Genomic DNA, 144,179 nt, shown 5'->3' on the forward strand with positions numbered 1-144,179 from the left:
TTTTTGTGGTAAGGATGCTTAACATCCAGTCTCAGCATTTTTTGAGAATACGGCATATCCTCATTAACTACAGTCACCACACTATAGAGTGGACCTTTTAAACTTATTCCTCCAATGTAACTTGAATTTTATATCCTTTAACCAGTGTCTCCCCAATAGCCATATCCTCCTTCCTCACAACTGCCCAGTCTCTGATAACCACCATTCTATTCTTTATTTCTGAGATCCAATTTTTACATTCCACATATGAGAGAGATGATGCAATATTTGTGGTTTTTTTTCACTCAACATAACAATGTTACAATATTTTATGCACTTTTAAAGGCATAATATAATATTTTTAATTTATACTAAATAGAAACATGCTTAGAAAAATTTAAGTAGACACATGCTTAGATAAAAGACAAGATTGTTGTTTTTTTTTTTTTTTAATTTTTCTGTGAGTTTGGCTGATATAAGAATAGGAGGGAGAGAGTGAAGCAAGGAGTTAGGAAGATGTGTTAACAAGCTGCAGCATTACCCAGAGAGAGCAGAAGGTGACTTGGACGAGATGGCTGCAGTGAGCATGGAGACACATGCCAGGACTTGAGATACATTGTGCAGGTAGAGACATCATGCTTGCTGCTAGTTTAGATGGTGGATTTGATAAAGAGAGTTTCTGACCTGAGCAACTGTGTGGGTGGTGTTGCCATGTTCACAAATGGGAAAGAATGTGGAACCTACATGCTTTTGTTAGTTCTATTTTTAATGTGTTAGGGTTAAAGTGTCTTTGAAACATTCAAGTGGTGATATCAAGAAGTCAGCTAAATGTAAGAACTGGGAATCTGAAGAGAGTTTATATAAATAAGAGATTTTTCAGAGTTTACAAAATAAGCCTTGAAGGTCAGTCCCAAATAAATGTAAAATTACAATTTTAGGTGGATAAATAAGTGGATAAGGCATAAACAATAGTTATGATCAGACTGTGAAAATATTTGATTCTAAGATAAAGAACTGGAATTTCAGTTGGGAGGTGATGGAAGTTATTGAATGATCCGTGTAGGAACTGTCATATAAAATCAGTGATTAATGAGTATTAACCTAGTGGTGGTAAGGTGGATGGGATGAAAAGAAAACTGAAGTGAGGAATATGAAGTAGAAAGCCATTCCAGCACTATCAAATTATCACTTGTTTTTAAAAACCACTACCAAGTACATGAGAGAATAAAGTAAAATGTACATGACTTCTCGGCATGGATATTGCTGCAAAATTTTAGGACATTAATTTACTTACAAAAGTATAATGTATAAACTCATTCTATATGTGTCAGAAATATCAATTAAAGGCATTTATATTAAGGGTGAAAATTATTCACAGAACACCCAAACACAAAAATATTCTTATACACAATCATCGCAAAACTCTTTACACAATAAAAAGACAGAATAAGTGGTTAAATAGATTCTAATATGTTAGCATAAAATAATGCTATAAAACCACTGAAACGATGTTTATACAATTATTTAATGAGAAAAGTGCCATAATTAAATTGCTAAGATTGCAGATTATATAATTTTTTGTAAAACCTAAACTATGTGCATAGAGTTCTACATTTTTCATTGTTCAAATAATAAACATGGGGAAAAAAGACACCGCTAAAAAAGAAAAGTAACTGCAGACAATAGGCTTAAAAGGATGAATCAGTGTGTAGAGTCAATGAAAATATAAGATTAAATTTGCACAGGAATAATCATTAAAATTTACAACATTTACTGAGTACTTGCTAGGGCTGATATTTTGTTAAGCACTTTAAAATATTTTTTGCTATTTAATCCTTACAATAAACTTAATATGTTAAGGCCAATATTATACCCATTGTGTAAATAAAAGAGTTTTATCAACTTGCAACATTTCCTTTTTAATAATTTGATATGTCAAGATTCAGACCCGAGCGTGAGAGCAAGGTGGCCAAATAGAAGCCTCTACTTGTCACCCCAGCAAGTAAACCAATTCGACAACTACCTACACACAAAAACCACATGCATAAGATGAAAAATCAGGTGAGCACTAACAGTATCTGACTTTAACGTCGTATCACTGAAAGAGGCACCAAGGAGCATAGTAGACAGGCTTGAATCACCAACACCACCCCTTCCCCATCACCTGGCAGTAGTCGCACAGCACAGAGAGAGAATCTGTGCACTTGAGAGAGGGAGAGTGTGGCAAGTGTGAGATATTGCATTGAACTCAGCAGTGCCCTATCACAGCAGAAAGCAAAACTGGACTGAACTCACCTGCTGCCAACCCACAGAGGGAGTACTTAAACCAGCTCAAGTCAGAGGAGAAATTTCTCATTCTGGAGATCAGAACTTAGTTCCAGCAAGCACTTGCCACAGGCTAAAGTGCTCTTGGGTCCTAAATAAACTTGAAAGGCAGTCTGGGCAACAAGCACTGAAACTCCTAGGTGAGTACAAGAGCTGAACTGAGCTCAGAGCTCAGGTGGACATGTGACTAACTGAGAATCTAGCCAGGGGAACTAAGGGAGCACTTGTGCTACCCCTTCCCAACCTCAGGCTGCCCAGTGCATAGCTCTAAAAAAGACATCTTCCTTCCACTTGAGGACAGAGAGAGAAGTGTAATAAGAACTTACATCTTGGATACCAGCTCAGCCACAGTACAATAGGGCACCAGTCAGAGTCATGAGCCCTCCTTTCTGGCCACCAACTCCCAGATGACATTTCTGGACACATCCAGGCCAAAGGCAAACCTGCAGCCTTTAAGGAAAGGACTCAGTCCTGGGAGGATCCATCACTTGCTGAGTGAAGAGCCCTTGGGCACTGAATAACTATCAGCAATACCCAGGTAGTACACTGTGGGCCTTGGGATCTGAGACATGCTGACTTCAGATGTGGCCCAACAAACTCCTGGCTGGCTGACTATGGTGAAAGACTCCCTCTGATTAAGAAAAGCAGACGTTAAAATAAAGGTGACTTTATTTTGCACCTTAGATGCAAGGTTGACCGCAATGGGGGAGCAATAATCAGTCTCTTGGAGTCTTTGAATCCAGGCCCAGGCTCTTAGACAACATTTCTGAAAACTGCTCTGGTAAGCAGTAAAACCCACTTTCCTGAATTTGGAGTCCCAGGCCTGGCAACATTCACTACAAGCTGACTTAAGAGCTCTTGGGCTTAAAATGAACATCAGCGGTGGTCTGGCAGAACACACTGTGGGAGGGTGCTGTTGGTGCCACTAGTGCTATTGTAGAAAGGAGAGGGAAGAGTGAGAAGGACTTTGTATTGTGGTGTTCATTCCAGCTTAGAATAAAATATCAGATAAAATTTTAAGGTATTTGACTCTAATCTCTGTCACCCAGACAGAATCTCTGAACTTGCACAGGGCCAGGGGAACACATCACCCTGAAGGAAAGAACACAGAACTGGCTGCCTTTGCCACTTGTTGATTATAGAGCACTAGGGCCTTGAGTGAACATAGGTGGTAGCCAGGTAGTGGTTGCAGTGGGCACTGGGCAACACCCGCTGCTGAGGCTTTAGGTCTGACCCAGTGCAACTCCAGTGGTGGTGGCTATATGGTGCTTGCATCACCACACACTCAGGTCCAGGTGGATTAGCACAAGGAGAGGGACTCTGTTTTTTTAGGGGAAAGTATGGGAAAAGAACAAGAGTATCTGTCTAGTAATCTACAGAATTCTTTCAGATCTTACCCAAGACCACCATGGGGATACCTCTATGAATCTGAAAAAGCACACTGTTACTAGACCTGAGGCCCAGGTCCCTTCAAATACCTGGAAGAGTCCTTCTCAAGAAAGACAGGCACAAAAATTCCCAGACTGTGAAGGCTACAATAAATACCCAATTCTTAAATGCCCAGACACCAATGGGCATCTACAGGCATACAGATCATCAAGGAAACCATGACCTCACCAAACACACTAAGACATGAAGGGCTGATCCTACAGAAACAGAGATATGTGACCTTACAGTCATAGAAATCAAAATAGCTGTGTTGAGGAAATTCAAAAAAATTCAAGATAACACAGAGAAGAAATTCAGAATTCTATCAGATAAATTTATCAAATGGATCAAAATAGGAAAAGTCAAGCAGAAATTCTAGAGTTGAAAATATAATTGACATATTCAAGAATGCATCAGAGTTTTTAATAGCAGAATTGATCAGGGAAAAGAATTAGTGAGCTTGAACACAGGCTATTTGAAAAAACACAATGAGAAGAGACAAAAGAAAAAATAATAAAAAAATGAAGCACACCAATAAGATCCAGAAGATATCCTGAAAAGGGCAAATCTAAGAGTTATTCGACTTAAATAGGAGGAAGAGAAGGAGATGGAGTAGATAGTTTGTTCAAAGGTATAATAACAGAGTACTTCCCAAACCTAGGAAAAGATATCAACATTCAAGTATGAGAAAGCTATAGAACACCAAGCAGATTTAGCCCAAATAAAACTACCTCAAAACACTATTTAATATTTAATAATTAAACTCCCAAAGCTCAAGGATAAAGGATCTGAAAAGCAGCGTGAGAAAAAATAAATAACATACAGTGGAACTCCAATACATCTGGCAGCAGACTTTTCAGTAGAAACTGTACAGGCCATGATAGAGGGATGTGACTTATTTAAAGTGCCATAAATGTGAGGAAGGACAGTTTTACCCCAGAATGTAGATCCAACAAGAATATCCTTCAAGAATGAAGGAAAAATGAAGACGTTTCCAGACAGACTAAAGCTGAGGGATTTTATGACCGCTAGAGATGTCCTACAAGAAATGCTAGGGATTTTTTCAGTCTGAAAGCAAAGGATTTTAATGAACAAGGAGAAATAATCTGAAGGTTTCAAACTCACTGGTAATGGTAAGCACACAGAGAAACATGGAATATTATAACATTATAATTGTGGTGTGTAAACTATGCTTATTGTAACTAGAAAGAGCAAATAATGAACCAATTAAAACTAATAGCTACAACAACTTTTCAAGACGGTACAATAAGATATAAAGAGAAAAAACAAAAAAGCTTAAAAGTTGCACTGTAGATTTTAGTGTTATTTTGTGGGTTTTTTATGTATATTAGTGTTAATTTGTTACTAGTTTAAAAACATGGGTTACAACGTAATATTTGCAAGCCTCATGGTAACCTCAAATAATAATAATAATAAAAAACCATACAACAGGTACACAAAAAATATAAAGCAAGAAATTAAAACATACCACCAGAGAAAAATCACCTTCACTAAAATGAAGACAGGAAGAAAGGAAAGCAGGAAGAGAGATCCACAAAATAAGCAGAAAAAATAACAAAAGGGCAAGAGTAAGTCCCTACCCAGCAATTATAACATTGGATGTAAATGGACTAAATTTTCTAATCAAAAGACATAGAGTGGTTCAATGGATGAAGACACAAGACCCAATTGTCTCTTGCCTGCAAGAAACACACTTCACTTATAAAGATACATATAAACTGAAAACAAAAGGATAGAAAAAATATATTTCATGCCGATGGAAATCAAGAAAGAGCAGGAATAGCTCTACTTATATCAGACAAAATGATTTCAAAACAAATACCACAAGAAGCTGCAAAGAACACCATTACATAATGATAAAGAGGTCAATTTAGCAAGAGGATATAATGATTGTAAATATGTATGCACTCAATCCTGGAGCACCAGATATTAATATAGAAAGCAAATATTATTAGAACTAAAGAGTGATAGACCCCAATACGATCATAGCTGGTGACTTTACACCCTACTTTCAGCATTGAACAGATATTCCAGACAGATCATCAATGAAGAAATATCAAACTTAATCTGCACAGTAGACCAAATAGACTTAATAGATACTCATAGAACATTTCATCCAATGGCTGCAGAATATACAGTCTTTTCCTCAGTAAGTGGATCATTCTCAACAACAGAACATATGTTAGGTCACAAAGCAAGTTTTAAAGTATTCAAAAAATAAAATATTGTCAAGCATCTTCTCTGACCAAAATGGAATAAAGCTATAAATTAATAACAAGAGGAATTTTTTCAACTATACAAGTACAGGTAATTTAAACCATATGCTCATGAATGACCAGTGGATCAATGAAGAAATTAAGAAGCAAGTTGAAAAATTTCTTAAAACAAATGATAACAGAAAACACAGCATATCAAACCTATGGCATTCGGCAAAAGTGGTACTCAGAGGGAAGTTTATAGCTGTAAGTGCCTACATCAAAATTGACAATAATTTCAAATAAATAATCTAATGATGTCTTAACTAGAAAAGTAAGAGCATCCCAACCCAAAATTAGTAGAAGAAAAAAATGATAAAGATCAGAGCAGAAATAAATGAAATTAAAATGAAGAAAACAATACAAAAGATCAATGAAACAAAAAGTTGTTTTTTAAACAGTTCAACAAAATTGACAAACCTTTTGCCAGACCAAGAAATAAAAGGGAGAGAGTGAAGATACAGATTAAATAAAACTGGGGGAAAAAGGAGACATTACAACTGATAATGCAGAAGTTCAAAGGATCACTAGAGGCTACTGTGAGCAACTATATGCCAATAAATTGAAAAACCTAGAAATAGACAAATTCCTAGAAATATATAACCCTCCAAGATTCAACCATGAAGAAACATTAAATCTGAATAGACCAATAACAAGTAAAGACTTAGCAGCCATAATAAAATGTCTTCCACTAAAGAAAAGCCTTGGACCCAATGACTTCACTGATAAATTCTACCAAATATTTAAAGAAAAAATAATGCCAATCCTACTCCAACTATTCTGAAAAATAGTGGAGGATGGAACACTTCCAAACATATTCTATGAGTCCAGTATTCTCATACTAATACCAAAAACACACAAAGACACACCAATTAAAAAAAAAAAAAAAACTAACTATATAGGCCAGTACCACAGAATAATGATATAAAAATTCTCAACGAAATACTAGCAAAACGAATTCAACAATACATTAAAAAGATTGTTTATCATGCCCAATTGGGATTTATCTCAGGGATGCAAGGCTATATTAGTATCTGCAAATCAAGTAATGTGATACATCATATCCGCAGAATGAGACAGAAATCATATGATCATTTCCATTAATGCTGGAAAAATGCCTTTGATAAAATTCAATGTACTTTTATAACTAAAATCAAAGAGTACTGAATATTGAAGGAACGTACCTCAACGTAGTAAAAGCCACATATAACCGACACAAAGCTAGTATTATTCTGAATGCAGAAAAGCTTAAAATATTTCCTATAAATTCAGGAACAAAATAAGTATGCTTACTTTCACCACTGTTGTTCAACATAGTACTGGAAGTTGTAGCTAGAGCAACCAGGCAAGAGAAAGAAATAAAGGGCATCTGAATTGGAAAGCAAAAAGTCAAATTATCCTTATTTGCAGATGATATGATCTTATATTTGGAAAAACCTAAAAGCTCCACCAAAAAACTATTAGAACTAATAAACAAATTCAGTAAAGTTGCAGGATACAACATCAACATACAAAAATCAGTAGCACTTGTATTTGACAACAGAAAACAATCTGAAATAGAAAGCAAGAAAGTAATCCTATTTACAATAGCTACAAATTAAATTAAATACCTAGGAAATAATCAAGAAGTCAAAGATCTCTACAATGAAAACTATAAAACATTGATGCAAGAAATAGAAGAGGACACAAAAATGGAAAGATATTTCATGTTCATGGATTGGAAGAATGAATATTGTTAAAATGTCTATACTACCTCAAGCAATCTACAAATTCAATGCAATTCCTGTCAAAATATCAATGACATTCTTCACAGAAATAGAAGAAACAATCTTAAAATTTATATGGAACCACTAAAAACCAAGAATAGCCAAAGCTGTCCTGAGCAAAAAGAACAAAACCGGAGGAATCATATTACTAGACTTTAAATTATAATAAAGAGCTATAGTAACCAAAATGGTATGGTACTGGCATAGAAATAGACACATATGTTAGTGGAACAGAATAGAGAACCTGTAGATAAACCCACACACCTACAGTGAACTCATTTTTGACAAAGGCATTGACAACATACATCGGGGAAAGGAGAGTATGGTCAATAAATGGTGCTGGGAAAACTAGATATTCATATGCAAAAGAATGAAAGCCAACACCTATCTCTTGCCATACACAAAAATAAAATAAAAATATATTAAATAATTAAGTCTGTGATCTCAAACTATGAAACTAATAGAAGAAAACATAGGGGAAACTCTCCAGGACATTGGACTAGGCAAAGATTTATTGAGTAATACCCCCTAAACACAGTCAATCAAAGCAAAAATGAACAAATAGCATCACATTAAGTTGAAAAGCTTTTGCACAGTGTATTAGTCTGTTCTCATTCTGCTAATGACGACATACCCAAGACTGGGTAATTTATAAAGGAAAGTGGCTTAATTGATACACAGTTCCACACGGCTGTGGAGACCTCACAATTATGGCAGAAAGTAAATGAGGAGCAATGGTACATCTTACATGGCAGCAGGCAAGAAAGTGTGTGCAGAAGAACTGCCTTTATAAAACCATCAGGTCTCATAAGACTTATTCACTATCATGAGAACAGCACAGAGAAAAACCTGGTCCCATGATTCAATTACTTCACACCAGGTCCCTCTCATGACATGGGATTATGGGAGCTACAATTCAAGATGAGATTTGGGTGGGTACACAGCAAAACCGTATCACAGAGCAAGGGAAATGCTCAACAAAGTAAAAAGGCCACCCACAGAATGGGAGGAAATACTTGCAAATTACCTATCTAACAAAGGATTAATAACCAAAATATATAAGGAGCTCAAACAATTATATAGAAAAAATCTAAAAATCTTATAAACAAATGGGCAAAATATTTGAATAGACATTTCTCAAAGCAAGACATACAAATGACCAGTAGGTATATGAAAAGGTTTTCAACATCCTTGGTCATCAGAAAAATGCAGATTAAAACTGCAATGAGACACCCTCTTGCCACAGATAGAATGGCTTAAATCCAAAAGTCAGGCAATAACAAATGGTAGCAAGGATGTAGAGAAAAGGGAAACCTCATACATTGTTGGTGGGAATATTCATTAGTACAACCACTATGGAGAACAGTTTGTAGGTTCCTCAAAATACTAAAAATAGAGCTAAATATGGTCTCACTATACCACTCCTATGTATATACCCAGAGAAAAGGAAATCAGTTTATCAAAGAGCTATCTGCACTCCCATGTTTGTTGCAGCACTATTCACAATAGCCAGGAATTGGAAGCAACCCACGTGTTCATCAACAGATGAATGGACAAAGAAAATGTGGTACCTGTGCACAATGGAGCACAATTTAGCTATAATGAAAAATGATATCTTGTTATTTGCAAAAATTTGGATTAGCTGGAAGTTACTGTTAAGTGAAATAGGTCAGAGACAGAAAGACATATGTCGCATGTTCTCACTTATTTCTGGAAGCTAAAAATTAAAATAATTGAACTCATGGAGATAAAGAGTAGAAGGATGATTACCAGAGGTTGAGAAAGGTAGTAGGGGTGGGGGTGGGGAGAAAGCAAGGATGGTTAATGGGTACAAAAGTTAGTTAGAAAGAATGAATAAGACCTACTCTTTGCTAGCACAACAGGGAGAATATAGTCAAATATAATTTAATTGTACATTTAAAAATAACTAAACGAATATAATTGGATTTTTTGTAACACAAAGGATAAGTACTTGAGGTGATGAATACACCAGTTATTGTTATGTGATTAGTATGCATTACATGCCTGTATCAAAATATTTTATGTAACCCATAAATATATAAATATATGTTTTTAATTATTTAAACACACATATATATGTTTTTAATTATTTGTGAGTACCTAGAAGGTACTCACAAATAAATACAAATTTTTAAAAAGAATATTTTAAAGAAAGATTTAGATCCATGTCTGTGTAACTCAAAACCACTGCATAATAATTTGGGAAGCTATGAAAAGGATAATGTTGAAGTAACTGGCTTAGGTAAAATCACCAAGATGAGAATGTCAAAAAGAGTCTTGTGAAACGATCATAATTCAAGCAAGGGAGAGAGAAGGCATTCATTGTTAATGCATGCTTGCTTGCAAACTGATCCCATTGTCCCACAGTGTGGGTGTTCTGCTTGAGTCAAATTATAACATCTCTGACACATTCCTCTCAACATCAGCTCCATCCTTTTCCACTTGCGGTTTCCTCCTGCTGACATGTATTTTTACTCTGGGAACCTATTGAAATTCTCACACCCCTCTCACCCCCACATTGAAGATTTTCCAGAAAACTCACACCTCGCACTTGGCTTGACTTTTTTCAGTGTTCTTATGAGGCTGTGATGTAAAGTTAATATAGTTAAGACAGTTCTAACTTAGATGTATATCAATTTCTAATATTATTGAGCAGTTAGCTTAAGCATTTCATGAAATTGAAAGAGAATATTCAGTTGCATAAACAGTTGAAATTCTTTAAGGACTCCAGGTATTCAATTGCCATAAGGGAGCCAGAGAAGAAAAAAATAATTTTATATATATATATGTATATGTGTGTGTGTGTGTGTGCGCGCGCACGTGTGTGTGTGTGTGTGTAATATGTGTGTATATGTGTATACACTATTCTTAGAATTGTGGGCACATGTGTAAACCAAATAATCAAAATCCCCTGCCCTGAAAATGATTGCATTCTAATTGGAGAAACATGAAATATAGTAGTATTCTCCTGGTTCTGGACAGCATAAAAATCAAATGTTTGTTTAGGATAAGACATGAAAACAAAGAAAATGTGTGCCTGCTGGATTGTTATCTGATTTATTTCTTCCCTCTCTTACTTTTACTTACAAACACACATATGTGTGTATGTATTTTCTTCAACACATGCATTAGCTGCTGAATTGGAAAGGAAAGACAGCAATAATTAATAAAGTGCATTTATTTACAAATCTTCAATCACTTTAGGTTATTCTATGCTACTTAAACTTTGACAAAGAAAGGTAAATCAATTTTGCCATTCTTAGTTTTCACACCGTAGAATTTTGTACCTTGATTTGCCAGGTCATACTCTTTGCTAGCTTTACCCTCTTCAGCATGGATACATTGAACAGTAGTAAGTTAAGAAATATTTTTCAAAAGTCACTGTTCTGTGATCTTCAGAGCATTATCTCTACAGCTTCTGTAGTTTTTTTTTTCCTTCTGACTCGGCTATTGAAGCCCAACACTAAAAATGTTTGTCTTGAAGGCCTACGAGAGCAATGCTTCCCTCCGGTATTATTTGATTCTATACTCTGTTTTTCTTGATGTATCTGAAGTACTCAATGTAACCAGAAAATTTCACATGTTCTACTTTTTTATTTCCTGAAAGCTATGCTTTGCCATGCTCAAGGTACTAGTCCTCTTGTTTATTTCTTCCATTATATGAAGTACACACATAACTTTCGGAATATAATTTTCCAGTGTTTAATTGAATTCAAGTATCTTTTCATTAGGTTTGACTTTCTTTTTTTTTTTTTCTTTTTTCTTTTTTCTTTTTTTTTTTTTTTAACGCAGTCTCGCTCTGTCGCTCAGGCTGGAGTGCAGTGGCCGGATCTTAGCTCACTGCAAGCTCCGCGTCCCGGGTTTACGCCATTCTCCTGCCTCAGCCTACCGAGTAGCTGGGATTACAGGACCCCGCCACCTCGCCCGGCTAGTTTTTTGTATTTTTTAGTAGAGAAGGGGTTTCACCGGGTTAGGCAGGATGGTCTCGATCTCCTGACCTCGTGATCCGTCCGTCTCGGCCTCCCAAAGTGCTGGGATGACAGGCTTGAGCCACCGCGCCTGGCCAAGGTTTGACTTTCAGATTATCAAAATGGGCTTCCCATAAGAAGAAGCAATCAGTGTAGGAGGGCTTTTTGTTGTTGTTGCTTTACCTTTTGGTCTAGGCCTAAAAAATAAAATTTGTGTGTTTTCATCAAGATAATTTCTGTGCTTCAGGAGTGTGTGTGTGTGTGTATGTGTGTGTGTGTGTAATATCCATGCAACTTTCTGCATTTGCTTTTGAAATATTTTGATTGTCCCTCTGGTGAAGTAAATGACTATTATTTCACAGTGAGTTGTGATTCTATTTTGACTAAGTGTTTTAAGCCTTCTAAGAAATCAAATTTTTTTCTTTTAGTATGATGATATATTTATATTAAGTCACATTTGTACCTGTTCCTCTCTGTGATTAAAGTTATGTGTTTTTAGAAGAACCTCTCTGGGTTTAGAAGTCTAGTCTATGCCTATGTTCAGAAATTGTATCCCAACATTTCACTCATATTAAGTCTTCTTTACACTTACTGTTTTGACAGAGAGAAAATATTCAACTGTGGAAAATGTGATGAAAAATGTACTTGTCCATTGAGTAAGTATTTATCAAGCATTTGCTATGTGCCAAGCACTGTTCTTAGAATTGTGGCTACATGTGTTAACCAAAGAGTCAAAATTCCCTGTTTTGAAAATGCTTGCATTCTAATGGGAAGTAGGGAGGATATGAAATATAATAGTATTCCCCTGGTTCTGGACAGCATAAAAATCAAGTTTGTGGCCAGGCATGGTAGCTCACACCTGTAATCCCAGAAATTTGGGAGGCTGAGGCGGGCAGATCACCTGAGGTCAGGAGTTCGAGACCAGATTGCCCATCATGGCAAAACCCCGTCTCTACTAAAAATACAAAAAATATTAGCCAGTTATGTTGGTGGGTGCAGGATAAAACATGAAAATAAAGAAAATGTATGACTTGTAGATGGTTATCTAACTTATCTCCTCCCTCTGCTTTCTTTACCCACACTCTAGAAACATCTCCCTCACATTTTGGTACTTTAGATACAGATTTTTTTTTCATCACTCTAACCTCTAGAACAATGCAATAATAAAGCCCTGAACAGTTTTAGTCCATAAGGTTGGTCTCATTCATTATGTAAAAAATCTACCTGGTAAGCATGGTTTACTTGAGAAAGCAAAAACACTTTCAAAATACTGAAAAATATGCCACAGTTTCTATATGTGCTATCTAATAAAGTATAATCCTTGACCATCCTCTGGGGAGTTTGTTGTATCCACCTCTGTTACTTACAGCTTTGGAAAGCCAAGTGCTTCAGGAAAAGGAAAAGCAGGCAGTATTCTCACAGCACAAATGTAGAAGACCTTGCCCCCAAGCACACGGTATTTGAGTTTTCAAATGCTATTTATTAAATTTTAATGAGGTTAGAAATCAGGAGCATTATAAGGTGGGCGCTTGGGTTACTGTGAAATGGACTTTCATTATGGATTTTTTTTCACATTTAGTTACTTAAAAAAATAAGCAATAGAGAAATAAATTTAAATATATGAATACATTGTTTTGTGAGGTGCTAAAATATACCTAAATGTATTATTTTGTGTGTGACATTCCATAGAAAGTATGTTTTTAACATTCTAATTACACCTATTAGAATGCCAATTAGGATATAATTGCCCACGGAGCTACATTTCATTTGGTTAATGCAAATATTTGACAGTATCATTTTAACATCCTGATTGTTCAAATATATTATTAGAAATACTAGGTTAAAAGTGTTGTAAACATTTACATGGGCTGGAAACCTAAGGATATAGCTAGACTATCAAATACTGAAAAATAAATCTACCTTAATGTATATGACTCTGAAGATTAAATTGGATTAGGCAATGTCTTTATTCATGGCTAGTTCTATGAATATATGTGAAGTCAGGTTATAATCTATAGTTTTCTTTGTTCAGAATGTTGAAGGTTAACGGTAGGCTTGAGTAACAGCTATAACTGTAGCAAGGTATAGGGTCTTGCTGTCTATGGAGTTACATTCTAGTTTCTTATAATAGAATCATACTCTTATGTCTAAACTTACCTCACTGAAAACCTTCTGAGATAGAAATATGACAAACTCTTTGATCTATTATTCTTGCAGTGCCATATTTAAATGATATTTCCATAGTTTTAAACTCTACTTATCTTAATTTGATATTTTCTTTTATTTCCTGTATAAAATAAATCAATAAATTATAAATAGGAAAAATGAAGACCAACTGCTTAATTTGGCCTTGTGAGAATAATTCAAAAACTGCATAAATAGGAAAAAAATTGTGTCTCTAGAGAAACTATAACTCTCCTATAATTTCCTATATACCCCAGCAGTGTCATATGTAAAAGGTGTCTAAAAATATTTAATATGTAATAAAAATGAATAGGTTTCATGTGTATATTTTTGTCACAATGTCCCAAACACTATAGTAGAAACTTTTCACATATTTAATCTCAGAGCTGTTTTCAAAAAATCTGTAAATTCTCAAATGAAACAAAGGCTTTTCTATAGACCTCAGAACTCTATCAGAAATTCTGTAATTCTCTGTTTTATGTGCATGTGCTTAACTGAATGATATTTTCTTTATTGATCCATTGGTATAGTAAATAAATGTGTATCCCAAGAATAAATTACAAAGGGAAGAATTAGGAAATCAAAATGTAAAGCATACAGAAAGTTCTTATTAAATCTGCTGAGTATTTATTTTAGCATTTCTGCCAAGATACAGAGGGTCTGGGTTGTGTTTTAAAATACTTGCTATTTGTAGACATTGACATTACAGAAAAGTGACAAAATCAAGTTTACATGTTTTAACTCTGGATAATTACTAAGTAGCGCTTCATTCAATGTCAACAAGGGCCTATCCTAGACAACGTTTCCAGTTTGTTGTTGTTGTTCTTGTGCAGGACTCCATCAATTTTGATTTTCAAACTTTTCATTTTCCTACTCCAGCTGCTTCTGATAATTTTCTAGTTCTCAGCTGAAAGTCAATTGATTCCTATACAAATATTATCTGAAATAACGTAGATGTTACATCTTCTAGACAGGAGTTACAAGAGATAATTCTTCTGTTAATAATCCTTATTTATTGACCACTTAAGTAGTAGTCACAGCAACATGTTATATATTTATTATTTCACTTAATTTTTACAGACTTTTTATTTTCATGAGCTATCTATTACTCGCTTTTATATAAAAGATGAAGAAACTTATATTTTTTTGAGTTTTTTCTGCATTGATCTTTTTATTATTATACTTTAAATTCTGGAATACATGTGCAGAATGTTCAGTTTTGTTACATAGGTATACATGTGCCATGGTGGTTTGCTGCACCCATCAACCCCTTATCTACGTTAGGTGTTTCTCCTAATCTCCTAATGCTATCCTTCCCTTGACCCTCACCCCCACTAACAGGCCCCAGTGTGTGATGTTCCCCTCCCTGTGCCCATATGTTCTCATTGTTCAACTCCCAATTATGAGCGAGAACGTGTGGTGTTTGGTTTTCTGGTCCTGTGTTAGTTTGCTGAGAATGATGGTTTCCAGCTTTATCCATGTCCCTGCAAAGGACATGAACTCATTCTTTTTTATAGCTGCATAGTATTTCATGGTGTGTATGTGCCACATTTTCTTTAACCAGTCTAACATTGATGGGCATTTGGTTTGGTTCCAAGTCTTTGCTATTTTGAATAGTGCTGCAATAAACATACATGTGCATGTGTCTTTAGAGTAGAATGTTTATAATCCTTTGGGTATATACGCAGTAATGTGATTGCTGGTTCAAATGGTAGTGTAAATTAGTTCAACCATTGTGGAAGACAGTGTGACGATTCCTCAAGGATCTAGAACTGGAAACTTATATTTTAAAAAAAGTGAATAATATGCCCACAGACTTGTGTCTTTGGGGTTCTTCACGGCATACCGTAGAGGTGGCACTTTCCCTTGACTCCTCTCCCTGTACCATAAGATAAACTTAGTTCCAACTTGCATTTGTAAACTTTTATATTTATTCATTCCTCATCACAGTTTTTGTGAGTGAGGTTTAAATTCAGACATTCTTTGACTTTGGATATTTTCAGGCAGGCCTTAAACTTCTGGCTTCGCTTCAACTAACTCCTAACCCGAGTCTATGTCTGCCTCTATATCTTAGAAAGGCTTGCCTACTCTCCATCTGTAGCTGGAAATAGCAGTCTGATATCTGGATCTTGGAAGCTGGATTAGAAATCTTAATCATCAATTAAACAAGAAAGATGTAGATATAGTTTTCTTTTCTTTTTGCTCATTACCAAAGTAGGGAACAGGTAGATAAACATAACTTCTGTGTTATAAACAGACTTTGTTTTCAAGTCGTAAACATGTTTTTTCATAAATCTTCTTAATTTAAGAAACTCAAAAGCACATTTTTTCTTTAAAAGGATTATGGGGTTAAGGTAAATTTGAATTTAGTTTAAATAAATTATCTTTGCTAATTTAATATCAATTCAAATTCTATTAATGCTCAGGTTAACCAGAATCAAAGTTAGATGAAGTCCTATTGATATTCTGACATTTTCATAGTTTTAAGCTCTACTTATGTATTGGCAATTTAAAAAAACACGTTAGTATACAGTAGAGTATAAAATCGATTTTATATAACAATTGATTAAATATCCTCATCAAACACTAAGAATATACAATGAGGCATGCCTTAGTTTTAACAATATTTTAATATAAGTTAATTTAAAATTCTTTTACTTTTGTGTAACTCTTTATTTCAATATCCATTTCATAGCTTCTGTTTTGCTCATATGAATTGATCTTCTTCACAGTAAATATCCAATTAGTTAGTACAGGTTGGAGCTATTATTACACATTATCGCTATAATATATGAGTTGTAGAAAATTTCTTCTGTTTGAAGTACTTAAGCTTTCATACTCCTGGTGTGTAATTAAGAAACGTATGGGATAGAGAGAGAGGGAAAAAGAGATGGCAGCCTTTTACTGTGATGTCTCATATCTGTACCTTGATATAGGTCAGGTTGAAAGGCATGTCTTCATATTTTTTGGGTTCAGAATGCAAAGGTCAATAGAAATCTCTGTTTAATAATACAAGATGCTCAATTACTTTTTGATTGTTTCCCTTGGACCAATGGAAATAGCTTAGGAATCACATATCAGAGCAAAAGGATATGGTAGTCATGAATAATATCTGATGCATCTTTCTCTACAACATACCTATCCAGAAAAATCAGTTATGCCATGCCCATCTTGTCTACTCCACCATCATCTTAGATCTAGGGATGTATTTATATTGTTTTGAGACTTTTACTAAATGGATAAATTTGATAGTTTTCTCTGTTGATCTTCCCTTATATACCTCTAATTTTCCAGTCCTATGTTACTCATAATAACTACTTACACAACTTAAATTCTGGATTATTTTGAATGATGCACAGGCTTCTTTCTCCCCTTTACATAAAATGCTGCCTTACTGTCAAGTCAGTGAAATGGGTCATCTCCGTGTTTTGAGTGGTGACTTGAGATTCATTTCACATTAAGCTACTTAAGATGTATCTGAATTCCATATATAGGTGCATTCTTGGAAATAGTTACTTTATTTGACTTATGCAATCTGCTTACTAGCTTTCATTTCAGTAATAACATTTTCTAAACCCATTCTCAAATTCTTGGAGTTCTCCCTTGTTGAGAACCTGCAACTCACTTTTCACTACTATGCTGAGTGACAAGGCAATATTTTGTAAAATGATAAATCAAGCCATATGAACATAGCATTAGTTTCTTAATAGACAAAATTTGCTCTCTGACATGTTTTATCTAAAACTTCTTTAAAGATGTTTGATTTTCTAGAATGAAGGGAGATTTCTCAGCCAAACTTTTTTGTTATTGACTGTGAACAGAAAGAATACAAATAAATTGGGTAATGTTCTTGTGAATTCGCTGCTTGTATTTTGAAAAGCTGTGAACCTAAAATAAAATTTAAAAATAAATAATAAAAATTTAAAAAGAATGAAAATGAATACTTATATCAAAACATCACATTGTACTTCATAAATTTACACAATTATTATTTGTTAACTAAAAATAAAGAAAGAAAGAAAGAAAGAAAGAAAGAAAGAAAGAAAGAAAGAAAGAAAGAAAGAAAGAAAGAAAGAAAGAAAGAAAGAAAGAAGGAAAGTGCTATAGAGGAAGAAAAGCTGAATAGACATAGGATATTCTTTTGAAGTATACTATATTATGCAATCTGAGATAGACATTTTAAGTTCCACACATATTACTTTTTTAGATTTCACAAGTGCCTGAAACCTTACAGTATTTATCTTTCTGTGCCTAGCTTATGTGACTTAGCATAATGTCCTCCAGTTCTATCCATGTTGTCTTAAATGACATAATTTTCTTAATTTTTGAGTCTGTATAGTATTCCATCATGTGTGTATACCATATTTCTTTATGTATTCATTCACTAATAGGTGCTTAGTTTGCCTCCTTATCTTAGCTATTATGAACCATGCTTACATAAACATGAAAGTACAGATATTTTTTCCATACACCAAGTTCAATTCCCTTGGATATATACCTAGAAGGGGGATTGTTGGATCATATAGTTGCTCTATTTTTTTTTTTTTTTTGAGAAACTTTCATGCTATTTTTGCAAAATGTACTAATTTACATTCCCACCAACAGTGTGCAAGCATTCCCTTTTCTACACGTCTTCACCAGCACATGTTATCATTTGTCTTTTTGATAGTAGTCATTCTGACAGGAGTGAGGAGCTATCTGGAATTTGTCACTCCCTGATGATTAGAGATGTTGATCATTTTTAACGTATCTGTTGACAATCTGTGTCTCTTTTGAGAAATCTCTGTTCAGATCTTTGACCATTTGTAAATTGGGTTATTCGCTGTCGAGTTATTTGGGTTCCTTATATATTTTGGATATTAGCTCTGTTTCAGATGTATGGTTTGCAGATATTTTCTCTCAATCTGTGGGCTGTCTTTTCACTTTGTTAACTGTTATCTTTGGTGTGTGGAAACTTTTTAGTTTGATGCAATCACATTTGTCTATTTTTGCCTGTGCTTTTGGAGTTCTACCCAAGAAATCATTGCCCAGACTATTAACTTTATAGATTCGATTCAAACATTTAAGTATCCTATTGATTTGAGTTGATTTTTATATATGAGATAAGCTACAATTGTATTAATCTGCAGAAGCATCATCTCTAAAAATTAATTCTTAAAAAACATCTCCAAAGAATGCATGAATAGGTTCAATAAGATTATCTATCCATAGTTACAAACAAACCTGAGTCTATGGATGCATTTAATCGATAAGTAGGTGATTGCCATAGTAGCCATAGTAGCCTTGCTTTTGCAATAATAACTTTAAAACTCTCTATCAATTAAAAACAAAAAATATTTTGCCATGCGTCCCACTGTACCCAGAAAACTCTCTGCAAACTTATAAGTGAGGTAAAGGGCATCAGTTGAAGAAAATTCAAAATGTCATGCAAATGAATTTAATTTTCCTAGGTAAAGTACACACAGGTAGATAATAATGCACAAATTAAAAACAAAAAATCAGAAACTCTAGCCTTACTGGTGAATGCTCTAAGCCCAATATAGGAAGTTCATCCCAGAGAAGATACTTATGGCTTGAATATTTTGGATATTCTATCATCATCGTAGATACAGTGATTTAATAGTCTTTAGACAACTGTATTACATGTATAAAATTCAGAATTTTATTATTTTTTATTTTTGGAAATATTTTGTATTTTACAGTCACATATCAGCGAATACTCTTCAAGGATTTGAAACTGGCCTAGGACATTAACTGCAACTTTTTGAGACCCTGAAGCAGAGGACCTAGTTAAGCCATGCCCAAACTTCTGACCTACAAGAACTATGAGATTTAAAAACAAGTGTTGTTTTAAGCCTTAATGTTGTTAGTAATGTTGTTATGTGGCAAACTTTAATTAACACTTCTCCTCACAAAGAAGAAAAAATCTAGACATGCTCTCTGCATACAGTCCTAAATGAAGTACCTTTTTAAAAGATATTCCCAGCAATATTATCCAAGCTAGCTTAGATCAAGTGCCCATTATTGAACTATTCACATTGCACTCTGATTTGCAAGGTTGGGTTATATGTAATGCCAAGAGTTATGGATACTGATAATATTGGAGGGCCATTTCTAGAAAGAAAAATAATGGTTGGACATGAGAGAGAGGAAGGAATTCTTGCAAAAAATGTATTTCTACCAAAACACTCCTGCATCATAGCATGAATCTTGCCCTATTGTCCCATGGAACACATATTTATGGTTTCTTTTGAATAAATATAGAAATTGACCCCACAGTCTAAAAACTTGAGAAAGTTACATTTGTCTTATCTCTGAGTTCTTTTCTCCAGAAACCAACCATCAGATCTCCCAGATAGTATTAAGGAACTGAAATTTACCAGATCATTGCATCTGGAAAATTAGATACCAGATCCCTCAACCATCATGATTGCCTATCTGACCACCTGCTTCCTGTTGTCCAACTCCTCTTTCTTACCCCCTGCATTTCTGTTTTCTCAAACATGGATACATTTCTTCCCTTCCATATAAACACATAATTTTCATTGGCTAAAAAATAGATTTGACAATGACTTCCCATCTCTGTTGCAGCACCTGAATAAAGCCTTTTTCCCTGGAAATACTCATCTTAGTGATTGGCTTTCTGTGTAATAAGCAGTAGGGCCTAGAGCAAACACCTGGTGTTTTAGTAACAGATTCAGGTTTTTTGTTATTATGACCTCCAAAATATTTATGTTTAATTGTTTTCAAAATGTAAGTTAGATTTAACTGCAACCACCAATTATCATGTTAGCCTGGATCACTTTTGAATAGAGAGCAAGATAATGCATAATGAAAATTTAAGATTATTTGAAACACATTTAAAGTCTAAAATATAGATCAAGCCATACCATTCTGTTCTGGCAATGGTGAGAAATTATATATTGAACAGTGAGGTGTTGCAAGAGAGAGGAGGTGGCAGTTGTAGGGAGAAAGATAGGGGAGAGGGAGAGGGAGAGAGAATAGTTCACAAATAAATATTCAGAAGGATAGTAAAAAACAAAGGGCCTAAGTCAAATGATCAAGAAATGGAAAAATCAATCTCTGTGTGATTGAGTTGCCCGTGGATAAGTAAATGGCATAGAAAAGACTAAGTCAGATAAAAAGGAGTTTTCCAGATCATACAGATCACAAATCTTTGATTGTAAACAGCTGCTGCCTTGCCCTTACCAATCCTCACACTTACATTACTCAAGTTTACCCATTATCTAAACTTGATGCATTTGCATATGAACATCTCTCTACATGGGACATTCTTTTTCTTCACATTCCATCCTTTTTTTAGCACTTTCTTCATCATATCTCAGCTTAGACAGCAGCAGTAATTCCTTGAATCTTTCCTGACTACTTAATTCCTGATTTGTTGTGCTTCTCTTAGCTATGCTGTGTACATACAACCAGAAAGCTCTTCTCAGACTGTATTTGAAAAGCACATTTATAAATCTGGATTATTATTCTTTAGAGAAAGACAGCAAGCATTGCGTTTCAATTTACCTGTGCTTAACAGAGAGGCAAGAAGATAATTTATACTTAATTTGTATGCCAATAAATAAATTAATGACATAATGAATTCAACTAAAATAATTGTATTTATTGGGATAGAATATTTATTTTCTATTTTCTTTTTTTTTTTTTTTTCTTTTGAGACAAAGTTTTTGCTCTTGTTGCCCAGGCTGGAGTGCAGTGCCACAATCTTGGCTCACTGCAACCTATGCCTCTTGGGTTCAAGCGATTCTCCTGCCTCAGCCTCCTGAGTAGCTGGGATTACAGGTGCCCACCACCATGCTCAGCTAATTTTTGGCATTTTTAGTAGAGACAGGTTTCACCATGTTGGCCAAGCTGGTCTCAAACTTCTGACTTCAAGTGATCTGCTCTCGTTGGCTTCCCAAAGTGCTGGGATTACAGGCATGAGCCACTGTGCCCGGCTAAGATAGAATATTTCTAACTTTGTATTCATAAAGTGTCGTTAAAATTACAATTATTATTCAGATTTTGGTATTTTCAGATATCATTAGAATTAAGCAAAAATAACATTAACTCAAGTCCTTTGTAGAAACAGATAAACCAACGTGTTCAAATAGAGAAGCAAAAGTAGAGTGGCTTTGAAAGATTTTTGAGCCACAGAGAGTGAAAGAAATAAAAACTTCTAAATAAAAGAGACTTAAAAATGTGAGGGGAAAACGCAGAAGATGCAGAGAAAAATTCACAAGCAGAGTAAAATACATAATCATAGGAGAAACTTACTAAGAAGAGGCTAAAGTAAAATAAGTAATATTGGTAATAACAGCTGCTAGTCTTCCTGGTATTAAAAAGCCAAACAAGTGCTTTATCTTTATTAAGATACACAGAAGCCCTGCTTCATTCTAATATGTAAGAAGTCTCTTGAAATTGTAACAACTTAAATCATTTTGAATATTTTCCCATCAAGTCAAATTTGGTTTCAGGGTTTACTTGCATAAGTGTAATTTATAATTAAAGCCAAAGAGTTTCAAAAATATCCCCAGACATGAGGAAAATTAGCAGTATTAATAGTTCTTCAATTTTTAAAAGCTACATGCTGGATGATATATGAGTCTAACTTGGAAGACATGATTCTGTAGATTATGTCCCCTGGCGTTCTTGTAAATGTTTAGTAAATGACTCTCATGAAAAGCTGAGAAGGGCCTAGTGTGAAGCATTTGCCAATTTCTGTGGTGTAAATATTCCACCATGGCTGATTTCACAATACAGATATAATTTTACTGTATGTCCATTTTGGAAGAGAGATGCATAATTAATTCTACTTGTGTGCAAGTGATGATGATTCACTTTCTGATACTTGGGAAACATGTAATAATTACTATACCAGATTCTAATTGTACTAACACACTTCCAGTTGCAAGTAGCATAAACCCAACTTAAATTAGTTTAAATTTGTTCTTAAACTAATCATTGGTTCTTCATATAATTAGGAAACTTAGGATGGTAAGGCTGATTCTGACAAGGTAAGTCCAAAGGGTTCAAGTGATCAAGCTTCCATGACCTACACAAGCTCATACAATACACTTATGTGATCCCGCCCTGAACTCTTAAAGAGGAGCAATCTACATTAAAAAAAAAAAAAAAAAAAAAAAAAAAAAAAAAACTTATGGCTTGGTAATAGAGACAGTGTATTAGTCTTAGTCAGGGTTCTCTAGAGGGATAGAACTTCTATATATCTATATCTAATCTATATCTATATATCTATCTATATCTATATCTATATAAAGGGGAGTTTATTAAGTACTATTAACTCACAGGATGACAAGGTCCCACGATAGACCATCTGCAAGCTGAGGAGCAAGGAAGCCAGTTCTAGTCCCAAAGCTGAAGAACTTGGAGTCCAGTGTTTTCAAAGTCAGGAAGCATCCAGTACAGGAGAAAGATGTAAACTGCGAGGCTAAGCCAGTCTAGCCTTTTCATGTTTTTCTTCCTCCTTTTTATCCTGGACATGCTGGCAGCTGATCATTAAGCATGGGTCTGCCTTTCTCAGCCCACTGAATCAAATGTTAATCTCCTTTGGCAACACACACACACAGACACACCCAAGATCAACACTTTGCAACCTTCAGTCCAATCAAGTTGACACTCAGTATTAACCATCGCAGGCAGGTACATACATCAATACACTAAAGTACAAAAGTATAATTTCAAGGAAAGAAGAAAAATGAGTTAGCCAGCATCGTATTGTTGGTTTTCTTTTTCTTATATACATTCTAATATTTCAAAAGTAAATTATAAATTCTTTGAGACAATGCTATACTTTAAGTTTTTTCTCTTTGTGACTATGGACATTTTGATGAAAATTGGAAACCCCATTATCTGTTATTTGCTACTGTAACTCAGATGTACCATGATTTCAATAATGTCCAATGATCAAAAAATATATTGTTCTTTTGAAGTCATATTTTATGATGTGGAGAGCCTATTCCTTTATCTGGGATGCCTATTTTTAACAGTAACCCATTGTATTAGAAAAAAAAATGTTATTTCCTGAAAAATTGTATCTGTTTTTCTTTGGATATTTCTCTTTAGGGTAGAGCTTCCTTTGCTTTAGTACTGGATTCATTTTTGGTTTTGTCTTTTTTTTTTTTTCCCAAACTGCTTACAGTTGCTTTAAGTTGCACAAGATGTCTTATTCCTGATAGGGTTAAAAGCTCATTCATTTTAGTGTGCTGATACTCTGAAGCATCTAAAAAGATCTATAAAACCAATTTTGGTGGGTTTTTATTTTCAATTTTTTTATAATTTTCTTTTACTCTGTCTCAGTGATATTCAGTTCACTCTGTTACACAGAATGAAGTTGTTAAAAATAAAGCATGAATTTGGACTCAATGATAAACTTATCAGCTTTCACCTTGTAGGAAATTCTAATGGTAATATGTTCAGTTTGAGAGCAGAAAAAAATATTCTCAGATTTCATGAGGTTACATTGAGACATAATGACACTACAATCTAATTTTCCAAATAGATGCAAAGTTCACCTTGAGGCTACTTTGCACTGTTGAGTAATAAAAGAAAAATAACTCATTTTGCATCAAAGTCATTTTTCACCTCTGTGAGTGCTTAAACATTTGTTCATATGTAGCTCTGCTGAATCTCTAATTGTAAATAGTGTCAGGTATCTTCAGCTCCTGTAGTTTAACATTTAAAGTAAATTTCAGTGATCCTCAACCCTTGGATATGCAGAAATTATATTTCAGTGACAAATGCAATGTCAAAAATATCTGATAAATAAAAGAAAAATAATTCACATAAAAAGAGAAATAAATGAAACACTTTTCCTTAAAACTTCATTTTCATAGCCTGATAAAGAAATTGAATTTTGGAAGGCACACTATAGTTTAGTTTTTTAAAGAGTGAAAAAATGTTTAGATCTTTACAGAATCTGGGGAACAATTCTCTATGAATCTCTCACATTGCTACACATCTTTTAAGCAAGACACCGACTGTCCTTTGATCCTTCTTGGTATTTTTTCTAAAATGTTTGTTTAGCAAACAATCTTGGAAGATACAGATATGATCTCCTTCTGGAACAATATGCACATATGCTTGCTGTCAGTAGAGTAAAGGCAATGACTTCCTCTGGAACAAACATCAAACATGCTCAATACTCTTTATCAAGTATTTAAGTTTCCTAAGCTCAGCGGTTTGCTCCCAAACTCAACCTACTGCCTGTTTAGTTGTCATCTGTCCTACTTCATGTAGCTATTTGGGAATTATAGTTTAGGGAAACAGCACAGGAATGTCATTACTGGAGATACTGCTATTGCTGTGTGTAATAATCCATACTTAATTTCTGACACAGGAGTCTTATGTCTTGTGTCAGAATCTATAAAATTTTATCACTTTAACTTGTTAGCTTGCAAGAAGGATAAAATCTCAGATCCTTTATAGTTCTTGACAATGGATTAATTACTACTCAGTGTAGTTGACACCTGAACCATTCTATAACTGTTATAGTAGTCACTATTACTAAATAATGTTGTTTTTGTGGTATATTTACATAAGCACGTGCTTAGAAATGTAAACATGAGTATTTGATACTGATATAGCAGGACCAATGGATTGCACAAATATTTTTGGATTAGTTCTCCAGTGATTTTTCATTTGAACAAAAATTGTAGATTTTTAGAGGTATAAATGAGGCCTGATTTTATTATCTATATTTACTAGAACTTGTGAGTTTCAACAAAAATTCTATTAGAGTTTTTTAAAAAATGCTTTTTTAAAAAGCAGCTTTAGGTTCATGCAAAAATAGATAGAAGCAACAGAGATTTCCTATACGCTCTCTGCTCCAAACAGCCACAGCCTTCTTCACTTTTAATATCCTGCAGCAGATTAGTATATTTGTCACAATGAATGACCCTACATTGACAATCAGTGTCACTCAAAGTCAGTAGTTTTCATTAAAGGTCATTCTTGGTGTTGTATATTCTTTGGGTTTAATGAAACTTGAATGACATATATCCAACATTAGCGTGTCATACAAGATAGTTTTAACCAAGAAATCTGTGCTCTGCCTATTCATTCCTACTCCACCCCCCATCCCTGGCAAACACTGATCTTTTTATGGTCTTCATAGTTTTGTCTTTTCCAGAATGTCATATTATTGAAATCATACAATATGTCGCCTTTTCAGATGAGCTACTTTCACTTAGTAACATGCAGTTAAATTTCCCCCATATCTTTGCAAGTGTTGATAGCTCATTTCTTTTTTAGCACTGAATAATATTTTATTTTCAAATATATCAGTGTACGTATTCATTCACCTACTCAAGGGCATCTTTTTCTTTTTCCACGTTTTGGCAATTATGAATAAAGCTGCTATAAAAATTGGTGTGCAAAGTTGTGTGTGTACATAAGTTTTCAACTCATTTGAGTAAATACCCAAGAGTATAATTGCTGGATCATGTAGGAAGATTATGTTTAGTTTTGTAAGAAACTGCCACTCTGTCTTTCAAAGTGGTTATATTTTGCATTCCCACCAGCAAAGAGTGAGAGTTCTAGTTGACCCACATCCTTACCAGCATTTAGTGTTATCAGTGTTTTGGATTTTGGATATTCTAAATGGTGTGTAGAAGTATCTCACTGTTATTCTAATGTGTAATTCCATAGTTTCCTAATACCATATGATATGGAACATCTTTTTATATGCTTGTCCCCAAGTAAATATCTTCTTTGGTGAGGTATCTGTTCAGATTTTTTGCCCATTTTTGAATTGAGTAATTTGCTTCTTATCTCAGTCTATAGCTTGTCTTCTCATTACCATGGTGGATTTTTTTAGTGTAAGGATTTTACACTTGAGTATGTATACTATTAACTGGAGTCAAGAAAAATAAAATAGCCTGGACTTATTTATTATTAAAATGGCATTTAATCAGACATGCTGGTGCTGTTGATCTATTCTTTTTTAAATGATCTTTGTGATTACGTTAGAAAATGTTCCATACATTGTAGATCTATCATAGAATGATTTTTTCCCCATTTTTTTTTAATTATACTTTAAGTTCTAGGGTACATGTGCATAACGTGCAGGTTTGTTACATATGTATATTTGTGCCATGTTGGTGTGCTGCACCCATCAACTCATCAGCACCCATCAATTCATCATTTATATCATGTATAACTCCCCAATGCAATCCCTCCCTCCTCCCCCCTCCCCATGATAGGCCCCGGTGTGTGATGTTCCCCTTCCCGAGTCCAAGTGATCTCATTGTTCACTTCCCACCTATGAGTGAGAACATGCGGTGTTTGGTTTTCTCTTCTTGTGATAGTTTGCTAAGAATGATTTATTCTCAGATGGATTCTAGATTTTTGGATTTGAGTCCTGTTCTTTGAAACTAAAAAAAAAAAAAAAAAAAAAAAAAAAAATACAATAAAATCAATCTGCACTAAAGAATATGACAATGAGAGACTTTGTTGGAAACATTTCAAATTTTAGTATGTCAAGAAATACTATGTAAACCAAAAATAAATCTGTGAACTCGATTAATCTCTTTAGCCAGTCAAATAGATTAACAGCTTCTGTTAAACAAATATTTGCACAATAATATGTTATATACTATAATAAAAGTATATACAAAATGTGGTGATAGAATTAGAAAAGTAACATTAAAAGGGTAATCTCTGAGATAAGACTCGAATGATGTATAGGGCCAGTCCTTTGCATCCTTGAAGGAAGACAAAGGGAACAACACTTGTAAGGGCATGGAGGCTGGAAAGGATAAGCCATGTTTGGGAAAGTATTTGTAGTTCAGTGTTTCTAAAACACAAATCTGGTAATGGGGTATAGGGAGTGGTGGAAGTGCATAGTTAAGTTGGCAGGGCCAGTTCAGGAAGGCCCTTGAATGCCATGCTTAAGAGTACACTCTTTAAGTGATGAGAAGACATGAAAGCTTTGGAGTAGTGGAACGCATGATCTGATTTGTGTTCTAGAAATCTGGTTGCTGTGTTGAAAACTGGCTGGAAAGAGGGACAACTGGATGCAATTTCCTCATAAAGAACAAGGAAATGGGAACCTGAGTTCAGGTAGTTGGATTATTCTTGGAGACTAGGAACAGCTCATGTACTTAATAAATAAAATAATGTCTCAATATGTAAGGATTTAGTTCTATCTCTACTGATTAATATAAAACTATGTTTTATTATGCTTTTTTTCTTGAGAATTAATTCAGTGAGTTCTCAGGGTTTCAAATTACAAGCTTGCTAAAAGTAAACTTAAAAATATAATGCTTTTAATAACATATTTTTAAAGTATGTGCAGACATGCTAGTTCTTTTAAGGAATGACCCTCTTCTATTACTTGAAAATAACACTTTTCTTTTAGAATAGAAATGAGAGAACGCTAATATGCCACCATGGTTAAAAATTACTATCTATCCATCATTTATCTGTATGTGTGAATGACCTGGTTAGAAGATTCATACACGTGTCTGAAGCCCAAAACAATTCTTTGCCTTACTCTGTGTTTTCTCACTTGCAAATGACGAAAGTCAGTCTCTATTACCTTAAAAAATAAAGGGGATTACTTGGTTTATATAACCTAAAAGCCCTAGAGTAGAAAAAGTATGTCAATTTGAATACTTTCAGGCATTTCAAGGAGAAAACCCAACTTAAGATATTTCAAGAAACTTATTAGTTTATTAGTTCATTTAATTAAAAATCCATTATTAGGGAGGAACAGATTTATTAGGGTTCTGGCTTCCTTTCTGTGTGATTTTTCTCTCGATGCTGCCCTTATGTCAGATTCATCATGAAGTTGAGGCTCGTGATGATGGCCAAATGCCTGAAACAAATCCAACCTCACACTGATGCACTAAATGTCCAAGAGGAAGAAATAACTTCTTTTTCAACAACCTTTATCTAAATTCCTAAAATCTAACATTTTTAGATGAAATTAAGATATTTTTCTAATCCTGAGTCCATCACTGTGAATAAAAAGATGCTATTTATTGATTAATTTAATTATGGGTTGAATGTCCATCTGTGAACTAGTTATTATGGCTTGTGGAGTATGATTAAGCTTAGTGGTATGGGGCAATCACAGACCTTTCTTCAAACTGGGTTTATAGCCAGCCCCACAAAGTTGACATGGTTTCCATACAACGGAAGAAAGCTGAAACAGATACTGGGAAAGTGTCTGGCAATGTCCACAATGCTGCTTCAGGTGTGCTGGACCCAGTTCATTGGAAATCTATCACTCTGTATCTCTGCTTTCTTTAGTATCTGCTTCATACAAAGTATTCAAAAGGTGACAAGATGGTTAGTAGCTTTTTCGGCTTAAAAATATAGTTTACTGGCTTAAAACTCTGAGAATAAGAATTCATTTTTCTCAATATTTCAAATGACCAGGGTGAATCTTTATTAGGCAGAATTAAGTTACACATTTGTACTTGAAAGCAATTCTTTTGCCAGAGGTATGAATATTCATATTGATTTTGCCCTGGCCCATATGGCATTCTTATAGTTAGGGTTTAATGTTAGCTCTCTTCAAACTACAAGGGCTTTGAATGAGGGCCAGGTAGATCCCCAAATAAAAATAGGCAATGCTTATTAATGAAGGGAAATGACTGATAGACAAAACATCAATATCTGTCTAATACAAAACCAAATATTTAATTGTTTTATGTGAACAAAATCTAAAAATATATGTTTAACTGAATTAATTAATTAAAGTTTACTTACTATTTGTATCAAAATAAAATAGTTACTGTCTTAGTACAATTGGGCCATTATAACAAAAATGGTGTAATCCGGATAAACTTATTTCTCACAGTTCTGGTGGCTGGGATGTCCAAGGTCAAAGCACTAGTAGATTCAATACCTGGTAAGAACTCTCTTCCTTGTTCACAGACAGCACTTTTTTTTCTTTTTTGGGGAGATGGGGTCTCACTCTGTCTCCTAGGCTGGAGTGCAGTGGCACCATCTCAGCTCATTGCAACATTCACTCACTGAGCTCAAGAAATCCTCCCTCCTCAGCCTTCAAGCTGGGGCCACAGATGCATGCCACCATGCCTGGCTAAGGTTTAGTATTTTTGATAGAGATGGGGTTTCACCATGTTGCCCAGGCTGGTCTCAAACTCCTGAGCTCAAGCGATCCACTCGTCTCAGCCTCCCAAAGTGCTATTATTACAGGCATGAGCCACCACGCCCAGCCAACAGCATCTTCTTGCTGTGTCCTCATATGGTAGAAGGGACTAGTTAGCTCTCTGGGGAGTCTCTTTTCTAAGGGCTCTACCCTCATGATCTTATCGCTTCCCAAAGGCCCCACTTTCTAATACCATCATGTTGGGGATTCAGATTTTAGCATATGAATTTTGAGGAATACAAACATTCAGATCAGAGCAATAATTATTTAAATACAACTACATATTTAACCTGCATACTTATGTAAAGTCATTTCATTTTATTAACAACAGATTATTAAAAACAATAATAATTTAAAAGTTGACATTATTGTATTGTACAGGCAATTTAATGCCATTGACTTTGAAATAATTTATTGAATGTTCTTTGAGACCTGTAAAGAGGACCCAAAATGCCACAAGAGTTAATCTCAGCTTTGGCCTGAGCATTCTTATTCACTTGGCTGCAAGAGACATTGAACATTTTCTTATATTTGAAAATATACTTCAAAATTATTTTCACTTCCATTAAATAATCCAAAATCTATGTAGCATTATACAGCATTATGTAGTGTTAGTGACCATGTCAGAACAAGGTTGATGAACTAAGTAAAATGGGCTAATATCTGAGGGGAAAATATATTTTTTAAAGTATTTTTAATTCAGAATGTATTAATATGTTAAATGCTCCATGAAGTCTGATGAGCAGACCTGTTCAGCATACAATCTTTTCACAAATCAATTTCCAGTGTAGTTTTGCATTTAACCTTTAATAATGGCACCACTAATGTATAATGACGATTAAAGGTTTTTTTTTTTGTCAAATCCTTATAATATTTTTAAGTCAAACACAAGAAATATTATTGTGTATTTAAACATAACTCAAGTTTGACCTGTCTATTATTGGTCTGATTTAATTATATGAGTCTAATTATAGAAAGTTGACTTCCTTAAAGCATAGGATACGTTAACAATGGCTACCATGATTTTTATTACTTCTGGCTTTACATTGTATGCAGGCTGAATCAAAGCATTAGCTCTAAATCAGAAGTTAAGAAATCCACCTTTTCCACTGTGATTTTTTCCACCACCGTATTTTGTAGTGCAGTGATAAGGCACTACATAGTTGAAGTTGCTTAAGTAAGTGCTTTCCCAAGAGACCTCTCTTCTTTACATCAATGTATTTGCCCCTTTATTTGTAGCCCTCCTGATGATAGAATTCTGCTTAATTCGAGTCACTTAACCATATTTATTAAATGCCTCTAAGCAGTATTACTGAAAGGAATTAAATATTTTTCTGCCCTCAAGAGCTTTTAATCTGTCAGAAAAAAAAAAGTGTGTGTGTGTTGAATAAAGATATAATAGGTGCAATGAAATATAAGATGGATATGCTATTTTCATTTTTATCATTTATATTAATATTTCATGTTATGTTTTGGGTGAAAATATAAATTAAAATCATAGAAATTACTAAAATACTACCCAGTAGCAGGTGATTATGAGTAGAAGAGTACAAAAAGAAAATATTCTTAAAAATTTACAGAAATTACAAGTAGCTGAAGTTGCAAATACTGAAATAAATTTCTGCATTTGTAAAATTTGCTCTAAGTCATACACAACCAACATTTTTGGTACCTAGTACAAAGCAAGTGACTGAAAATAAAAATTCCCTAAGAAATTATAATGAGTTTTGAATTTTTTTAGTGGGCTGAATTGAAGGGATTGGATTATTGCATAGCAGGGCATTTTCCAAAAGTGAATGTAACCAATTTGCGGTTTCCTAAATATTCTAAAGGGAGAAATAAAGGTTTAGTAATGTTGCCCTTTGGCCATTAATGTAATCCTTTAAAATTTAGAGGTATTTGATTTTCTAAGAAATCACTGAATATTTCAGAAGTAATATAAAAAGTTTGCCTCTGGGTGGCTCCCAACAGTTTTTTATATGACGTGATTGGTTATTGGTTAAGAAAATAGATTAAAAATTACAAGAACATTGTGAACATATTCCAACACATTTGGCTTTCAGGGTGTATTCCAAATGAAGCTTATTTCAAAAGACTTTGAGGAGAAAAAAATCACAAAGCCAGAAGCTGTTTAAGAAGGACTTCCTGGTAGTTAAGACTTCATATTGTATATTTTGTTCTTTTCAGCTCTAACTCAGTGACTGTGATAAAAGAGAAAAAAAAAGTTGGTTTTTATGGGATGGTGAATTGAAAAAATTTTTTATTACTAGCTAAATTTGTTTAACAAAGTTCTTGCACATTTTAACTCTGTTACAAACAGCAATGCAGCTCCACAATTTGTCTGTTTATGTATGTTTTTCATGTGCACATGGAAAAATATGAGCAATGTATTGTAGGAATATTTGACATTATACAAAAATTAAACTTGCCCTTGGTATAGACCTGCAGGAAGATTCATTTTTTACTTGAGTTCCCAGCACTTTATTCCTAGAGATTTCAAATCACTTCCCCATTTCTACTTCCTCAAATATATCTCGAGACTAAAATTGAAAAGACATTTTAAATTTTTCAACTTTTATTATAGATTGAGGGGTACTTGTGCATGTTATTAAATTAGTATATTGTGTGATGTTGAAGTTTAGGCTACAAATGAACTGTTACACAGATAGTGAGCATAGCACCCAATAGGTACATTTTTAACCCTTTCACCCCTTCCCCTCTTCCTGTTTTTGGAGTCCTCATTATATATTGTTTCCATCTTTGTGGCATGTGTTCCCAGTGTTTAGCTTCCTCTAATAAGTAAGAACATGTGGCATGTGTTCCCAGTGTTTAGCTTCCTCTAATAAGTAAGAACATGTGGTATTTGGTTTACTGTTCTTGCATTAATTTGCTTAGGATAATGGCCTCCACCTCCACACATGTTACTGTGAAGGACATGATTCAGTTCTTTTTCTATCACTGCATAGTACTCCATGGGTATATGTGCCATATATATATATTCCAATCCACTATAGGTGGGTACCTTTTTTGATTCCATGTTCCATGTCTGCTATTGTGAATAGTGTTGTGATGAACACATGAGTTCATGTGTCTTTTCAGTAGAATGATTTGTTTTCTTTTGGGTATATACTCACTAATGTGATTGCTGGGTTGAATAGTAGTCTTGGTTTGAGTTCTTTGAGAAATTGCCATATTACTTTCTAAAAAGGGTGAACTGATTTACATTCCCACCAACAATGTATGAGCATTCCCCTTTTCTCCAAGCCTCACAAGCATCTATTATTTTTTAAATTTTTCATTATAGCCTTTCTGACTGGTATGAGATTGAGAGAGGAGGCAGTTAGAGGCTGGTTAAGTAGATAGAGATGGAGGGTCTTGGGAGTAGAAAAGTAATGACATGACTGCACCTGCACTGGCCCTGTAGCTAATGGGAAGAAATGTAGTTAAGACCATTCCCTTATGCCAGGATGTTGCTCAGAAAGGACTGTCCCAACTTAGGTGCAGGGGCAATAAATCAACCTAAATGTCCTTAACTTGATCCGACTCATTATAATGTCTTTAATGTGACGTTAGCATTGGGATTTTAGCCCCATCATGTGTTTCACTTAGGCACTCATGGGTAATAACTAAGATAAAGTCACTCTAGTCAACCCCAGGCATGTGCAGATGCAACACCCTTAGGAGAGAACTTTAACCCTCCCATTTTGGGCAGAACCCAAAGACTTCCACGCTCTTGAACATAAAAGACCCAGATCTCAGCCCTAAGCCCTACTTTTGGCACCTTGCTTTCAGGTCCCCTCTCTTTGCTGAGTGCTTTCCTTTTGCTTATTAAGGGTTACTGTACTCACTCTCCAGTGTTCATGTGCCTTATTCTTCTTGGTCGTGGGACAGGAACTCAGACCTAGCTGAATTAGGGACAAAGCAGGCTGCAAGAAGATGGCATCTTGTTGTGATTTTGATTTGCATTTATCTGATGATTAGTTATGTTGAGCGTTTTTTTCATATTTGTTGGCCACTTGTATGTCTTATTTTGAGAAGTGTCTGTTTATCTCTTCAGTCCATTTTTTAATGTGGCTATGTTTTTTTTTTTTTTTTTTTTCTCATTCAATTGTTTAAATTCCTCATAGATTCTGGATATTAGATCTTTGTGAAGGGCATAGTTTTAGTCATATTTTTTTCTTGAGGCCAATGTCCAGAATGGTGTTTTCTAAATTTTCTTCTAGGGTTCTTATAGTTTTAGGTCTTACATTTAAATTTTTAATCCATATTGATTTAATGTTTTAGATAGTGAAACGTAGGGGTCTCGTTTCACTCTTCTGTATATGACTAGCCAGTTATCCCATTTATTGAATAGGGAGACATTTTTCCTTTGCTTATTTTTCTTGACTTCATTAAAGAACGGATGGTTGTAGCTATTCATTTTTATTTCTAGGTTCTCTATTCTGTTGCCTTGGTCTGTGCGTCTGTTTTTGTATTAGTACCATGCTATTTGGGTTACTGTATTCTTATAGTATAGTTTGAAGTCAGATAATGTGGTACCTCCAGCTTTGTTCTTTTTGCATAGAATCGTTTTGATCATTTAGACTCCTTTTGCTTCCATATGAATTTTAGATTTTTTTTTCTAAATCTTTGAAAAGTGACATTGGAAGTTTCATAGAAATAGCATTGATTCTGTAAATTGCTTTCATAAATATGGTCATTTTAACAATATTGATTCTTCTAATCCATAAATATGGAATGTTTTTCTACTTTTTTTTTTTTTTATATACTTTAAGTTCTAGGGTACATGTGCACAACGTGCAGGTTTGTTACATATGTATACTTGTGCCATGTTGGTGTGCTGCACCCATCAACTCGTCAGCACCCATCAACTTGTCATTTACATCAGGTATAACTCCCAATGCCATCCCTCCCCCCCGCCCATAATAGGCCCCGGTGTGTGATGTTCCCCTTCCAGAGTCCAAGTGATCTCATTGTTCAATTCCCGCCTATGAGTGAGAACATGCAGTATTTGGTTTTCTGTTCTCACGATAGTTTGCTGAGAATGATGGTTTCCAGCTGCATCCATGTCCCTACAAAGGGCATGAACTCATCCATTTTTATGGCTGCATAGTATTCCATGGTGTATATGTGCCACATTTTCTTAATCCAGTCTGTCACTGATGGACATTTGGGTTGATTCCAAGTCTTTGCTATTGTGAATAGTGTCGCAATGAACATACATTTGCATGTGTCTTTATAGCAGCATGATTTATAATCCTTTGGGTATATCCCCAGTAAAGGGATGGCTGGGTCATATGGTATTTCTAATTCTAGATCCTTGAGGAATAGCCATACTGTTTTCCACAATGTTTGAACCAGTTTACAATCCCACCAACAGTGTAAAAGTGTTCCTATTTCTCCACATCCTCTCCAACACCTGTTGTTTCCTGACTTTTGAATGATTGCCATTCTAACTGGTGTGAGATGGTATCTCATTGTGGTTTTGATTTGCATTTCTCTGATGGCCAGTGATGATGAGCATTTTTTCACGTGTCTGTTGGCTATATGCATGTCTTCTTTTGAGAAATGTCTGTTTATATCCTTTGCCCACTTTTTGATGGGGTTGTTTGTTTTTTTCTCGTAAATTTGTTTGAGTTCTTTGTAGGTTCTGGATATTTTTCCACTTCTTTGTGTCATCTATGATTTATTTTATTGTGTCTTGTAGTCCTCCTTGTAGAGAATTTTCACCTCTTTGGTTAGATGTATTCCTAGGTACTTTACTATGTTGTGGCTATAATAGATGAACTATATTCTTGGGTGTTATGAATGGATTATGCTCTCAAATTGAACATTCTTGATGTATAGAAAGTTTATTGATTTTTATACATTGATTTTGTGTCCTGAAACTTTACTGAAGTTGTCTAAGAGTTCCAGGAGCCTTTTGATAGACTCTTTAGGGATTTCTAGGTATAGAAACATATCAATAAAAAGACATAATATGACTTCTTCTTTTCCTATTCAGATGTCTTATATTTCTTTTTCCTGCCTGATTGCTCTTGCTAGCACTTCTAGTACTATGTTGAATAGGAATGAGGAAAGTGGACATCCTTGTCTTATTCCACTTCTCAAGAGGAATACTTTCAGCTTTTCCCCATTCATGATGATGTTGGCTGTAGGTTTGTCATAGATGGCTGTTATTTTGAGGTATGTTCCTTAAATGCCTAGTTTGCTGAGGGTTTTTATCATAAAGGGGTGTTGTATTTTACTGAAAGCTTTTCTGTGTCTATCGAGACAATCTTACAGCTTTTGTTTTTAGTTCCATTTATATGGTGAACCACATGTATTGATTTCCATATGTTTAACCAACCTTGCATCCCAGGAATAATGCCTATTTGGTTATGATGAATTACATTTTTGGGTCAGAAGTGGTGGCTCATGCCTGTAATCCCATCACTTTGGGAGGTAGAGGTGGGTGGATCACCTGAGGTTGGGAGTTCAAGACCAGCCTGACCAATATGGAGAAACCCCATCTCTACTAAAAATACAAAATTAGCCGGGCATGGTAGTGGGTGCCTGTAATCCCACCTACTCAGGAGGCTGAGGCAGGAGCATCACTTGAACCCAGGAGGCAGAGGTTGTGGTGAGCTGAGATCATGCCATTGCACTCCAGCCTGGGCAATAAGAGTGAAACTCCATCTCAAAAAAAAAAAAAAAAAAAAGGCTGCTGGACTCAATTTGCTAGTGTTTTCTTGAAAATGTTTGCATCTATATTCATCAGGGATATTGGCCTGTAGTGTTCTTTTTGTTGTTTCTTTGCAGAACCCACAGAAGACTTCCATGCTCTTGCAACGTAAAAGACCCAGAACTCAGCCCCACTTCTGGAACCTTGCTTTCAGGTTACCTCTCTTTGCTGAGGGCTTTACTTTTGCTTAATAAGTGCTACTCTCAGTTTTTGCTATCAGAGTGATATAGGTTTCATAGAATATGTTTGGAAGGAGTCCTCTACCTCAATTTTTTGAAATAATTTGAGAAGGATTGGTACTACCTCTTCTTTGTAACTTTGGCAGAATGTGGCATTGAAACCCTGTGGTCTCAGTCTATTTTTTGGTTGGTCATTTTTTTTTTCTTACTCAGTTTTGATACCAATTGCACCTGATAGACATCTACAGAACACTCCACCTATCAACCACAGAATATACATTCTTCTATGTACATGGGATGTACTGTAAGACTTGGCCATAAAGTCTCAATACATTTAAAAAATTGAAATCTAAACAATCATACTCTCACAACATATTGGAATAAAAAGAGAAATCAATACCAAGAAGATCTGTTGAAATCAGACAACTATATGGAAATTAAACAACTTGTTTCTAAATATGTTTTGGCTAAACAAAGTAATTAGGAAGACATTTTAAAAAATATTTGAAACAAATGAAAGTAGAGACACAACATACCAAAATCTCTGGAATGCAGCAAAAGCACTATTAAGAACAATGTAGAAAGCAGTAAATGCCTACGTCAAGAAGTTAGAAAGATCTCAAATCAACGACCTAACATCACAAATAGGCAAACCAAAAAAACAAAAACTAATCCCAAATGTAGAAGAAAATAAATAACTAAAATCAGATCCTAATTGAACAAAATTGAGATATACAAATCCATACAAAGGATCAACACAACCAAAAGTTGATTTTTTGAAATGACAAACAAGAAAATACTTGTTACATGTTAGTAATTTAGCTTACTTAGATGAAATGAAGTAAAGTAGGTAATGTGGATTATAAGAAAAAGATACTTACATACATATGTTTATAGCAGCACAATTTGCAATTGCAAAAATGTAGGACCAGCGCCAATTCCCATCAATCAATGAGTGGATAAAGAAACTGTGATATCAAACTGTGATATCATATATACAACATATATATCTATCAATCATATATATCATATATATGATATATAATAGATATATATTATATATATAGTATTACATCATATAGATGATGAAATACTACTCAGCCATAAAATGAATGAATTAATAGTATTCACAGCAACCTGGATGAGATTATAGACTATTATTCTAAGTGAAGTAATCCAGGAATGGAAAACCAAACATTGTATGTTCTTACTTATAAGTGAGATCTAAGCTATCAGGATGCAAAGGTGTAAGAATGACAATGGACTTTAGGAATTTAGGGTGAAAGTGAGGAAGGGAGTGACAGATAAAAGACTAAAAATAGGGTGCAGTGTATACTTCTTGGGTGATGGGTGCACCAAAATCTCACAAATCACCACTAAAGAATTTACTCGTGTAACTAAACACTACCTGTTCCCTAATAACCTATGGAAATGGAGGAAAAAAAAGAAAAACTTGGAACTTCAATCTCTCCCTTCAAGTGTGGACTTGGGTAAATCTATAAAAAGGAATTTTCTTACCAAATGGGGATAATGATAGCATTACTCCTTGTGAAGAGTAAATAAGTTAATGTAAGTCAAGCAGTTGGCATTCAAAAGTAGAGGTAAGCTGAAGCCCTGTCAACTTTATTTTTTTTCTTATGTGGTGTCATTTAGAGAAAAAAACAATGTTCATGTAGTCCAACCGATTATTCATAGACATCCTGCATTCCCAGATGAATTTAGGCAACCCAACCCAATTCAGCTACCTTCAGTGATTCCCAGAAAACACCCTCATCAAAAACTAATACTATAATTGTGAAAAATAAATGTTAGGTGTTGTGTTCTTCATGTTCTAGTTTCATAATAGAATAAGAACAGAAAGCTCTACTTTCTTGCTTGACCAGCATTTCTATAGATATGACAATTAAAAATAAACTCAGTGTCACAGAAACAAGGGAGTTGAAGACAATATTTCACGAAATAAAGTCATTTTTAAACGTGATTTTCTAAGATCTAAAAATAGTTTATTTTGGTGTGGCCTCATGGGTTTGCCACAAACTTTCTAAAATTTCAAGACTTGATATTGCTTTGAATTGATTTCCAAACCAGGAAGCACCAAGTATGCTGCACATTTAATCTATTCCATGGATGAAATCGTTTTTGTAAGATCGACATACAAAAAGCACAGGTGAACTTTAGTAAATGATAAAAAGATTTGAAGGTTGATTTTGAAGATCATATAATCATGTTCTTTAAATAAATTCAAATAATTTGTTAAAAGTCATGGCAAATTTTGTAATATTTATTCACAAAATGTATCTTGAACTTTGTCATTCTTATCATTACATGTGCCTGGCTCCTCAAAAACATTCGCACTTGATATTTTCTCCATAGACATTAACAACACATGTACCTCCCAAATACAGAGGGCACTAATCATAATTTTGAGCAGCACTGCTGAGAAAGATTTTAGTAAACTCAAAAGCTTTGCCTTGCCAGAAAAAGCAGAGTCCTAGGGGAAGGTATTTTCCAGAAATGTTAAAGTCCTGCCTAAAATGTTCATGTTATGGTTATTTTTGACAGATTTTGGATGAATTCTTCTTAGCGATCAAAACTGTGAGAATGTTTATCTTCTTTTCTAAACTCAAGAATTGAAAATGCCCAGAAGATGGTACTCAGGAAAGTCTGCACAGCCTTTCAGAAATAGATTTCACCTCTAGAACAAATGAAAATACAAAAGCAGAAATCGAGAAGATAGTGTTTATCTCAGGGAATAATCCACTTGTAAAGCCCCAGAGATTGCTGCTGCTGCCAGACATTTAGTCATAGGAAGCAAGTGAAAATGAATTTATTAACTACATGGGAAATTGAGTTACTTATATTCATGCACAGGTAAAAAGCATAGTACATTTAATCTAAAACAATCAGATCTCATATAATCTGATCCTTTTTCAAAATGTAAGCATTTAACCTTCTTTAATAGTGATTAATTTGCCTGTTTTCTTTTATACCACACTCCCTTCAATATGCCTGTTGACAAACCTTCAGATTATTCAAACTTTTTATTTCTATTCTGTGATCTGGACTGAGAGTTAAAAGAGATGCGAGGTACATAAGGGTGCATGGACTTCATTCTTTCTTTTTATTTTTATAGTATGGTGTTAATTATTGCTAGCATTGATGATTCTCAAGGAGAACATTTCTACTTACTGGACAAATGGTTCCCCTCGCAGCCATTTAATCAAATGCATGGTATATTAGCTATGGGCTAATGAGCTCTTCTTGCTGAAAAGTAGGTAATCCTCACAATTCCCTCACTTCTGGGTAGCATGGCTTCCACCAGGTCAGTCTCATGTAATACAAGTCTTGGGTATTACAGTAAGTGCCATTTCAGAATGGAGAACTCACAGAGGAATTTGTAATAATACTAGGTAGGAATCAATTGAGATCATTTCTGTTGCAGGAAAGAAAAAAAAATTTTACATTAGTAAGACTGAAAATTTCATAGAGACATCAGGCTTCAGGCATAGTTTAATGAGGGCTCTAACTTAATAATTTTTTTCTTTACTTTTTTATGCATTGGCTACATCGACTTCCTCCATGGCATCCAAGTGTAATGAGCAGTTCCAGACCTCACAGCCATACAACACACCATTCACATACATAAAGGGATTTAGTACTGGATAAAGTTTGCTCACTGACATTTTTAAACTAATCATGGCAGCAAGAAGAATCAAAAAAAGGGCTCAACAGCTGGGATGCCCTTTAAAACTGAGAGTGGTTTTGGATCCTTCTTAACCATAAAGCTACTATGCACTTGGTGAAAGGGAGATAGAATCACAATACCAACATCAAAATTACTTGTATTTTAATGGAACGTTTGCAAGCCTTGAATAATTCTGGGTGCTTAATAATGCATAGATCTTTCTTGAAATGAAAATTATGTAAACATAAGGCCTGGGGTTTTCTATTTGCTCGTTGATTTTCAAAGTTCACTAATGAAATATCCCAGCAAGATTTACTTGTTTTACACCACAGGCTCATATTTTTATATAATAGAGTATTATATACCTGTGTAATATAATAAGTATATTACCTGTGCATGTGTATGATGCTACTGACCTACAAAATACAGAATTATGCTTTCTACAACAACTCTTACAAAAGCATTATAACATAGGTTATAAATATAACTTGTCATTAGGTAATTGCATTTTAGTTTCATTTGAGTATATTAAAATAAATCACATTAAATTATATGCTTTATTGCATACTTACTATTGAAATAAATGAAATATTCTGATATTATTTACTATATAGGACTTAAATTTATTTACTAGACAAATGTCTGCTGGGTAATTAACAATTGTCAGGCAGTACATACAGTGATAAAAGGAGAAAATGAATAAGACAAGATTCCTCCTCACAGCTTTCCCACAAGGTGCCACCCACCAACAAGTCATGAAATTAAATGCGTGACAACTGCACAGAATAATAATATTAAATTCAGATATACCAATTTAATAATATTAAATTCAGATATACCAATTTAATAATATTAAATTCAGATATACTTGCAAACGTTCCAAGTACAAGTAATTTTGATGTTGGTATTGTGATTCTATCTCCCTTTCACCAAGTGCAAGGTGTTAGGGACACTCAGTTACTGATTTAGAAATTAATCATCACTTAGTTGCTCAGCGGTGACTTGAACCACAAAGGATGAATGGGAGTTTGTCAGATGAACAAAGGAAAAAGGAGATTCACATAGAGAATTTTGCTAACAAGGTAACTAAGAGATATGAAAGAATTAGGTGGGTGTGCAGGAGAACAATATAATTTGTCATCCAGACTGGGATGCATTTGGTAGAAAAAGAGAAGACTGATAATTTAAATTATATTATGCTTTGGAATATTATTGATTCACAAATTGAGTTTTATATGTTGAGAGACATATTAATAAGTCTAATAAAATCTAATTCAGAAGTTATTTTTCTAAAAATTAAGAAATAATATGCATATTAAAGAAAAACTTAAAATCATCTTTTCAATTTGATTATCTGAGCATTAAATTCAATAGAAGCAGAACAATTAGTGTTTCTTTATATACTTAAGAGTTTCAAAAAAAAAAAAAAAAAGAGTTTCATGGTTGTTCCAGAATCTAGAACATATTCTTATTAGGACATTTTTTGTTAGTTATTATTATTTTTACTATTACTATTTTTTATTATACTGTAAGTTCTGGAATACATGTGCAGAACGTGCAGGTTTGTTACATAGGTATATGCGTGCCATGGTGGTTTGCTGCACTCATCAACTCATCATCTACATTAGGCATTTCTCCTAATGCTATCCCTTCCCTAGCCCCCCACCCCCTGACAGGTCCTGATGTGTGATGTTCTCCTCCCTGTGTCCATGTGTTCTTATTGTTCATCTTCCACTTATGAGTGAGAACATGTGGTATTTGGTTTTCTGTTCCTGTGTTACATTGCTGAGAATGATAGTTTTCAGCTTCATCCATGTCCCAGCAAAGGACATGAACTCATCGTTTTTCATGGATGTGTAGTATTCCATGGTGTATATGTGCCACATTTTCTTTATTCAGTCTATCATTGATGGGCATTTGGGTTGCTTTTAAGTCTTTGCTATTGTGAAGAGTGCCACAATAAACATATGTGTATATGTGTCTTTATAGTAGAAAGATTTATAATCCTTTGGGTATATACTCAGTAATGGGATTGCTGGGTCAAATGGTATTTCTGGGTCTAGATCCTTGAAGAATCACTACACTGTCTTCCACAGTGGTTGAACTAATTTACACTCCCACCAACAGTGTAAAAGTGTTCCTATTTCTCCACATCCTCTCCAGCATCTGTTGTTTCCTGACTTTTTAATGACTGCCATTCTAACTGGCATGAGAAGGTATCTCATTGTGGTTTTGATTTACATTTCTCTAATGACCAGTGATGATGAGCTTTTTTTCATGTTTGTTGGCCACATAAATATCTTCTTTTGGGAAGTGTCTGTTCATCTCCTTCCCCTACTTTTTGATAGGGTTGTTTGTTTTTGCCTTGTAAATTTATTTAAGTTTCTTATAGATTCTGGATATTAGTCCTTTGTCAGATGGAATATTGCAAAATCTTTCTCCCATTCTGTAAGTTGCCTGTTCACTCTGATGATAGTTTCTTTTGCTGTGCAGAAGATCTTTAGTTTAATTAGATCCCATTTGTCAATTTTGGCTTTTGTTGCCATTGGTTTTGGTGTTTTAGTCATGAAGTTTTGCCCATGCCTATGTCCTGAATGGTATTGCCTAGGTTTTCTTCTAGAGTTTTTATGGTTTTAGGTCTTACATTTAAGTCTTGAGTTAATTTTTGTATAAGGTGTAAGGAAGGGGTCCAGTTTCAGTTTTCTGCATATGGCTAGCCAGTTTTCCCAACACCATTTATTAAATAGGGAATCCTTTCCCCATTTCTTGTTTTTGTCAGGTTTGTCAAAGATCAGATGGTTGTAGATGTGTGGTGTTATTTCTGAGGACTCTGTTCTATTCCATTGGTTTATGTATCTGTTTTGGTACCAGTATCATGTGGTTTTGGTTACTGTAGCCTTGTTGTATACTTTGAAGTCAGGTAGTGTGATGCCTCCAGTTTTGTTCTTTTTGCTTAGGATTGTCCTAGCTATGCAGGCTCTTTTTTGGTTCCAAATGAAATTTAAAGTAGTTTTTTTCTAATTCTGAGAGACTAGTATTGCAATCCCTGCTTTTTTTTTTTTTCCTTTCCATTTCCTTGGTAAATCTTCTCCATCCCTTTATTTTGAGCCTCTGTGTGTCTTTGCATGTGAGATGGGTCTCCTGAATACAGCACACCAATGGGTCCTGACTCTTTATCCAATTTGCCAGTCTGCATCTTTTAATTGGGACACTTAGCCCATTTACTTTTAAGGTTAATTTTTTTTTTTTTTTTTTTTTTGAGACGGAGTCTCGCTCTGTCGCCCAGGCTGGAGTGCAGTGGCTGGATCTCAGCTCACTGCAAGCTCCACCTCCGGGGTTTATGCCATTCTCCTGCCTCAGCCTCCTGAGTAGCTGGGACTACAGGCGCCTGCCACCTCGCCCGGCTAGTTTTTTGTATTTTTTTTTTAGTAGAGACGGGGTTTCACCATGTTAGCCAGGATGTTCTCGACCTCCTGACCTCGTGATTCGCCCATCTTGGCCTCCCAAAGTGCTGGGATTACAGGCTTGAGCCAGCGCACCCGGCCAAGGTTAATATTTTTATGTGTGAATTTGATCCTATCATTATGATGCTAGATGGTTATTTTGCCTGTTAGTTGATGCAGTTTCTTCATAGTGTCAATGGTCTTTACAATTTGGTATATTTTTGCAATGGCTACTACTAGTTGTTCCTTTCCATATTTAATGCTTCCTTCAAGAGCTCTTGTAAGGCAGGCCTGGTGGTGACAAAATCGCTCAGCATTTGCTTGTCTATAAAGGATTTTATTTCTCTGCTTATGAAGCTTAGTTTGGCTGGATATGAAATTCTGGATTGAAAAATTTTTTCCTTAAGGTTGTTGAATATTGGCCCCCACTTTCTCCTGGTTGTAGGGTTTCTGCAGAGAGATCCACTCTTAGTCTGATGGGCTTCCCTTTGTGAGTAACCCAACCATTCTCTGTGGCTGCCCTTAACATTTTTTCCTTCGTTTCAACCTTGGTGATTCTGACAATTATGTGTCTTGGGGTTGCTCTTCTCAAGGGGTGTCTTTATGGTGTTCTCTGTATTTCCTGAATTTGAATGTTGGCCTGACTTGCTAGATTTGGGAAGTTCTCCTGGATAATATCCTGAAGAGTGTTTTCCACCTTGGTTCCATCCTCCCTGTCTTTCTCAGGTACACCAATCAAATGTAGTTTTGGTATTTTCACATAGTCTCATATTTCTTGCAGGCTTTGTTCATTCTTTTTCATTATTTTTTCTCTAATCTTGTCTTCATGCTTTAGTTCATTAAGTTGATCTTCAATCTCTGATATCCTTTCTTCCACTTGATTGATTCAGCTATTGATACTTAGGTATGCCTCACAAAGTTCTCATGCTGTGTTTTTCAGCTCCATCAGGTCATTTAGGTTATTCTCTAAACTGGTTATTCTAGTTAGCAATTCTTCTAACCTCTTTTCAAGGTTCTTAACTTCGTTGCATTGAGTTACTGCATGCTCCTTTAGCTCGGTGGAGTTTGTTGTTACCCAGCTTCTGAAGCCTACTTCTGCCAATTTGTCAAACTCATTCTCTGTCCGTTTTTTTTTCCCTTGTTGGTGAGGAGATATTCTGGTTTTTGGTATTTTCAGCCTTTTTGCTCTTTTTTTTTTTTTTTTTTTTTTTTTTTTTCTTGTCTTCATGGATTTATCTACTTTGGTCTTTGATAGTGAGCTTCAGATAGTGTTTTTATGTGGATGTCCTTTTTGTTGATGTTGATGCTATTCCTTTCTGTTTGTTAGTTTTCCTTCTAATAGTCAGACCCCTCTACTGCAGGTCTGCTGGAGTTTACTGGAGGTCCACTCCAGATCCTGTTTGTCTGGGTATCACCAGCAGAGGCTGCAGAACAGTAAAGATGGCAGCCTGTTCCTTCCTCTGGAAGATTCATCCCAGAGAGGCACCCACCAGATGCCAGCTGAAGCTCTCCTGTATCATGTGTCTGTCGACCCCTGCTGGGAAGTGTCTCCCAGTCAGGAGGCACGGGGGTCAGGGACCCACTTTAGAAGGCAGAATGTCTCTTAGCAGAGCTCAAGCACTGTGTTGGGAGATTCGCTGCTCTCTTTAGAGCTGGCAGGCAGGAGTGTTTAAGTCTGCTGAAGGTCCCCTTTCCAGGGGAGTCAATGGTTCTGTCTCACTGGCATTCCAGGCACCACTGGGATATGAAAAAAAAAAAAAAAAAAAAAAATCTCCTGCAGTGGCCCCTTCCCCAAGGTGCTCTGTCTCGGGGAGATGGGAGTTTTATCTATAAGCCTGACTGGGGCTGCTTCCTTTCTTTCAGAGATGTTCTGCCTAGAGAGGAGGAATCTAGAGAGGCAGTCTAGCTACAGGGGTTTTGCTGAGCTGCGATGGGCTCTGCCCAGTTCAAACTTCCTGGCAGCTTTGTTTACACTGAGGGGAAAACTGCCTTTTCAAGCCTCAGTAATGGTGGACTCCCCTCCCCTAGCCACACTCGGGCATCCCAGGTGGACTTCAGACTGCTCTGCTGGCTGCAAGAATTTCAAGCCACTGAATCTTAGCTTGCTGGACTTCATGGGAGTGGGGTCCACTGAGCTAGACCACTATGCTCCCTGGCTTCAGTTCCGTTTCCAGGGGAGTGAATGGTTCTGTCTTACTGGCATTACAGGCACTACTGGGATATGAAAACAAAACAAAACAAAACAAAACAAAACAAAACACACCTCCTGCAGCTAGCTCAGCATCTGCCCAAATGGCTGCCCAGTTTTGTGCTTGAAACCCAGGTCCCTGGTAGTATAGGCACTGGAGGGAATCTCCTGGCCTGTGAGTTGTGAAGACCATGATAAAAGCGTAGTATCTGGGCCAGAATGCACTGTTCCTCACGACACAGTCCCTCATGGTTTCCCTTGGCTAGGGGAGGGTGTTCCCTGATGCCTTGTGATTCCCAGGTGAGGCAACGCCCCACCCTGCTTCTGCTTGCCCTCTATAGGCTACACCCACTATCTAACCAGTCCCAATGAGATGAGCCGGGTACCTTAGTTGGAAATGCAGAAATCATCTGCCTTCTGCGCTGATCTTGCTGTGAGCTGCAGACTGGAGCTGTTCCTATTTGACCATCTTGCCAGCCACTCCATGCTGTCCTAATTGATTACATTTTAAAGATAATACATTTGAAAATGTTGATAATAGCAATTGATTTTTCACTGTAGGCAATGAATGATCTAGTTTATTTTTTAAAATATCGTACACATATATTTACTTTTTGGATGTACATTTCTAATAATTTTAACATATATATAGATTTGTGTAACAACTGATATAATTAGAGTCAGATTAGTTCTTTCACCTCAAAAATGCCCTGTGCTTGTCCTTTGTAGTCACACTCTCCCTCCAGTCCTAACCCCCAACAACCACTGTTCTGTGTTCTCTCATTGCAGATTTGTCATTTTTTGAGAAACATGCTCTTTCTAATGAGCCTAAATTCATAATTCATAAATTAATAATGAAATGTATAAATATTTTACACCAACTGTTTTCAGTTACTCTCTTTTTGACTACATTAAGAGTAACATCCTATGATGAATATCTTTTTAACACAAAGGCCTTAATCTGTCTCTGTTTATAACTCTTTCAATGATTCTAGAAATGTACATGTTGCAACAGTTGCAGATTTTTCACAATACAATTTTATTTCAAATAACAGTATGAATTTATCCAATAGAAAATATGGCCTGAGCAATAGGTTGTTTCTATAATTTGAGGTATCTCAAAGCACAATCATAACTGTCAGAATTAAATCTTATATACTAATTGAGCTTCCTAATTTAACTTACCAGTTACCCCCATCATTGATAGATATAAATTTCAAAGTTATAACTTCGAATTGAATTGAATTCCTTTCAAAAATTGTTATTTGATTAAAGCTTAAACAATTGAAATTTTTTATGGGCCAGTTTAAGAATATTTTGTTATAGCTTTTAACTGATTTTGAACAAAATGCAACCAAAATTTAGAAGACTGACATTAAAAAATCTAATATTCATTAAAAACATCTATATTAATTTTTATATCCACTCTTCAAAATCTCAGACATTTCTGAAGTCCTAAGAATACAAAGAAACAAAACATACATTGCCATGCTGACTTTCTTTCTCTAAAAACAAAATTCTGTATATTAGTTTCATCACTGAACTTTTGTATTACTGTTACTTGATGTAGTTATTTTAGAAATTAAAAGTTACAATCTGTTTTTCCATTATATTTTAATTGGTATGTCAGTTTGTTCTCATATAATTATGCATTATGTGTGCTTCTGAAGCAATTCCAAGTACATTTTACTTCATTGAAAGATTACTGTATCAAAAGATTCAAAATATTACCAAGAATAAGATAAATATTTACTTACCTTATTTTACAAAAATTACAAAATTACATAATTTTACATCATGAAATTAATGATAAAACCATTTTGTTAACATTCTCAATCTTTTTGATGGAAGGACTTCTCAGCCTCTATTTTTAACACAGATTTCATGTGTGCATAAAGCTGTGATTTTTTAATTCTTTTTTTTTATTATTGTACTTTAAGTTCTAGGGTACATGTGCACAACATACAGGTTTGTTACATATGTATACATGTGCCACGTTGGTGTGTTGCACACATTAACTCGTCATTTACATTAGGTATATCTCCTAATGCTATCCCTTCCCACTCCCTGTACCACAAGACAGGCTCTGGTGTGGGATGTTCCCCTTCCTGTGTCCAAGTGTTCTCATTGTTTAATTCCCACCTATAAGTGAGAACATGCGGTGTTTGGTTTTTTGTCCTTGCGATTGGTAATGGGGTGGCTTTGTGCATCACAGAGTCCATGGCAGGGACCAACATACAACTTCATGGAACACAAGTTAGTCAGACATTTTCCCCACCACTACCCTATGTGTGAAAGAGTTGGTTGCTACTAGATATCCATGCCCTCGTGCACTCAATCCTTTGCCCCCAACCTCTGTATTGTGCCATTATACAACAGTAGAAAAGTATAGAATACTTCCCCATCCTGTTGCCCTCAGACCTTGTTATTTGATTGAGACTGTCTTAAGCCAAGGTATGATAAATAATTATTAGCTTTTACTTCCCCTCTTGCACTCTTGGATTCACATGAGAAGGCAGCTGACATCTTCTGATTCAAGGAGAATGCAGAGACATGTGGAGTAGAATTAATTCACCCTTAGACCTGGAAAGTCCAGCCATTCTTCAACTTGAAGCAGACCTTCCCCCAGTGAGCTGCAGACCTGTGAGCAAGAAAAATAATTCATAATTGTAACTGAGATTCTGGGACGGTTTATTACACAGGAAAAGTTGACTAATACAGACCACAACATCCTGTCTAAAAATGTCTCCTTCTCCCTTCATTTTACAAATCAAATGTGCATTTTCCTTCCACTGAAACTTTCTAACATTCCTACTGCATTCATACATTAGGCCCTCCTAGCAAAATTCTCCATTATTATTTTAAAGTTATTCTCTGGAATATTCTTGCCTCTCTCATTACTTTGTAAGTACTAACTTATGAAGTATTTGCAACATACACCTTCACTCTACTGGCTAGGTTAGTAGGCAAGTGCCTGAAGAGCATGAAGATGAAATGAATGCAAGTATAGATTCTAGAAAGAAAGATGTGGTTATGCTGTTCCATTTGCCTCTAGCCTGTTAAACTATATCTGTGGACCTAACTCTGAACACTGTCTCCAAAAGAGTTTCAATTAACCAGATAAAATAAGCCATAACTTTAAGCAGAAACAAAATTCAAAGATTAAATCTACTAAATAAACAAGGTCTGTGCTGTTGTGTGTGTGTGTGTGTGTGTGTGTGTGTGTGTGAGAGAGAGAGAGAGAGAGAGAGAGACAGAGAGAGAGAGATAGAGAGACAGAGAAACAGAGAGAGGAGAGTTTTCTTAGGAGAAGGAAACAGATACAACATTTTGTCTTTAAATATTTGAAGAATATTTCTGTGGATGGAAAATACACTTGCTCTGTGAAATATAAGTGGTGCGAACAAGATCCAATACCCAGAAATTTCTTCTCTGATTTGCAGAGATGCTGCTGCCATTCGGAATCACTGGATATGGAATGGGTCACCTCAAGAAATGTAAATGTGCTTTCATTGGAGACTGTCCACAAAGATTATACCCACCTTTCATAAACATAATGTAAGAGATTCATGCCTCACATAAATGATAACGATATCAATGAATGTGAATGGAGTGTTTAATTGCCACCACAACCAACCTTCAAACCTTCCTTCCTTCCTTTCTTCCCTCCTTCCTTCCTTCTTTTCTTCCCTCCTTCATTCCTTCTCTCCTTTCTTCCTTCCTTCCTTCCTTCTCTCCTTTCTTCCTTCCCTCCTTCCTTCCTTCCCTCCTTCCTTCTCTCTTTCTCCCTTCCTTCCTTCCCTCCTTTCTTCCTTCCTTCCTTCCTTCTCTCCTTCCATCCTTCCTTCTCTTTCTTCCTTCCTTCCTTCTCTCCTTTCTTCCTTCCCTCCTTCCATCTCTCCTTTCTTCCTTCCCTCCTTCTCTCCTTCCTTCCTTCCTTCCTCCCTTCCTTCCTTCCTTCTTTCCTCCCTTCCTTCCTTCTTTCCTTCCTTATTTCCTCCCTCCCTTCCTCCCTCTTTCCTTCCCTCCCTCCCTCCCCACTGCTAGTAAAAAGCTATGATCATCAACTGTGCACCAGGATAATGTTCAACACGGGGGTTGCAGTGGCAAACAGACAGGTGTGTTTTCTGACCTCATGGAGCATTCCTTTGAGTGGTAAAGACTGATAATAAGGTAAACTAATAATTAAGTATATATTATAATAAATGCAAAATATGAATAGAGAGCACATAGAGGGGATAGTTGATATATTTGAAAATTTGCCAGGGTTTTCCTATCTCTATGCTGTTGCGTATTTTTTCACCAGTCTGGTCTTGAGGCCTGTCTCATGATAGTGGCCATAAGCTCTAGCTTTGCCTGAACAGAAATTCAGGGGACTTAGTCTTGGATGACGACAGTATGCCTTTTATCAGATATTTCTTTATTCTGGCAGACTACCTAATGCCTAAGTGTCCAACCTGTGACAATGTATCCCTCTAGAAACTTATTTATACTAAGACACCATTGTGACTTTTGTTTGACCTGTGTTGTTTATTCCTACCAAGATATCGACTCTGTAGGAGGTCCTAACTGGGGAAGAAGTTGAGTTTGGGTGGTTTATTCAGGTAAAAGACAGAGTAGGCAACTCAAGAAAACAACATTAAATAGCAGAAACAATTTATTATTTACAGGTCCCAGAAAGAGAGGGCAGCATACCCTTGAGGACCAATGGGAAAAGGCTATTAGTCCAGGACATGCATGCCCAACCAGTGGGTGGGGAATGAATGAGAGTGAGCCAGAGATCTGTGTTCTGAAGTCTTTATTATAATCCATGGCATTACTTAGGTGAGTTTCCTGCAGCAAGTTCTGATGGTGGGTTTAGAACAAGCGGGGATGAGTTCCATGGAGTCCGCTGTGACTGAGAGGCAGTCACTGTGGTGTATATGAGCAGTGTATGAGGTGTATGAGGTGTGTGGGGTCAATAGGTTATATCAAGCTTTTCCATAGGGAGATGGTCACCGGGAGTTGGTTGTATAAAGTAAATATCTGGATTGGACACATTAAGAAACTAGATGGAGGTGGAAAACTGTAAACAAGGGTGACTATGCCCTGCTCCTGATATGAAAAAATTAAACATATTCAAAATGGAGCCAAGGCAACATGAAATTATAATTTTCTATAAATCCTAATTACAGATAAATACACTGAGCTTCAGACAGGTTAACATCCAACAGCTAATAGGTACCACAGCTAGATTTCAAATTGAGGTCTATCCAATCTCAATGTTTGCATTTCCATTGCACTTCAGTGGGCGGTGGAAGTAAGTCCCTAATAAGGCACTTTCAAACCCCAAGACACTGAGATTCATATGACATATGCTGTGTTCACAGATATCAGTGATTCAACAGTAAAGCTGCTTTCATAGCAACCGTTTAATTATTTTTAGTAGCATTAGAAATATTTTTCTAATTAAATACTGGTATGAAATTAAAATAAGGAGAAATATGGTAAAGTATAGGCTATAAAGAATGGTGGGACGATTAGTCTAAACATAGTAACCTGCATTTGTTTAAATACATAATGCTGTAAGATTTCCTGTGAACCCACTGAGAAGCCATGTTTTCTTTGTATTCAAAATCCTGCCACAAAACTTGGTATTTTCCCATAAAAGTGAATAAACTGATAAGGAGGAGTTATTTTCTGAGATACTTGCTGCAAAATCATGTAGACTGTAAATTTGTCTGAAGAGTAGACCTGAATATTCTCTGTTATGTTCTTCTTAGGTATGGCATTCAGTTAAATAATTACCAGGGATTTAACTGCAAGGCAACAAAAAGAGACAGTTGTGTATATGAAACACATGCTCAGTTTGCACTCAAATAACCTGAGTTCAAGTCCCAGCTCTAAGCCTCAATTATCTTTTTTCTATCTGTAAAGTAGGCATAACATTGCTGATTTCACAGGGTTGAATGCTGAGGGTTGAAAAGAAGTGTTGTGCTATCCATAGACAAACATGTCTTTATGGCTGAAGCTGGAAGCCATTATCCTCAGCAAACTAACACAGGAACAGAAAACCAACACTGCATGTTCTTACTTACAAGCAGGAGTTGAACAATGAGAACACATGGACATAGGGAGGGGAACAACACACACTGAGGCCTGTTGGGGGAGTGAGGGGAGTATGGAGAGCATCAGGAAAAATAGCTGATGCATGCTGGGCTTAATACCTAGGTGATAGGTTGATAGCAAACCACCATGGCACATGTTTACCTGTGTAACAAAACTGCACATCCTGCACATGTAACTGAACTGGAACTTCGAGTAAAATAAAATTTTTAAAAAGATAGCATAAAAATGAAACATGCCCTGTTATAAAACCAAGCCCTAAGATATGCTGCATTTGTCTAGAATAATTTCAATAGTTTCTAAATGTTCAATTTTCTATATACAGTGAATTTAAGGTTGTATGTCTCCCATTACACATAATGTTGAATCTCCCTTACCTCAACAGTTAAGAATTGTCCATTTATGACTTATGGAATTGTCTCTGTCCTAATCTTTCTTGGAAACTTTTTCTTTTGCTGCCCTACTAATCTTCTGTGCCCCATCCTGTTTCTATCTCATATCCGTTGAATTAAAATGGATGCATTTTTGTTCCAGGGTTGAAACTACGTTTAGGGAGCCCTCCTTTTTCTATCTGCATTTTCTTAAATGACATCTCCCACATTCATGGATTTGTATTGCTCTGATTCTCACTGTTTCTAATTTGGTTCTGATTAGAATTTTCAATCTGCTGTAACATTAAGAATGTGTGCTCTCTTTTAAAATGTGCTGTGTGAAGTGCCTACCTGTAAAGCCAGAAGTAGTAACCTTTTCTAGTAGGGAAGGGACACCTGGGTTGTTCTGGATGTTGGTTGTAAGTGAATAACATTCATTTGGTCACAACCTGAGAAAGCCCTCCCTGCTGTGTAGATGTCAATGACTTTAGGACGCGCACTGTGCTGTGCTGCACACATTTCTCTAGTATGCTGCAGCCTCCGATGTGTTGTTTAACTGTTTCATGTGCAGTATGTGAAGGCTATGTAAGTGTTTTAAAATCTTTAAAATTCTCCTTATGGAAACTTTGTAATTTTGTATTATTACTATCAGTGGCATCACCATTGTGAGCTCATGTGCTTTTCCTATATCACAGAGCAGGCGACTGTCTATAGGAAAGGCTCTTCCCTCTCAAGTTGCTGCCTAATCTTGAAATTACTGGTATAAACATATTATATATTTATTATTTTGGATTGGATTCATTTAATAAAATATTATCAAACACCTTTTATGTGCTAGGCACTCACTCATGTTCTGAAAGGTATAGTCATTGGTATTATACTATCTACATTTAAAAAATACGTTTAAAGGGATCATGGGGTATTATCATTGCCCTTTAATGGATAAATATTAATGAGTGTTTAAATACCTTGTAGGTTATAATTCTCAAAATTGTCCCTCGACCAGCATCATTAGTATCACCTAGGAACTTCCTGGAAATACCCTGCTAACTCAGCATCACTTGGGAACTTCCTGGAAATGCCCTTCTACATCAGAAACTCTGGGGGTGGCTCCCAGCAATGTGTGTTTTAATAAACCCTCCAGGGGATTCTGATGATCCTTGAGTTTGGAGCCCAGTGTTTTACAGGATGCCAGTTATAGAGACAGTGGCAACGGTGATGGGAGTGGGGAGGTAGAAGAGTTGAATTTTGATCATCTTAGGAGAAAATAAGTAAATGGTATGCACTTCCGCTATGTAAGGAAAGGACTTGGCCGAAACAATTCAGTAAAGGGATGTGGAAAGACTGAATTTTACCACTTAAATAGAGGGTGTCCAGATGAACAGAGATATGAACAGCGAAAAGTATGAATTAAAAAGCTACTGAAAACTTACTTCAGGTATGTCATTATTATACTCAGAGATGATTGACTCAGTAGTGAACATTGTTGACGTTTGAGCCCCAGTCTGTCCTTGCAGGCAATGTTGCAGTGTCTGTGCTTATGGATCCTTAAAGCAGCACACGTTCTATAAATGCTTTGGTGTCATACTGTCTTTTATTCTGCTGTAACTGGCATATCTTTCCAGTTGGCTTTGTTCCTGAAATTTCTTATGTTGATAACTTGTCCCACTGAAGGTGTCATCTGCAGTAATTCACATACCACAACTATAAAAAGGATGTGATAACATAACCACCAAGGAGAACTTTAGCTTTGTTGATATAATTACTCTTTGTAGATCTTCTGAAAGATATTCTGGTTTACTCATGTATGTGTGAATATGTGTTTTAGTGTAATATACATAACTATGTGCATGTGAGTGTATTTTTCCAGCGACCTGCTTAGAGAGATAAAGGCAATATAAATTTTATTTCATTACCTATGATGAAAGTGTTTGACTATAAAAGGTTTCTTTATTCAAGTTCTAAGAATGTTCCTGCTTTTAGTCAGTTCATGGCACTTGCATTGTCAGCATACACTTTATAGAATTTCTCCTATGAAGTTCTCATTAACTTATATTAGTGTCCAAGCCATTAAGTTTGGATTTAGACTATAAAGGGAAAATAAACCAGTCCTTCGCTTCATTATTGATTATAGTCATCCAAATCTCCCCTTCCCAGTGGCAAAGGCCCTCATGGTCATTAATATACTCATTCTTCTTTAATTACTGATTGTAGGCGCTTCCAACTACACTTTCAGATTGCATTGTGTCATGTTGCTATTAAATTAAAAACAAATCATTCTTCGTTTAGTTAATGAATACACCTTAGGGACTCTCAATAAATATTAATTAAATTGTATTTCATGTAGTTATGATTCTATTTGAATAACACAATCTGTGTCCAGATAGAACAAATAGTTAGGAATACTGGCAGGTATGTTTTATTTGGAAGAGTGTAGAGTATGTGCTTGTCTATAGAAAAAACAGGGCAGTGTAGACACAGCAGTGGTCAAGGGAAGCATTATAAATCTCCAAATCCCAAATATGAGTTTGGTCAAAAGATGGCAAACTTTATAAATTTCTCTCAATTAGTTAGAGGCCATGGAAAATAAACTGTAATTAAACTGAACATATTTTCTTCCTTCCCCCTACTCTTTCACTTTTCCTTCTTTCCTTGAACATTTACTTCATTCCCTGTATTTACTTATAATACACACACATCAATTGTGAAAATGCAGTGTAGTGAGGAGTACTTTATGAAACTAAAATGGTAAAAAGTGGAGCTCTGGTCTTTACTTGCTGGCTTTGTATTTTCAGACAAGTTACTTTATATCTAGGATTTTAAGTTTTCCCTTCAGTAAAATTTCTGTGAAATTTACTTGTAGAAAGGCAGTGTTTTATCTGTGCATTTCTCACTCAGTAACACTTGTTGATGATCTACTATGTTGCAGAGACTGTGCTGTGTGCCCTAGTGGATGCCTGTGATTCCCTGACATGTACAAGATACATTGCTAGACTCAAACAGGAAAATATATTAGAAGAGCAAGGGGGATAATATTTAAGATTTTAAATATCCAAGTGCTCTGTAGGCACTCATTTGATTCTCACTATGATGTTGTGATGTGGGAATAATTATAAAGCAATGCTAACAGAGTAAGGAACTGAGGCTGAGCTCAAAGATTATTTAGTGAATTTTCCTAGGTAATACAATTTTGAGGTGGTAGAAATGGACTATAAACCCACAAAATCTTATTGTAGAGCTTGGGATCTTAAAAATATTGCCTCTTGGCTGGGCACAGTGGCTCACACCTATAATCCCAGCACTTTGGGAGGCCGAGGCTGGTGGATCACGAGGTCAGGCGTTCTAGACCAGCCTGGCCAATATGGTGAAACCCCATCTCTACTAAAAATATAAAACTTAGCTGAGCATGGTGGTGTGCACCTGTATTCCCTGCTACTCAGGAGGCTGAGATAGGAGAATCTCTTGAACCCAGAAGCAGAGGGTCCAGTGAGCCAGGAATGCACCACTGCACTCTAGCCTGGGCAACAGAGTGAGACTCCATCTCAAAAAAAAAAAAAAAAAAAAAAAAAAAAAAAAAAAAAAAAAAGGCTTCTTTCACTCTAAATACATAATATAATATTATTATATGCTATATATACACAAACTTGTACATATTGTAAAAGGAATCATATATACAAAATTGTACATAGGATAGGTAGCTATATTTATATCCCATTTTGTTCTAAGATTTTTTTTTAAAGACAATACAAACATAATATTTATATTCCACTTTGTTCTAAGGTTTTAAAAGGTGATCATATATAAATAATTCAGCCCACGAGTATCTTCCAGTCTCCTAGGAAACACAAATAAAATATAATATTAGAGACATGTACAAAGTCCTATGAAAATGCTAAATAAGGTAAAATCAACTGCCTAGATAACCTAAACAAACTGTTTCAGAGGAATAAATATTTGACCTATGCGTGGGAAAACAATAGGCATTTACCAAGAACCGAAGGAGGTGAGGTGAGGGAAAAGTATTCCAGGCAGAGGGTAACATGAGCAAGGACATGACTTTGGAGTTGCAGTATCATAGGATAAAATATTTACTGAGATGTAAGTATCCCGTGGATTAAAGAGGGAACAACACTGAGCTGGAGAGAGGTCTTCTAAGGTCAATGTAAGTGCCCAAGCAAGAGACTATATTATCTCCAATTTACAGATGAAGAAATTGGCATAGAGAGACATTATAATTCAATGTCTTGTCATTCATGAAAATCAACAGAGGACTTCACTTACATCTAAATCTGGTGGCTTATAACTCTCTAAAATCATACTCAATTATAAAAAATCAAACTTATCAATGTGTGAGAGCGGTAGAGGGCACATCAAAGAAAGCCAGAAATGACAGGAGAGTAGTGAAAAGCTTATCAGTGAGAAGAGTCATAAGAAAACAATACTCTTCAACTGGGAAGTTGTTGTGAAAGCCTAAGAGGTAGAGAAGATTTTAGAATTGCTGACATTAATAATATTACAGTGAATCATTTAGAGATACTCAAACAATTCTGAGGATTAAGGGGAGATTAGATAGCATATGTTTTAGTAGAATAAAGAGGTAAGTGATTATAGAGTAACATAGAAATTATCATTGAATGGCTAATACTCATGTTCAGGTTGATCTGGAAGGTAAATGGAGTTAGGAGACCTAGGAGTTATATACCCAGTAACAGAAATATGATATATATGAAATCTAGTGAGGCATTTGACATTATTTTTCTTGTTTACTCTGCTCACAAAAGGAAATATTTTAGCTAGAAGATAGTGTGATTATATGAATAAGTGACTACATGCCTGATTATATTCAAGAAGTGCTGAATAATTGGTTGATTCATTCTTGGTGTTACTCTGATTCAGCCATACTGGCTTTTTTTGTTGTTCCTTGAATAGACCAAGAATAATTATACCCCATAGCTTTGCTATTTTTCCTCACCTAGATATTGTAATAGCTTTTTATTTCACTTCATTTAAATCTTTGCTCAAATATTACCTTAGGAAGGTCTTCCCTGGTCACTTATTTAGAATACACATACTTATGCTCAATTTGCATTACCATAGATTTTTATTTCTACATAGCACTAAACAGTAGCTACCATTATGAACTTACTTGTGTCTACCACAAACATCAGGACTTGTTTTTAATGTAATAACTTTGACTCTACACCTACTGGCATACAGTATATAACTCAGTAGTTATATAAAGACATAGATGGCTTTTCAAAATGATGGAAACTCCAGGGAAGATGGCAGAGGGAGTAGATATGTTAGAAAAAGCTCTGTGCATTTTTAATACAATGCTTGGAATAGAGACATAATGGTCAATTTCTGTTTACCATATGCTCTAAATAGGTTATTTGAATCAAACAGATGAATGACCCAAAGCTAGCAAAGAATCCCTAATGTGATGCACTACAGCATTGTGACTCAGAAAGATTTCAAATAAAATGATGAAATAGGCTACATCGAAGAAAGCGAAATGTAACAGGAAAACTGTGAAAACTACACTTGAATTTAACAAACAAAACTGCATTGAATTCAAGGGAGGTGATGGCACAATTAAAACTAATTCATAATGAAACAAATTCAACCTAGTCAAGACATGGAAATTGTAGTAAACCATAAAGTGTATTATTATGTAACAAGGCTATTATAAAAATTGAGTCAATATGTGGCTTTTTAAACTAAAGTAGTGTCTAAAGTACTAATAATTCCATTATAGTGTATGTTAAATATAGCACATCTGAAGTTTACCCTTCAAATTATGCATTCATTCGTTTGATTAGTAAATATATATGGAGTATCTACTATGTGTTAGGCATTGTTCTCAGTACTGAGGATGGGGTAAGCATATCTCCACACCTGATGTCTTTGTGATAGTATGTTTTTTGTTTGTTTGTTTGTTTTTTGGTTTTTGTTTTGTTTTGTTTTGTTTTTTGACAGAGTCTTGCTCTGTCGCCCAGGCTGGAGTGCAGTGGCGCAATTTCGGCTCACTGCAACCTCCGCCTCCTGGGTTCAAGCAATTCTCCTGCCTCAGCCTCTTGAGTAGCTGGGATTATAGGCGCCCGCCACCACGCCCAGCTAATTTTTGTATTTTCAGTAGAGACGGGGTTTTACCATGTTGATCAGGCTTTTCTCGAACCCCTGACCTCGTGATCCACCCACCTCGGCCTCCCAAAGTGCTGGGATTACAGGCATGAGCCACTGCGCCCGGCCCAATAGTATGTATTTTTGAACCAGCGGAAGGCTACTCCCCTCTCTGCACCCCAAGTTTATGGACTTATTGACAAAGCATTGGCGTGCATTTAGCAATAATATATATTATGAGGAAAAAAGATGAAATCAGTAAAAACAAGAAGGTTTATCTGAAGTATTTGTATCTTAGGTATTTATGATTTTTTAGAGAGTAAAAAATGTATTGTGTATTGCTCTGAAGTTGAGAACTAAAACCTACAGAAGAATTTAAACATTAAATAGGACTTACGTCTGCACAAGTCCAAATTAACTATCTCTTGACATCACTCTCCTCAAAGTACTAATCTCTCCATCTGTAAATTTCTTAAACACAGAAGAGAATTTCGCCTTCAAGAGTAGTTTAGGCATTCTTTATTAGAGTTCGGAACAGGTCATTTCCAATTCTAGATTTCTGTGAAAATGAATTACAATCTCTGAAGCAGATTCCAGAAGGACAACCGAAATGTGGTAAGTGGGTGGTGATCAGTGTGTTTAGAAAAAGAAATTTTACAGTCTGTGATCTCAGAGTTTAAAACATTCTGAATGACTTACAAGATCTCTGGTAGGCCTGTGCTTATTTTGTGAAGCTGAGGGGAAGTGAAGCACAGTCCCGAAGTCAAAGATAGTGGTAGGAAATTTGTGAGTAGACGAAAAAAGAGAGGAGGGGTTAGAATAAGGAGGAAAATTGTGACTCAGTTACTAAAGCCATTAAACTTTGTCTGAAATGAAGGCAAGTAAAAAGGTGTTTGTATGACTAATGTGGAAATTTTAAAAAGCTGAAAGTTGTAGCAGAATATTCCAATCCCCTTTATAAACTTACTTTTCTTTGTGGAAGGTGGGAAATGGTACAGTGGAACTGGTGAAGATTTGTGGAAAAGGATGATATCAGGACGAATACAGGTTTCTTGGAAGTAAAGAAATGGGAAGAACTTTCGTGAAGTAGGTCAATGCCGCAAGATGATTTTATTGAAATCAAGTAGAAATATCAAAGAAATGTAAGATTAAAGATGGAAAAAACTTTTAGAATATTAACTTGAGCTATATAGCCAACAAATCATAGAAATTGCTAGAGGGAGAGATTTGCACCCAGGTGAGTAATTAGGGATAGTGGGAGGATAGAAGCAGAGATCTAATGGGAAGACTGGGGGGAACTATTAGAAAGGTATCTCTTAAAGGTTGATGTGGAAATGGCTGAGCAGGGTAATTTTTGCAATTTGAAGATAATTCCTTCTCAAATTTTATTGGTTATGCCAATGTTGATTTGAGAAAATATGTTTTTGGGTAAGTGGAAAATACATTCCCTTCTTTGACTGATCAGAGGAGATAACAGATAGTGGTTGGGGCAGAAGTAAAGATTAACTGGTAAAAGAGGTATAATGACTCCAAAAAATTAACTATACCTGTTAACTTAAGAAGACATATTAAGGCTGCCTGGGAAAGAGTAAAATTATGTCTTCAAAGTCAAGTTAATTGAGTAAAGGAATTTTATATATTATAACTTGCCAATTGTGTGCACTGCTTTATTTCAAGATCCCTTGCGCTGTGTCAGAACATAGACAGAAAAATATTGTGATGAAAGGCACAGAATGTGGAGTGATACTTCCTGGGTTTGAATCCAAGATCTGTAACTTACTCACTACCATCTAACTCTGAGCAAGATATATAACATTCCTGTGACACAGATTTTTTTTTTTTATTTATAAAGTTGATATTCTAAAATGCACTTCACATAGTTATTGTGAGGATTAAAATGAGTTGATAAGTGGAAAAAGGAAAAATGTAAACATTTCTGATATATAATGAATGTACTGTATAGGATAGCTATTAAAATTCTAAATAGATGGCCAAGTGGACTGGTGCACCTTTTTATAAGATTATCCATTGTTGTTGAATCTTATTACTATAGGTCTTGTCAAGAGGCAAGGAAAACAAATGCAGAACCTCTTGATTAAGGATTTTTCTGGAGTCTTTGTTTATTACAGCTATTTTCTTTAAGGCACAAGTAAGTGGAAGAGTTATCTTTCATTTCTTTGCACTGATAAGATTGGCAGAATGAATAATAATTTTAAAAAGTAATTTATCTATATCCCTTTATGGAAATGTCTGTGTACCTTTTCTTATCAGAGATTTGGAGCCGCTTGTTTTCTTACATTATTAATGTTCTCCATGGCATCTAAAATGCCCTTTTACTCTAATTTGATCATTCTCAGTATCAGTCCCCAGGAACTTAGGAATCCATATTTCCATAAATGCAATCAAATCATCTTCTCCTTTAGAATTCACCGACCTTAGAGTCTAGTAATACACAATCAACTTCGGGTTTTTAACCACTCAATCTTGTTTAGCAAAACTTGATTAGATTCTATCATCCTACTCATTAAAAATTCCATCTGTTTAAAACTTCTTTTCTGTTTATAACAAAATTTCTTTCTTGATCTCTGCATTCTTTATGGCTTATTCACTTTTTGAATTTTGTAATACAAAAAGAGTATTTGTGACATGTTTTTATTTTCTTTTTGCTTTAAAAAATATGACTTTTTAAAAGAAATTACATAATTTGTAATCTACAAATTAAGAATTCCAGAGAGGCTATCCCACTTGGCACAACAGAGGGATAGACTGAAATGAAATATAAAGAATGCACAGCATCGAGGGACAAGTTCAGCTAAAAAACACAAAAGAACACAAGGAAATTTTTGAAGATGATGGATATGTGTAATACCTTGATTGTGGTGAAGGTGTTTTAATTAAGAAAAAAAAAAAAAAAGCAGAAGAATGGGAGGATTTTGACAATTGGTACCAAAAAGTTAGTCAAGGGATACTTCAAAACTTAAGTGAAACATTTGTCTGCAGGAAAGATGCTTAGAGGATGTATTGCATAGAAGTCCTTAAAAGGATCCAAGATCAAGAACTGGGAAACAGCCCAAGCACTGTGGCTCATGCTTGTAATCCCAGCACTTTGGTAGGCTGAGGCCAGTGGATCATGAAGTCAGGGGTTCGAGACCAGCCTGACCAACATGGTGAAACCCCATCTCTACTAAAAATGCAAAAATTAGCCTGGCGTGGTGGTGCACACCTGTAATCCCAGCTACTTGGGAGGCTGGGGCAGGAGAATTGCTTGAACCCAGGAGCCGGAGGTTGCAGTGAGCTGAGATCGTGCTATTGCACTCCACCCTGGGTGACAGAGCGAGACTCCATCTAAAAAAAAAAAAAAAACCCCAAAACCCTGGGAAACACAATCAAGGTAGGCTAGTATAGTGAGATGAGTATGGGCTCTGTAAAGAAAATTTCTTGATTTCAAACACCAACTCTACCAGTTATTTCTTTGGTAAAGTTACACAAAGTCTTTGAATGGCAAATTATTTTTCTATGAAATAGGAAGAACATAATTACTACTGAGTGTTGGATTAGAGGATATGAAATTCCTAATTCATTGGTATAGACTTTATTTTTTAGATATTTTCACATTTTTCTGGATTGTATATATATATCTTTGAATGTGATCTACTGCAACATATTTTAGAGAATTAGATTTCAGCCACACTTCATTGTGTCCTGAATTTTGGAAGCATTTTCCATTTTTTTTTTACCTAGAATGTTTCAACTGTCACATTGCTGACCTTGTCAGTCAATTCTAAGCTTACTCTCATTTACTCAGAGTCCTTCCCTGTACAGTGTATGGTTTCAACACATTTCTATCTTTCTCATAGTATATACTATTTTGTGAAATTATTTTGCTCATTTATTTATACGTTTACTGTTTGTCTCTCTCACTAGAATGGAAGTTCATTGAGAGTTTAGCTGTCTTACCTCTGTTCTGTAGACACTCAAATTCGATAGCAGTTTTTCCTTCACAAAGTAGGCAGCAAATAATTATTTTTTAAACAGATGATTAAATACTTACTAAATATGTGTAAGTACATAAGGCAGAACTTATTCAGGACTTAACTATTACTTGAGTAATAGAATAACCAGCTATCCAAGAAGAGTTGCAAGTAGCTTAAATAGTAGGAAAGAACTTATATTTCTTCTTTCAGGCTGTTTTACTTGGATAACCCAAATTTGCAGCAGGAATTCCTTCTCTGTGAAATAAATCAGTAAATTTATATTGATTACCAATTATGTACAAGGCATATAGATGATAAAGATGAACAAGAAATTGTAACTGTCTGTTAACCATTTACAATCTGGGAGAGAAACAAACATTAGAAAATATCAAAAATTAAAGATTTAAGAATATATATTAAATAATAAAACAGGTCATTTGTGCTTTTCCTTGATATTTTAATTATGAGAAAGTCCGATTGCTTAACATGCAACAGTGACCGAGAGATGGACAGTTATAGACTTCTTCAGGACTTATTGGCCACCCAAGAAAGTGGGCATTTAAAGAAATATTGAATTCTGATACCTAACTGAAAAAATGAAGTCTGCTTTTGGGAGCAAATGGATTAGAGTATACCCCCTAGCTCACTAAAGTCTCCTGACAAGTTCTAGAGTTTTCTGTCTCATTAAACTAATATTAAAGTATTTTACTACAACATCTAGTGCCAAGTCAGCTTTTAATAAACATGGGTTAAATTAATTAATGAATAAAAATAAACAATAAGAAGCCTAACTTTCCATGATTGTATTTTGGGATGTGGATCTCAAAATCAGAATGTCAAAAATAGGATAGTAACTCACAGATATATGCCATTATTATCACATTTCATACTCAAGACTGAGGCACAAGATGATGAAGTGACTTGTCCAAGTTAGTTGCAGAGCTGAAAATCCAGATATTTTGCATCACCTTCTAACATTTTTTTCTTTTTATGTAACAGTACTAAAAAAAAAAAAAAAAAAAAAAAAAAAAAGTCACTAATGAAGCAGCGTATCATATCATGTAGGCTAGAAGTTTCTAATATAAAGAACATATGATAGCCCAGGTATTACAACTGAAGTGTGTGTGTGTGTGTGTGTGTGTGTGTGTGTGTGTGTGTTTTATCAACAGATACCATTGCATTCAACAGATCCTCAAGATGGCCTGTATTATGTATTACCAATGATTAGGCCTTGAAGAATTTGGAGAGGCAGAGGTAAAATGGGCATTCTAGTAAGGTAGGAACGTTTGTGGCTAGTTCAGGGAGTATTGAGTTGTTTCAAATCTGACTTGAACATAGGATTCATTTAAGGTATAAATTGCAGAAAGAACAGGTAAATTGAAAACAGACTTTGTAAAATTTTGAACCTAGATGTTATTGACTGAGCTATGAGTATCAATTAAAGGATATAAGCAACTGTGGAAGATACTAATTTATTCTTCTTTTATTCTATTTTTTTCGATGCAGTATGCATATGAGGCCTCGTAATGAAGTAACTATAAGAGAAGTGCATTCTATTTTAATCAGAAGGATAGACGTAAGGGTAACAATGTAATTTTGGAAAGTAAACTAATTTTTCAAGACCACAGCAACTACGTTTTTGGACTATAAAAAAGAAATTATATAATTTTTCTGTAAGTGTTAAAAATTATTTATTTTAACTAATTAAAAATTCCTGTACTGTTTATTAAGAATTCCTTGTTCAATTAGTACATTCTTTTAATTTTAATAAAATTATGTTTAAATCATTGAATAATTTAATGTAAGTTTTTGTAGAGCTAATATCCTTAAAATTTATTTAAAAATTGAGATTGGACCCTCTGGACAGAACAGGTAAACTGTGATTTCTTTGATAATGTTGATGCTTTCCCATGGTAAATATAGCTTTCCCATTTTTTTATCTTATAAAATTCAATATATCTTGGGAAGAGGAATCTATGATATTATCAATAGTGTTACATTTTTCTCTACGTTGCAACTCTTTTTACAGATGGATTTAAGACAGTATAAAAACACCTGTGAAATAAGGATGTTCTACATTGAAGTTGCATTTCAGAAGGCAATAAAGGTGGTTCAACTTCTTGATTTTGCCTGGGACCAGCGTTGCTATCAATGCACATTTAGTAAAAAGTTGAAGGTTATGCTTTTGCAGAAATGTTGATGAATTTTTACATCTTTCTGTACCTGATCCCTTGGGCAATTGTCAGCCAAATCTATAGTCTAAAATCGTAAAGAGCATTATTAAATAAACTGACTTCCAGAGGGAGAAGGAATTCTATGATTATCAAGGGTCTGCATAAAACATATATATATACACACATACGCACACATATTATACACATATAATATATAATTTTTTTCTTAAATAAAACAATTTAGTCATTGTGTAAAGCTTATTTTAAAGAATCTCAATTAGGAATCAGCCCAAATAGAAACAAAAACAGTATTTCCTCTTCCCTGAAATATGGTAAGCCAGATGATATGTGGCAGAAAAAAAGTGTAATTATATTAAGTGGAGTAGACCAAATGAGGATGAGAACTGGAGCTTGACTTCAGGATCTAGAAGGATACGAGGCCAAACCCTGGTAAAGAACAGGTGATAGATTTTATTTAGATAGAACAAAATTAAGATTACGGTGGCAAGCAATAGGTGCTAAACCTGGAAATAATTTGAATAAGATAATTAAGCAATAACTAAAGATAAATCCCAGCACAGAAGAAACAGAGCAAGAAAAGAAGCTCAATATTTGTAAATTAGAGTAGGCAAACCATTGTCATTAGTTAAATCATTCTGTGATTTATGTAAAATATTTCTCTCTGGAGTTGGGATGGAAAATAGAGTCCATAACCTAAAGGTATCAAAGTACTGTGTTGGTTATTAAGGCTTAAATTTGAAAAGGGATGGCAGAACTTCATTAACAGCCTAAGGTACACAGAACACTTATCCTTAGGAAGTGCAGTAGTCCCACTAGAACCTGAGATCAGAGTGAAATGTGCAAGTATCATTTGAAAGAAAAATAAATTCACCCTAAAATTAAATACTTACATACCTAAAGCTAAGGATGTTTCCTTAGCTGGGTTGTTTTATTAGCTAGGGTGCTCCTTTAGCTAGAGCCACGGGAATACTGAATTCTGCAGATGAGAGTCAGATGATCTTAGTTGTGGGAAGAGAACAGCCAAGGGAAGCTGCCAGAAAGGATGGGGATATGTAAGCCATTGCTTTGGGGAGTGTAAAGAAACAACAGATTCACTTTTTATTTATATTTTACTTTTTGAAGTTCTTTATTTGAAATTTGTTTCAAAAATGTACATGATGTATTAGTAGTACAAGCACGAAATCTATATATATTTATGCAAACACATATTTGTAGTGTAAGATCAAATATTTTCTTATTGATATAGGTGCAAGATCACAAATTTGGATACACAGAAGTAATGGGAAAGGTTGGTAATACTTATGTTGCGAAGTCTTTAATTTACATTTTGTACCCGTTGAGAGAACTTGGAAATGTGTTATTTCTCTGTGAGTTAGTTTTCTTTTCTGAAAAATAGGAATATCAAAATCTCCTCATAGTATAAATTAGCGTGCAATTGTCACACAATGGGCATTAAATTTATGACAATCATTAGTATTTTAAATAATTAATATTTCAATCATCTTTAAAAATCAAGTTATTTGTTTTATTGAGTGGAGTTTTTTGTGTGGTATTATGGTTATTAACCATTTATCAGATGTCCAGTTTGGAAACTTTTTTCCTATTCTGTAGGTTGTTTTTTCACTCTGTTGATTGTTTTTTTAGTTTGAGGTAACTTCGTTTGTCAATTTTTGCTTTTGTGGTCTGTGCTTTTGGGGTCTTATCCAAAATACCGTTGCCTGGACCCCTAGGCTTTTCGCCTATGTATTCTTCTAGCAGTTTCATAGTTTATGATCTAATACTTCAGTCTTTAATCAATTTTAGTTGATTTTTGTGTGTGGTGTGAGAAAATGCCAAAAAATTCATTCTTCGGCATGTAGATATCCAGTTTTGCTAAATCAATTTAGCAAAGATACTGTCTTTCCCCATTTTGTTGAAGGAATAATTTCAAATGATTTATTGTATAGCATGGTGACTCCAGTTAATAAAATTATTGTATTCTTTTTTTTTTTTTTTTTTTTGAGATGGAATCTCTGTTATCCAGGCTGGAGTGCAGTGGCGCAGTCTCGGCTCACTGCAAGCTCCGCCTCCCAGGTTCACGCCATTCTCCTGCCTCAGTCTCCCGAGTAGCTGGGACTACAGGTGCCCGCCACAACACCCGGTTAATTTTTTGTATTTTTAGTAGAGACGGGGTTTCACCTTGTTAGCCAGGGTGGTCTCGATCTCCTGATCCCGCGATCCGCCCGCCTCAGCCTCCCAAAGTGCTGAGATTACAGGCGTGACCCACCGTGCCCGGCACAATTATTGTATTCTTAAAAAATGCTAAGAGAGTAGATGTTAAGTTTTCTCATTATAGAAATGATAACCATGTTAGGTAAGGTTCATGTTAATTAGTTAGATGTAGTCAAACCACAATGGGTATATACTTCTAAATATCACCTTTTATATGATAAATACATGCAATGTTACCTGTCAGGTTTTTAAAACGTAAAACAAAATAATAAGAATATTTAAATCCTAGTTTAAAAACAGTATTATGAGAAAAATGATCAATATTCAGTATTGTATGCACTGTGAGGAAACAGATCATAATCTAATAAGTTCTATAACAGAGAGTTTTACAAAGTATTGTACACAATTTTGTTAAAAATTATCTTTTACCATGAAATTCTCCTAAGTTTTAGGCTATTGAATCTACCTAGAATTTATTTTATGCAACTAATTTAAAGAGGGAGAAAATATATGCACAGTAATATTCATTGTTAGGTTAATTATTATAATGAAAATGTGAAGCAATTTAAGAAGTCATCACAATGGCACAGTTTAAGTACTTTTAAAAATGAATACATAAGGCTGGCATGGTGACTCACGCCTGTAGTTCCAGCACTTTGGGAGGTCGAGGTGGACAGATCACTTGAGGTTAGGAGTTTGGGGCCAACCTGGCCAACATGGTGAAAACCCATCTCTACTAAAAAGTTAAAAAAAAAAAAAATTAGCTGGGCATGGTGGCGTGCACCTGTAACCCAGCAACTCAGGAGGCTGAGGCAGGAGAATTGCTTGAACCCAGGAGGCGGAGGTTGCAGTGAGCTGAGATCGTGCCACTGTAATCCAGCCTGGGCAACAGAGCAAGACTCCATCTCAAAAAACAAAAAAAAAAAAGAAGAAAAGAAAAAAGAAAACTAACACATGAAAAAAGTCTATGTCCTAGTGTTAAGAAAAAAGTATTGTATTTGTTGGCATGATTATGCTAGTAAAGTCTGCTATCTATCTATCATCTATCTATCTATCTATCTATCTATCTATCTATCTATCTATCATCTGTCTATATATATCTAAAAAGAGAATAAATGAAAATGGCAACAGTTATATTCGGGTGGTGGACATATAGTCAACTAATTTTCTTTATTGTTTCTCAAATATTTTACAATTTAATTATATTATCTTTAAAGACATATTTTGAAAGTAAGATATAGGAGACAATTGCCAATTTTCTTTTCTTGCCTAGTGATTCTTTCTTTGGAAAATAACCTTTATTCTACTCCATGTGATTCTGTAGACTTTTTAAATTATCAGATGATCTTTTTCTTTCACAGGTGTCTAACATAATCTGGGTTGGCCAATCAAAATACTCCACCTCCCTGGAAATAATGAGTAACACTGGAGCAATCTAAGCTAAGAATAATCAGTATCCATTTAGGAATTTATGTGAGTTACGTTGCTAAGGTCACTCTTTTTGCAGCAGGTTGATCAGTTAATAGAATGAGTCTTGGGCCATCATTTTTACCATTAAGAGAGTAGCAATAAGAGACAGTGGGAAAGAAACAGACCCTTTATTATAAAACTTGAATTCATCCATATCTGAAGTTTTTAGCTCTAGAGTTTTTCCTTACTTGAGTTAGTAGATTTCCATGTTTAAGTTTATTTTTGGTTTATCTTCAAGACACAAAATTTTGAGGAGATCAAAGAAAAAAAAAATCAACTAATGAATTAAAAGTTCTTAACATCTGAAATTCCAAAGACTGGGTCTTTAGTACCTTGGTTTCACCTCAGAAATATGAATTATATGAACAATAAATAAAATGTTCTATTTCTTGCACTGCTTAAAAGCAATATTATTAATTAAACTTATGTCTTATTCTGAACTCAGTTATTTGCATTTATGGAGCACATTAGTTACAATCTCTCCTCAGCACAACTACTAGTTTATTTTCATTTTCCAAGAATTACAAAATTTCCTGTTTTCTACTTCAGCTTCTCGAGACAGAATGCAAAGAGAACACCATAATCATTGAAGCCAGCTGCTGTTAATCTATTTTAGGTGACAGATTCTGGGACATTGTGACAAGAGTACATAAATGACACCTTTAGATAATTCTAGAAGAACAAATTGCAAAACTATCACATAACTTTATTGAGCCAAGCGAAAAGAAAAGAAAAGAAAAAGATCAAACAGAACAAGAATGTTTGGAAAAATGTGAACAAAAGAAAGGGATTTATGGAAGTTATTTTTACAATGTTTCCGTATGGATCCTGACACAGCAAAAAAAGACACTGGAGTGCATACCACCTTTTTCAAGCTTTGTTGGCAGGCGCTTCTCACTTGGGGGAGCTTTATTTTATTAAATGGCTGTCAGGAAAGAAAAGGGTCTGCATTATCACATTTTTCAGGAAGGGTAATCTAGTGCAACAGCTGTTTGCCTTTGTACATTATTTGTAATTCTGTCTCTTCAAAGTTATGTTTGGAGGCTTGATTTTGATTTACAGCATGTTATTGTAAGTGTAAAATAGATAATTGGCAATGTGCACAAAGAAAATCTAGATTTCATACAATAACCAAGTTATTTAGAAGAATACATGGAATTTGGAATTGTAACACTTTTCTATAGTTATGATTTTTGGATGTAAAGCTTATATTAGCGACTTTTCATAAACAATGCATGACTTTGAATTATGTGCTTCCTCTTTGATGAAATCTATAATGTAGATTGTATTATCTCTTTAAATGTCTTCCCTCTTCCCATCTGCCAAACACTAGATTGTAGGTTCCTTGGGTGCAAAGATTATGGTTTATTTATTTTATTCATATTTGGAAACCAAGCATCTCACATCATGTCTGACATGTATTATTTCATAACTATTTTCTGAATGACTGACAGTAAATGGAGAAAAATTTATTCTTTCAATGATTGTCACTTGTTACCTGTGACAGATATTTTGTCTGCAGTTGCACATGATTTTATTTTAAATTCTGACTACTATATTTTCTGGTAGATAATATTAAAACAAACAAATAAACTGGAATTGGATTTAGACAAGCCAGAACTTGATTATATCCATATGCCTTTATGGAAGAGTGGCTTAAAGAATGGCTCTATTTCATACCCATTTTCTGTAACTCATTCAGCATTTCGTAAGTTATATTCTACATAACTTTAAACCCAGGTTGTGGCAGATGACAAATGAACTCTATATCCAACTACATTTGTAAATGCTACTTGAGTTCTCTATCACCTTCCTGGAAATTCATATAGAAATCATAAAAATATGAAATTCATATAGAAATCATAAAATCTCATCAAATGCCTTGAGAATATTTACTTTGTTTTGCTGCATATAGTTTAACATGTCAAAACCATTGCTTGCCATTTTTTTGTACATAGAAATCTTTTTTCCTCTAAAGTCTATTACCATCCCATGTTAATTATGAAGAAAACATATCAGGTTATAATATCCAATATATTTTAAGGTTATACCAATGTGGTTTTTTTGTGTGTGTTTTGTGTTTTTTTTTTTTTTTTTTTTTTTTTTTTTTTTTTTTTTTTTTTTTTTTTTTGAGATGAAGTCTTGCTCTGTCTCCCAGGCTGGAGTGCAGTGGCACAATCTCAGCTCACTGCAAGTTCCACCCCCCAGGTTCATGCCATTCCCCTGCCTCAGCCTTCTGAGTAGCTACAGGCGCCCGCCACCACACCCCGCTAATTTTTTGTATTTTTAGTAGAGATGGGGTTTCACCGTGTTAGCCAGGATGGTCTCGATCTCCTGACCTCATGATCCGCCCACCTCGGCCTCCTAAAGTGCTGGGATTACAGGCAGGAACCACCGCGCCTGGCCTATACCAGCGTTTTTACACTTGAATTTGCTCTAGGTTTTTGCTTGTTCCAATTGCCCCAACAATCCATTATGTAAATACCAAAGTCTTTTGTTTAGGCAAAAAGTAAAGACCTTTTTCACTTTTCTATATTCTACTGTATAAGATATGCAGTATTCATCTTGATCCGACTGCTCCTTTTTACTTCTCCAGTAGAAAACTCACTGAGCGAAGAGTTCATATAAGGAAGCCAGTCTGTGCTTCAACATGGTCTAAATATCATCAAGAAAGAAAAAAAGTTCTCTTTTTTTTTTTTTTTTTTGAGACAGAGTGCTGCTCTGTCGCCCAGGCTGGAGTGTAGTGGAATGATCTCGGCTCACTGCAACCTTTGCTTCCTGGGTTCAAGCGATTCTCCTGCCTCAGCCTCCTGGGTAGTTGGGGTTACAGGCACCCGCAACCATACCTGGCTATTTTTTGTATTTTTAGTAGAGACAGGTTTTTACCATGTTGGCTAGGCTGGTCTCGAACTTCTGACCTCAAGTAATCCACCCACCTATGCCTCCCATTGTGCTGGGATTACAGGCATGAGCCACTGCGCCCGGCCCCATCTTTATATTTTCATCTTATACTCTCTGGCAAAATTACCTAAAAGATATTTGAAAAAAATCAAAATTTTAATTATGTTAGGTAGTCTCCCATGAGTTCTAAATCTGTTAGAATGGTTCTGGCATGTATCCAGTAAAGGTGTTGATATTTGTTGATTATTTAATATGGTATCCATTATCCTCAATCATTTTTCCTTGATTTCATGAGTTCTCCTGTATTTTTGGAATTTCTTTGTTTGGATAAAAATGAACCACAGTTTTGGCACCACTGCAAGTCATTTCATTATGAATTTCATAATGCTTTTTCTTGACAGAAATGAGGAACAAAGGACCATTTAGAGCAGAGTAAGGTGCTTTAAGTAAGAAACTAATTGGCAGGTAGAATAGATATTTTATTTTGCCTTTGAGTGTACTGTCAGCAAAGAGTTGTTGAGATCACAATCTTTCCTAGACATATAGAGGCATGTTTCAAAGAACACTGTGAGAACATTGAGTTTCTGTCTGGGAAGTGGTTAACATTTCTGTCTCTCATAACCTATGCTCACTGTTAGTGTTATCTGCTGCAAAATATTCTACAATGAGATTAGCAAAATTTTAGGGACAAAGCTTTGAACAGCTGTGTCAGCTAGTTAGAGAACTCTACTATTAAATTAGAAATCACAACTCACTGAGTTTAAAAAAAATAAGTCAGGGGTGAACATGCATGATTTCATAACTTCTAAACTTTGGTATTGGGTATGAAAATAAAACAAGATTAATTTTGCGACAGAGTATCCTAGTACTTGAGTCCCTTTATTAATATAATTGATTTTGTACCAATTTTCTGAATTAAATTATCTGATTTATATTAGCCGATATATATAACTTATTCTAAAATTATACAAAATTATTCTAAAATTATACACAATTGTAGTCATGTTATAACTCAACCCAGCGACTCACTGATCTGCAATTGAATATTACATGCAGTTAGCATTCAGGACCATTATTGACTCACTAGCTCAGTTTGAACATTCACTTGTTGGAAAAGTATTGGAAATATCAGTTTTATTATTATTTCCTTTATTGTATTTCGTGAGATTTAATTAAGAATACCAAATGAAATTTCATGGTATTTTGCTAAATGTGCTTTTTGCATTCATAATGAAATCAAAGGAATATAAACTATGTATTTATAATAGTTTCACATCCAATTCCTATTTCTTTTTCCTACTAACTTATCAGAAGTGTTCAGGTCTCACAGAAGTAAATAAAGTGACATTTATTTGAGCTCTTTAAAAGTTTGCTCAAACAAAAAAGAAATAATCTCAACAACCCTTGAAACTATTTTATTTATTTCCATTTTACTCTCTGGGCTTACTAAGTCTCATAATAGAAGGGCTTTTTATACTTTTCCTTTAAACAGAACTTTTATGGAAACATTTTTAAAAATTGAAACAGAGTCTTGGTCTGTCACCCATCTTAGAGTGCATTGGCACGATCGTGTCTCAAGCTTCTACCACCTGTGCTCAAGCAATCCTCCCACCTCATCCTCCTGAATAGCTAGGACTACCAGTGCAAGCCACCACACCTGCCTAATGTATTTTATTTTATTTTTTGTAGAGATGGGATTTCACTATGTTACCTAGTCTGGTCTCGAAATCCTGGACTCAGTGATCCTCTTTCCTTGGCCTCCCAAAATGCCAGGATTACAGGGATGAGCCAACATGCCCAGCCTGGAAACATTCTTTTCTTTTCCTTTTCAATTTTCCATTCTGAAAATAGTCTTAAGTCTTTAAGAAAATTACAACTTTAGAATATATCCTGTAATTCTTTGGTGGTTTGTACTTTCATTTCTTTATTTTAGTTTTGGTTTTGAAACTCCCCAGACAATTCCACAAATGTCAGTCTTATTTAGTGTCCATGCTTTATTGATTACACAAATAACCCAGGATCTTTACAAAGTTTGGCTTATTGACTACACTGAGTGAAATAGTGTCTGTGTTCCTGGGTGTTGATTTGGATATGTATGCCGCTGCTAAATAAGAGTAATATTTAGGATTACTTTAATCTTCCAAGGACCTTAATTATGACAGTTTATAAGACACTGGAGACTACTACAACTTGAAAGGGTACCGAGAACTGAATTGAGGGATCTCAGATCTATGTCTAGGCTCTAAGTAAAGAAATCAAAAGGTATGTGAAGACCACTACATTTTCACTGCCTCACATGCTTAATTTCCTAATGCACAGTGGCTTTTTATTTTTGTTTTTAAAAGGAACTTGAAACATGTGTTTTGAAAGATGTAGGCAACAAAGGAGGTCTCATCTGAGAACGTAAATGTCAGCTGCTATCTAGAAGCGATATCAAGAACATAACAAAACCAAATCACTTGTTAGGGATGTATAAAACCTTAAGATAGTTGGAAGGATGCCAGCCTGATTCCAGCACATTAGTTAATGAGAAGTAATGATGAGAAAATTTACTGGAAGCAATTGTTGAGTCAGTCACTCTGAGAAATAGATGCTGTGCTGGGGATACTGTATTACCTGCATACATACTTTCCAGGGTAGGACAAGGTCAAGCTTACTGCTGAAACTCTCTCTATCTCTCAAAGCCTCTCAAAATCTATTGAAAATATCCCCTTTTAGGTGCTCCCACATCATCATTATTGGAGCAGCACTGTCATATTGACTATCACACTGTCATGTAAGTTATCTCTTTATATAACTTATCAAACAGTACTCTACGGTAAGGCATGAATTATATCTGTTCTCTTCCCAATGTTACCACAGTGCTGGATATATTAAGAAATCAGTAAATAGTTTGTCTGTGAAGGAGTGAATAAATGCAAGCACGATTGGATATAATAGCTGAATAAGATACATTGCCTTATTCGTTTCTTCATCATTTCTTTAGCTATTCTTAAACATCATTCCAAAAAAGTCATTCGATGGAAAGTTTTCTGGGCTTCTGCACAAGGAATTCTGTTTCAATAATTATGAGATAAAGCCTAGAAAGTGTGACTTAAAAAATTTCAAGTTTATGACCTATTAAGTCAAATATTAATTGAATCAGCAGACAATAGATGAGGGTAACATCTTGAAATCTGTCCTTCCATCTCCCTCTGTGCTTCTTGCAGCCATTCCTGCATTCCTGTCTGGGATCGTGGCCTCACTCCAGGCTCTCACTCTCTGACAAAGACAGGACCTACGTCTCATTTTATTGATACACATGAGTTTTGTTTCTCCCAAAGGGAAATATAAGTTTAGTTTGGCAGAAAATAATTACTTGTGTCCTTCAGGCTGTTTTACATTGTACTCCAGACCTTCCTTACTTTTTACAATGGAGTTACACCTGCTACTTTCCTGCAGGGGTGTGTGTGTGTGTGTGTGTGTGTGTGTGTGTATGGGTATTTTGGGAGAAGCTAAGAGTAGAAAATACAGAAAGGAAAAATTAATGTCTCAAAATATTTGGACTGTGTGAACTGCGTACTTGATTAGGTTTATCTTTTTCAAGCTGGCTGCTAGAAAGCTTAAAATTATATTATGATTTACCTGCAAATAATAATATTGATGAAATAATAAAGGATAATTGTAGTATTAATAATAATGAATAGCATTCATTAAGCTCTTGTTTTGTTCACGTTACATTCAAAGTATTCTATGTACAATTCAATTGAGGCAATTGAGGCAATGAAAATTGCCTAAAACTGTCCCCAGGCCTGCAGCACAGCTTGACTTTCCCTCTGCCCTCTCCTACTTTCTCATTTCTCTCTATAATAGCACCATGAGGTAAATACTATCATTATCCCCATTTTTATAAAATAGCATGTGCAGAACTTAAGCCATATAAATCCTGTATCCATTTAGTCACTCAAATATTAAAACCTGGCATTTCACATCCAATTATTGAGAAAGGAGAAAAATACAAATCAAGGGTAAAAAAGGAGACATAATTACAATATAAATAGAGATTTAAAACATTATAATATAATGAATGATTATGTTATCTTCACTGGACAACTAAGATGAAATTAATATATAAATTGCCAAAATTGGTCGTGTATGTATATGTAGACTCTAAAAGTATGAAACACCTAAATGTAAAGGTAATAAAATAAAACAAGAAAATAAAGCAACATTTTTGTGACTTTGAGGTAGAAAAAGCTGCAAAATTATAGTTTGCATAGTCAGATGTTGATGAACTAGTCTATACTAAAATTAAATATTTCTTAAGATCATAAACGAACTGAAGAAATAAGTGACAAGTTGAGAAAAAGTATTTGCAACATCTGAAAATGACAAGAGATTAATTTCTAAAAAGAAAAAGAAAGAAGACATAAAACTGAATAGAAAAGCAGCTAATGGAGGTGAATGGGCAACTCACAAAGGGGAACCTCCAAAGGCTGACAGCTGCATAGATATTAAATTCACTAGTGATAAAAGTAATAAAAATTGCCCTTTGCCCAATGGAAGAACTATAATCAGAAAGGTAGGTTATTACTTAACCTCACTTAAAGATTGATGTGGTGAGGAGTTGGAACTCTCCCAGATGCCTTTACAAATATAAATATTTGAGACCGTCTGAAAGAAATCTAATAGTATTTACCAAAATTAAAACATATGCCCAGCAATTGTACTCTTGGGTAATATAGAATTGAAGGTAACTTTCATAACTACAAATGTGGTAAACACAGTGATTTGCCTAATAGATGTTCTTTCAATGAAATACATATTGTACTAGGTACGGGGGATGCTGTCAGTGGACTTTCAGTCTGAGCCCCTTCAGGGCACTCCAGAAGAAGTTTCGGCTGAAAAGAAGCTACCTAGCCCAAGCCCTTCTATGGACATCCCACATCCAATGGCTGATACAGATATATGAATTTCTGGTGATCTGTGTCTAGTTCAGAAAATCTCTGAAGGCCATTCTAGCTCTGGCGTTTCCTATGGAGTTGCTAAAATGTGATTGGGTCTGCATCGCAGCTTGACTTTCCCTCTGCTGCCTCCTACTTCCTTCCTCATTCTATAATAAACCACTAGCATGCTAAACTCCATGTTAGAGCATACTTCCAGGGAAGCCCAAGCTGTCTAAGAAAGCTAGTGCTAAAGAGGAAGCTCTGAAGCTGGATCACTTACTACCAAGCTGACAATGAGGATTTCATCATTGGTGGTAGGTGGAGCTGTTAATCTTAGCACCAGGTAGCAAATTGGAATGTTATACTGGTGGAATTAGATGTATTAGCTTGTATGATATAGCTATTGTATTTGAGAAATCATGAGTAATTAGAAACATAAAGAAAAGGGCAAGTAAATGATCATTGCTAAGCTCTACTCATGTTATGAAAAAAAAAAAAAAGATAACAAAAAGTTGACCCACTTGCATAAGTTTTACTTCCAATCCTTTCACTCATGGGCACTGCTAGTTTAGAAAACTTCATTTCTAAAATAGGGGATCCTTCTGTCAGGGGCATAAGAGACCCATTGCATTATAAGTTGCAACTGCTGCTTAAGAACTACAGGCTCTTTGTACTAAGGCACCAGAAGGGAAAAAGAGGCGTCAATATCCAGTTGGGATAACTGATTTTTTTTTTTTTTTTTGAGACGGAGTCTTACTCTGTCACCCAGGCTGGAGTGCAGTGGCGCAATCTCAGCTCACTGCAACCTCCACATCCTGGGTTCAAGTGATTCTCCTGCCTCAGCCTCCCGAGTAGCAGGGATTACAGACGTCCACTACCACACCCTGCTAATTTTTATATTTTTAGTGGAGAAGAGGTTTCACCATGTTGTCCAGGCTAATTTGGAACTCCTAACCTCAGGTGATCAACCTGTCTTGGTCTCCCAAAGTGCTGGGCTTACAGCTGTGCCCAGCTGGGATAACTGATCTTAAGTAGAAAGAGATAAGGCTCCAGTTAAACAAAATGGAGGAATATGTTCGTCAGCCAAATAATTCGTTCCCTTTTGAGAATTAATTAGATTAGATTAGAGGACTATAATCCTCAAACATGATAGCCTCTGTCATAACATTTATATGTAAGCTAGCAAGATAGTAGATGTGCTTGATGAGTTGATGAAGACAATGAGACCCACTATAGCTGTGCAGACACTACCTCTTTTATTTCTATGATCCTCATAGGAAAAATATACAAGAACTCTGGAGGAGCTACTTCCAGAAATGTCTTTGAAGAAGCAAATCCACATAACTAAAAGGATGAACTGTACTGAACACTGTCATATGACACCCAATCTTTCTCAATGAAGGACTTGAATCCACTGTTGGGAGTGCTCTCTGACAACAGTCATCAGCTGTCAGCCTCTTCAGGGATTGTCCAGTTCACACCCCTTCCTGTGATGGCCCACCTTTAATGAATTACAGATATGAAAGTATCAAACTCTTATCATGCTATGTCAAGGAAAGATGGTTTACTTCAATATAGGAAAGACCTGAACATGTTTAAATATTTGTAAAAGGAAGCCAGTAGATGTGGAAATTTCTTCAAGAAAAAAAAAAGCAAGAGAAAGCAAGGGGTTATGAATTCAGAATATAGGTGATATTATGAAAAAGGGTCATGTCTGATTAATACTATATAAGAAGACTCAAATATACTATTTTCTTAAATAGTATTACCAGGGCCAGGAGCAGTGGCTCACACCTGTAATCCCAGCATTTTGGGAGGCCAAGATGGGAGCAGTGCTTGAGGCCAGGAGTTGGAGGCAGCAGTTGGAGACTGCACTTCAGCCTAGGCAACAGAGTGAGACTCTCTCTAAAGAAAAAAAAAAAGAAAAAAGAAAAAAAAAGCATTACCATCATTTTATTAAATTTATAAAACCAGATCTACAATCTGCAATATGTTATAATGATTACATTTGAATCCTTTAATGTTGTCTTTATTTGAATTTTCTACACATCATAGCAATTTGATATTGTCATTACATTGTCAGTATGATAAGTATTATCCTGAAATTCAAGTATTTGCAACATAATACATAACTGAAACTGTGCTTGTGTTTTTCTTTTAAAAAAATGTTCCCTGTGAATTTTGACTGAATTGGGCCATGATTGCTGGCAAAAACTTTGCATTGGCACTGGGCTTCATACCAAATACTGTGTCTTTATGTAGAAATAAAACAAAACTTTATATCTGGATCACTGGGGAATGAGGCTGATTTGGATATATGGGAATCCTGAATGCCTGGCTCTCTTCTCAGCCATGTGGCCACTTGTTCTCCTCCCTTCTGGTTAGCCTCGTCTCTGCTTTGGGAACTGATCCCACCACTGTTTCATGCCAGTTCCTCCTTGGATCCAGCTGGCCCTAACTCTGCTACTGGCTCTGGCTGTTCAATGCTTTCATGCCAGACCAAGTATTCTCTTTCCAACATGCCTGGCCCCATCTTTGTTTCTGATTTCAGGCCAGATTCAAATTCAGGCAGATAGACTGGAAATTTGGGTGTGGATTAATGGGGTAAGCATAGATACTTGGGAGTTGACCTATAATCTGTCAACTTTTGTAACACATTGATCATAAAACAGGGAATATTCTATGACACAGAAATTCTTTCCTGTCATTCTTCTCTCTTCACTATACTTCCATTTCCCACTGCCTGGAAAATCTGAGTGGGAGTAGTTGTGGGCATTTTTTGAGCTAGTCTGGTGCCATAGAACATCCCCACCACTCTAACATATTTTGTTGAAATTTAAATGTATCACAATGTGTCAGTCAATAGCCATTTTTGAGAGTAGCTACAGTATACTGAGAGTTCTCTGAATCCTAAGGCATTCCCAAGCCAAGTAAGAATGTTGATAAGCAATGCAGAAGAGACTCTATATCATCTGCTCTTTGAGGAGTCTTAGTCTCTAACATCCAGCAGATAATTAGGCAACTTGTTTGAAATATAAAGCAAAGTAGCAACTGCAATAACTCCCAAATGCACCTCTTTTTATTCTGCCAGTGTTGAAAGTATTTAATAAAAATAAGTTTAGAGATAACTAGAGTAGGACTTTAATAGAATACAATGACCATGCTAATATAGTTGTTATTTTAGTTTTAGTGTTTACATATATAAATATGTTCTTCCTCTTTATTACATAGATCTAACTTAAGAAACATGATGCATATGTAAATTAAATCAAATGATTCTATTTAAAGATACCATAATGATTTATAAAAGCAGTTGTTTCAGATCCTATGGAGACTAAAATAGGTTAAATGGAGCTGAATATAACAATTTGTGAAATGAGAGTATTTTTCGCCTTCCTTAAAGCCAGGTTAAAAAAAAAAAAAGGCCAGAATTTTTACCATCTGTTTCTAAATTGCACAGATGGTTGCAGATTTAAGTCTGTTGTAAAAGTGCATTGCTTACTGGGCTGTTCACAGTGTTCTTTGATAAGTGTCAAATACATCAACTGACAGTTAATGGTAGCAGTAACTTCAGCTACCTAGAAGTCGTATTGGAACCCACTGGCCCATGAAATATTTTCGTTTTTTTTCTGAGATAACTCCCTAACATTTCTTTCTCAACTAGTGTTTTTTTTTTTTTTCTAGATTAATTTGGATATTTTTCTAGAATTTCAAGAAAATTTGGAGTCAAATTTCCATGTCACATACTCAAATTAAGTGTGTGCAATATGAAAATGGTGATAGTATATGATTTAATAGTGTGACATGGAATTTAAATATATATGAGTACAATTGTTTGCTGTAAAAAATAATACTTTTTATAATTGTTATGAAATTAAAAATATGAATTAGTCTATCCCAATTTGGCAATACACAGCTATTTTGGTGAGTCTGTTGGTTTGGTTTTGTTTGGCAGTGGTAGTTGGAGGAGAAAATGACCTGTCCTGCAACTAGGTTGTAAAGAAAAATGTCAAAAACCAAATTCTTGCTGCCTCCCTTCTCTCTCTCTGTTTCTCTTGTCCTTGGAAACCTTGGAAAACACTTTGTTTCAAAGTTTTACCTGAGGAAAATTTAACAGCATTTCAGTTTGGGGGCTTAGTTTAACTTCTGTCTGAGTCAGGAGACCTTGGATTTTTAAAAAGCGGCAGAGGACATGTAATCATTTATGGTTTAAATATAGATCACTATTCCTAAATATAGAGGCTATTAGGCTTAACAGACTCTTATTCATTTATGCAAAGAGTAGTCTTCTGATAGTTTATCCAGACCACATTTCTTGACTATTATTCATTATTTCACCAATAACACAATTTGAATATATTAATGAACAGACATTAATTTTATCCATACAAATCTATTTCTAGCATTCATTCTGATTATAGCAGAGCCTCTGGCAGGAGTAGCCAGTTGGAGAGTTTCCTTTCTCTTTGTAATGCTACTTCACTACACCTGGAGTGTAATTCTGATTAAAGTAACTCACTGCAGCAAGAGTGTAGCAGAAACCACACATGTGTACACCCCAGGCTCTGGTGAGCTCCAGGCATAGCTAGAGGAATTTATTTCTGTTTGGGTTTGAGGGTGGGAATACCCTCAAATAATCCTTTACTGGAATCTTAATTTTCCTCAATTTCTCTTTTATTTCTCCTTGCTTGTATAAAATATGATGGAAAAATTGAATTATTTATTTGTTCATTCATTCTTTTATTTTTCATTCTAGGTTTTTTTTTTTTTATTTTTTATGGGTACATAGTAGATATATATATTTATGGGGTATACGAGATGTTTTGATACAGGCCAGGCATGCAATGTGTAATAATAATAATTACATCATGGAAAATGGAGTGTCTCTTCCCTCAAGCCTTTATCCTTTGTGGTACACACAATCCAATTATACTCTTGTAGTTATTTTAGAAAGTACACTTAAAATATTATTGACTGTAGTCACCCTGTTGTGCTATCAAACACCAGGTCTTATTCATTCTTACTAATTTTTTTGCAGCCATGAATCATCCCCATCTCTCCCCCAACCTCCTCACTACCCACCTTCCTTCCACTCTGTATCTCCCTAAGTTCATTTTGTTTTATTTTTATATCTCACAAATGAAGGAGAGCTTCTAATGTTTGTCTTTCTGTGCTTGCCTCATTTCACTTAACATAATGACCTCTAGTTCCATCCAAGTTGTTGCAAATGACAGGATTGCATTCTTTTTTATGGCTGAATAGTGCTCTATTGTGTGTAAATATCGCTCATTTCCTTTACCCAGTAACTTTTATTTTGAGTTCAGTGGTACATGTGCAGGTTTGTTGCACAGGTAAACTTGTGTCACGGTGGTTTGTTGTACAGATTTCATCAATCAGGTATTAATCCTAGTACCCAATAGTTATTTTTCCTGATCTTCTCCCTCCTCCTACTGTCCATACTACACTAAAGAGCTCCTACACACCAAAAGAAACTATCAATAAACAGAAAACCTACAGAGTGGGAGAAAGTTTTTGCAAACTATGCGTCCTACAAAGGTCTAATATCCAGCTTCTGTAAGGAGCTTAAACAAATTTACAAGAGATAAAATAATCCCATTAAAAAGTGGGCAAAGGACATGAGCAAGACACTTTTCAAAAGAAGCCATACATGCAGCCAATAATTATGTTTAAAAAAGCTCAACATCACTGATCATTAGAGAAATACAAATCAAAACCACAATGAGATACCATCTCACACCAGTCAGAATGGCTATTATTAAAAAGTCCGGAAAAAAAAAATATGCTGCAAGTTTGTGGAGAAAAAAGAATGCTTGTACACTGTTGCTGGGAGTGTAAACTAATTCAACCATTGTGGAAGACAGTGTGGAGATTCCTCAAAGACCTAAAGACAGAAATACTATTCAACTTGACAATCCTATTACTGGGTATATACCCAAAATAATATAAATCGTTCTGACACATGCATGTGTATGTTCATTGCAAACAGCACAGATATGGATCAACCTAAATGCCCATCAATGATAGACTGGATAAAGAAAATATGGTACATATATACCATCGAATACTTTGCAGTCATAAAAAATAATGAGATCATGTCTTTTGGAGAGGCATGGATGGAACTGGAGGTCATTAACCTTATCAAATTAACACAGGAACAGAAAACCAAATACCCCATGTTCTCACTTATAAGTGGGGCTAAGTGATGAGAACACATGGACACATAGAATAATTGGAAATTTTCAACTGACCCTTGCAAAATTTTAGCCACAAAATTGGTCCATTCCTCTTCCTAATTGCAAATCAATTAATAACAGTGTAAGTGTTGGTATCCCACAACATGCTTCATGAATAACACATTCTCTGTTTCCCCATGCCTTCTGAGAATTTGAACAGGGAACAGTTCTTGAAATAAAAGTGAACTTTAATCTTCCTCTGTCTCTGCCATAAAATCCCAAATCATCTTGCTCCCCGTTAGAACACACATCTTTATTTCCTCTTTGTGAAATTATTAATAAATGATTGAGATAATAGTTTATTTATTTATTTATTTTCCTATTGCTGAGCATTTTGTGAATTTTTAGTGACCACTGGACAAATTACTATATTTAAGTATAAAGAAACAGATATGCTGCTTTTGAATACATTGTAATTTATTCATTAATGAAGACTTATCTAGTACTTACTACATGTTGATGACTGTTCTAAGATTCTTACAATTAGTAACTAATGTAATTTTGATAATCATCCTATGAGATAGATATTATTTTTATTTCAAATATGAGTAAAGCGAAGCAGAGATAAACTACGGATTTTGGTCAAGACTACACAGCTAGTAAGCAGCAGAGCTGCAGTTCAAAGCAGAATAATATGATTTTGTTGTGCCCCAGTCCTTTAATTCCCCAAAGAAGACCACCAGAATCCGAGGTCAAAGCCAAACGGCAAGGATCTTTAATACAAGTTCGAACCTGGACTCCCGACCCAAAACTGTTCGAGAGCCCTCGGCTGGGTCTGAGACAGCGTTATATAGTCAGCAGTAAACAGGCACAGAGTCACAGGGGATTTTTGTGCAATACAGGTTTGGGATTGGCTGATATTTGAACAAGGCGATTTGGCCGTTTATGATTGGTTCCCGCCTTCTGGGAGTTTCAGTTACTCTTTCAAACACTCATGACCTTTATCAGGGGACTCTCCAGGTGGTGTTTTTCTAAAGTTGAGATATATGGAGGAATGTGTTTGTGTTTGTGCTGGGCTCAGGAAGTTGAGATATATGGAGGAATGTGTTTGTGCTGGGCCCAGGGCTGAGGAATGTGTGAATGTGTTTGATCTCTTTCAATTTCAGTGAATGCACTCTTCATGAATATATTATATTACTTCTACCACATCCAGTTGGGCATCAACAGCAAGATTGGAGTGCTGTTGAAAATAAATTGATTTTAAAAAAATTAACCAGTTACAGGTTACATTTTTAAAGGCTTTTTCTTGTGAAAATGAAGGTTAAATAGAAATGGACTTTACAGGCCATTTTACAGAATCTAATCAAGTCTTATTTTTCAAGGATCAAAGACAAATTAATTTCCTCTCTAAGTGATCACTAAAAAATGCATGCACATTGCAATTTGTACTGAAGTACTGGGAAAGCTAAGATAATCAAAGTTCACTTAAGAATAAATGAAGTGACTTCTGTAGAGAACAAAGTTGTGGAGTTTTAAATGAACCTAAACAAAGGCATTTTAAAAAAATCTTCTGAACTAAATAGACCTGAGTATTTTTTCATGATTTGAGGCCAAAGAGTGATTGGTAATAAGGGCTGATATTTGGATAATTCCCAAATCAGGCCAGTGAAAGCTTGGGACATAGAATTTTACTACATTTGATTACAAAATCAAAAACATTTCTATAAATATGTTTATGTATTTTTATATGTGTGTATGAAAATTTTAAAACAAATGTGGCCATAATATGCATATTATTTTATAACCTGATATTTACCAGATCATGTCTCTCATTAATACTTCTTCAAAAACATAATTTTAATGCCTTGGTAGTGACCATTTCTGAAACAGCGTTGTTTTTCAACAAAACCTCTTGTTAGGTATTAAGTATTTCATAACTTTCCGTTATTCATAATGTGGCAATGACTATCATAATAGCTAAAGATTTTTTATAAGTTTTTTTATCTTTAAGATAATGTGCCAAATGTATTTTTAAGAAATTCTGTTGCTGGTTGGTAGAGATGGCTAAACTTATCTTTAAAAAATTATTTATTTATTTATTTATTTATTTATTTATTTATTATTTATTTATTTATTTTTGAGATGAGTCTGGCTCTGTCACCCAGGCTGGAGTGCAGTGGTGCGATCTCTGCTTATTGTGACTTCCACCTCCTGGGTTCAAGTGATTCTCCTGCCTCAGCAAGTTACAGTATACCAACACTCATACTGCTATTAATTGATTTGGGATTAGGAAGATGAATAGACCAATTTGAGGAATAAAATTTTGCAAGAGTCAGTTGAAAATTTTCAATTCTTCTATATATCCCTGTGTTCTCATCACTCAGCTCCCACTTCTAAGTGAGGACATGTGGTATTTAGTTTTCTCTTCCTATGTTTGTTTGAGAAGGATAATGACCTCCAGCCATTACTCCTGAATAGCTGGGATTACAGGCGCCCGCCACCATGCCCAGCTAATTTTTGTATTTTTTTTAGTACAATTGGGGTTTTACCATGTTGGCCAGGCTGATCTCGAACTCCTGGCCTCAAGTGATCCACCCGCCTTGACCTCCCAAAGTGTTGGGATTACAGGCATGAGCCACCATTCCCAGCCTTAAAAAATTCTTACTGATTTACATTATTTCCAGCTGAGTATGTGAACGTCCATCTCTTCAAATTCTTGAAATTTCAATAAACCTGTGCCAATTCTGAGTATTACTGTTCCTTTTATATCTTTGATAATTGTACAAAGGAAAAATGATATCTCAGCAATAATTTATTTTTTGTATCTATTTACCAGTGACATTTTGCATTGTTGTTTATTCTTATGAGCCAATTGTTTTTCCTCTTTGGTGGTTTATCTGCTTTTTTAACCCAATGCAACATTTTTTTTCTGTTAGTATAGTGAATACATTTTTTTCTCTGACTGCAAATAACTCATTTTATATTAAGGGTATAAAATCTTTGGAATGTTTTGCAATTTTTTTGAATTGCCTCTAGTTATTTTTGGTGCTTTTCTGATTTAATAGGAGGTATAAACTAAAACCCTTGGGATCAGATGTATAGTCGAGTTCAGAATTTTTCTGACTTTAAAAGACAGTACTATGTGTATACCATATATTTTTTAACCCACTGCTGAAGTCTGGGGAAACATCCTATAATTTAACATTGAAGTTTCTGCTAAAAAAAAAAATAATAATAACTGAAATTCACAGTATGTGGGAGAATAACCTCATATTAGTTCAGGACATTTGTTGCCTCAGTTTAAGAGAATTCAGGTTTTGTTGCCAGATGAGTTGTGATAAAACTCCTCATTTTTAGAAATTTTTGAATTCTAGAATTCTGTCCTAGGGGTTAGCTTTAAAAAGTCTTCTGTACTCTCTTCATGTGAACAGGCTCCTACGTTTTTATTTTATTGCCTTATGGTTTCATTTTGTCCATTTTTATTGCTTGTCACGGTTTCAAGTTGTACAATGGTTTATTACTCATAATTTATTGTAGTCAGTTGTCTGAAACAGAGCTGTAGTTTTATTTTTGTCACAACTTCATTTATTTTGCTGTATTTTAACTGATTTGAAATCGTTCTTACATTATGTTTAATTATACATAATTATATTATATATTTTCAAAATCATAGATAATTGTATTTTATGTCAAATATTTTGTTATATATTGTATATGTAATGATACGATACATATATATCTACATAGTTACCTATGCGTTTCCATTTTTTTTCTATTGCTTTGTCAATCTGTTTCTGACACAGTAGCAGAATATGTTAATTACTTGTTTTCTTTCTTTTTTTCTTCCTCCTTTCCTCTTGTTTTCTTTGTCTTGTTTCTTTTTTCTTCAAAAGAGTGTAGTTTTCTTTTTTTGAAAGAAATAACTTTGGAGGCAGAGAAAGTTGAATTTAAAAACAGCACTAATTATAGCTAGATAATATCAGAAAATAACAAAAACTTAAACTGTCTTAGTCTTAATTGCATCATCTGTAAAATACCTGCCTCATAGGGTTGTCTTGACTAAGAAGTATTGCTATATAATTACTGTTTTGTCCAGAATAATTATAAAACTTTTAAAAACCCACAGGTTATTGCTATATAATTACTGTTTTGTCCAGAATAATTATAAAACTTTTAAAAACCCACAGGTATTTACACAAAGTATGTATAATAATTTAAGAGAAGCTAATATTTTACAACTGTTTTTTCACCAAGCAATACATTGTATCTCTTCATTTACTTAAAAAGTACATATATAGCTCAAGGAAAAGTTTATCAGCTTTTTGTATTGGTTTTACATATTTCTAATTCAATCAGCACATAGGCATCTTATTCTTGCTATTATAAATAAGTTAAATGTATAGTTTTATGTAAACTCTTCAATTAGATATAGAATTATAGACTTCAGATATTTTAAACAATTTAAAATGTGTTTCTGGGATGAAGTTACACTCTTTCAGTAACATACTTTCAAACTCATGGATGCCATGTAGAGTTCTGAGCAAATGTTATGTAGATCCTCTAAAATTGTGGATATCACTCATTTTCCTCAATAGCCATTTTCATTGGCTCAAGAATTCTCAATAAGTTGTCTCACTCTTCCATCAACTTTTATATTCTCAGGAAAGATTTAGCATACAAACACATATTAATTTCCTTTAGTTGAAGTATCTATTCTGTGACACCAAGGAGCAGGAATGTTCAAAAGAAAAAAAAAAAAAAAATGACATTTGGAGATAATGACAATTTCTATTTTTAATGAATATTAACATTTTATTTTGATAGACTTGTTTATAAGGTCTCCAAATATAACAAAAACTCTCTTTACAAATGTACATATTACAATAATGATACACTAAATTGACTGTAAAGCTGTTATTTCGACTTTCTTTTATTATATGCAGATAAAATTATGGAATAAACATACCTGGCTAGGCAGGGTGACTCACCCCTGTAAAATCCCAGCACTTTGGGAGGCCGAGGCGGGCGGATCACGAGGTCAGGAGTTAGAAACCAGCCTGGCCAATGTAGCGAAACCCTGTCTCTACTGAAAATACAAAAAAATTGCCAGGCATGGTGGCGGACGCCTGTATTCCCACCTACTCGGGAGGCTGAGGAAGGAGAATCACTTGAACCCCAGAGCGGAGGGTGCAGTGAGCCGAGATTGCGCCATTGAACTCCAGCCTGGATGACACTGCGAGACTCCGTCACAAAAAAACAAACAAACAAACAAACAAAACACCTTAAAATGAAATAAGTTAAAAATTAAAATAAGTCACAGAGATGCAAAAGAACAACCGTCTTGCTACCCCTAATATTTTTCTGTAAGCATTTATTAGATATTAGCCTAAAACATGTTTTCCTCCTGTGTGCCCTGAGATTGGTTGATTTATTATTACAAAGCATGTCTGATAGGGTTGCCAAAGTGTATGCAGAGCTATATGTCATAAAGAATTTATATCATGATGTTAAAAGTGATTTGAGAATCCCATTAAAAGAAATAACTTCAATCATCCACAATAACATTGCATTAATTATTGATAAATCTAATCAGTAGTCTGAAATTGCTCACATTTAATATTAATCAGAAAAGCAGATGAGTTCCTAGCATGGTGACAAATTCTTGTTCCTCCAAGTATCTTTATAGTTTATTACTCACATGCTCCTGGGTTTGGGAAAATTTTATCTGTGCTAAAGCAGTGAAGATTAGATCCTTCAAAGAAATGGCTTCATTGGCTTAGGTTCTACTCTTAAATTTGGTGTATCTAATATTAAATCAACTCATTTAAAATGATGTAACTTCAGTGTTTTTGTTTGTTTGTTTTAATGTAGTTACATAAAATTTTGTGTTTATGTTTTAATAATCACCCACAACTATAATCAGGAGTAGTCATATACTACAAAAAATATCTTAATATATCGGTACATTTTATATGAATTGTGAAGTAATTTCAAAAAGCAGAAAGAGAAATAATAGAAAAAAAAGCAGAAAGGAAAATAACATTTCAAAAAATCTTTTTCTTATTCTCCTGGATTATATTCTCCACCCTTCCAATCAGAGTTAATCATCATTTTAAATTTAAAATAGCATTTACAAATTTCCTTTATTCCCCTGTACTTTATTATATAGGTATACAAAGTAATGCAATGTATAGTATTATTTTTCATATTTTAATATATACTGAAATATACAATTATGATTATTCATGGAGCTTTATATAATTTATTTTCATAGCTGTAGAATGCCCTAATATGCATATACTAACATTTATCATCTATTTTGAGAAATGTTATTTTGACGTTTAAGTTATTTTGAAACTTGAGGCTTCAAATAGTGCTGCATTGAGCATTCTTGTACATGTCTCTAAGAGAAAATATTCAAGCGTTTCTCTAAGGCATAAACCTATAGTGGAATCACTTAGTTGAAACATGTGCAGCTTTTCAACATTATTAGGAATTCACCAACTTAGTTATCAAATGCCGTTGTGCTAAACTGTACTCTCACCATGAGTGGTTAAAATTTTAGTTTTTTTTCACATTCACTTAAATATTTGTTTGCCAGTCTGATACATGTGAAATTGAATTTCACTGTGGCTTTCTTTATATTTCCATGATTGCCCATGAGGTTGAACATTTGTATATACTTATTGACAACCTCATTCCTGACTAACAGATATTTATAATATGTGTGGCTACTAAGTTATGTTGATGATATAAACATTGCTATTTGACTGTCCCCATTTGTGACACGTTCTTTATTGTTGCTCTTTGACACTCAAAAAAATTTTATTTAAATACAGCTAAAACTTTCAATGTTTTAAATTATTATATATACTTTATGTTTTAGAAAAAAAATCCCCTTTTGGAAATTAAAAAAAAATTATTTTTTTTCTAAAGCTTTAAAATTCTCATTTTTCTCAGTAATGTACTTTTGTGCATGGTGTGAGATAGGAATCTATATAGTTTACTATATCATTCCAACTGTAGTTTTTAAATCAGTCTGACCTTTTTGCAGTGATATTCAATTACATTTTTCATTACCAATGACATTTCCCTATAGACATATGTTTGTTTTGTGGTTATTTTTCTCTTCTGTCTGTTCATTTATCTCTACATCAATACTGTACTTACAGTTCTATTATAAATTTATCATAATATTTAACATCTAATAGGGCAAGTCGACACCTCCCAATTGTTTTAATTACAAAATATTTTAACTATATTTGGTCTTTTACTCTTTCATACAAGTTTTTGAATAAGTTTGCCCTGATGCTCACAAAAAACTTAAACATTTTTACTGGAATTATTTTATTTTGTACACACACGTACATAGAATTGAGAACATTTATTTATTTTAAAGCACATTTTTCTAAATACTTATTACTAATTTTTATACATTATTTTTATATAACACATTGATTTCTATAATCTTATATTTGATATCCTTATTTAACTGTTTTTAAGGAAAAAATAACTTCTCTTCCAGTTTCTAAGTCAATAATTATATTGTCAATGAATAAGAATATTTTTTATTTCATTGTTATACCTTTATTTGTTTTTCTTGAGTTGCTGCACTGACTGAATTGTTTAGTATGATATTTAATATTTTTTATGATATAAGGATTTTGTTTTGCTCAAACTCTTAAAGCTAATATTTCTAACATTTTTATATTCATTTTTGTTGTAGGGTTTTTGATAGGTGCACCTTATTCAATTTAAAAAATTTGCTCTATTCCTAGATTGCAGAGAACTTGTTTATATTTTTTATTTTAATCTTGAATTTAGGGAAATATTTGTTTCTGCACCTAGTGAGATGATAATTTTCTCTTCCTTTTAATCTGGTAATATGGTAAAGTACTATCCTAAAGTTAAACCATCTTTATATTCTTTGAATAACTGAATTTGGTTATGAATTTCTAAAATATATTTTAGAAGATTCACTTTGGTTACATTTCATTTGTTCCTTTGGATTTACGTATAAAAGTAAAATTAACTGATACCTTTATTGTGTCATGATATCCTTGTCTGGAGTTGGTGTTGTAGGATAAAGATTAGTATAATGTTATACAGAGATACAATCACCATAGCACAAAGAAGAGAAAATATTATTTCTCAGTTCATATGCAGGCAGATGTTTCAGATATTAAGACGTCTAGAGACCAAGTTACTTCTAAACTGTCCCTACACAAAACCTCACTGTATCATCCTCAGTCTGCTAAATGGATACTAGTCATTTGCATTTAATCAACTTTTGTTACTTTAGAGAAGAAGAGAAAATGAGAGGCAACTAGCTTCTATTTTTAAGGATGTTATTCCAGAGTTTTTGTAAATGATTCCTGATTGTTTCTTACTGGCTAAAATACAGATTCATAGCCTATCTAGCTTTAAGGAAAACTGACACCAGACAATGAAGCTTTCTCTTACCACTTCTATTACACATGGTATTAGAAGTCCTAGCAAAGCAATCAGGCAAGAGAAAGAAAGGGTATCCAAATAGGAAGGGAAGAAGTCAAACTATCTCTGTTTGCAGATGGCATGATTTTACATCTAGAAAACCCTCATCCCAAAAGCTTCTCCAGCTGATAAACAACTTAAGCAAAGTTGCAGGATACAAAATCAGTGTGCAAAAATCACAAGCATTCCTATACACCAACAACAGCCAAACCAAGACCAAGAGTCAAATCAGAAAGGCAGTCCCATTCACAGTTGCCACAAAAAGCACAAAATAAGTAGGAATACAGCTGATGAGAGAGCTGAAATATCTCTATGATGAGAATTACAAAACACTGCTCAAAGAAATCAGAGAAGGCACAAACAAATGGAAAAATATCCCAAGCTTATGAATAGTGTGAATCAACATCACTAAAATGGTTATACTTCCCAAAGCAATTTATAGATTCAATGCTATTCCTATCAAACTACCAACCATATTCTTCACAGAATTAGGGGAAAAAAAAAACTAATTAAAACTTACATGGAACTAAAAAGAGCCTGAATAGTTGAAGCAATCCTAAGCAAAAAGAACAAAGCTGGAGGCAGTAAGTTACCTGGCTTCAAACCGTACTACAAGGCTACAGTAACCAAAACAGCATGGTACTAGTACAAAACCAGGCCCATAGACCGATGGAGCAGAATAGAGAGCCCAGAAATAAAGCCGCACAACTGATCTTCAACAAAGTTGACAAAAACAAGCAATGGGGAAATGACTCCCTATTCAATAAATAGTGCTGGGGTAACTAGCTAGCCATATGCAGAAGACTGAATCTGAATTCCTTCCTCATATCATACACGGAAATCAACTCAAGATGAATTAAAGACTTAAGAGTAAAACCCAAAACTATAAAATCCCTGGAAGACAACCTAGGCAATACCATCCTGGACATAGGAACGGGCAAAGATTTTTATGACACAGACACCAAAATCAATTATAGCAAAAGCAAAAATGGAAGTGGAATTTAATTAAACATAAGAGCTTTTGCACAGCGAAACAAACTATCAATAGAATAAACACACAACCTACAGAATGGGAGAAAATATTTGCAAACTATGCATCTGACAAAGGTGTAATATTCAGCATCTATAAGGAACTTAAATAAATTTACAAGAGAAAGATACAATCCCATTAAAATGTGGGAAAAGGACATGAACAGTCACTTCTCAAAAGAAGACATAACATGCAGCCAATAATCACATATTTTTTAAAAAACTCCACTGGTCATTAGAAAAATGTAAACCAAAACCACAATGAGATACCATCTCACACCAGTCAGAATGTCTATTAATAAAAAGTCAAAAAAAAAAGATGCTGGCAAGGTTGCAGAGAAAAGGGGACACTTACACTCTGTTGATAGGAGTGTAAATTAGTTCAACCATTGTGGAAAGCAGTATAGTTATTCCTCAAAGTGCTAAAAGCAGAACAACCATTAGACCCAACAATACCATTATTGGGTATACACCCAGAGGAATGTAAATCATTCTGCCACAAAGATGCATGCAGGCAAGTGTTTCAGGAGCAACAAAAAAGCAAATACTGCATGTTCTCACTTACAAGTGGGAGTTAAATGTTAAGAACTTATGAACACAAAGAAGGAAACAATAGACACTGGGATCTATTTGAGGAGATACGGTGGCAAAAGGGGAAGGAGCAGAAAAGATAACTATTGGGTACTAGACTTAATACCTGAGTGATAAAATAATATGTATAACAAACCCCTGTGACACGTGTTTACTTATGTAATAAACCTTCACATGCACCTCCAAACCTAAAATACCAGTTAAAAAAAGGCATAGTAAGAAATGTAGTATCTAACTGGTGACCTATGAACGCAGCCAAAATGTTATGGATTATATTACCACGTTTACCAATCTTTATCACAATAATTTATACTGATTCATGCATTGATAGGACAGACTGCTGTATTTCAAGTTCTTGGAACAATTTATATATGATGAATCATTTATTTTTCCATCTGTGTGTGATGTTTTATTTTTCTTCCTTCCTTTCCTCCCTCCCTTCCTTACTCCTTTTTTCCCTTCTTCCTTTACCTTTGTCTCTCTTTCTTCTCTTCCTCTCTCTCTGGATTAGATATTTAAGCATGATTTATCTTATTAATATGTAGACCTTATTAATGTTTTTTATTTCTTATTGGGTTAATTTTTGTAAATTGTATTTTTCTAGTGCATTCTCTAGAATGTGAGATGTTTTCAAGTTGAAGTAGTCATAGTGTATATATTTTTATATATCTTTTGAAAAATACTGCTGCTATTTACCCTTCTGTACTGTTAATATTGCCTATTTGAAACTTTTCTTTAATTGAAATTTTCATAAGTTTATCTACTTTGTTAATTTTTCTTTAAATAACCAATATTCAGACTTAAGAATCTTATGTATTGCATTTTACCTTCAATTTCATTAAATTTTAATTGTATATTTATTGTATACTTAACTTTTCTATGTACTTTTGATTTTTTGAAATAATTAACCTATTAATTTTCAGGTTTATTTCCTCTTATAAGCACTCAAAGGAAAAAATTATAGACAGGATTTTCATTATACTTAAATATTTTCAGATATTCATTATGATTTAAGCTCAGAATTGTGCTTTTTAATTTTTAATTTATTTTACTATCTTTGCTTGTATGTTGATATCTAAGTAATGATAACCGTGTCTGAGTGTTTCTTTTTTTACATTGAGTACTTTTGCTTTCAATCTAATAAAAATATTACTTTCTTTTCCACAAATACTTGAAAAGAATGTGTATTCTCTGTTGACTACAGGGTATCTGTGTCTATTAAGTAATTTGTAATCACTTTGTTTAAATCTTCTTTATTATTAATTTTTTAAATTGATCCATCAATTATGAGAGTTGTATTAAACTGTATTTATTGATTATGGATTTGCCCATTTTTATGGTTATTTTGATTTTTGCTTGATGGATTTTTAGGTTGCGATTAGTCACATTCTTCTGTTAGTCTACATGCAAAGTTTCTGTGTCCTATGTCTTGAACAGGCAGATTTTAAATTGCAAATAGCTGGATTTTATTTTGTCCAACAAAATCATCTCTTTTCATATTTAACTCTTGAGTTCCATCAATAAGTATTTATTATGATTGATAGTTTTATACATATATGCTAATTTTATGCTTTCTATACATATGACTTACAATATATAAATCTGATATACCTAGATAATATGCTTTCTTTGTATATTTAAATTAATTTTTATTTGAATGCCCCCAAAAACTTTGACAGTAAATCAAAGTACATACATTTCATTTTTATTTTAGATACTCTTAAAATGTTTATACAGATACTTCATTTAGAAATGATGAATGCTAATTATTTTTTCTTCTCTTTCCCTCCATCCCCATAATATGAAGTTATTTATAACAATTTAAACCTGTCACTCCACTTTTGTTTCATATCTGAATTTGTTGTAGGTCGGGTTCTGCTGTTTGCTTTTTTTGCAAACTCTGCCTTATATTGATTAACTTCCTATTGTATTTTTAAGTTTGGTCCTGTGAGCTCATGCTCACTAGAGCATTATCTGAGAGAATTTTATGAGGACTTGGGATGAGAATGTAAACTTCCAAAGGGTATTTTAGCTGGTATATTGACAGGAATATTAAAGCCTGGGATGGCTTTTTCTGCTTTTCTGCTTTTTCTGCTTTCTCAGCTTTGGAGTTTGTGGGCAACAATACAAAGAGTGATAATTCAATATCAAATACACAGCAGGATAGAATTCTGGCTACAGATTTCTTGGAGGTGACTATTTTTGTTACTTAGGTCAGAAAGCAGATAAGCTTTCTTTCTTTTTTTCTTTTTTCCTAGTCTACCCTTCCACTAGAAATGTAGACTCACAGTTTTAGATCTCCATATACCCTGATTCTCCTGTATCCATAAGATTCTTAAAACCTCAGATCTAGATTTTTAAGACTAGGAGATGATCCTGAATGACCAAAACTTCAGGACTGTTTACACAAATGTTTCATATTTTCCTCTCTGGTTTTGGGGCCTACATATCCAGTGCAAAAATTAAGAATTGGCATTCTATTAGGAAGATAAAATCTGAGGTTTTATAAATAGAAGACATTTAGAAATGACTGATCCAATAAAAGATACTTTGACTTGACCCACATACAGATGTCTGCTCTACTTGATTAAGAAGAAATAAGGCCAGGCACAGTGGCTTACATCTATAATCCCAGCACTTTGCGGGAGCGGGAGCAAAGAGGGAGGACGGTTTGAGCCCAGGAGTTTGAGAAAGCCTAGGCAACATAGGGAGACCACTATCTCTACAAAAATATAAAAAATTAGCCGGGAGTGGTCGTGCTGCCTATAATCTCAGCTACTTAGGAGCTGAGGTGAGAGGATCCCAAGAGTGCAGGAGTTCAAAGCTACCGTTGAGCTGTGATCCTGCCACTACACTCCAACCTGGGCCACAGAGTGAGAAAAAAATAAAAGGAAGAAATAAGGAGGTTATTTGTCATATTAATCAAACAATGTGTAGTTTCTGGCATGTAATGAATATTAAATAGTATCCACTGGGTGCTGTAGCTCACGCCTGTAATCTCAGCATTGTGGGAGGCCGATGAGGGCAGATCAACTGAGGTCAGGAGTTCAAGACCAGCCTGGCCAACGTGGTGAAACCTCATCTCTACTATAAGTACAAAAAAATTAACTGGGCATGGTAATCTGTGCCTGTAATCCCAGCTACTCAGGAAGCTGAGACAGGGGAATCGCTTGAACCGGGAAGGCGTAGGTCACTGTGAGCAGAGATAGTACAACTGCACTCCAGCCTGGGTGACACAGTGGGACTCTGTCTCAAAACAAACAAACAAACAAAAAACCAGTATCTTTTCCTATCTATTGTCATTTCTGCTTTCACTCAAAGATTTTTATTTTTGTAAGTAATAGCAGTAAAATGAGGATTAGAATTCAGAAACTCCAGTCTAGTTCTCTTTGTAAGACTCAAAGCACAGAATGGGTTTTCTTCCTTTTTTCCCTAGTATTTTTTTATTAATAGCTCCCAAATAAATAAAAGACTTGGTGTGATAATTCATTAACATGGAACTTGCTCCAGATCCTCTTAGGCAGTTAGACTAATTGGAATAATAACCAATCAAGTTTTGTGTTGCTTGAGAAAAGCTATAATTAAAAAACATATGTATCTAAATATAACTTTGATTTACTTTAATCTTAAAGTATTTGACACAGTAAGCTTACAGTGATTACATTGTTTAGCTAAAACTTTAATATAATATTAAAAGTGTATAAATGTCATTCTATGCTGTACACACATGCATAGTTGAATAAAAATGGTATAGAAAGGGCATTATGCAAGCTTTTTTTCTTTCCTTATTTAAAAGTCTCAGCTGTCTTAGCTGAACAAGCTGAAACTTTAAGATACAGTTGAATTGTGTGATTGGATTTCTTTTTAATTGCTCTATGACAGACTTCACAGAACCATGTCAAATTTGAGAAGAGAAATTACAAAAGAGAGGTTCACCTGAGTTGTATCTGTCAGAAAGAGAACTGTTGAAACATGGATAATGGGCGTATACCCTGGGTTTCTTTGATTTATTTGCCTAAGGTCTCCTCTGTAGTAATATGTCTGGCTACGGTTTTCAAAGAGTGAAAGTTGCTAGACTGTAGAGCTATTTAATAAAAACCTTTCTGACTGGCTTTCAAGATAGTCAACCTCCCCAAAGACAGGAAAGCCTAGTTGGAAGGGAGAAAAAAAAAAAATAGGTTAATTGATCTTCATGTGAAACTTTCTGGATAACTAGATAGATATTAACCTTCCCAAAAAATCAGAACTAAATCCTCTCTGCTTGAAATATGGTGCTTTTATAAAGCTAAACTTCCACTAAATGAACTAAACACTTTGGAGTACAAACACAGAGACGAACATTTTATCCTCAGCTTGATTAACACAATTTATGAAAGTTCTGGGTGTGTTACAGGGAGCACTGGATGAGTTACTATAGGGAATTATAAGGGAAAAAACAGTCTGCCCAACTAGGTTTATAGTCCTAAAAAAAGACTACATGGAAAGACCTAAGAAGGGTACTTTGAAGGGAAATAACCACCCCCCACCCTTTTCACTGTAATTGGTCCCTTTGAGCCTAGCTCTGCCTGAAGCAGATATAATTTCAAAAGGAAGCAGACAACCTCGTTGGGCTCTTGTTTAAATGATCTGAGAGGAAGCATGGGGTAAATCTGGAGGCATATTCCTTGGAGATATTTCTGTCATTGAGGTAGGATATCTGTTTAGCTCAAGGGATATCTTAGACCCTTCTTAAATGTTTTATTTTTACATTTTTCCACTATCCTGAGTTTCCTACTGTATAAATATCTTGGTGGTAACTTTCAAGCCTCATACTTTATTGTTAATGCTGGTAAACAAGTAGTTTCAAATATACGCAAAAATAATATATGTAAATATCTATAGCTATAGCTATATATGTCATGTCAATCTATATATAGCATGTCAATCTATCATCTATGAAATTTTTAAAAGGAGTAATTAACATTGTTGTTGTAATAATGGAACTATATGCATGCATCGCTTAATGACAAAGATATATTCTGAGAAATGTGTCCTTAAGGCACTTTGTTGTTCATACCTAGGCTATGTGTTATAGCCTGTTGCTTCTAGGCTACAAACCTGTACAGGATGTTACTGTACAAAATACTATTGAGAATTTTAACACAATTATAAGAATTGGTGTATCTATACGTGGGAAAGGTACAATACAATATGGTGTCAAAGACAAAAGGTGGAATACGTGTATAGGGCAGTTCCTATGAAGGGAGCTTGCAGGACTGGAAATTGTCGTGGGTGAGTCAGTGAGTAACTGGTGAGTAAATGTGAAGGCCTAGGATATTACTGTACTCTACTGTAGACAGTATAAACACTGTACCTTTAGGCTACATGAAATTTATAGAAAAATTCTTCAATAGTAAGTTAACCTTAGCGTCCTGTGACTTTTTCACTGAAACTTTTTTTAAACTTCTTGACTCATGACAGCTGGAAACAAACACATCGCACAGTTATACAAAAACATTTTTTTCTTCCTATTCTTATTATATAAGCTTTTTTTCGGTGTTTAAAATCTTTGTGTATTCATTTTTAAATTCTTTTTTGTTAAAAACTAAGACATAAACACATACATTAGCCGAAGCCTACACAGGGTCAGGATCATCAATATCACTGTCCTCTGGTTCCATATCTTGTTTCACTGGAAGGTCTTCAGGGTCAATAACATTGAAGGAATTATCATCTCCTATGATAACGATGCCTTCTGGAATATCTCCTGAAGAACATACCTGAGGCTTTTTATAAGTAGAAGGAGTACTCTCTAAAGCAATAATAAAAAGTATAGTATAGTAAATACATAAGCCAGTAACACAGTCACTTCTTATAAGAATAAATATATACAATGCATAATTGTAGCTACACTTTTATATGATTAGCAGATTGTGCTAAGATTTTACAATGACTACAATATCACTAGGTGATAGGAATTTTCAGCTGTATTATACTCTTATGGGACCACCATCACATATGTTGAATGGTCCATCATTGACCAAAATTTCACTATGTCGTGCATGACTGACTGTGTATCTAAAAAAAAACTCATTCTTCCCAGAAAATTGTAAAAATGAAACAAATATTTATTTAAAATATATCTAATACTGAGCAATTGCTGGATATTATAAAGGATAAAAATATAAAAGAATTATGTATTCTACAAAAGCCATTGTTGTGAAGTACCTACAATCTAGTGATAGATGCAAAATAATTAGAATCATGGCAGATATTGATGAGTGCTTTGAGAAATAGACAAGGAAAGTATTGTATTGATTTAGAACAGTGTTTCTTAAAATTTGACATCAGAATCTCTGAGACCTTGTTGATTATGCAGCTTTGGATCTTTTGTCTTCTAGAATGGGCCTAGAATTTTCATTCTTAATCAAAAGTCCAAGTAATTGTAATGAAGTAGGCTGAGGATCAACTGAGAAATATGTCAATAGAGGAAAATATTATTTCTGGCTAAAGATGATGAGAAAAAAATAAAATCTTCATGAAGATTCTAGGGTTTTTAATGGCGCTTAAAAACAGGATTTAGATTTAGTGGAGATAGTGTGTATGATCCTGATCAAATGCATTGAGAATTATGCCCACAGAGGTCGCCTCTGAGACAGACAGCTATTGGCAGTAGAACTGGGGGAAAAAGAGTTTTATGGATGCTCTAAGTTGAATGTTTCATCAAAAACTTGTGTTGAAATTTAATTTCCTCTATGACAGTATTAAAAGGTGGGACCATTAAGGGGTGATTAAGACATGACAGCTCTGCTTTCATAAATGGATAAATGGATTGAAGTTGTGATTGTGGGATTGGGTTTGTTATCATGAGATTGAGCCTGTTGTACAAGCAAGTTTGTCCTCTTTTTGCTCTCTCACATACTCTCTTGCCCTTATACCTTTCACCACGGGATGACACAGAAAGAGGAACTTGTCATCCCCTGGGCCCCTTGACCTTGGACTTCCCACCCTATGCAACTGTAAGAAATAAATCTTGATTTAGATCAGTTACCCAGGCTGTGGTATTCTGTTTAGCAACACAAAATGAACTAAGACAGTGGATTTGGGGAGTTAGCCAATAATTAGGATTCTGAAGTATTTGGTGGAATGCAACAAATACAACTTCTATTGTTAAATCTAAGTTTAATTCTGTAAAAATAGAGGGGGGTTGGAGAAGTTACAGGAAAATAGGCTGGCAATAGTAATTTAAGGAATTCTTTGTTATCCAAGTGAATATTGTTAAGGAATATTTCGTATCTCATGTCTTTGATGCCGTGTTTCTAAAATGGGGTTGGTGACATTCTACCTGAGATGATCTTTTTTATTAGGGAGAATACAATTTTCTTTGTCAGGTTACCTGTCAGGGAAGAGTCTTCACTTGTCTGTCTTGCCTTCTATGGTCAAGAACTTCACTGTAATGGATTTGTTGCTCTCACCAGAAGAAGCATAGCACTTATGTCTTAGTGTTAAACAAATTATATAAGTCAACATTTGCAAATCAGTTGTAACACTACTTATTAAATGGTGCCAACTAAATGTGAAATAAACAAAGGGGAACAAAACAAAGCAAAGCAAAACAAAACAAATTTTCTTGGCTTCCTACTATATCTTTTAGAGTTATGTAAACTGTTACCTAACTATGCTCAGTTCTTGCTACCATCTAGGGATGATCGATCTGTTCCTGGATCCATATGGCTAAAGATTAGAAGTGAAGAAAAGAAGAGTCATTTTTCACTAAGCTCTGTGCAGTACCAGAATCCTTCTCAACACGGCATTCCAAATAGCCACTCCCAATCCATCAGAATTAGTACTTAAGAGGGTTGATATTAATGAGCTCACACAGGGCATCCATGATGTGACTTACTTTACAAGTAAGAGGGAAGAGTATATTTACCTTCATAAGTAATCTATTTTCAATTCCCACTGTTTCTTTTCCTACCCTGTCTTTTTATGACTCTGATGCTTTGAGAGCTCTCTCACTCTGGTATTTCTAATAGTAGGTCATGCTAATTTATAAAGAATGGGAGTCTTGTTTTAGTTTTATACCTACAACATTTTATGATTCCAGTTTGTTAGCTCAGATATAAGGTTGTTATTGATTCTTTTCCTATTGGCCCATAGCATCTGTGCTGGATATTTTTCATTTACCCCTCCAGATCTACTTTTCACTCTTCTAATAACCTCTTTGTGTCGTCATAGCATCTGTCCTGTACGGATTGCATCATCTAGGCTTCCTTGTCCCTGATTTGGACAATGGAAGGCCCTTGCAAGGGATTAGAGTGCATGATATTGAATGTCCTCAGAAGAAGAGAGCTTATATAGGTAAAAGTAAAATATGCATTTCTAGGAGGAAAAAAATAACACATCATCAAATGCCTTTGCTTTTTATTGTGTACCTTTGAGCAACTCTTTTTCCTCAGTTTTCTTTCCATTTTTTCTGAGTTTCATTTTGTTGGTATAACACAAGGAACCTGAGCCTGTCCTAATATGAAAGGGTTCTCCAAGTTTAGAAGGTGCAGAACCTAAAGTGGTTCCTTTAAAAAAAAAAAAAACATTGCAGAAGCACCTTGAGCCAACTGTTTTTGTTTTTCTAGATCCATCTTTTTATGACTGAGGGTCATGAAAGGTCAATGTATGTAGTAGCTTACTTTAAAAAAAAAATCTAAATTAACAGTTTAAAATTCTATATATTTATGATGTACACATGATGGCTTGATATGTGTATACCTTGTAAAATGGCTAAATCAAACTGTATAATACATGCATTATTTCACATGGTTTCCATTTCTTGTGATAAAAACATGAAGTCTATTAGTTTTTGACAGCATATTTCAAAATAGCTAGAAAAGATTTGAAATGTACTCAATACAGAAAATAGCAAATGTTTGGAGGTCATAGGTATCCTAAATACCCTGGTGTGATTATTATTCATTATATATATATATATATATATATATATATATATATATATATATCAAAATATCACATGTGCCCATAAATATGTGCTATTATTAGGTATCAATATAAATAAAATACACATTTTAAAAAATAATCTATTCTCTCAACAATTCTCAAGTATACAATATGTTGTTAATAACCATCATGGTATTAATAGATTTCTTGAACCTATGTCTTCTAACTGACATTTTATGTCATTTTACCAACATCACTCCAATCCACCCACCTATTAATTTAAAGGAGGAAGATTTTGTTTTACCTGTACCAGCACTCTATGTGGTAATCCCCTGTCAGATACTACTAATCAATATAGTACTCTTTTTCACTAAACTCTGTGCAGCACGCAAATTCTTCTTAACGTAGCATTCCAAATAGCCATTCCCAATCCATCAGAATTAGTACTTAAGAGGATTCATATTTCTCATCCCTTCTAAGAATAGAAGGAAAATGAGCTCACACAGGGCATCCATGGCATAATTTGGCTCACAAGAAGAAGGAAGAGTGTATATGGGTTTGGAGTCACCACCCTAAGACATAATGGAGATTCCTTTTCTACAGTTACAGAGAAATATTGGGTTACATTAAACAGCCAAAAGAGTAATTCTTAAAACTTTGTATATGCTAATATATAGTGCTAATCTTTATCTGATGAGAAAAGTCTACAGCTTGAATTAACCTGTTTCATGTTTGCTGTAAGTGAGAGAACTCGATCTGGAATGAGTTTAAGGAGGGCAAAACCCCACAATTTGTATATACCAAACTATAGAAATATGTGGCAAAAGTGAGCAGCAGTTCAAACCAGGAATTGAATTAAAGGGAGGGATACTGTAAGGATTAGCTCTGTATCTTATTTCTGCTTGTATTTATCAGTTTCATTCTTTACAGACTGTCTTTTTCTCAATGACATGGTACATTACACTAACATTTCCAAACTAGTACCTCATGGCTTTGCTTACAAAGAGAGAATGCCCCATTTCCAGTTAAAAGAATACCAGCTAAAAAGCATATAATAGGTTTGGTTTGGAACATACTTTGGGGGTGGAATACTATGATTGGTTCATCCCTAGATCCATATGCCTAAAGCTTAGAAGTGAAGAGCTCAAAAAAGAAAAACAAAGTGCTTTTGAAAAGAGCATATGTTATTGGGCCGACAAAATAATGATCACTACAAAGTATTTTCCACTTTATTTGATCATTGAATCCTTTCATTGTACAGAATATCTCAAAAAGATCTCTGATCTGTTAAACATCCTTTAGGAAGTCCTGGTTCATTTTAAAGAGATTTCTCAGAATATTGAAGTGATGGCATATGGCTTGTAGAGAAACCAGTTACTCAGAGTTCTGGCCATAGTCAATGCAGCTACCATCAGCCAAACAAAGTTGTAGTTTCTCATTCTTTTTTCCATAAAATTTCTACTCTTTCCAGTCATTTTGCTTCTTTATGATCATTTTTTATTAATAATCACTTTCTATTCCATTCACCCATATTCTACTTAAACTTTCAGCAACTGCTCAAGCTCCTCTGATTCTGTGAAACTTGCTGCCAAGTGATGTCTTATGTCTCTAAGCTTTTGTGTAATTTGTTGTTTTACAATTATTTGGCAAAATTACAAGCTACCTTAAATTGTTAATGTGTATGTATACAAATGAAGTAGATATGCATTTCTATGGGTTACACATATCTGTGTTTGTGTGTGTGCAGGTGGGTGGGCTACATACATAAGCCTAGGGCATATAATTAAACCAGCAAGTTCTGTCATAGATCATAGAGGAATAGGAGTCGTCATAGTAAAGGGCCTGAGACTCAAACACATGCCAGAAATTGTCTTACCTGTGCAATAGCTGTATCATAAGCTGTTGTTCCTGGTGAGTCTGTGTTGTCTTGGTAACCATAACTGTGTTCTGTGGTGGATTTGTTCTGGCACACAAAAAAAGTATTTTTTGCTCATTAGTTATTTCTGCTTATCTTTTCAGAAAATGTGAATATTGACTCCCTCAACAGTGGTTTCCCTGAATAATGTTTTCGTTTGACAGTTTCAAAGTGAGAATAAAACCAAAGTTATGCAAATAAATATTTATATCTAATCCTTAAAGAATATATACATTAGGATTAAGGATGGACTGAATGAAAAAAAAAAAAAAACTGACTCCAAAATATTTGGTACTTAAATACATTAGAGCTTAAATTGCTGTTATTTGAATTAAGTCCAGAAGGAAGCAGTCCTGGCCAGATATAAATATTCTCTGCTCAGAAGGGTCCCTTCTCCTTTCACTCCAAGATTGCTTACATGAGTTCTATTTTCATTGTACAAATTAGCTTTCAGACAGCAACATTGTGGAAAGGTTCAAAATGGAGAAGCGGCAAATGTTATACATACTTTGTCTTTTAAAATGTGTTATTGAGAGCTGTTACCATTGTTTCCACTTTAGTCTTTTTGGTCAAAACTTAATCGCAGAGCTTCGTGCTTCTCTGCTACAGGAGATTAGGAGAGCAGATATTGGGATCAGCAACTATTACTCTCTGACATAAAGCACCTGCAAAATGGCAGCTTAATAGTCACATATTAGAAAAATAATTGAACATAACTAAAATGTATTAGCCATGAGAAACATGTCTGACCAAGTAAATACATGAAAATCTTATTGCCATCATATGATGATTTTGTAATACCTATCTTAAAATATGTGAAAAAGTTAAATATTTAAATATTCAAAATAATGCATAGTTGAAAGACTAGTAAACCAAAAGCATGTGACCTAGGTGATTAAACACAGGGCGAAATATCTAATTCTGCCACTACAAGCAATTTGGATCAGTGGGTGATTATCTGATGTCATATTGTGATTTCTGAGACAGTTCTGACTCTGTGCAGTTCCAAGTCAAATATCAATTTATTAATTATTCTGATAAATCCATGATGTCAACATTTAGATTAGAGCTAAAGTTTCCAAATATTTCAGTTGCTAATGAATTTTTAAAATGTATTCTGTGAAATGTGGGTGCAATGAAAATATCCTTTCATTCTGTCCTACCATGTACACTATAATCCCCTAAATCAGAACTTAGGGCTTCTTGGTCTTTCTAAAAGAAATCTCCCAGCATCAGGATATTGTGAATGCAGTCAGCCTTCCTATCTGTGGGTTCTGCAACTGTGGATTCAACTAACCAAGGATAGAAAATATTAGCATAAAAGAAATTTTGTCAGTTTTGAATTTTTTCCCATGTCTTTATTCCCTCAACAATACAGTTCAAAGACGATTTATATACCATTTACATTGTATTAGGCATTGCACGTAATCTAGTGATTATTTAAGTATATGAAAATAGGTACAAATAGTACACCATTATATTAGGGACTTGAGCATCCTTAGATTTGGGTATCTACAGGAAGTCCTGGAACCACTCTCCCACAGATACCAACAGAGAGCTGTATAACATTAAAATGTTTTTTCTCTTATCTTTCATATCAAATGACATTCAAGTCAAGACCAGCAAAGTTTTTATCCTATTATCAGAAGAATTATTTATCTTGAGCTGTTAGAGGTATATTGTACAAATTTTTCTTGTTTTCATGTATATTTTAAAAAATAACTCCCCCTTTCTTTTTTTAAATATCTGTATGACATTTAATTTACATTTAAAGGCATTAAATTTAGTTGAGTTTTAGAAATCAGAGGATTTAGAATATGCTTTGAATAACTGAGGACAGCTCTAGGTAGTAATTTCGAACTTGAATTATTGTTCTGAGGATTGAAAACTGGTAGTTGATATAAATTCAGCATGTGAGGAAAGGAGAGGAGAAATGCACAAGAAATGCAAAATCAATTTCAGCAGTGAGAAAAACATTGTGTATATAAAAGAGGTTGAGACATTTTTTCTTGCCATAAATTGTAGAAATCCACAAATCAGAAATTAGGAAAGTATAAATTTTTAAACATCTTTGTCTATAGCTTACAGTAAAATATAATCCCAAACTTTGAGGTTGTTAGTTGGCAATTTAGAAGGTATTGTATCTTATTCTTATGTGTATGGGGGCAGGAAAATATAGCTGTGTATAATGGGACATCCTCCCACGAAGCAGATATGAAATTTTTCCTGATAAAAGGTCTGTGATTTTCTAAAATTGAGCATTACTTTTCTTCACTGTTGAGAACTGACCTAAGCCCTTTGACCACTCAGCAAATGTCAGGGATTTGTTGATAAATATTCATAGTCTCTGGGGTTGAGAGGGAGGTGGGAACTATACTTCCTTTCTTTCAGATCCTTAGTACCAGGTGGTAGGTATCAAAAAAGCAAATACGACCTAACGTACAAATATTTAACAGCAAGTATTCACGAAATGGTCATATAACCAATCTGGTGACTTGGGCAAGTACCTCTCTTTACCTTAGACATTCTCCCTAGCACTTTGCATGAAGACTTGACTCCAAGGTGGACTTGTGGATTATTTAAGGAAATAACTTACCAACCTTAGAATGAGGGCAAAATGAACTTCCCTGTGAATTTGGATGTAGAAATGTACCAGTGTACAATGACTACAGTAGTCCTTCATAATAGACACAAATTCTCAATGACATTAAAGAAAACTTAAAATGTATATATTTAGTTCATGTCTCTAAATGTTGACAGGTTAGGGCGGAGTGTCTGGCTGATCTATGTTAGGCTTGGCTGGGTGACTCTGCTTTAAGTTGTAGCTCCAGCGGGGCTTGGCTCCTAGCTGAGATGGGATTTCCTCTGGGTCTCAGGCAATTGGAGAAGCAACCCCCTGGGGGAAGCTCATCTTATGGGAATAGTAGAGGTAAAAGAAGGTACACTCAATTGGACAGGTTCTTGGCAAGCTTTTGGTTATATCACTTACACTAATATTCCTTGGATAAAGCAAGTCATGAGGCCAAATCAGTAATGAAGAAGCAGAGTAACATACTTCACCTCTTAAGTCAGAAACAGCAAAAGTTGAATGGCATAGAATGTGCATATTGGGAAAGGTAAAAATCTAGGCCCATTAAAATAACCTACCACAAGGATCAACAAGGTTATATAACTCAAAAGCTGTAAATCCTGCTTTCCAAATTCTTGTACCTAATCTTAAAAAAGTAACACCTATGCAAATTTTTCAAATCACTCTTCTTGAACATCGCTATTTTACCAGTGAAAGTATTTCCTCTAAAATCCCCTTGCTAATGAGCAAACTGTCTGGTGTAGATTTCCATAATGATATCTGAAATTCCAAACAGTATTTTGGGAATATTGATTCCTGATTAAGGTAATCCGACTGCTGTCAGAATAATTCTGTTGATGTGGACACATACACCTCTTATCACTTAGACTGAAATACTTTTAAGGTAAGTTACCACACAGGCAATTCAAGAACCATAGGACTTTCAATGAAACATTGCCTACTGATTTTTGTAGGGCAGTCTCCACTCTGTTACAGCCATACTATCAATCAAATTTTATATTATATATGCTGGGTTAAAGAGAATTTCAGGTTTGTCAAATAACTTGAATTTAGTAGAATCCTAGGCACAGCAAGCTAGTACTTGAAATTCTTCCTGATAATTCACTTTCTGTTACCTCCCTTGGTTTTGGGTACCTAGTGTCACCCATTCCTGAAATGTGACCACCCTGATTTATTATGAATTAATTAACAACTAGCCTGGAAACCACTAGAAAGTTTTAAAATCATTGGTAATGTCAGAGCTACATAAAATTTCTTTCAATAATGAGTTTACCCTGGAGGAAAACAGAATTATGGTTCTGGCTAGTCAGCCTGAAATGGAAAAGGTGAGGAGCGCAGTATCTCACAAATGAGTGGCAATTCTTGACTGCAATCATCAGAAAGGAGAAATCTAAACTAAAAAAAAAAGAAAAAAAAAAAAAAAATTCAGAAGGAAACTGTTCTCCTGATGTTTCCTAATGCTGCTATGTGAGGTCAAGCAGGAGGGCGATGCAACGGAAGTTAATTGCCTATGAGGCTTGCAACAAAAGAGTAAGCCAGAGGGAAATCATTGGATTGAAATCTAAATATAATTGTTCTGACAGGAAATTACCAAATGATAATAAAGTCAAATGCAGGGAAAAAAAAAAAAAAAAAAAAAAAAAAAAAAAAAAAAAAAAAAAAAACGTGAAATACTATTAAAATGAGAGCAGACACTTGAAATGTTTCTAAATGTAATAAAACTGTGTCTTTAAGCTATAAATATATTTGTGTACTAACAAAACTTCCAGCAGTTAAAATGAAGCCACTGTTATTGAGCAATAAGGATTGTAGGTAAAGGTGCTTTTAGAATTCATGGGGTGAAAGTAGCAATCACAAAGCATCAGAATTTCTGTGAAGTGAGAAGTCTATAAATTATTACTTGAACCATTACGAAAGTAAAACTACATGCAATAATTCTGAGTAGTGGGAAAATAATCACAAAATATTTCTAAAGAAAAGTATGCTGGAATTTTTAATATAATTTCTAAGATGAGGTCCTTGAAGTTCATAGATATTAGAAAATCTCTAAATATTATAAATTAAATATTTGGTCTACTTATTACTGAATATGTCTTACTTTGTCTATGAAAATTATTTTTATTCTTTCTATAAAAAGAAAAACTTTATTTTTTTGTAAGCTAGCAATTTTTCTACCTGTAAAAATACATTTTGAGATGTCAAAAACTGCTATTTTTCCAACATTTCAAAGGGCAACATATTTAACAAAATGTAAAAAGAATGTGTATACATGGGGGCAAGAGGTATAGGAGAAGTCTCTGTATCTTTCATTTAATTTTTTGTGAATCTAAAACTGCTCCCCAGAATAATGCATATGTATAAAGATATAGATACAATGCATATATAATATATATATACAGTGTGTGTGTGTGCGTGTGTGTGTGTGTAGCTGCTAAGCTAGATGAGCTCCAGGTACCTAATTGTAAAATATGTATTTTACAATTATGTAATATACAATATATATATTAAAATAATGTATTATGTAATATGTATATTTTAAGATTAGGAACTTGGAGGTCATATAGCTTAACCCCCTCCCATACATAAGCACTTTGTACAAGGTCAGAATTTCTAGTTTGATATTAAATTTTTGAACTGTAACAACTGACCCTGAACTCCAAAAATCTCAATAATGCCGAGACCAGCTCAGTCGTGGAGACCCTAACTCAGCAGTGCTAGAAGAATTAAAGACACACATGCAGAAATATAGAGTGTGGAGTGGGAAATCAGGGGTCTCACAGTCTTCAGAGCTGAGAGCCTCGGAACAGAGATTTACCCAGATATTTATTGACAGCAAGCCAGTGAAAAGCATTGTTTCCATAGATTATAGATGAACTAAAAGTATTCCTTCTGGGAAAAAAAGGGATGGGTCGAAATAAAGGGATGGGTCTGGCTAGTTATCTGCAGCAGGAACATGCCCTTGAGGCACAGATCGCTCATGCTATTGTTTGTGGTTTAAGAATGCCTTAAGTGGTTTTCCACCCAGGGTGGGCCAGGTGTTCCCTGCCCTCATTCCAGTAAACCCACAACCTTCCAGCATGGGCATCAAGGCCATCAGGAGCATGTCACAGTGCTACAGAGATTTTGCTTATGGCCAGTTTTGGGGCCAGTATATGGCCAGATTTGGAGGCCTGTTCCCAACACAACAATATTTCAATCAGATAAAAAATGATTCATATAGATAATAAATGAAAAAATAATCCAAATATAATTCACTTCAGGAAAGCAAGCGCAGTTCAATATAAGGAGATCCATTCATTCAATCTTTCTAGCTTTACTTAGCATCTGACATTATTTTAAAGATTTTATCTAATATATTGACATTAACATTCTTTCATTCTTCCAGTATTATGTAACTGTGCATTTCAAAAAGGCAAGATTGAAGTGACACTCTATCAGAATCATTAAGAGAATTTAACATAACAGCTGAATGAAAACCAAATATGCAAACAATAAATTGTTTTATTCTAGCGATAACTTGCTGGAAGAGAAAAGTTATTTAAAACGATCCTTAGTAAAGTAATAATGAACAGTAAAAATATCTAGTAACACAAATAACATATATTTAAGATTTATGTGAGAAAATGACATTACTTTATTGTAAGACATAGTCAAGAAATATGCAAATAAAAATCAATATATGTTTAGTGGAAATCTAATTTGAATCTTATGATGTTTTTTATAAAAATCAGATAAAATAGCTTTAAAATTCATGTGGAAGAAAAAAAATTTAGTAATACCCAAGCTAAAATATTATACAAAATAAGATTATTGGGGAAAGGGAGAGTAGTTTTAATAGATACTAAATTTTACCTCAAAAAGGCAAAATCAATAGAGTATGGTTTTGGAATTGGATGAACAAGTATACCAGTGGAATGGATATTAGGGTCACCAGGTTGCTGCTCTTTGGATAGACAATTTGAATCAGTGGAAGTTGTATATCAAGAGCCTTAACTATATTCACGTAGTTTCATACCTCTCAAAGAAAATCATACAAATTTTGAAACATACAAGCAAATAAATTTTAGACTAAGTAGAGATTATTGAAAAGCTGAGAGACTTCAATTTCTTAAAAGATATATTGGATAATCAAACAATAAAAGCATTGTAAAATATTAAAATATTATTATTCAACAACATGGGATAACATATCTATTGTTCAGAAAATGCTTAGATAAAAGAAGTTTACAAATAATATACAGATAATTAACATGATCCCAACTACATGGAAAAAAAATAAAGCTTCTTCATAGACTAGAAGAAAATATTTTTAAAAGTTATTATTAGCTTTCTTTGGAAATAGAATAACTATGAGTGCTTATATTACTTCTATATTTATTTGGAAAAGGTATACTAGTTCCATCTTTATTAAATTGCTTCTCAAACTTGCATTTTAATATTAATACATACAACATTATGGCAGGCTATTCTCTTGGACCATAATTAAACTTACAAATATAATTTTAGATTGTAAGCATCACTGATGAAGTGTTCAGGCATTTTATATGCCTAATATTATTGTTTGCATATGAAATTAAACCATACCTTGCATGGAAAGTGACTGACAGTTTCCCTATGTCCTCATCATTCCTTTTCTCTCCTACCTCCTTCTATTCCCTTGACCTCCCTACCTTTTTAATTTGAGGGGAACCTTAGGTGTTGAAGGTTTAGTAATTATATTCTTATATTAATCTTTTATTATATTTTGTTTGTTTCAATTATCCACACATTTTTCTCCTTAAATAATCTCATGAATAATCATTGTTCTATGCACCCCTGTTTATACCAACATCACACTAAAACACTAACTTTACAGTAAGTTGACATTCGTTATGTAAATAATACAGTCTTGTTCTTCTTTTCTAGATCGATTTGTCTACCTTGTTTTTGTATTTCATATAAACTTTAGAAGTAATTTGTAATTTTAACAAACATGTCACTGAGATTTTGTTACTAATTTCACTGATACTATAGATCAATTTGGGAGAATTTCCATCTTCATAATATTGTTTTCGAATCCACCGACATGGAAAATTTCTCCATCTAATCAGGTCTTGCTAATTTGTCTCAGCAATGTATAGTTTTTAGCATATAAATCTTGTAGTTTTGTTACATTTATTTATAGTTTAATTTTTCTTTGAAATGCTATTTGAGTGAAATTGTTTTCTTTGTTGGAATGGTTCTGGATGGTATACAGAAATATTAAATAACAATTGATTTTTTAATTATTGATTTTAATTCCTGAGACCTTCAAAAAACTTCTTCATTTGTTTTAATACTTTTATTGTGGATTCCTTATGACATTTAAATATTCAATCATATAATTTTCAAAAAAATAGACTTCAACTTTTTCTTTCCAATTAGGATGCCTTTGACTTCTTTTTTTGTTTGTGTGTTTCATTACACCTGTCAAACTCTATCAAAATGCTGAATAGAAGTGGTGAGAGTACATCCTTGCCTTTTTCTGATGTTAGGAGGAAATAAGTCGTTTTATGTCTTTTAAGTGTGATGTTAGATATAAGTTTTACTTGGGAAATTTTTTTTATATCCAGTTGAGAAATTCCCTTATGTTACCAGTTTGTTGAGATTTTTAATCATGGATTAATGCTGAATGTTCTTGATGGCTTTTTTTCTGTCTTTTGAGGTGATCAGTTATTTTTTATCCTTTAATCTAGAAATATAAAATATAACATCAATTGACTTTTAATGGTAAATCAACCTTTAATTTCTGGCAAAAATTCTACAAGTTCCTGATGTATAATTGTTTTGATGTGTTGCTAAGCTTGATTTGCTAATACTTTGTAAGGACGTTGGCATCTGTGTTCATTAAATATGTTGATCCTTGTTTTATTTTCCTTCAGTGTCTTTTTGTTTGAGACCAGTGCTTCATAGAATGAGTTGGGAAAGATTCTTTCCTGAAATTCTAAAAGTGTTTTTGAAATTTTACATTACTTCTTTTTGAAAAACTTGACAGAATTCACCAATAAAGCCCTAGGATTTTCTTTGTAGAAAGGTTTTCAATTACTAATGAAACAAATTTACCATTCAATTTTTAAAATTTTATTCATAATTTAGTTCTGGTAATTTTGTCATTTTAGAAAATTTTTATGTCATCTAAATTGTCTAATTTGATAGCATTTTTGTTCAAAATATTCCCTTATATTAGTCTTACTATCTGAAGCATCATACATAGTAATGTTTTCTCTTTTATTGCTGATTTTGGTAATTTGTGTCTTTTCTTATTTGGTTAAACTGTAAATTTTGTTGATATTTAAAAACTAATAAACTTTGGTTTTGTTTACTTTTTCTTTTTCTGTTTTAATAATACTTTAAGTTCTAGGGTACATGTGCACAACGTACAGGTTTGTTACATATGTATACATGTGCCATGTTGGTGTGCTGCACCCATTAACTCATCAATTATGTTAGGTATATCTCCTAACGCTATTCCTCCCCCCTCCGCCCGCCAACAAGAGGCCCCGGTGTGTGATGTTCCCTTTCCTGTGTCCAAGTGATCTCATTGTTCAATTCTCACCTATGAGTGAGAACATGCGGTGTTTGGTTTTCTGTTCTTGCAATAGTTTGCTGAGAATGACAGTTTCCAGCTGCATCCATGTCCCTACAAAGGACACGAACTCATCCTTTTTTACGGCTGCATAGTATTCCATGGTGTATACGTGCCACATTTTCTTAATCCAGTCTGTCACTGATGGACATTTGGGTTGATTCCAAGTCTTTGCTATTGTGAATAGTGCCACAATAAACATACGTGTGCGTGTGTCTTTATAGCAACATGATTTATAATCCTTTGGGTATATCCCCAGTAATGGGATGGCTGGGTCAAATGGTATTTCTAATTCTAGATCCTTGAGGAATCGCCACACTCTTTTCCACAATGGTTGAAGTAGTTTACAGTCCCACCAACAGTGTAAAACTGTTCCTATTTCTCCACATCCTCTCCAGCACCTGTTGTTTCCTGACTTTTTAATGATTGCCATTCTAACTGGTGTGAGATGGTATCTCATTGTGGTTTTGATTTGCATTTCTCTGATAGCGAGTGATGATAAGCATTTTTTCATGTGTCTGTTGGCTGTATAAATGTCTTATTTTGAGAAGTGCCTGTTCATATCCTTTGCCCACTTTTTGATGGGTTTGTTTTTTTCTTGTAAATTTGTTTGAGTTCTTTGTAGGTTCTGGATTAGCCCTTTGTCAGATGAGTAGATTGCAAAAATTTTCTCCCATTCTGTAGGTTGCCTGTTCACTCTGATGGTAGTTTCTTTTGCTGTGCAGAAGCTCTTTAGTTTAATTAGATCCCTTTTGTCAATTTTGGCTCCTGTTGCTGTTGCTTTTGGTGTTTTAGACATGAAGTCCTTGCCCATGCTTATGTCCTGAAGGTATTGCCTAGGTTTTCTTCTAGGGTTTTTATGGTTTTAGGTCTAACATTTAAGTCTCTAATCCATCTTGAATTAATTTTCATATAAGGAGTAAGGAAAGGATCCAGTTTCAGCTTTCTAGTTTTGGTTAGCCAATTTTCCCAGCAGCATTTATTAAATAGAGAATCCTTTCCCCATTTCTTGTTTTTGTCAGGTTTGTCAAAGATCAGATGACTTTTACTATTGATTTTGTGTTGTCTTCTATTTCGTTTTTCTTCCCTGTAGTCTTTAAGATTTCTTTCTTTCTGCTTGCTTTGGGTTTAGTTGGATTTTGGAAAGAGGCTATGTTGATCTATTCACCCCATTATGCCAGAAATGAGTATCTTTAAAAGTGGAGATGTATCATTCCAGACCTCATTAATCAGAATCTCTGGAAGTGCTTTCTTTGAGTGTTTACTTTATAAAATCTCCTTAGATGAATCTGAAGTTCATGAAGATTGACATCCAATTATCGTATTTTACAGGTATTTGAACATAATTAAGCCTGAATTCAGAAGTGATTATGTTCAGATTCCTGACATGTGATAACAAAGCTTAATTGATAGCATGTTTAAAATCAATAAAAAAGTAATTTGTGTGATGTGTGTATGCACACCCATGCACACATACATGTGATAAGTAATACAATTGCTTTGTATTATTATTGAACTATCATATCAGTTGCTTATCACCTTTCTGAAGGCAAATTTAAATATGAAGTTAAATTGTAAATAAAAGATTGTTCAGCATGAGTAATTAATTAGGACAGAGAAGGCTAGGTAATTGATTAATGGCTAATTTGATTAGTTTATGGGAACCTAGTATCTCCACCTAATGATTACACTCAACATAGTACATTCAAATATCCAAGGCAATCAGTCACTCCTCAATGAACAGTACTAGAAACATATTGACAGTTCTTTCTCTTTGCTTGCACCTATTTTAGATTCACTTCAGATCTTTAATTAGCAGGAATCAGTTAAGTGCAGGATTAGTTTTAATTATGTGATTCAGTTTGCATATTAACAAAGTCTTTGCACGACCACATATTTACTCATCTCAGTGCGGGCTATTTCTTTATAGGCTTTCCTTATGAAGGTTGTGGCATACTATCAAATGATATTAAGATCAGAATAAAGAACGTTTTCACTGATGTCTTAGCAGCATTCTAGGTAAAAGTTAAGAGATGAATTAGTTTTTCTAACATCGTCTGGATAAGGATTAAAATAATTTTGATGTTGGGAGGCCGAGACGGGTGGATCACGAGGTCAGGAGATCGAGACCATCCTGGCTAACACGGTGAAACCCCGTCTCTACTAAAAATACAAAAAACTAGCCGGGCGAGGTGGCGGGTGCCTGTAGTCCCAGCTACTCGGAAGGCTGAGGCAGGAGAATGGCATGAACCCGGGAGGCAGAGCTTCCAGCGAGCTGAGATCCAGCCACTGCACTCCAGCCTGGGCGACAGAGTGAGACTCCGTCTCAAAAATAAATAAAGAAAGAAATGATTTTGATGTTATAGTTTTATATCTAACAGAAAGCTTAAGTCAGTATAAATTTGGGTGACAAATTTTTGTGCATTATCTACCATTCATAGCATATATATTTTATTTAATTTAGTAACATTAATAGAATAAATGATAAAGAAAATTATTCTATTTATATAGTAGAAGAAGACACATTTCAATCAATATTCAAAATGGATAAAAAATAATACAGCAAAAGTTATGAGAAAATAATTTGTTTCCTTCACTAGATATTTAAGTGAGTCCCAATCAAACACCTGCCTTTGTTACCTGTTTTCATAGTTTCATGTATAGCAAAAATCTACAAGTACAAATTCCTTGCCTTAAGGACATTATTTACATTTCCATATTTTTGTTTTGGAGCTCTGGGATGAAATGGTCATAGATAACTGGTTTTTTCTTTTGTTCTTTTTTCTTTTTTTTTTTTGGCCTTCACAGGATTTTTAAAAATTTATGTGTATGTATAAAACCTACATTTAAAAATGGAGAGATTTCACATCGTCTTGCTATTCACAAAAAAAAAAAAAGAAAGAAAGAAAGAAAGAAAGAAAGAAAGAAAGAAAGAAAGAAAGAAAAAGAAAAGAAAAACAGAATAGTAACACTCTAATGTCACACTGGCTGCCTCTGAAGTTGAGAAATTGCTGACTGGTTAACTATAATCCCTTTTCTCCCTACTAAAACTGAAGTTTGAATCAGTAACAATAAATGTTCATTTTTAGAATGATAGATAAATATTTTATATGCCTATATCTCTGTAATACATGGAAAATTCAAAGCAGGAAGGGGGAGAGAAGGAGAGAGAGATTCATGTAGGCATTTGACTTTAATCTTTCCTCAGACCAGTTTCTTATCTGACCTATCAGCTGCCAAAAGTAGCAATTGAGTTGATTAGGTGGCAAATTGTCATAAAAGTAGTACACACAACCACATGATTCTCTGGACCATTTTAACACAACAGAATTCTTTACACTTGTCTTGATTTCTTGTGTTTTTATTAGAAGAAATCGGAGTCTGAATTTTTTTTTTTTTTTTTTTTTTGATAACTGGCTGCATCTTTCACGTCAGTTTGCATTAGTTGACGTAGAAATGTTCCCCAGCCATATACAATGCCCAGAGAGTTACACCTGCTTATTCTGCTGAGCCTCAAGGAAAAGAAACAATCATTGCATTTATACCATAAAGGGCAATTAACACTGATTTATATTTTAAACAAGACATTCTTAGGAACAGTGAAATTCAATGTGTTCTTGAAAAATAATCTTCATATTTATTGTAGTAAAAAGTCAACAGTAAGTAATCCTGTCTTCATATGGCACTACATTTATTTAGACAGGATTTCCCATTAGCAAGGCAAGTTTGCCTCAACTAAATTACATAGAGATAATGCTTCAAAGACTCCAGAGAAAGCAATCCCGACTGAATAATTCTCAAGCTGGTTTTCCCATAGTGACCCATAGTCAATAGCCCAGCAATATTTTACTCAGCTTGATTGTTGCTAAGCAACAAACAGGGGGCTAGGGGTTAAGCTTCTAGAATCACTTACACATTAATTATAAGCCAGTAACATTAGAATAATGTAAGTTTTAGTAATGAATGGTGTTATATACGTTGTCACAGTATGCCTTTTTTCCTACCCAAGAAGAAAAAGTCTGTGTGCTACTTGTCATGGGGAAATGACATTTCATTAACATTTGAAGGTACCAAGGGAGTAGGTTTTAAGAGAAACAATTAGGTGCTTTATTACTATCTTTCCCTTTCTCAGAGGTTTTCTTTCCTAATTGCTATTGACTTTGCATTCTTTGAACTACTGGAGCTAACAATAGTGTAAGTAGGTGTTAAGTTTCCTAGTTAAGAAGTTGCTGAAGTGTTTTGATGATTGCATGGTTGCCAAAGACTTTTAGATGCAAGAGAATTAAAGATCATTAAATGCAAAGAAATCAAAGACCAATTTTAGTTCCCTATACTTAGAGATCTTTATCAGAATTTAATTTTCCCAGGAGGAAAAAGCTATGTTCTGAAATCATAGAACATCTCTATCCACATCTCTCAAAGCAGTTACACTGCTATCTACAGTTACTCTCCTTTGTGAAGTCATGTTGCTATATGATTTTTCTTTCTAAATGGAACACGTGTTAGCTTAAGCAAATACTCCTTTCACTGTCTTTTGGTAACATGCCAATGTTTGACCAGTAAAACGGAGTGTGGAATACCTGAAGTGCTGTTGGCAGTGAGCTGCTGAAAGTCTTGTTTATTTAGACTCGAAAAGACTAGACTATTGATCACACTGTGGGCCTCTCAATCAGCAAAACCTGTATATGAATGGCTTTAGCTGCACTACAGACTATCAACTGAAGTCATTTAAGAGACCTACTACATTAAAGTTGCATTCAGCCTTGACGTGTTTACAAATTCTTTGGGGAAGTTGCATAGTATAGTGGAAAGAATGTGGTCTATATTCAGATAAAGATGAGTCTGATTCCAAGCTCTAGCACTTGATATTTTCATGACCATAGATCAGTACTTTACTTATTTCTTAGCCTTAATTCACTCACATATAATGTAGAAGGGGTGACAAGGTGGAGGACAACAAAAACTTACCTGAAAGAATCATTTTATGACAATAGAAATATATTTCTCAACCAGCTACACCTATCACTCTGTACCACTTATTTTATTTTTCCTGATGGCATTTATTATTAACTGCTATATGTATGTATGTATGTATTTTCTATGTTTATATCTATCTATCTGGAGGGAAGGAAATGCAGTAGTGCAGGAATGCAAAAATGACTATGAAAGCTGAAAGCATACAAAATGATCTCAATAATCAATGGGATAAATTACAATTGTTTCTGAACTTCAGACATTTTGTCAACACATTAAAAATTATCTTACTGTAGGTATTAGTATATACAGATATTAAAATTAGTAAAATGATTATTTGGTACACTGTAAATTTTTTTCTTTTTCTTTTTTTTCTTTCTTTTTTTTTTTTGTTTTTTGTTTTTTGTTTTCTGAGATAGAGTCTTTCTCTGTTGCACAGGGTGGAGTGCAATGGTGCGATCTTGGGTCACTACAACCTCTGCCTCCTGGGTTCAAGTAATTCTCCTGCCTCAGACTCCCGAGTAGTTGGAATTACAGATATCCCCACCATGTCTGACTAATTTTTGTATTTTAGTAGAGACAGGATTTTACCATGTTGGCCAGGCTGGTCTCAAACTCCTGACCTCAGGTGATCCACCCACTTTGGCCTCCCAAAGTGCTGGAATTACAGGTGTGAGCCACAACGCCTGGCCAGTACACTGTTATTTAAAATAGAAACATTGGGAAATAAGCTGCTTTATTTCTTAATAAAAAAATCTTATCCAACATACTTGGAGCATTGCTTTTCTTCTGCATTTGTCTTATAAATTACAATAGAGCATTCTTCTTTTTAAGTTTGATCAACTTTCAACATTTTATTCTTTGTGCTTTCAATCTTATGAAATAACTCTAAATGGTTCTTTAATGTAAAATGTGTTTTGTTGTTGTTTTTGTTGCCATTTTCACTTTCTCTGGGACACAGAACCTCACAACCCCTTTCCTCATTTACCTAAATAATTTTGCCTTCACTAAGTTCACCAGGCAACATATCTAGAGTCTTAAATGGTAGCAGTGCCAACATACTCACACACAGATTTCTTCTACAACTCCTTTTACCTTTGATTCAAATTTCACTTCCAAAATTTTAACTTTTCTTTTCTTTGCTATACTTTCATCTTTGACGGCCAAGTCCCTCTTTTATTATCCCCTTTTGAAAATGTCACGTAGATTTATCAGTGGGAGACAAGAAGGCAACACCTTTCTTATTAGATACCAATAAATAATAACATTTAACTATTGGTATATAAAGTGATTATCACACATGCAGTGACCAATCACTGAAAGACAAAGAAGTAATGTGATTGGTCACATATCTGTGTATATGTTATTTATGTAGATTATGTACTGAAGCAAAATTCTACATTCTAGAAAGAAGCACATTTTGACATGATAGAACCTATAGGATGAACAGATGAATGACCTTTCAAGTAAGACATATCAGAGCCAAAGGTGGGATTCAGGCTTTAAGTCGTATATGAACAGGCAATAATTATTATAGGCTTGGATAGATGGGCTAGTGAGAAAATTGTTGAAGAGGTGGGATTTGAACTGAATCTTTGAAAAAGAACTTGGAGAAGCAGAGGAAAGGCATGTAAGGACTTCTCATTAGGGAAAATGACAAAAGTCAAGAATGACAAATGTCTCTGATACTTCTCCTGTCCTCACTCCAGAGCCCATAACATGCATCACTTATGAGCTGTGGCTTTCTCCTCTTCCTGACTTTAGGGGCAGTTTTCCAATGCCCATAAATAGCTATTTGAATTTCTACTCTCAAAGACTTACTTAGTCATATCTATTACATATTTGTCTTCATGGCATGGTACATGATTTTACTGTTAATACTTAAGTATATATGTATATTAATAATTTTAGCATAAACATTATAAATTATTTTCCATTTGTCATTTACATTTATCATTACAGGGTTTTGTTTTGGGGTTGTTTTCCTTTATGATTAAATTATAAGTATGTGAAAGTGTTTGTATTAAAAATATCACTAATTTCTTTATTACTTCTGCCTCTGATTATCTTTTAAAATAATTTTTAATACCAAGATATTACAAAGATTCACTTTTGTTTTTGAATACTGATTCCATTTAAAAATAATTTTAAAAAACTTTAAACTTCAAATTTATTTCTGGATGAATTTGAAATAGATTTATCCCTACCCCAATTGGCAAACCAAGTTTGCCCAATTTTATCAATATCTTACATTGACTCAACAATGATTTATTTCTACTCCTATTAGGATTTGAATTCTAATGCCATATTAATGTATTTTACTGACTGGAGAATTAAGGTTGTCTATTCAGGAACATAGATTTTAAAAAATTCTAAATGATATATTAACAATTTGGATCTAACATTATTTTATAATAATTCCATAGCATGACCCTTTCTTTAAAAAGAAGAGAGGGATGCTTTAATTATATAAATCTATTGATAAACTGCATATATGTATATATATGTATCAGTTGTATATTTTTATATAGTTTATATATGCATGTACATATATTTATTTAGTTGTTTATATTTTTAGCAGTTATTCTTGCTGCATAACAAATCACTCCAAATCCTAGTGGCCAAAACCAGTGACCATTAATTATCTCTCTGAGTCTGTGGATTAGCTGAGCAGTGTGCCTAGTCTGGGCTGGGCTTGGCTGACTTTGGCTAGACTCAGTCATGCCTCTGTGGTTTCTTAGCACTTGATAACCATAGTTATATTATAGGGTAGCTGGCTGGTTGTCAGTTCAGGAAGAATCCATCATCCATCAGTCTAGCCCAGACTTGCCCAGATGGTGGTGATCAGGTTCCAAAAGGAAGCACCAGAAAGTGCAAGTGCTTTTGAGGCCTGGTCCTGGAATAGAAAAATATTGCTTTTGCTATATTCTGTTGCACAAGGTAAGGCACAAGGACAGCAGAACTTCAAAGGATGGAGAACCAGACCTCTCCTCTTACTGCCCAGGAACTGCAAAAGCACATTGTAATGATTTGTACATACAGAAAGGGAATAGAGGCTTTTGTTGAGGTTCTTGCAATCTGTCACAATATTAACAAAGGAGAAAATAACAGTAGGATCATATTAATTATGCCTGCTGAGAAGTGATTCTAGTTAACAAACATACTATAAACTTCATGTAAAAGAAGAGTAGAAGGATATTTCTTAAACTTGATGAAGAATATCTTTAGAACCCTAAAGATATCATCTTCCCTTAGTAAAAGCTACAGTCAACACATGTATTTGTTTTCTAGGGCAGCTGCAACAAAGTACCACAAAGTAGGTGACTTAAAACAACAGAAATTTGTTCTCTCTCAGTCCTAGTTTGGGAGCTAAAAATCCAAAATCAAGGTGTTGGCAGGGCTGGTTCCTGTAGCAGGCACTGGAGAGAATCTGCTCCTTGCTTCCCTCCGAACTTCTAGTGATTGGTGGCATTCTTCAGCATCCCTGGGTTTATGTTAATCTCTGACTCTGTTTTAATGTGATATTTGTCCTGCTACGATAACCTCATCTTAGTTAACTACATCTGTAACAACCTTCTTCCAAAATAAAGCCACGTTCTGAGATTCTGTAAAAGATATTAATTTCTGTCAATGTCATCCAACCAAATATGATGTTACCATAGTGCATTGTAAATATGATTCAACTATTTCTTGAATGTTTTTTTCTAACAAGATGAGATAAAGAATAAATATAAAGAACTACAGATTTAGAAAGGAGTGATTCTTAGTGATAGCAATAGAGTTATCTGTCAGGAAAATGCTATTAATTCAGTTACGAACTGTTAGGACTGAAATAAAAGTTTAGTGGAATGACTGAATTATAGGCAAAATTTTGATACAAAAGCAGTAATTCATTATCTCCCAAACTTATCACTTATTTGTGTTGAAAAAACTTAAAATCTACTCTTGTAGCAATGTTCAAAATTGTATTAATTTGTTCAGTTTAGCCATTTCACAATGTATACATACTTCAAAATCACCAAGTCGTATTGGCAAATATATACACATTTTATATGTCAATTAAAAATTTAAAGATATGGTTAAAAATAAAGCTAATTTGGGTGTGGCGAATTAAAAAGTAGTAATGAAATATGATGGAGAAAAATGTAATGCCCACATAGCAACATCAAAACAAGTGGATAAGAAGTGTCCAGGTAATATATAAGGGAAGATTTAAGGTATGACGATAAAAGCCTTGTACAAATAGTGTGAATAAACATTTTCCAGATTTAATATAGTAAGAGTGTTAAGTATACTTATATTAATATGCAACACTTGCTATAATGCCTATCTGGAAGATTTGTAAGAATAGTTAAAATGTTTTGAAAACAAATAACTATTTAATGGGACCAGCTTTAACTGATGTCTACAAGTATTACTAATGTCTAGAAGTAATAGAAATAAATTACTGACTTAGGAAAAGAAACGTACATCAATGGAATAAAAGAGCCACTTCAGAAATAAGACCCAAGGATTTGTAGAAGTTTGGGAATTATATATGTGGCATTTAAAATCAGTGGGAAATGATTTTTCAATAGACAAAGATAATTGTTTACTCCTTTTGATGAAGATACATTAAGGTCTTTTATTTCTGAATTCAAAATGCTAAATATTTTAACATTATAATAAAACAAAACCACTAGGGGAAAATGTGTTTATATCCTCTAGCAGTGGTTTCTCTTCGGCCAGTCACAATATCAATAATTCATAAAGGAAATGATTGATAGTTTTGACCACATGAAACTTTTGTAATGTCTTTACAGAGAGAAAATCATAAATAGATATAAAAGGTAAATGCCAAGATAAAGGAAAATTATTGCAACACCTATAACAGACTGACTTCCTTCAAATCAATAACTAAAAAACATGTAGCCTAACAGAAAAACAGAAAACACTTTTGAAGGGGTAATTCATAAAAGAAAAGCAAATGACCAATGGCCAACTACAAAGATGCTTAAACCTGCTATTGATCAAATAAATTGAAGTGAAATGTTTTAAACCATTAATCTGATAAAATCTGAAAGGCTGCTAATACTTACGTTAACAAGAGCATAGTAAACATTCTCAGATACTTGTTCTCAGATACATAGAACAATAGCATAGTGGTTAAGAGCTGGTCATATGGAATTAGATTGCTAGGTTCAAATCTCAGTTATACCACTTCTTGTATTGTCATGAACAAGTTATTGGACCTCTTTGGGCCTTAGTTCCCATCTCTGTAAAGGAATAATAGTAATGACAATAATAATAATAATAATAATAATAATAACAAAAGCAACCACCATCTGATAGGGATTTTATTGGGATTACACAAGTTATTACATGAAAGCAATGTCTGGCACACAGTAAATGTTCAATGGATATTAGCTGTAAATGTCATTTCACATTTGAGAGACTACATGGTAAATTCTTTTGGAGGGACAAATTTGTATCTGTGTGTATACAAAATATTATGATCCTAATAAACTGAATTGGATAACTTACAGTAATATAAAGTTACAATTTAATTATGAATAAAAGTGTGTATTTTCCCATAAAAGACAACTACAAGAGTATATGATGATCTTATCTTTTCATGTACATATATAGAGAGAAATTTATAATCAGAAAATATTTCCATAAACATCTAGCATAATTCTGGCAGGCTACATGGTGACTTTCCCATCTTCAGTCATTAAATTCCAGGGAAAGTTTTGAAGGGGTCGTATCAACTCCCCCAATTCTCAGCCAAGCACTGTGGTTAGAAGGGATGGACGCTCTTACTGTCTCTTCTTGGACCAAGTATTCAGGCCTATGTGTAGAAAATGGGAGAAGCTCATGGGAGAGTAGGAAAGAATAATTCCTCAACATTGGCAGAGTGGTTATAAAAAATGCTGAAATGGTTCCAGAAAGTTAAAAATAGATGAATATTCCATTTCCCACTATTTGTATTCATCTTCATAGATATATATCTATTTATATATCATATATTCCTGCTTGCTTTCTCACATATGCAAACATACACAATTATTATTATTAATACATATCTTTCTCTTTTCAGTTGACAGATGATTACCTTTTTCTATGTAATTGTAAAAGCAACCCATGATAATTAAGGCCTTTCCTTGGTAATTGTTTTGTGAATTAATGGAAAATCTTAAAGTTGATCTTCAACTGCCTCTATATGAATTAAAGAGTTTTGAATTTTTAAGTGATGCTAATGGAAATGGCATCTTTTCTGGTGAGTGAGATAATTATATTTTAGTCAAAGATGCAGTGATTTTTGGATACAGTTTCATTGTTTAGTTAAATTATGTCAAAATGGGTCTTGTAAAAATGACTTTTGAGACACTTTATGCTTCAGGTAAAATTTTACAATAATACTTTATCATATTATGACACTTTTAAAATCATTCCTTCCACTTTACCTTTTGCAAAAAGCTAGCAAAAGCTAGACGTGAGAAAGGAAAAACAAATTTGAATTATGTCTAGCTGAATTTGTTAATGATTTTGTTCCTTAAACGAAGGGTTTATAAACTACGGCCCTCAACTAAATTCGTAGTTTTTTGTGTATAAGTTTTTATTAGCATACAGTCACACATATGTGTTTGCATATTATCTATAGCTGCTTTTGTGCTAGAATGACAGAGTAGTTATAACAGAGACTTTTTGGTTCTCAAAGCCTAAAATCATTAATATTTAACATTTTACAAAAAAGATTTTTGACCTCCATCTTCTACACTAACCCCTCAACATAGGCAATAATTAAAACAGCTTCCTTGCCTTGCACAGAGTGCTCTGTCAGTGTATATTTTGGTAATTATACTCTTTTCTTTTGAAATGGTCACTTCTCAATTTGTATGTGTAAAACTTTGTCTTATTTCTCTCACATGAGAGATTTTTACAAATGACTGTATAGTAGTTCATTTTCGTGCCACTGATAAAGACATACCTGAAACTGGGCAATTTACAAAAGAAACAGGTTTAATGGACTTACAGTTTCACATGGTTGGGAGGCCTCACAATCATTGCGGAAGGCAAGGAGGACCAAGTCATGTCTTACACAGAAAACAGCAGGCAAAGAAAGAGAGCTTGTGCAGGGGAACTCCTCTTTATAAAACCATCAGATCTCATGAAACATATTCACTATCACAAGAACAGCACAGGAAAGACCCACCCCTATGATTCAATTATCTCACACCAGGTCCCTCCCACAACATGTGGGAATCATAGGAGTTACAATTCAAGATGAAATTTGGGTGGGACACAGCCAAAACAAATCAGACTGTTAATTTATTTCTCATTGCTAACTTAGCTTTTCCCTGGGTTTTAAGGACATTTAATGCCCAAAGTTCCCTCAATTAATTTAAATGACATATATATGACATACGTATGTCATATTTGTTTATTATTATTTTTGAAACTTCAAACAGCCACTGAACCCAAAAGTAAACTAATAGAACTGAAAAGACAGTAAGCTAATGGTACAAATTAGCACAAACTACTTATTTATATGTGGCACATTTTTAAAGCCTTCATTGGGAAAGCATTTCATCAATGACACAGAATTTTCAGGCATTTTGTCACATTTAACTCCCACAAAAGTATGAGATATATAAATGCTATTATTTCAATTTTATAGATAAAACCTAGAGAAATTAGTTGCATTGCTCAAAGTCTCCTAACTAGTAAAATAAAGAAAAAAGAATAAATCTTGAATCTTTTGATTTTAATGTATGTTTATCTCCCTTGTCTATACATTTTTTTTTTTTTTTTTAGCCACAGTTTTAGTGGTCTATCTATGTATCTACCTACATACCAATATGGTATCGTGTTGTGTCCCTCAAAGAAGATAAATTAAAACCAGAAACTGTGTTTCACTTATGCCTCATCAATTCCACAACATAGCTTACAGCATGGCTTTGAACCCAGAAAAGCTCGGCTTTGAACTCAGTAAAATTTTTGAATAAAATATTGCTCCATCATTTGGTAAAAAGCTACATTTAATTGTGGGATTCAGTGGTATCTATGATTATGAGCCTATTGCTTTAACTTACTAAATTGTAAGCTCTTTGAGACACGTGTCTAGATGATGATACCATTTGCTTTATTCTGTCCAAGCATCTTCACCATTCTCATTAATACCCTTCCCTTTTTTGGGAAAACACTCTACATCTTTTAACAACCTCCTATGGAGTTGATTCCAGCATCATATTCCAGTTCATGTGACCTGGGCTTGGCCAATCTGATTGTTATATCCTTCTGACTCTAGGAATGAGTTCAGGCATGTAAACTTATGGAGTGCTTAGGAAGAAGGTCCATGTTTTCCAACTGATATTGCTGGTAATAAAAATGATTCAAGTTAAGAGTAGTTAAGGACCTGAGAATAGAGACAGAGAAAAGCAGAATAGAGAGACAGAAAGAAACTGGAATTCAGTAACATTATTTAATCCAGCAGATCCAGTCACGCTTGCCTCTGTTAAAATACTTCTAAGGTATATATGTCAATAAATTCCTGTTTTATAAAACATATTATTTTCATTTTTTTTTTTTGTAAATCAAAAAAGTTGTGGCTGGCAGACAGCCTTACAATAGTTGCTCACTAGATAGTAATGCAAACTGAATGAAAAATACTAGTGTTGAAATAAATATGTGGCTATAAAAAGTGTTCATTTTGTTTTCTCTAAATATCTAGTTGTTACAAAAACTCTCTGTTTTGAGTGTCTAATTAATTATATTTCTTTATTGCACCGATTTTAGTGTATTTAATTTAATTTTTACTGCTAGATATAAAAATGTTTCTTCAAATTTTATTTTAAAATTTCAGCAAATTTCTCTTCATGGTATCTTAAAATATTTATTTCTCCATTACAGGAAATATCAATTCATTATCCATGGTCCCTATTTTATGTCCTAACAGTCTTATTGTAGAAAACAGTATGGATTTGAGTCCTGGCACTAATTCTAGCTTAACTAATAATAACACATATTAATGACTTCCTTGGAGCATGTTGCTTTATCAGAATAATAAGGATTTACCAAGAATCAAAATATTGCCTATAGTCTTACCTCAATCATGAGCAATCTGTGTAACTTTACAAATCCACTGGCCAGTTATTCAGCTCAAATAATTCAGTTACAACATGAGAATCTTAAACTCTTTAAAATTTTATATTTTTATTACTGATTTCCTGTATCAATAATTATGGGTCAATAATAGGATAGGATGAGGAGTAATGGAAAGAACGTGGATCACAATGCCTTTTAAAACTGGCTGCACTGCTGGCTATACTCATTAATAGTCATATGACAGAGCAAGTTGCTTACATTCTTGATTGTTGGGTTTAAAACATATAGTAATCAACACCCCTCAGGTTTTTAAGGACTAAATAAAATAAGTGAATGTGGCAGTTGGGGGTTGCTTTATATTTAAATAACTTAGGAGATGTTAAATATAATTCTGTAAAATTATGTAACATTTGATTTCTCTATATAACATTATATATATAAACATATATACATATAAAACATCATATATATATAAACATGTATATACATATATGTGTGTGTATATGTGCATATGTATATGCCTATGTATTCATATAAACTCATCTTTTTAGCCCCTACCCTGAAAATGCTGAGTACTCCGGTCAAACTAAGCTTCTTGACTGTCACAGAATCTTTACAGGTATTGTATTAGTCCATTTTCATACTGCTACGAAGAAATATCTGAAACTGGTAACTTATAAAGAAAAAGAGGTTTAATTGACTCACAATTTCACATGACCAGGGAGGCTTCCCAGTCATGGTGGAAGGTGGAAGGAAGAGCAAAGGCACATCTTATATGGTGGCAAGCAAGAGAACCTGTGCAGGAGAACTGCCCTTTATAAAACCGTTAGATCTGGTGGGACTTACTCACTCTCCCGAGAACAGCAAGAGAAAACCCGCCCCACGATTCAATTACCTCCTACCAGGTCCCTCCCATGACTCATGGGGATTATAAGAACTACAATTCAAGATGAGATTTGGCTGGGGATACAGCCAAAACATATCAGTTATATAAACAGTTATTCATCAACAGGCCTTGACATTCGCAATCCCAGGAGCTCTATTTAAAAGAACTGGAAGGAAAAGTGCTGCATGAAAACTAAAGCACTGTTTCACTGGGAGTGTCAGCCTCTCTGCTAGAGAACTCCTCTTCCTCTTCCCCAACAATCTCTGAAAGAAAAATGTACTTCTTTTCAGGAGAGAGGATGAGATGTGGAAATCATAAGACGGGACATTTATTAAACTATGGAGGAATGTACCAAAGAGAATAAAGATGCCCCAAGTATCAAGAAACAAGAAGTAATCAGTGGTCATATGTTGGGTACTGAATTAGTCCGTTTTCACACTGCTGATTAAAGACATACCCAAGAATGGGAAATTTACAAAAGAAAGAAGTTTAATGGAGAGGGGTGGTTCCAAGATGGCCAAATAGGGACAGCTCCAGTCTATAGCTTCAAGCGAGAGTGATGCAGAAGATCAGTGATTTCTATATTTCCAACTCAGGTACCGGGTTCATCTCACTGGGGCTTGTCAGACATTGGCTGCAAGACAGTGGGTGCAGCCCACTGAATGTGAGCTGAAGCAGGATGAGGCATCATCTCCCCCGGGAAGTGCAAGGGGTCAGGGAATTCCCTTTCCCAGCCAAGGGAAGCTGTGACAGACGGCACCTGGAAAATCCAGTCACTCCCACCCTAATACTGTGCTTTTCCAATGGTCTTAGCAAATGACGTACCAGGAGTTTATATCCCGTGCCTGGCTCAGCGGGTCCAACACCCACGGAGCCTTGCTCCTTACTAGCACAGCAGTCTGAGATCGAACTGCAAGGTGGCAGCGAGGCTAGGGGAGGGGTGCCCGCCTTTGCTGATGCTTGAGCAGGTAAACAAAGCAGCCAGGAAGCTCAAACTGGATGGAGCCCAGCACAGCTCAAGGAGGCCTGCCTGCCTTTGTAGATTCTACCTCTTGAGGGCAGGGAATAGCAAAACAAAAGGCAGCAGAAACCTCTGCAGACTTAAATGTCTCTGTCTGACAGCTTTGAAGAGAGTAGTGGTTTTCCCAGCACGGAGTTTGAGATCTGAGAACAGACAGACTGCCTATTCAAGTGTGTCCCTGACACCCGAGTAGCTTAATTGGGAGGCAACCCCAAGTAAGGGCAGACTGACACCTCAAAGGGCCGGGTACCCTTCTGAGATGAAGCTTCCGGAGGAACAATCAGGCAGCAACATTTGCTGTTCAGCAATATTCTCTGTTCTGCAGCCTGTGATGCTGATACCCAGGGTAACAGGGTCTGGAGTGGACCTCCCGCAAACTCCAACAGACCTGCAGCTGAGGGTCCTGACTGTTAGAAGTAAAACTAACAAACAGAAAGGACATCCACACCAAAACCCCATCTGCACGTCACTGTCATCAAAGAACAAAGGTAGATAAAACCACAAAGGTGGGGAAAAACCAGAGCAGAAAAGATGAAAATTCTAAAAATCAGAGTGCCTCTCCCCCTCCAAAGGAACGCAGCTCCTCGCCAACAATGGAACAAAGCTGGACAGAGAATGGCTTTGACGAGTTGAGAGAAGAAGGCTTCAGACGATCAAACTTCTCCGAGCTAAAGGAGGAAGTTCAAACCCATCGCAAAGAAGCTAAAAACCTTGAAAAAAGATTAGACAAACGGCTAACTAGAATAACCAGTGTAGGGAAGTCCTTAAATGACCTGATGGAGCTGAAAACCATGGCATGAAAACTATGTGATGCATGCACAAGCTTCAGTAGCCAATTTGATCAAGTGGCAGAAAGGGTATCAGTGATTGAAGATCAAATGAATGAAATGAAGTGAGAAGAGAAGTTTAGAGAAAAAAGAGTAAAAAGGAATGAACAAAGCCTCCAAGAAATATGGGACTATGTGAAAAAACCAAATATGTATCTGATAGGTGTACCTGAAAGTGACAGGGAGAATGGAACCAAGTTGGAAAACACTCTGCAGGATATTATCCAGGAGAATTTCCCCAACCTAGAAAGGCAGGCCAATATTCAAATTCAGGAAATACAGAAAATGTCACAAAGATAATCCTCAAGAAGAGCAACTCCAAAACACATAATTGTCAGATTCACCAAAGTTGAAATGAAGGAAAAAATGTTAAGGGCAGCCAGAGAGAAAGGTCAGGTCACCCACAAAGGGAAGCCCATCAGACTAACAGTGGATCTCTCAGGAGAAACTCTACGAGCAAGAAGAGAGTGGCGGCCAATATTCAACATTCTTAAAGAAAATAATTTTCAATCCCAGAATTTCATATCCAGCCAACTAAGTTTCATAAGTGAAGGAGAAATGAAATCCTTTACAGAAAAGCAAATGCTGAGAGATTTTGTCACCACCAGACCTGCCCTACAAGAGCTCCTGAAGGAAGCACTAAGCATGGAAAAAAACCGTACCAGCCACTGCAAAAACATGCCAAATTGTAAAGACCATTGATGCTAGGAAGAAATCGCATCAACTAACGAGCAAAATAACCAGCTAACATCAAAATGACAGGATCAAATTCAGACATAAAAATATTAACCTTAAATGTAAATGGTCTATATGCTCCAGCTAAAAGACACAGACTGACAAATTGGATAGAGTCAAGTCCCATCAGTGTGCTGTATTCAGGAGACCCATCTCACGCGCAGAGACACACAGAGGCTCAAAATAAAGGGATGGAGGAAGATCTACCAAGCAAATGGAAAACAAAAAAAGGCAGGGGTTGCAATCCTAGTCTCTGATAAAACAGATTTTAAACCAGCACAGATCAAAAGAGACAAAGAAGACCATTACGTAATGGTAAAGGGATCAATTCAACAAGAAGACCTAACTATCCTGAATATATATGCACCCAATAGGGGAGCATCCAGTTTCATAAAGCAAGTCCTTAGAGACTTACAAAGAGACTTAGACTACTACACACAATAATAATGGGAGACTTTAACACCCCACTGTCAACATTAGACAGATTAACGAGACAGAAAGTTAACAAGGATTTCCAGGAATTGAACTCAGCTCTGCACCAAGCACACCTAATAGACATCTACAGAACTCTCCACCCCAAATCAAAAGAATACACATTCTTCTCAGCACCACTTTGCACTTATTCCAAAATTGACCACATAGTTGGAAGTAAAGCACTCCTTAGCAAATGTAAAAGAACAGAAATTGTAACAAACTGTCTCTCAGATCACAGTGTAATCAAATTAGAACTCAGGACTAAGAAACTCACTCAAAACCGCTCAACCACATGGAAACTGAACAACATGCTCCTGAATGACTACTGGGTACATAATGAAATGAAGGCAGAAATAAAGATGTTCTTTGAAACCAATGAGAACAAAGACACAACATACCAGAATCTCTGGGACGCATTTAAAGCAGTATGTAAAGGGAAATTTATAGCACTAAATGCCCACAAGAGAAAGCAGGAAAGATCTAAAATTGACGCCCTAACATCACAATTAAAAGAACTACAGAAGCAAGAGCAAACACATTCAAAAGCTAGCAGAAGGCAAGAAATAACTAAGATCAGAGCAGAACTGAAGGAGATAGAGACACAAAAACCCTTCAAAAAATCCATGAATCCAGGAGCTGGTTTTTGGAAAAGATCAATAAAATTGATAGACTGCTAGCAAGACTAATAAAGAAGAAAAGATAGGAGAATCAAATAGACCCAATGAAAATGATAAAGGGGATATCACCAAAATCCCACAGAAATACAAACTACCATCTGATAATAATACAAACACATCTAAGCAAATAAACTAGAAAATCTAGAAAAAAAGGATAAATTCCTGGACACATACACCCTCCCAAGACTAAACCAGGGAGAAGTTGAGTCCCTGAATAGACCAATAACAGGCTCTGAAATTGAGGCAACAATTAATAGCCTACCAACCAAAAAAAGTCCAGGATCAGACGGATTCACAGCCGAATTCTACTGGATGTACGAGTAGGAGCTGGTACCATTCCTTCTGAAACTATTCCAATCAATAGAAAAAGAGGGAATCCTCCCTAACTCATTTTATGAGACCAGCATCCTCCTGATACCAAAGCCTGGCAGAGACACAACAACAACAAAAAAGAGAATTTTAGACAAGTATCCCTGATGAACAGCAATGCAAAAATATTCAATAACATACTGGCAAACCTAATCCAGCAGCACATCAAAAATCCACCATGATCAAGTGGCCTTCATCCCTGGGATGCAAGACTCGTTCTACATACTCAAATCAGTAAACGTAATCCAGCATATAAACAGAACCAAAGACAAAAACCACACGATTATCTCAATAGATGCAGAAAAGGTATTTGACAAAATTCAATAGCCCTTCATGCTAAAAACTCTCAATAAATTAGGTATTGCTGTGACATATCTCAAAATAATAAGAGCTATTTATGACAAACCCACAGCCAATATCATACTGAATGGGCAAAAACTGGAAGCATTCCCTTTGAAAACTGGCACAAGACAGGGATGCCCTATCTCACCACTCCTTTTCAACATAGTGTTGGAAGTTCTGGCCAGGGCAATCAGGCAGGAGAAAGAAATAAAGGGTATTCAATTCAGAAAAGAGGAAGTCAAATTATCCCTGTTTGCAGATAACATGATTTTATATTTAGAAAACCCCATCATCTCAGCCCCAAATCTCCTTAAGTTGATAAGCAATTTCAGGAGTCTCAGGATACAAAATCGATGTGCAAAAATCACAAGCATTCTTATACACCAATAACAGACAAACAGAGAGCCAAACCATGAGTGAACTTCCATTCACAATAGCTTCAAAGAGAATAAAATACCTAGGAATCCAACTTACAAAGGATGTGAAGGAACTCTTCAAGAAGAACTACAAACCACTGCTAAACGAAATCAAAGAGGACACACACAAATGGAAGAACATACCATGCTCATGGATAGGAAGAATCAATATCGTGAAAATGGCCATACAGCCCAAGGTAATCTACAGATTCAATGACATCCCCATCAAGCTACCAATGACTGTTTTCACAGAATTGGAAGAAACTTCTTTAAAGTTCATATGGAACCAAAAAAAGCCTGCATTGCCAAGACAATCCTAAGCCAAAAGAACAAAGCTGGAGGCATCACGCTACCTGACTTCAAGCTATATTACAAGGCTACAGTGATCAAAACAGCATGGTACTGGTACCAAAACAGAGATATAGACCAATGGATCAGAACAGAGCTCTCAGAAATAATACCACACATCTATAACCATCTGATCTTTGATAAACCTGACAAAAACAAGAAATGGGGTAAGGATTCCCTTTTAATAAATGGTGCTGGGAAAACTGGCTAGCAATATGTAGAAAGCTGAAACTGGATGCCTTCTTTACACCTTATACAAAAATTAATTCAAGATGAATTAGAGACTTAAATGTTAGACCTGAAACTGTGAAAACCCTAGAAGAAAACCTAGGCAATACCATTCAGGACATAGGCATGGGCAAGGACTTCATGACTGAAACACCAAAAGCAGTGGCAACAAAAGCCAAAATTGACAAATGGGATCTAATTAAACTAAAGAGTTTCTTCATAGCAAAAGAAACTACCATCAGAGTGAATAGGCAGCCTACAGAATGGGAGAAAATTTTTGCAATCTACTCATCTGACAAAGGGCTAATATCCAGAATCTACAAAGAATTCAAACAAATTTACAAGAAAAAAACAAGGAACCCCATCAAAAACTGGGCAAAGGATATGAGCAGACACTACTCAAAAGAAGACATTTATGCAACCAACAGACACATGAAAAAATGCTCATCATCACTGACCATCAGAGAAATGCAAATCAAAACCACAATGAGATACCATCTCACATCAGTTAGAATGGCAATCATTAAAAAATCAGGAAACAACAGGTGCTGGAGAGGATGTGGAGAAATAGGAACAGTTTTACACTGTTGGTGGGACTGTAAACTAGTTCAACCATTGTGGAAGACAGTGTGGCGATTCCCCAAGGATCTAGAACTAGAAATACTATTGACCCAGTCATCCCATTATTGGGTATAAATCCAAAGGATTATAAATCATGCTGCTATAAAAACACATGCACACATGTGTTTATTGTGGCACTATTCACAATAGCAAAGACTTGGAACCAACCCAAATGTACATCAGTGATAGACTGGATTAAGAAAATGTGGCACATATGCATCATGGAATACTACGTCGCCATAAAAAAGGATGAGTTGATGTCCTTTGCAGGGACATGGATGAAGCTGGAAACCATCATTCTGAGCAAACTGTCGCAAGGACAGGAAACCAAACACTGCTCACTCATAGGTGGTAATTGAACAATGGCAACACTTGGACACAGGGTGGGGAACATCACACACCAGGGCCTGTAATGGGGTGGGGGGATAGGGGAGGGATAGCATTAGGAGATATACCTAATATAAATGACGAGTTAATGGGTGCAGCACACCAACATGGCACATGCATGCATATGTAGCAAACCTGCACGTTGTGCACATGTACCCTAGAACTTAAAGTATAATAATAATAATAATAAAGAAGTTTAGTGGTGTTATAGTTCCACATGGCTGGGGAGGACTCACAATCATGGTGGAAGGCAAAGAGAAGCAAGTCACATCTTAGGTGAATGTCGGCAGGCAGAGAGCTTGTGAAGGGAAACTCCCATTTTTAAAACCATTGGATCTCATGAGACTATCAAGAGAGCAGCAGGGAAAGAGCTGCCCCCATGATTCAATTATCTTTCAGCAGGTTCCTCACGCAACAGGTGGGAATTCAAGATGAGATTTGGGTGGGGACCTGGCCAAACCATATCAGGTACCACAACATAAACAGTGGCTGTGTCAGTAAACAAACCTACAGATACAATGATCTTCCCTAAGTCAGGCTCATACATTTGTGAGGCCTAACAAATATCCAGGTTATGTGCACATATTTGAATTTGTTTCACATTATTCAAGCTTGGGTTTTTATTGGTGCTAATCATATTGAAATAGGAGAGCGTTTTAGTCTGAGAGGCACAATTGAAACCCACAGTATATGAAAAAACAAAATTGAACAACCACAACCACCACCACAACAACAGCAATTGATAAAACTAAATTTTGAGCTTAGAATGTGAGGCACAACAAGAAAGAGATTGTGCCTATCACTAGATGACTACCTCGAGAGCAGGTGATAATCAGTAAGTTTCACTGAATTATCAAAAACTTGATGCAGAGAAGATATGGGAGGGGGTAATGTGCCCTATGGGAAGGAAATACAAATTAGGTTACAGGGATTTGAGACAGCCAATCCAAATATAATTTGAGAATTACTTCATCTCCTCCCCACAATACTTTTCATGACATGTTTGCTGCATTTGAAGGTAATTAATAACTAGAAAGATGTACACAAAATCTATGCATAGCTATTGCAAAGGAAACAAGCATGCAAAACCACAGAGAGGTAAAAATACTTAAACCCACATTGGGCACTGGAATAATTTGTCATCATTTTTTGTCATGCATGTACACAAATTTATGTTGTTAAATCCTATTAATTTCAGGGTTTAAATATAATAAGCTATTCTACTTCCCCCAAAAATGTTTTATGTGAATATAAAAGAAGACATTTATCAGTAACAGATACTGTATCTTAGCTAGGCTCTAAATATGAAGTTCTTGGAAAGAGATTAAATGTAAGTTAATTTCCTAACTTCACAGATTTAATTAATTATGGAATGGATTTCTGTGATATTTTCTGAAAAACATTCTCTTACTTTTCATTTTTTTTTTTTTTTTTTTTTTTGTCTTATGCACTTGTTTCCAAGATGACAGTAAGAATCTCAAGACTTGGGACATTTTTTTTTGAAGATAGTGTCAGGCTTTTAGCGTTCTGCCTGTACCAGGATAAAACATCCCATTAATGTCAGTATAAGGAAAGTAAGATTTCTTATTTAGGCAATAGTAGACTGTGGTTGGGCCTCATTCTATGCTTTTGTGTCTTCTGGACTGTGAAATCAAAAGATTGACACAGTGTAATACACAAGTTGAGAAATGGAACAACATGTCACTAGGTTTAGTGCAAGATTTAGATATTTCCCAGCAAATACGAAATCTGACTTCTTTCAAGTTAGTGGGTAAATATAAGTGATGTTATCAATCTGGTAGCTCAACATTTTTTTCAAACAACTCAAGTAGTGTCATACCCAAGAATACAGTGAAATTGTCCGGGTCAAGAATCCTGTCTCACTCATTTTTCTCTATCTGTGGCTAGTAAATTGTGTGGGATACATGAGGTGCTTAAACAAATTTGTCAGATAATACTGAACTAAAATAAAGTCTCAATAGCAGGTAAATAAATTCTGTTCCTATAGATAGGCCAAATGTAACAAATTGATTAAATGCTGCATTCTATTTGATTGAACTTTGTGCAGTTAAATTAATAATATTGATCTAAAATATAGTAATGTCTTTGTGTGAATCTTTTAATTTCCACTATAAACTCATTGGTACTTCATTATGGAATGTAATATTAAAAGAAGCAAGTATCTTTTCTCCTTGTTTTACTTGATCTTTCTATATGCTCCTAATCTTAGAAATCTATACAACTTTTTTTTTGGGAAAGAGAGACAATACCTACAAGTCTTAATTTTTAGACTTGGGCAGGGTATTTGCTCCCAAATTCTCTGTGAGGTTGGGTTTGCAATCCTGTTTTATTTTTACTAATATTACTACTCTAAAACATTAAAATCTCCTTGTGTGAGTTTTTAAATTCTTACTTTATGTATTGATACAATGATGTGGACATAATTGTAATGGAAGCTATGATTTTCCCCTATACCTCACATATTGGGAGTTCTCAAGTGCCGCCTTTATTCCCCTCTACATGTTCATCATAAGGGATTCTGTCTTTATGCACTGATTCTTGCCAGCTGGTATTTCTTGAACTACTCTAGTGGGGGAAGGAACTTCATGAGAATCCACAAGCTAAAAGGTGAAAAAGGGAAGAAAACATAAAAACTTAAGCATCTTAAAAGTGCAAAAGGTATCTAAACAATAAACAACTAGAGAAACAAAATGTTTTTTGTTTCCTGCTTTGATTTTATTCAAATATGACTGAAATTTTTCATATCACTGAAATTTGCCAGCTGAAAATTTTTATTTGCAGCATTTTTTTAAATTGAGTCTTTGATCAAAGACTAAACTCTGAATTTTCGTTTTGCCTCTTTCTAGTTTGTGACTTTGAGCAAACTAATATAGTGATTATATTTTGTCAACAATAAAATAGATGGCAAAGTCCACCTCATAGGAAAATTGTGAGAAGCAAGATGGACAGAGCATAGAATATGTTCTCAATTATTTTTTTCCTTTCCCCTGAAAACATCTTTGACATTGCAGATTATAAGGCTGTTGAATATATTCACATTTTAATTCAATTTAGTAAAAACCAGATTATATGGATAAAGAAGAAAACATTTTAAAAATAATGGCATGTTGGCCGGGCGCGGTGGCTCAAGCCTGTAATCCCAGCACTTTGGGAGGCCGAGGCGGGCGGATCACAAGGTCAGGAGGTCGAGACCATCCTGGCTAACACAGTGAAACCCCGTCTCCACTTAAAAAATACAAAAAATTAGCCGGGCGAGATGGCGGCGCCTGTAGTCCCAGCTACTCGGGAGGCTGAGGCAGGAGAATGGCGTGGACCCGGGAGGCGGAGCTTGCAGTGAGCTGAGATCCGGCCACTGCACTCCAGCCTGGGCGACAGAGCGAGACTCCGTCTCAAAAAAAAAAAAAAAATGGCATGTGTATCAGAACTACCTTTAGAAAATATTACTACATGCACATGTTAAATATTAAAAATATAGAAAAAAATTTGCTCTAAAACATAGTCTTCCTCTCACCTTATAGCTACAAGTTTATGCCACATAGACAGCATGAAGAGTTTTGAGTATCCCTCCTTGTATTTCTGACATGTTTTATACCAATAAGACCATGCTATACCTTTGTTCTAGTATCTTTATTTTGATGCTTAAATTTGCTTCATTCTTTTTCATTGCAGCATCCATACCATAATTTACTTCACTAAAGGGCAGTGAAATAAACTACTCTCTAACGAAATAAATTATGGTACATAAGTCTCAAATGGCACATAAACTTACCTTTTAGTCATTTACCGTTTCAGATAATTTTAGTGTTACTATCAAAGAATGTATGTCTTTGCTTTCTTTGGCTATGCTTACATATCTAGAGACTGGTATGTCTATTATACATTCTTAAACAGAATAAAGATAAAACAATATTTTTATTGCAATTGCATTTAGTGACACATGGATACATAGGGGAACAACACACTGGGGCCTATCATGGGATGGGTGGTGGGAGGAGGGAGAGGATCAGGAAAAATGACTAATGGGTACTAGGTTTAGTACCTGGGTGATTAAATATTCTATACAACAAACTCCCACAGCACAAGTTTACCGATGTAACACACCTGTATCTGTACTTCTGAATTTAAAATAAAAGTTGATAAAAAGACAAAAGTTAAAATTCGACTTAGTTACAAAAAAAATTGGTTTGTGCATTTTAATCACTGACCGATTTAGCTGAATTGCTCTTCCTACACCTTGTATCATTTTATCTTCCCGCTAATGTTAATAAGATTTTCTAAATTTCCATTCATTTGAGAGAATTAAATATAACAAAATGTTCATTATTTTTAAATCTGGTAGATGAAAGTGATTTCCAAATGATTATTTTAACTTTCATTTCCTTGAGAAGTGGAATATCCTTTCAAATGAGCATGAGACACTTTCTCATTTATTTTTTCAGAACTACCTATTCATTTCTTTTGAACATTTTTCCATAGTGCTTTTTTCTTTTTGTAACAATATGTAAAAAGCGCTATGTAGGATTAGTCATTATTTGTCTGTTATGTATGTTAAAAATTACTCTCCAATTGTTAGTCTCTTGACTTGGTTTAGTGATTCTTTAGAGGGCCTTTGCCCTTTGTGAGAAAGTTGTGACAACCTATGAGGCTGGAGAGACAGTAGGATTTGTGTGTACACAGGACTTTGGAAAATTTTGCTGAAGACCAGTATTGGATACAGGAAAATAAAAGGAAACAGTTATTCTTATTCTTTCTTCTTTATCTTGAATTTAATTTAGACAGATAGTACACTCTACATGGCAATCTAGGGGATGGGGTAAGGACAAATGTTGACCAAAGGGTACAAAGTTTTAGATGGACTGAAGGAATATGTTTTAGTCCTCTACTGCACTGAATGGTGACCACAGTTGATAACAATGTATTTTATATTTCAAAAGTGCTAAAAGGATAGATGTTTAATGTTCTCACTACAAAATAATGATAAATTGATGAGGTGATTAATAGATTAAGTAACTTCATTGACCCTTTTGACATACATAAATTAAAACATCCATTTATTTTTGTATATGGTTAAAGATAGGGGTCCAGTTTCATTCTTCCGCATATGGTTAGCCAGCTCTCCCTGCACCATTTATTGAATGGGGAGTCCTTTCTTCATTGCTTGTTTCTATTATCCTTGTTGAATATCAGATAATTGCAGCTGTGCAGCTTTACTTCTGAGGTTTCTGTTCTGCTCCATTGTTCTATGTGTCTGTGTCTGTATAAGTACTAAGCTATTTTGGTTATTGTGGCTTTATGTAGTATAGTTTGAATTTTGGTAGTGTGATGCTTGCTTTATTCTTTTTGCTTAGAATTGTTTTGGCTATTTGGGCTCTTCTTTTTTTTTCTTTCTTTCTTTTTTGGTCCTTATGAATTTTAAAATACTTTTTTTCTAATTCTGTGAAGAATGACTTTGGTAGTTTTATAGGAATAGCATTGAATCTGTAAATTGCTTTGGGCAGTATAGGACATTTTTATAACATTGATTCCTTCACTCCATTATCATGGACATTTTTCCATTTATTCATGTAATCTCTGATTTCTTTCAACAATGCTTTGTAATTCTCCTTGTAGAGATCTCTTGTCTCTTTGGTTAGCTGTATTTCTTGGTATTTCATTTTTTGTGTGTGTCTATTGTGTAATTCTTTCCCACAATTTACATCTCCTTCTATCCCTCCAAAAGCCTATATTTTGTTGAGAATATATACAGTAAGACTCAAAAACCTCCACCCTCTATAAAAATCTCTCAATTTAATTTTATTTCAATTAGTAATATGAGTAGACTGTACAATATCTAATAAATAGGACTTGTGGTAGCTTAAATACTCATCATCAATTTTAATTTTCTTGCTATCAGAAATATCTTTCAAGTTGAAAACAACCAGTTTCCAAACAACATTTTAGAAAAGAGAAAATATGAAGTCTGCCTATAATGAAGTCTGAATTTATGGTATAGAATAAATATAGCTATTTACATTCGCTTTGCTCACTTTTATAGACAAAGCAGTGTAAAGATTAATTTACAGACTCATGTTTCTCTGGAAGGTCTTAATAAAAAAAAAAAAATCTAAGTCCCCTAAAGCCCAGTTTAAAAAATAGTTTAGCCTGTACAACAATTTGATTCAATTAATAATAATTTGGCAGATCCAAAAGAAAAGTCATATATTTGTTATTCACCAAATGATGATAAAGCATTGTAATTTCCTAAGTATTTTCAGCAACTATGCATGCATATAACGTAGACATTGTTCTTGTGGTGAGAAAGGTTTAGATTATTAAAGAATGTGGAAAGTCTTAGAGTCACCTTTCTACCTTTAGAAATAATTGCAGAGAATTCTGAATAGAAATCTAATTGCAGGAGTTGAAGATATTCTTAACATTTTTTTCATTAAAGAACCCTGCCCTAGATGTTTTTCAGTAAAGAATAGCAAAGCCATATTATTTAAAGTGTCATGTATTAATTGGTAATGAAAAATGCTCAGCAACTTGTCTGAGACCTGAAGGTTGCCTAGCATGGCAAACACAGCCCTATTTAACTTGCTAGACTCAATTAAAATCTAGGTCTCCTGAGCAGTTTCTGGGTAGAGACCCAATCAGATCATTAGTTCACATTCTAATGACAAAACACATTGCTGGAGACATTTAATTTTCAGCACTAGAGGCTTTCTTGATAAAAGCTTTCAAAACGTAGCTAGAAAATCTTACTTTAAAAATCAGAAAAAGCATCACTGCCTGATAATATAAAGGCACAATCACTGAAAGGAGAAGAAAATAACGATTGTTGTCATAGTTTGACAATATATTTTAAGGGTTACTTGGTACAATAAGAATTGCTTATACACTCAAGAGTACCAGCATGGTAGAACTAAGATTATTAGACCAAATTATACTTAGTCTTTCAGCTTTTATTTTTAGAGGCATATCTGCATGTCTATTATCGAAAGTGTAACATTTTTACCAAGACTTGCTCCCATGATGTTAAATCAGAAAGAGCAAATATTTTAATCATTCTCTAAAGGATAGTTTAAAATCTCGTTATAAAAACAATGACTCAAGGAACAAGTCTCACCCCTTAATTTTAAAAACGTTTTAAAAATACTAAGCCCAAACCATTATGGTATAAGCCATGAGTGGCTGGATTTCAATGCTCTATGCCAGGGAGCATGCAGAGATTTTACTTATAGCACTGCAGCTTTTGTCCACTTTAGTTCTCCATGGAATTAATGGTCTAAGAAAAATATATTATAACACACCCCAAAATAACATATTATTTCCTCAGTGAGTTCGATTATATTTTCTCAAGAGGACTGCATAAAATGTACTATGAAGAGTCATAAAAATATAATTGGAAAAACATACAAATTACTCTCCTGGCACTCCTGGAATCAGTCCTACCTCTCTCTCTTCTTTTGCCATCAAGCTTTCTTTTAAAAATTATGCTAACTGTTCTTTTTCAAACCCAGTTACTCTTTTCTTTTCCAATCCAACATCTGTTCTCCTACTCATACTGTTCTCATTTTGTTCACCAGTAGACTCCAAATAGCTAGAGCCAAAGAACATTTATATATCCTGATTTTGCTATATCTCTAGGTTTTGACAATGTTGACAACTTGCCACCACTTAACATTTTCTTCTTCCTTACCTAATGTGACAAAATTCATTCTCATTATGAAAGTCTGTATTTAAATATCATCTCCTAGCCTACAAGGATTTCTGACTACCCAATTTAAAATAGCCTCTACTCTAGACACTGAAACTGCTTTATTTTCTTCCCATTACCCATCACTAACTGAAATTCCACTATGTATTCATTTGTCTCCTTGATTTTTGTTCATATCCACTTTATATTCTCAGCTTCATAAGTGCAAGGACTTCTTCACTACTGAACCCTCAGCACCTATAAAACAGTGCCTGGAACACACAAGAAAAGATTCTCAGTAAACAATCACTGATGAACTGAATGAATGAATACTAGTTCTCAGAGCTTTAAAGCTAAGTAGCTATTTTCACTTAGATTTTTTACAAGTAACTCAACCTCAAGCTTTTAAAGCTTAATTTATTTTCTTTTTTCCCCAACATGATTTTGATGCCACCTATAGATTGAAAATACTTCTTTTCACCACTCCTGCACCTAAAAAAAAAGAAAACATGTTTTAGGATATGATTTTTATAATTCGCTTGAATAGATTTCCTCCTATTTTATTTCTGTTGCTTCTCTCTTAGCTCAGGTGCTTCTACCTACTGCAGTAGACTTCTAATTAGTTTATTGTTCTCATGTTTTTACCACTTTCAATCTAGCCTCTAGATTTTTGCATGAACTTTCAAAAATTTAAACCTACTCATTTTAATCCATAAGTTGATTATGTTTCAATATTTCACTGAAGTCTCCACAATAAAGCAGCATTTCTTTTTTCTCAGCTCTATAAGGCTATTTGTGACTTCCATTATTACACCTTGTCATTCCCCTCTGAGTTTTCTTTGTTCTATAAAGGTACCTACAGTAACCTAATTGCAATATGCTCTTTTATTACTCTCTGCCTACATATATGCTGTTCTCTCAAATATAAATACTTCTTCTCATTCTTCTCTTCCAATTCTTCTAGCTGTTGATGACTTATTCTTTTAGTACGTCAATTTTTGGGTCCCCTTTATATAACAGGCACTATGTTAGGTACAGAGAATATAGGAATGGGGAAAACGCCAGACGTTCCCTTTGTTTTCCTGAAGCTTAAAATGTGAGGAAAAAGGTTGTATGAAGAGACTGAGTCCAGAGCAAGGCAAAGGCTCACATTGGGTCATTTTTTGAAATGGTTACGTATCATATTATAATCAACTCAAGGAAGTTTCTATGTTACACTAAAGCAACGCAATGGCACAAAAGAAAGTTCACTAATTTAAACTGCTTGTGTTATTTGGTATGACAACAAAATTCATAAATATTTCTTTGTTTCTTTTAATTCAACTTCTATTTGCAATCCGCAATGACTTGTGTGGTTTTTCAATGCTTTATCACCAAGCAAAAGCCTCTCTGTTGCCTTTGCCTGTGTACAGATCTCTGCTCTCTGATCCTTGAGAGGAGAGAGAGGGTAGACAATAACATTTGAAGAAATTATGGCTAAAAAGTTTCCAAATTTGACGACCTCTCTATTCCCTTATACCCAAGAAGCTCAGTAAATTTCAAGTACAAGTACAAGAAACATGAAGACAATTCTACCAACATACATGATATTCAAATTGCTCAAACCAGTAAAAAAGAAAAAATAATCATAATATTAGTTAGAGCAAAAAAAGATATGTTGTATAAAAAGGAATTTGGATAAGAATGACAACATATTTCTTGCCAGTTACAATGTAGGTAAGAAGATAATTGAGCAGCATTTTTAAAGCGCAATGAAAACGCAGAAGATAATAACCTAGGAAACTATACCTAGTGAAACTGGCTTTTAAAATAATAGCAAATGAGGACTTTTCCAGACATACATGCAAAAACTGAAGTAACTCATTACCAGCATAACTCATTACAATATAATAATTTCAGACTGTAAATAAAAAGAGAAAGAAATATGGATCTACACAAGGATAAATATTCTGATCTTAGTTCTTTTTTAAGATAACATATCTATTTTATCAAATTTTTCTTATAACAAATTATAGGATTACTTATTAGTTTAATTTCTTTCTTTTCCTTCCTTCCTTCCTTCCTTCCTTCCTTCCTTCCTTCCTTCCTTCCTTCCTTCCTTCCTTCCTTCCTTCCTTCCTTCCTTCTTCCTTTTCTTTCTTCTTTCTTTCTTTCTT

The sequence above is a fragment of the Rhinopithecus roxellana genome, chromosome 9, assembly GCF_007565055.1.
Source record: "Rhinopithecus roxellana isolate Shanxi Qingling chromosome 9, ASM756505v1, whole genome shotgun sequence".
Classification (NCBI taxonomy): domain Eukaryota; kingdom Metazoa; phylum Chordata; class Mammalia; order Primates; family Cercopithecidae; genus Rhinopithecus; species Rhinopithecus roxellana.